The sequence below is a fragment of the Megalopta genalis genome, unplaced genomic scaffold (genome assembly GCF_051020955.1).
Source record: "Megalopta genalis isolate 19385.01 unplaced genomic scaffold, iyMegGena1_principal scaffold0718, whole genome shotgun sequence".
NCBI lineage: Eukaryota > Metazoa > Arthropoda > Insecta > Hymenoptera > Halictidae > Megalopta > Megalopta genalis.
Window position 1 is genome coordinate 1 of NW_027476787.1, and position 140,183 is coordinate 140,183.

At 37.7% G+C, this 140,183-nt stretch overlaps 1 protein-coding gene across 1 annotated transcript; it reads right to left on the minus strand.

Moving 5' to 3' along the window:
* Positions 1-7,011: 7,011 nt before the first annotated feature.
* On the minus strand, positions 7,012-67,892 carry LOC143263535 (uncharacterized; the record flags this gene model as incomplete). The annotated part of the gene is made up of 10 exons (XM_076528430.1): positions 7,012-7,122; positions 7,490-7,592; positions 57,365-57,458; positions 57,634-58,032; positions 63,371-65,215; positions 65,597-66,011; positions 66,063-66,240; positions 66,320-66,381; positions 66,689-67,439; positions 67,643-67,892. Coding segments are annotated over 10 exons (4,208 nt in total), but the record flags the coding sequence as incomplete, so codon positions are not given.
* Positions 67,893-140,183: the final 72,291 nt, after the last annotated feature.

Genomic DNA, 140,183 nt, shown 5'->3' on the forward strand with positions numbered 1-140,183 from the left:
ATTCGCGTTTTCCACGGCATCTACCATCTCTTCCACCCCCTCCAGCTCCATGATCGGCATGTGGAGGTCGACAGATTGGTCCGTGGTGTTAGCGCATCGGATGTACGCGTATCCGTCGGAGTTTCTCACCACGCAGTGGGGAATGAGAACCCCTGGTGCAAGCTCGCGACGGCTTATATATCCGACTTTGGGTCCCGTAACTTTTACCGCGACGCTAGCGGTCGTTCGTGGCCCAATTACGCATTTCTTTCGAGACGTGAATGGGAACTCGTTCCCTTGCATCGTTATGCATTGTTTCGAATAGGAGATTTCGGCTCCGAGCGATAGAAATGCGGATCCCAGAATTCCGTCCGCAGGAATTGGGAATTCGTCCGATACGACATGGAATTCGACGTCGCGATCGGCGATGTTAAGCGAAGCCGTGCCCAATGTTGCGACCGCGCCCTCGGTAATGCCCGATATATGTATAATATTATGCGTATCGATGACCACGCCCGGTTGCAGTGATGACGCCTTTATGACGTTCGGTTCTGCGCCGGTGTCTATCATTAGCCTCGCATTATCAACTAATTCGGGGGACGCGACGATAATGTGTGGGACGGCAGAAGTGGGTTGCAAAGTTATTCTTGCGACTCTTCGGTGCTGATCGGAAGATCGTTCGACATTGCTCGTACGTTTTGATTGCGGTAGGCTACCTCCCGACGGTCGCTCGCGGGGATCGGGAGGCCTTGCCCGTTTCCCGACTGTTGTTGAGATCTGATGCGATTGTTATATTCCCGCTTACGACATTCGTGTATATCGTGCCCTGCGTTTTTACAATAGCTGCAGTGTTTATTTGAAGAGGGATTACGCGGAGGATTGTTTATGGGACGTGGCCCGGGTGCGTCGAGGGTCGCTCGTGTATACCTAGCGTTATCTCGGGTCGGGGTATACGGTTGGTCGTAAACACCAACATTTGGCGGACGCTGGCTCACCCGTTGCGTCACCTCGCGATAAGATGGTCGAGGTACCGAGATATTTGATCTCGAGGGTTCGGCGTATCGCGATGTATACTCTGGCCGGTACGGCGAGGGAGATCGATAACGGTTATGTATACTTCCGCGGCGGTCATCCGAGAATCGTACCTCGCGGGAAGGCGGACGTGAGTAATACTCCTTATCGGCCTCTGCTTCTTTGAAACAGTTTATCGCGGTATCGAATAATGCTTGGAGTCGCACGTGTTCTAAATGCCTCATGCCGTAACGAAGCGTGGGAATGACGCCACGGATAAAACTGCGCTTTGTTAATTCGTCGATATTTTCGATGTCCGGTCGTACCCGGTCACAATCGATTATTGCGTTTCGCAGGTCTTTTATTCGCGCGATAAAGTCGAGTATATGTTCTGATTCGCGCATTCTAATATTCGCCATTTCGCCTCGATAATGGTCTATCGTGTTCGACGGCCCGAATATGTCCTTTAAACGGTTGCAGAGGCTCGCGACGGAGTTTACTGGTTTATCTTCGATGGCTGTGTAAGCGCGGCCCCGTAATTTATTAATAATCAATTTCGTCAATGTGAATTCCGCGTGAGACGGCACGAGGTTGATTGTTTGATTTCGGCATTCGTTGATTGTTAGACAAGAGATGTAAAATAGACGGTCTTATTCCTGCTGCGCCCAGATCATTCGGGGTGAGATCGGTACGAGCGCTTCGGGAATAATATCGTTATTGTATTGCGCATTCGTGCAGAGCATTCGGGGTGAGCTCGGTACACACGAAGACGGAATCGTTTCTAATGGAATATGTATGAATGTATGAATGTACGAATGGTTGCCGAAGAGGGAGAGAGTTTAGGTTGCCAATAATTGTAGAAATAGTAATAACTAAAATATATATTCTAAGATATAAGCGATACAAAACTTAATTACTAGCGCGGAGATTTGAGTTTGAAGAATACTTGGAAATAGAGTGAGACTTGATTTGAATCAGGGGAATGGCTTCAGGAGGGGACGACTTCCCTCGCTGGAGCCCGGAATGAGTCTGCTCGGCGGTGCGTCTGCTCTGAGCTCCTTCGGCCCTTGGCAGCCATGTTGCCGGTTGGTCCTGGTGGGGAGTCACTGGAGTGGGGAGCTGTGCATTCCGCAGCGCTCGTGGCGGGTCGTTGAACATGGTAGTGTGTTGATAATGGTACGAGTGTCGATAATTGGTTGGTAACGGAACGTCGTTCGGTAACGTCGACAGTAGATAACATCGACGGTCGGTAATGTCGGTAACCAGTCGATAACGGAGCGACGGTCGGTAACATCGACGGTCGGTAATGTCGGTGACCGGTTGATAACGGAGCGACGGTCGGTAATCGGTCGACGGTCGGTAACATCGACGGTCGGTTACAACGGTAACCGGTCGATAACATTGATGGTCGAAAAAGTCGGTAACCAGTCGACGGTTGGTAACATCGACGGTCGATAACGGAACGCTTTTGGTAACATGTTGATTCTGCAAGTGTATAAATGGGTTATATGTGTAACGCGCTTCCTTAATCTATGCAATTATGGTAACTTAACCTACGCAATACGTCGGAGGACGTAACACGGGATAGGTGGAGTACTGAGTCAGGGCCCTCCCAGCAAAGACCGCCCGATAGCCTACGCTTCCAGGCTGTTACACGGCGCAGAATTGAATTACTCGACTATCGAGAAGGAATGTTTGGCGATAATATACTGTACACAGTATTTCCGGCCATATATCTACGGCCATAAATTCAATCTCATCACGGATCACCAGCCCCTGGTCTGGATGAATAACGTTAAGGATCCGACGTCGCGATTGCTCCGCTGGCGCCTTAAACTAGCCGAGTTCGATTACAAGATCATTTACAAAACCGGGAAGACTAATCTGAATGCAGACGCCCTGTCGCGCAATCCCGTACCAGATCCCCTTATCACAACCAAACCGACCCCATCTAAACAAGTCGGGGCCATTCGTCGTAAAAACAGTCGACAGACACCGAACGAGCCGCCGACAAGTTCCACAGAGATAACACGACCACAGTCCCGACACCCCCCTACACCATCTGGACCTCGTCAACCTACAACCTCAACGGTTCCCACACGATCGACCCTCGACTTTCCTCCTCCTGTACCTTCCTCCGCGAACGAAGATTCCGATTCCTCTTCATCCCCGGACGACCAAATTTTCGACGATCACAACGCCCAATACACAAATAACAGACGCACTATCATACATACGCGGGACAGATTGTCCATGAGAAACGACAACCTGGCAATATTTGTAACAGCGGACGGTCACTCGATAGACGAAGGAGCAGTCGACGTTTTTACCATAGGCAAATTCCAACGTATCCCCGGTCTCACGCTATTTCGGGCTCGAGTACTAACCCACGGGACCAAAAGCTTAATCCTACTTCCTATAAAAGACACGCAACTCCACACAACCAATTCCGAAGGGGTAGTGGAGACCCTGAGATCACTCCTAGACGTCGTAACAGAACTCCAATTGGATTCTGTAAGCCTTTCAAAAACTTCCTTAGACGACGTAAACTGGACATTCATCTATAAAACCTTGATCAACCTATTTTCCACAACGAACGCGCAGATCTTCGCGTGCGGGCATAACGTAAAAACTCCGCCCGCGAGCGAGCGACTAGAAATTATCGCGGAAAATCACTGCTCCGCTTTCGCAGGACACAAAGGGGTGACTAAAACGTACAGACGCATCAGGGAAAAATACTTTTGGCCCGCGCTGAAACGCGAAGTCCAGGAATTCGTCAATGCCTGCAATAACTGCCAAAAGAAGAAACTAACGCGCGTGAAAACCAGGCAACCAATGACGATCACCGACACTCCCGGGAAAGCCTTCGAGAAGGTTTCCATGGACATCGTAGGCCCACTCCCTACATCATTAAACAACTTCTCTTACATCCTTACTATCCAGGACCTCCTCACGAAATACTCCCTCGCGATCCCCCTTGCAAACACTAGCGCGATAGAGATAGCCGACGCATTCACAAAACATTTTATCTGCCGGTTCGGCGCCCCCAAAGGAATCCTGACCGACCAGGGGACGAACTTTCTGAGTTCTCTGATGAGGAACGTCGCTAAACGTTTCAAAATAACCCAATTCAAAACCACCGCGTTTAGGCCACAGAGCAACGGCTCTATCAAGCGGTCTCACCACGTGCTCACAGAGTACTTAAAACAGCACGTGAAAAATAACGACTGGGACGAGTGGCTCCCATTCGCAACATTCGCATATAATACTAGTGTGCACGAAGGTACCCTATTCACCAACCATGAACTCGTGTTCGGCACCGTGGCTCGTACACCATCCGCAAACAGCGCGGCCCACGACTCGACCGACGAATCGTACGCGCACTATTTAGGAAGGCTGCAGGAAAAGCTATCGGGCACCACCCAGAAGGCAAGAGAGAACCTGACCATGGCAAAGGCAAGATCGAAAAGGTTTTACGATAGGCGAACGAATGTCCGAACCTTCGCTGTCGGAGACAAGGTCTTCCTATTAAAGGAACCTCGGAAGGGGAAATTCGACGACGAATATACCGGACCGTACACCGTACTAGAATGCTTAAACAATCAAAATGTAAGAATTAGTTTTAAGACCGGCTCCCGCGTGGTACACTCAGATAAGTTGAAACACGCGCCCAAACCACCCGTACATGTAAGCAGCGTCGGCTGCACCCTTATCACCCCCCCCCCCCCACCAGTGAGGCCCCCACCCAACCGGGTGCAGGAGATGATCCAGGCACAGTCGCCATCCAACAGCAGCATGAGGAACTACGTGGCCACTCTGGCAGTCTTCGCCCTCTTCCGAACATCCACTGCGCTCATCGGGTACGACTGCAGCGGCACCACGCTCAACGTCACCACGTTCTCCACGGTCGATAAGCCCAAATGCGAGGGTACCTACGCCAAACCACATGTCGAAAATACAGAGGTGCAGCTCCTCCAGCTGGTGGATTTCGACGAAACTCGAACAATACAGTGCAAGGTCGAAGTCGACCGCACTATATACCATTGTGGCATGCACTCGCACACCTCCGTTGTCAACAATGGAAGGCAACAATACATACTGAACACACCACAGGACATATGCCGGACGATGCAGGATTCAGGGACACTCATGCTTCCACCAACGGGGCAGATCGCAGGCCTGGTCCGGAACAGCACAACAACTCGAAGCCTGACGCTGGCTGGGGAAATCCTCCAGGACGGAACCTGCAGCGGCACAACGTACAGCGATCCCTTCGGCACGTGGACAGGAGTCGTGGTACAAGCAGTAGTAAGAATAACACTCAAAAGTTTCAACTCGGCAGTAAAACTCTCCTCGGGAGAAGTCTTCCTACCCTCGGGACACCATTGCCCTCTCAACAGGGAATATTGCATGGACCCAGAGGACGAGTTCTCATACTGGAACAGCCTCCCAGACGACAGCTGCCACCTAAAACAATACAACGTATTATATGAAGGCAAGGCCACGAAGGTTGGAACCAAATCCTCCAACATGGCGGTTTACACCGTCACTTCGGGTGACACAGCCTTCGCACTCACCAGCACCGGCCACGCCCAGATCTGCGGCTACACACTCACGAAAACGGAGCACCCCAAACTCCCTATCGTGGACACCCGAAAAGACGGCAGATTTAAGGCAGCACAGAAGAAAAACGTTAACAACCTAGACATCTTCACGTACGTAAATACCAAATTCGTATATATGGAGAAGCACATAAGGTCACAAATTTTGTCGCTCTACCGCGACATCACGAGACAGAAATGCCGCTTGGAACAACAAGTCCTAAGAAACGTAATCTCGCTGATTCACATAGCGCCGGCAGAGGTCGCCACTACCCTGGTGAAAGAACCAGGATTCATGGCTATCCAGTCAGGCGAGGCTATTCACGTGATAAAATGCATCCCGGCACAATGCTCACTCCGGAAAACTACAGATTGCTTGGACGAATTGCCGGTCCAACATCAAAATCAATCCTTTTTCCTAACCCCGAGGACGAGAATCCTAGTAAAAACGGGAACCAAGAGAGAGTGCAATGAATTGATCTCGCCGGCATTTAAAATCCACGGGACGTGGTTCCGAATGACGCCACGACCGGTAGAAAGCATACCACCACCGCCACTCCAACCACTAACCGAAGCCGCTTGGAGATACACCAACCCCGCTAACTTAGCAAACGGCGGAATCTACACGCAAGAAGAAATACAGAAACTAAACGATAACATAATGTTCCCGGCGGAGAAAGCAGCGGTCATCAACGCCCTGGCACAAGGAGCCTCCGGCCGCGCCTTCGCGGCCGATTCAGTAAAACTATACAATCTCCTAGACGAAACGACACTGGAACGGATCGCCGAATCAACAGGGAAAAAGATATGGAATGGGTTCATGGAGTTCGGTTCCGTCATGGCGGGACTAATGGACATCTACCTGGTAATTCGTTGCATCAAGGCGGCAATCAACACCGTCTTGAACGGCATCGCGCTCCACGCCGCATACGGCTGCAGTCTACAACTCCTGGCGGCAACTTGGAGCACGCTCACACACTTCTGCCTCTACTTAAAAGGCAAAAACAATCATAGTGAACTAAGTGAAGTGAACACCCAAGTGAGCCCCTTAGAATGCATCGACATAGACAAGCCCACCCTAAGTGAACCCCTCACCAACAGTAAAGACTCTTTCGAAGTACACGTCAAACCCACTAGCAAGTATGTCACATATAAACGCTCCAAGAAGCCAAACCTCTTCTCGGACGACGAAGACGAAAAATGACTACATCATTTTTCTTTTTCCGAGGGGGGAGGTGTTACGTCTCGCGACGTATTGCGTAGCGCGTAACTTAACAATAAGACCTTATATACGAATAGCCGATAAGCATAGGTTAGCCGTTAGACAGTACGCCTATATTAAGTAATAATAACTATATCCGTTCGCATGCATAGCACCACGCATAATACACTTTAAGTCGGACATAATACGGGCGCCAACCTATCGCGCCAATCTGTCGCCGTCTTCCTCGTACAACCACTTTTCCTCTCGCCTACCCCTTTTAGGACTCCTTATCGCTACATAGATCTCCACTTGCACCTTTCCTTTCGCCTACCCTTTTAGGACTCCTTATCATTACATAGATCTCCACTCGCACTTTTCCTCTCGCCTACCCTTTTAAGACCCCTTATCGATACATAGATCTCCACTTGCACTTTTCCCCTCGCCTACCCTCTTAGGATCCCTTACCATTACACAAACTTTCACTTATCTTGCCCTCGCCTACCCTTCACGACCCTCTCAACCCTTGTATACCTGCTTCACTTTCCCGGCCGCCGTCTCGACGCCTACGCCGGCGCCCCGTACCTCTGACGTAGGCAGCCCCACTCTCCGCCGCACCAAGCGCGCGCACGCAGCGACCCCCACTCCTCGACGTACCAGAGGAGCTCCGAGCAGCGGCTCGGAACATCAGTTCTACCTCCGCCATCTCCTGGACTAGACGTCCACCTCCAGCACTCCGCATAGTGCTACGCGTTTTTAATTCTACCTCAACTCTGAATCCTAGTTCATACTTAATAATTCTAAGTCGTTTAAGGTATAAGTCCACAAGTGTAACTTTAGTTCAAGAATATATTACCTTTATTTAGTATACATAAATTCAGTGAAACTCATTACGATCTACCAGTTCCTTAATTAACCTCGACGCTAACTTAATTCGATATCGGTTCGGTGATTATCGACTAGTATCGGCTGGACAATCGCTTCTCACTAATCTTCCTTCATTCGAATAAGCTTTCGTGCGCCTTGGAGCACGCCCCGTATGCTCGGCACGAACGCATATTCTCCTAGAGAATTAGCCTTTCTACCAGTGTGTGTTGGACGCTCGCCCCGTAAGCACCGCACTAGGAGAGAGTCGTACCATTGCCTCCATTGTACACGTTGTTTTAACCTCACGCTTGCATTACGTCCATGCCGAAACGCGCCGGTCGGTCTTATCAATTGAGGAAGCTACGCCGATCCCACGCGGAACGCCAGCAACACTCACGTGATCCTGCACTCACGGTTAACGCCGCCATAGAAGCCCGTCTATGACAGCTGCTGCAAGCTGCCCAGACTCCCTGGATAACGCCAAGGTCACTCGACGTTCCGGCTTCTATCCTCGACGTCGCCAAGATCCCCGAAGCCGACCCGAGACGACTGGTCTACTTCATCCTCGCACGACGTACTAACAGCGTGCCGATTAGAATACCCCGCCCGGTGAGTGCTGAATTGTGAATCGCCTGCAAGCGCCTCGTGGTTAACCCAGTTAGACGCGGACGCCCCGCGCCGCGTGAACGAAAAGATTGCAATTTACGTTTAAACTCCGGGGAATTCGACGCGTTCACTAGTCAACGCGATTTTCAATCCCCGGGACGTAACACATGAAACAAACGATTTAACTTCAATATCATGCGAAACATACGATTTCGATTCAAATTCGTGGGAAATAGCGGTTTTAAAAGATCGATTTAGCTTCAAGTTCATACGAAATGAACAATTTAGCTTCAAAATCATGCGAAATACACGAATTGTTTCAAATCCACGCGAGACAAACGATTTAGCGTCAATATCATGCGAAATACACGATTCCACTCAAATTCGTACGAAATAGCGATTTTAAACGAACGATTTAGATTCAAATAAATGGGAAATGAACAATTTAGCTTCAGACTCATGCGAAATGCACGGATCAGCTTAAAATCCTCGCGATACAAACGATTTAACTTCAATATCATGCGAAACACACGATTTCGATTCAAATTCGTGCGAAATAGCGATTTTAATCGATCGATTTAGCTTCAAATTCATGCGAAATGAACAATTTAGATTCAGATTCATGTGAAATACACGAATTAGCTTCAAATTCGTACGAAATAGCGATTCTAAGCGGTCGATTTAGCTTCAAATTCATGCCAAATGAACAAATTAGCTTCAGATTCATGCAAAAGACACGAATTTGTTTCAAATCCACGCGGGACAAACGATTTAGCGTCAATATCATGCGAAATACACGATTTTGATACAAATTCGATCGAAATAGCGATTTTAAATAAACGATTTAGCTGCAAATTCATGCGAAATGAACAATTTAGCTTCAGATTCATGTGAAATACACGAATTAGCTTTAAATCTACACGAAACAAACGATTTAACCTCAATATCATGCGAAACACACGATTTCGATTCAAATTCGTGGGAAATAGCGATTATAAAAGATCGATTTAGCTTCAAATTCATGCGAATCAAACGAGTTAGCATCAAATCCAAGGGAAACACATGATATAGCTTCAAATGAATGCGAAGTAGAAGGTTAAACTTCAAATCCATGCGAAACAATTGGTTTAGCATCAAATACTTGTGATAAACACGATTTAGAGTCAACTGCATGCGAATCAAACGAGTTAGCTTCAAATCCAAGGGAAACACATGATTTTATTTCAAATCAATGCGAAGTATTAGGCTTCGCTTCAAATCAATGCGAAACAAATGGTTTGGGTTCAGATACTTGTAATAAACATGATTTAGCTTCAACTGCATGCGATTCAAACGAGCTAGCTTCAAATCCAAGAGAAACAAATGATATTAACTTCAAATCAATGCGTAGTAGAAGGCTTAGCTTCAAATCCATGCGAAACAAATGATTTACCTTCAAATACCTGCGATTTAAATTAAATAGATTCAAATGCAGGCGAAAAAAACGAGTTAGCATCAAATCCATGCGAAACATATGATTTATCTTCAAATCAATGCGAAGTAGAAGGCTTAACTTCAAATCCATGCGAAACAAGCGGTTTAGCTTCAAATACTTGTGATAAACGCGATTTAGAGTCAACTGCATGCGAAACGAACGAGTTAGCATCAAATCCAAGCGACACACATTATTCAGCTTCATATCAATGCGAAGTAGATGGCTTGTATTCGAATCCATGCGAAACAAATGGTCTAGATTCAAATACTTGTGATATACATTATTTAGCTTCAACTGCAGGCGAAACAAACGAGTTAGCTTCAAATCCATCGAAAAACATGATTTAACTTCAAATCAGTGCGAAATAGATGGCTTAGCATCAAATCCATGCGAAATAAATGGGTTAGCTTCAAATAGTTGTGATATAAATAGAATAGCTTGAAATGCATGCGAAACAAACGAGTTTGCTTCACATCCAAGCGAAAAACATGATTTAGTATCAAGTCAACGCGAAGTTTAAGGCTTAGCTTCAAATCCATCCGAAGCGAATGATTTAGCTTCACATACTCGTGAATATAAATGATTTAGCTTCAACCGGTAGCGAGACAAACAAGTTAGATTCACATTCATGCGAAACACATGATTTAGCTTCAAATCAATGCAAGGTAGAAGGTTTATCTTCGCATGCATGCGAATGAAATGGTTTAGCTTCAAATACTTCTGATATACATGATTTAGCTTCAAATACATGCGGTAGAAACGAGTTAGCTTCAAATCCATGCGAAACACATGATAAAGCTTCAAATGCATACGAAACATATGATTTGGCTTCGAGTCAATTCGAAGTGGAAAGTTTAACTTCTAAACCATGCGAAACAAATGATTTAGCTTCACATACTTGCGATATAAATGATTTACCTGCAACTGAATGCGAAACAAACGAGTTAGCTTCGAATCCATGCGTAACGCATGATTTAGCTTCAAATCAACGCGGAGTAGAAGTTTGAGCTTCAAATCCATGAGAAACAAGTGGTTCAGCTTCAAATACTTGTGATATAAATGACTTTGCGTCAAATGCATGCGAAACAAACGACTTAGCTTCAAATCCATGCGAAACAAATGAATTACCTTCAAATACCTGCTGTTTAAATGAAATACCTTCAAATGCAAGAGAAACAAACGAGTTAGCTTCAAATCCATGCGATACACATGATTTAGCTTCAAATCAATACGAAGTAGTTGGCTTAGCTTCAAATCAATGCGAAACAAATGGTTTGGATTCAGATACTTGTGATGGACACGATTTAGAGTCAACTGCATGCGAATCAAACGAGTTAGCTTCAAATTCAAGAGATACACATGATTTAACTTCAAATCAATGTGAAGTAGAAGGGTTAGCTTCAAGTCAATGCGAAACAAATGATTTAGCTTCAAATACTTGTGATAAACATGATTTAGCTTCAACTGCATGCGAATCGAACGAGTTAGCTTCAAATCCAAGGGAAACACATGATTTATCTTCAAATCAATACGAAGTAGTAGGCATAGCATCAAATCAATGCGAAACAAATGGTTTGGATTCAGACACTTGTGATCAAAATGATTTAGCTCAACTGCATGCGAATCAAACGAGTTAGATTCACATTCAAGAGAAACACATGATTTAACTTCAAATCAATGCGAAGTAGAAGGCTTAGCTTCAAAGCGAAGGGAAACACATGATTTAACTTCAAATCAAAGCGAAGTAGTAGGCTAAGCTTCAAATCAATGCGAAACAAATGATTTAGCTTCAAATACTTGTGATAAACATGATTAAGCTTCAACTGCATGCGAATCAAACGAGTTTGCTTCAAATTCAAGAGATACACATGATTTAACTTCAAATCAATGTGAAGTAGAAGGGTTAGCTTCAAAGCGAAGGGAAACACATGATTTAACTTCAAATCAAAGCGAAGTAGTAGGCTAAGCTTCAAATCAATGCGAAACAAATGATTTAGCTTCAAATACTTGTGATAAACATGATTAAGCTTCAACTGCATGCGAATCAAACGAGTTTGCTTCAAATTCAAGAGATACACATGATTTAACTTCAAATCAATGTGAAGTAGAAGGGTTAGCTTCAAAGCGAAGGGAAACACATGATTTAACTTCAAATCAAAGCGAAGTAGTAGGCTTAGCTTCAAATCAATGCGAAGTAGGAGGCTTAGCTTCAAATCCATGCGAAACAAATGGTTTGGATTCAGATACTTGTAATCAAAATGATTTAGCTCAACTGGATGCGAATCAAACGAGTTAGTTTCAAATTCAAGAGAAACACATGATTTAACTTCAAATCAATGCAAAGTAGAAGGCTTAGCTTCAAAGTGAAGGGAAACACATGATTTAACTTCAAATCAAAGCGAAGTAGTAGGCTTAGCTTCAAATCCAATGCGAAGTAGGAGGCTTAGCTTCAAATCCATGCGAAACAAATGATTTACCTTCAAATACCTGCAGTTTAAATGAAATACCTTCAAATGCAGGAGAAACAAACGAGTTAGCATCAAATCCATGCGAAACACATGATTTAGATTCAAATCAATGCGAAGTAGACGGCTTAACTTCAAATCAATGCGAAACAAATGGTTTGGATTTAGATACTTGTGATGGACACGATTTAGAGTCAACTGCATGCGAATCAAACGAGTTAGCTTCAAATTCAAGAGATACACATGATTTAACTTCAAATCAATGTGAAGTAGAAGGGTTAGCTTCAAGTCAATGCGAAACAAATGATTTAGCTTCAAATACTTGTGATAAACATGATTTAGCTTCAACTGCATGCGAATCGAACGAGTTAGCTTCAAATCCAAGGGAAACACATGATTTATCTTCAAATCAATACGAAGTAGTAGGCATAGCTTCAAATCAATGCGAAAACAAATGGTTTGGATTCAGATACTTGTGATCAAAATGATTTAGCTCAACTGCACGCGAATCAAACGAGTTAGATTCAAATTCAAGAGAAACACATGATTTAACTTCAAATCAATGCGAAGTAGAAGGCTTAGCTTCAAAGCGAAAGGAAACACATGATTTAACTTCAAATCAAAGCGAAGTAGTAGGCTAAGCTTCAAATCAATGCGAAACAAATGATTTAGCTTCAAATACTTGTGATAAAAATGATTAAGCTTCAACTGCATGCGAATCAAACGAGTTAGCTTCAAATTCAAGAGATACACATGATTTAACTTCAAATCAATGTGAAGTAGAAGGGTTAGCTTCAAGTCAAAGTGAAACAAATGATTTAGCTTCAAATACTTGTGATAAACATGATTTAGCTTCAACTGCATGCGAATCGAACGAGTTAGCTTCAAATCCAAGGGAAACACATGATTTATCTTCAAATCAATACGAAGTAGTAGGCATAGCTTCAAATCAATGCGAAACAAATGGTTTGGATTCAGATACTTGTGATCAAAATGATTTAGCTCAACTGCATGCGAATCAAACGAGTTAGTTTCAAATTCAAGAGAAACACATGATTTAACTTCAAATCAATGCAAAGTAGAAGGCTTAGCTTCAAAGCGAAGGGAAACACATGATTTAACTTCAAATCAAACGAAGTAGTAGGCTTAGCTTCAAATCAATGCGAAACAAATGATTTAGCTTCAAATACTTGTGATAAACATGATTAAGCTTCAACTGCATGCGAATCAAACGAGTTAGCTTGAATTCCGAGGGAAACACATGATTTAACTTCAAATCAAAGCGAAGTAGAAGGCTTAGCTTCAAATCCATGCGAAATAAATGATTTACCTTCAAATACTTGCGGTTTAAATGAACTAGCTTTAAATGCAGACGAAACAAACGAGTTAGCTTCAAATCCATGCGAAACACATGATTCAGCTTCAAATCAATGCGAAGTAGTAGGCTTAGCTTTAAATCAATGCGAAACAAATGGTTTGGATTCAGATACTTGTGATGGACACGATTTAGTGTCAACTGCATGCGAATCAAACGAGTTAGCTTCAAATTCGAGAGAAACACATGATATTAACCTCAAATCAATGCGAAGTGGAAGGCTTAGCTTCAAATCCATGCGAAACAAATGATTTACCTTCAAATACCTGCGGTTAAAAATGAAATACCTTCAAATGCAGGAGAAACAAACTAGTTAGCTTCAAATCCATGCGATACACGTGATTTAGCTTCAAATCAATACGAAGTAGTAGGCTTAGCTTCAGATCAATGCGAAACAAATGGTTTGGATTCAGATACTTGTGATGGACACGATTTAGAGTCAACTGCATGCCAATCAAACGAGTTAGCTTCAAATTCAAGAGATACACATGATTCAGCTTCAAATCAATGCGAAGTAGAAAGCTGATCTTCGAATCCATGCGAATCAAATGACTTTGATTCAAATCAAAGCGAATTAGATGGCTTATTTTCAAATTCATGCGAAACAAATGTTTTAGCTTCAAATACTTGTGATGTACATGATTTACCTTCAACTGCATGCGAAACAAACAAGTTAGCTTCAAATCCATGCTAAACACAAGATTTAGCTTGAAATCAATGCGAAGTAGAAGACTTATCTTCAAATACGAGCTAAACACATGATTTAGCTTCAAATACTTGCGATAGAAATGATATAGCTTCAAATGCATGCGAAACAAATGGTTTAGCTTCAAATACTTGTGATATACATTATTTAGCTTCAACTGCTAGCGAAATAAATGAATTGGCTTCAAATCCAAGCGAGACACTTGATTTTGCTTCAAATACTTGCGACTATAAGTGATATGGCTTCAAATGCAGGCGAAACAAACGAGTAACATTCAAATCCAATCGAAACACATGATATAGCATCAAATTCATGCGAAACACATGGTTTAGCATAATTTTCATGCGAAACAAATGGTTTAGCTTCAAATACTTGAGGTTTAAATGAAATAGCTTCAAATGCAGGCGAAAAAACGAGATTGCTTCAAATCCCTGCGGGACCCATGATACAGCTTCAAATCAATGCAAAAAAAAGATTTTGATTCAAATCAAAGAAAAGTATAAGGCTCATCTTCAAATCCATGCGAAAAAAATGGTTTAGCTTCAACTACTTGTGATATACATGGTTTAGCTTCAACTGCATGCGTAACGAACGAGTTAGCTCCAAGCGAAACACTTGATTTAGGTTCAAATCAGTGCGATGTAGATGGTTTAGCTTCAAATCCATGAGAAACAAATGATTTAGCTTCAGACACTTGCGATATAAGTGACATAGCTTCAAATGCAGGCGATGCAAAGGAGACAGCTTCCAATCCATGCGAATCACGTGATTTAGCTTCAAATCAATGCGAAGTAGAAGGCTTATCTTCGAATCCATGCGAAGCAAATGGTTTAGCTTCAAATACTTGTGATATACATGATTTAGATTCAAATGCATTCGAATCAAACGAGTTAGCTTCAAATCAAAGCGACACACATGATTCAGCTTCAAATGATTGCGAAGTAGAAGGCTTAGCTTCAAATCCATGCGAAACAAATGGTTCAGATTCAAATACTTGTGATATACATGATTTGGTTTCAACTGCATGTGATACAAACGAGTTAGCTTCAAATCCAAGCGAAACACATGATTTAGCTTAATATTCATGCGAAACAAATGTTTCAATTTCAAATACTTGTGATATGCATGAATTAGATTCTACTGCATGCGAAACGAACGAGTTAGCATCAAATCCAAGCGACACACATTATTCAGCTTCATATCAATGCGAAGTAGATGGCTTGTATTCGAATCCATGCGAAACAAATGGTCTAGATTCAAATACTTGTGATATACATTATTTAGCTTCAACTGCAGGCGAAACAAACGAGTTAGCTTCAAATCCATCGAAAAACATGATTTAACTTCAAATCAGTGCGAAATAGATGGCTTAGCATCCAATCCATGCGAAATAAATGGGTTAGCTTCAAATAGTTGTGATATAAATAGAATAGCTTGAAATGCATGCGAAACAAACGAGTTTGCTTCACATCCAAGCGAAAAACATGATTTAGTATCAAGTCAACGCGAAGTTTAAGGCTTAGCTTCAAATCCATCCGAAGCGAATGATTTAGCTTCACATACTCGTGAATATAAATGATTTAGCTTCAACCGGTAGCGAGACAAACAAGTTAGATTCACATTCATGCGACACACATGATTTAGCTTCAAATCAATGCAAGGTAGAAGGTTTATCTTCGCATGCATGCGAATGAAATGGTTTAGCTTCAAATACTTCTGATATACATGATTTAGCTTCAAATACATGCGGTAGAAACGAGTTAGCTTCAAATCCATGCGAAACACATGATAAAGCTTCAAATGCATACGAAACATATGATTTGGCTTCGAGTCAATTCGAAGTGGAAAGTTTAACTTCTAAACCATGCGAAACAAATGATTTAGCTTCACATACTTGCGATATAAATGATTTACCTGCAACTGAATGCGAAACAAACGAGTTAGCTTCAAATCCATGCGTAACGCATGATTTAGCTTCAAATCAACGCGGAGTAGAAGTTTGAGCTTCAAATCCATGAGAAACAAGTGGTTCAGCTTCAAATACTTGTGATATAAATGACTTTGCGTCAAATGCATGCGAAACAAACGAGTTAGCTACAAATCCATGCGAAACAAATGAATTACCTTCAAATACCTGCTGTTTAAATGAAATACCTTCAAATGCAAGAGAAACAAACGAGTTAGCTTCAAATCCATGCGATACACATGATTTAGCTTCAAATCAATACGAAGTAGTAGGCTTAGCTTCAAATCAATGCGAAACAAATGGTTTGGATTCAGATACTTGTGATGGACACGATTTAGAGTCAACTGCATGCGAATCAAACGAGTTAGCTTCAAATTCAAGAGATACACATGATTTAACTTCAAATCAATGTGAAGTAGAAGGGTTAGCTTCAAGTCAATGCGAAACAAATGATTTAGCTTCAAATACTTGTGATAAACATGATTTAGCTTCAACTGCATGCGAATCGAACGAGTTAGCTTCAAATCCAAGGGAAACACATGATTTATCTTCAAATCAATACGAAGTAGTAGGCATAGCATCAAATCAATGCGAAACAAATGGTTTGGATTCAGACACTTGTGATCAAAATGATTTAGCTCAACTGCATGCGAATCAAACGAGTTAGATTCACATTCAAGAGAAACACATGATTTAACTTCAAATCAATGCGAAGTAGAAGGCTTAGCTTCAAAGCGAAGGGAAACACATGATTTAACTTCAAATCAAAGCGAAGTAGTAGGCTAAGCTTCAAATCAATGCGAAACAAATGATTTAGCTTCAAATACTTGTGATAAACATGATTAAGCTTCAACTGCATGCGAATCAAACGAGTTTGCTTCAAATTCAAGAGATACACATGATTTAACTTCAAATCAATGTGAAGTAGAAGGGTTAGCTTCAAAGCGAAGGGAAACACATGATTTAACTTCAAATCAAAGCGAAGTAGTAGGCTAAGCTTCAAATCAATGCGAAACAAATGATTTAGCTTCAAATACTTGTGATAAACATGATTAAGCTTCAACTGCATGCGAATCAAACGAGTTTGCTTCAAATTCAAGAGATACACATGATTTAACTTCAAATCAATGTGAAGTAGAAGGGTTAGCTTCAAAGCGAAGGGAAACACATGATTTAACTTCAAATCAAAGCGAAGTAGTAGGCTTAGCTTCAAATCAATGCGAAGTAGGAGGCTTAGCTTCAAATCCATGCGAAACAAATGGTTTGGATTCAGATACTTGTAATCAAAATGATTTAGCTCAACTGGATGCGAATCAAACGAGTTAGTTTCAAATTCAAGAGAAACACATGATTTAACTTCAAATCAATGCAAAGTAGAAGGCTTAGCTTCAAAGTGAAGGGAAACACATGATTTAACTTCAAATCAAAGCGAAGTAGTAGGCTTAGCTTCAAATCCAATGCGAAGTAGGAGGCTTAGCTTCAAATCCATGCGAAACAAATGATTTACCTTCAAATACCTGCAGTTTAAATGAAATACCTTCAAATGCAGGAGAAACAAACGAGTTAGCATCAAATCCATGCGAAACACATGATTTAGATTCAAATCAATGCGAAGTAGACGGCTTAACTTCAAATCAATGCGAAACAAATGGTTTGGATTTAGATACTTGTGATGGACACGATTTAGAGTCAACTGCATGCGAATCAAACGAGTTAGCTTCAAATTCAAGAGATACACATGATTTAACTTCAAATCAATGTGAAGTAGAAGGGTTAGCTTCAAGTCAATGCGAAACAAATGATTTAGCTTCAAATACTTGTGATAAACATGATTTAGCTTCAACTGCATGCGAATCGAACGAGTTAGCTTCAAATCCAAGGGAAACACATGATTTATCTTCAAATCAATACGAAGTAGTAGGCATAGCTTCAAATCAATGCGAAAACAAATGGTTTGGATTCAGATACTTGTGATCAAAATGATTTAGCTCAACTGCACGCGAATCAAACGAGTTAGATTCAAATTCAAGAGAAACACATGATTTAACTTCAAATCAATGCGAAGTAGAAGGCTTAGCTTCAAAGCGAAAGGAAACACATGATTTAACTTCAAATCAAAGCGAAGTAGTAGGCTAAGCTTCAAATCAATGCGAAACAAATGATTTAGCTTCAAATACTTGTGATAAAAATGATTAAGCTTCAACTGCATGCGAATCAAACGAGTTAGCTTCAAATTCAAGAGATACACATGATTTAACTTCAAATCAATGTGAAGTAGAAGGGTTAGCTTCAAGTCAAAGTGAAACAAATGATTTAGCTTCAAATACTTGTGATAAACATGATTTAGCTTCAACTGCATGCGAATCGAACGAGTTAGCTTCAAATCCAAGGGAAACACATGATTTATCTTCAAATCAATACGAAGTAGTAGGCATAGCTTCAAATCAATGCGAAACAAATGGTTTGGATTCAGATACTTGTGATCAAAATGATTTAGCTCAACTGCATGCGAATCAAACGAGTTAGTTTCAAATTCAAGAGAAACACATGATTTAACTTCAAATCAATGCAAAGTAGAAGGCTTAGCTTCAAAGCGAAGGGAAACACATGATTTAACTTCAAATCAAACGAAGTAGTAGGCTTAGCTTCAAATCAATGCGAAACAAATGATTTAGCTTCAAATACTTGTGATAAACATGATTAAGCTTCAACTGCATGCGAATCAAACGAGTTAGCTTGAATTCCGAGGGAAACACATGATTTAACTTCAAATCAAAGCGAAGTAGAAGGCTTAGCTTCAAATCCATGCGAAATAAATGATTTACCTTCAAATACTTGCGGTTTAAATGAACTAGCTTTAAATGCAGACGAAACAAACGAGTTAGCTTCAAATCCATGCGAAACACATGATTCAGCTTCAAATCAATGCGAAGTAGTAGGCTTAGCTTTAAATCAATGCGAAACAAATGGTTTGGATTCAGATACTTGTGATGGACACGATTTAGTGTCAACTGCATGCGAATCAAACGAGTTAGCTTCAAATTCGAGAGAAACACATGATATTAACCTCAAATCAATGCGAAGTGGAAGGCTTAGCTTCAAATCCATGCGAAACAAATGATTTACCTTCAAATACCTGCGGTTAAAAATGAAATACCTTCAAATGCAGGAGAAACAAACTAGTTAGCTTCAAATCCATGCGATACACGTGATTTAGCTTCAAATCAATACGAAGTAGTAGGCTTAGCTTCAGATCAATGCGAAACAAATGGTTTGGATTCAGATACTTGTGATGGACACGATTTAGAGTCAACTGCATGCCAATCAAACGAGTTAGCTTCAAATTCAAGAGATACACACGATTCAGCTTCAAATCAATGCGAAGTAGAAAGCTGATCTTCGAATCCATGCGAATCAAATGACTTTGATTCAAATCAAAGCGAATTAGATGGCTTATTTTCAAATTCATGCGAAACAAATGTTTTAGCTTCAAATACTTGTGATGTACATGATTTACCTTCAACTGCATGCGAAACAAACAAGTTAGCTTCAAATCCATGCTAAACACAAGATTTAGCTTGAAATCAATGCGAAGTAGAAGACTTATCTTCAAATACGAGCTAAACACATGATTTAGCTTCAAATACTTGCGATAGAAATGATATAGCTTCAAATGCATGCGAAACAAATGGTTTAGCTTCAAATACTTGTGATATACATTATTTAGCTTCAACTGCTAGCGAAATAAATGAATTGGCTTCAAATCCAAGCGAGACACTTGATTTTGCTTCAAATACTTGCGACTATAAGTGATATGGCTTCAAATGCAGGCGAAACAAACGAGTAACATTCAAATCCAATCGAAACACATGATATAGCATCAAATTCATGCGAAACACATGGTTTAGCATAATTTTCATGCGAAACAAATGGTTTAGCTTCAAATACTTGAGGTTTAAATGAAATAGCTTCAAATGCAGGCGAAAAAACGAGATTGCTTCAAATCCCTGCGGGACCCATGATACAGCTTCAAATCAATGCAAAAAAAAGATTTTGATTCAAATCAAAGAAAAGTATAAGGCTCATCTTCAAATCCATGCGAAAAAAATGGTTTAGCTTCAACTACTTGTGATATACATGGTTTAGCTTCAACTGCATGCGTAACGAACGAGTTAGCTCCAAGCGAAACACTTGATTTAGGTTCAAATCAGTGCGATGTAGATGGTTTAGCTTCAAATCCATGAGAAACAAATGATTTAGCTTCAGACACTTGCGATATAAGTGACATAGCTTCAAATGCAGGCGATGCAAAGGAGACAGCTTCCAATCCATGCGAATCACGTGATTTAGCTTCAAATCAATGCGAAGTAGAAGGCTTATCTTCGAATCCATGCGAAGCAAATGGTTTAGCTTCAAATACTTGTGATATACATGATTTAGATTCAAATGCATTCGAATCAAACGAGTTAGCTTCAAATCAAAGCGACACACATGATTCAGCTTCAAATGATTGCGAAGTAGAAGGCTTAGCTTCAAATCCATGCGAAACAAATGGTTCAGATTCAAATACTTGTGATATACATGATTTGGTTTCAACTGCATGTGATACAAACGAGTTAGCTTCAAATCCAAGCGAAACACATGATTTAGCTTAATATTCATGCGAAACAAATGTTTCAATTTCAAATACTTGTGATATGCATGAATTAGATTCTACTGCATGCGAAACGAACGAGTTAGCATCAAATCCAAGCGACACACATTATTCAGCTTCATATCAATGCGAAGTAGATGGCTTGTATTCGAATCCATGCGAAACAAATGGTCTAGATTCAAATACTTGTGATATACATTATTTAGCTTCAACTGCAGGCGAAACAAACGAGTTAGCTTCAAATCCATCGAAAAACATGATTTAACTTCAAATCAGTGCGAAATAGATGGCTTAGCATCCAATCCATGCGAAATAAATGGGTTAGCTTCAAATAGTTGTGATATAAATAGAATAGCTTGAAATGCATGCGAAACAAACGAGTTTGCTTCACATCCAAGCGAAAAACATGATTTAGTATCAAGTCAACGCGAAGTTTAAGGCTTAGCTTCAAATCCATCCGAAGCGAATGATTTAGCTTCACATACTCGTGAATATAAATGATTTAGCTTCAACCGGTAGCGAGACAAACAAGTTAGATTCACATTCATGCGACACACATGATTTAGCTTCAAATCAATGCAAGGTAGAAGGTTTATCTTCGCATGCATGCGAATGAAATGGTTTAGCTTCAAATACTTCTGATATACATGATTTAGCTTCAAATACATGCGGTAGAAACGAGTTAGCTTCAAATCCATGCGAAACACATGATAAAGCTTCAAATGCATACGAAACATATGATTTGGCTTCGAGTCAATTCGAAGTGGAAAGTTTAACTTCTAAACCATGCGAAACAAATGATTTAGCTTCACATACTTGCGATATAAATGATTTACCTGCAACTGAATGCGAAACAAACGAGTTAGCTTCAAATCCATGCGTAACGCATGATTTAGCTTCAAATCAACGCGGAGTAGAAGTTTGAGCTTCAAATCCATGAGAAACAAGTGGTTCAGCTTCAAATACTTGTGATATAAATGACTTTGCGTCAAATGCATGCGAAACAAACGAGTTAGCTACAAATCCATGCGAAACAAATGAATTACCTTCAAATACCTGCTGTTTAAATGAAATACCTTCAAATGCAAGAGAAACAAACGAGTTAGCTTCAAATCCATGCGATACACATGATTTAGCTTCAAATCAATACGAAGTAGTAGGCTTAGCTTCAAATCAATGCGAAACAAATGGTTTGGATTCAGATACTTGTGATGGACACGATTTAGAGTCAACTGCATGCGAATCAAACGAGTTAGCTTCAAATTCAAGAGATACACATGATTTAACTTCAAATCAATGTGAAGTAGAAGGGTTAGCTTCAAGTCAATGCGAAACAAATGATTTAGCTTCAAATACTTGTGATAAATATGATTTAGCTTCAACTGCATGCGAATCGAACGAGTTAGCTTCAAATCCAAGGGAAACACATGATTTAACTTCAAATCAATGCAAAGTAGAAGGCTCAGCTTCAAAGCGAAGGGAAACACATGATTTAACTTCAAATCAAAGCGAAGTAGTAGGCTTAGCTTCAAATCAATGCGAAACAAATGATTTAGCTTCAAATACTTGTGATAAACATGATTAAGCTTCAACTGCATGCGAATCAAACGAGTTAGCTTGAATTCCGAGGGAAACACATGATTTAACTTCAAATCAAAGCGAAGTAGAAGGCTTAGCTTCAAATCCATGCGAAATAAATGATTTACCTTCAAATACTTGCGGTTTAAATGAACTAGCTTTAAATGCAGACGAAACAAACGAGTTAGCTTCAAGTCCATGCGAAACACATGATTCAGCTTCAAATCAATGCGAAGTAGTAGGCTTAGCTTCAAATCAATGCGAAACAAATGGTTTGGATTCAGATACTTGTGATGGACACGATTTAGTGTCAACTGCATGCGAATCCAACGAGTTAGCTTCAAATTCGAGAGAAACACATGATATTAACCTCAAATCAATGCGAAGTGGAAGGCTTAGCTTCAAATCCATGCGAAACAAATGATTTACCTCCAAATACCTGCGGTTTATATGAAATAGCTTCAAATGCAGGCGAAAAAAACGAGTTAGCATCAAATCCATGCCAAACACATGATTTAGCTTCAAATCAATGCGAAGTAGAAGGCTTAACTTCAAATAAATGCGAAACAAGTGGTTTAGCTTCAAATACTTGTGATAAACTCGATTTAGAGTCAACTGCATGCGAATCAAACCTGTTAGATTCAAATCCCAGGAAAACACATGACTTAACTTCAAATCAATGCGAAGTAGGAGGCTTAGCTTCAAATCCATGCGAAACAAATGATTTACCTTCAAATACCTGCGGTTAAAAATGAAATACCTTCAAATGCAGGAGAAACAAACGAGTTAGCTTCAAATCCATGCGATACACGTGATTTAGCTTCAAATCAATACGAAGTAGTAGGCTTAGCTTCAGATCAATGCGAAACAAATGGTTTGGATTCAGATACTTGTGATGGACACGATTTAGAGTCAACTGCATGCGAATCAAACGAGTTAGCTTCAAATTCAAGAGATACACATGATTCAGCTTCAAATCAATGCGAAGTAGAAAGCTGATCTTCGAATCCATGCGAATCAAATGACTTTGATTCAAATCAAAGCGAATTAGATGGCTTATTTTCAAATTCATGCGAAACAAATGTTTTAGCTTCAAATACTTGTGATGTACATGATTTACCTTCAACTGCATGCGAAACAAACAAGTTAGCTTCCAATCCATGCGAATCACGTGATTAAGCTTCAAATCAATGCGAAGTAGAAGGCTTATCTTCGAATCCATGCGAAGCAAATGGTTTAGCTTCAAATACTTGTGATATACATGATTTAGATTCAAATGCATTCGAATCAAACGAGTTAGCTTCAAATCCAAGCGACACACATTATTCAGCTTCATATCAATGCGAAGTAGATGGCTTGTATTCGAATCCATGCGAAACAAATGGTCTAGATTCAAATACTTGTGATATACATTATTTAGCTTCAACTGCAGGCGAAACAAACGAGTTAGCTTCAAATCCATCGAAAAACATGATTTAACTTCAAATCAGTGCGAAATAGATGGCTTAGCATCCAATCCATGCGAAATAAATGGGTTAGCTTCAAATAGTTGTGATATAAATAGAATAGCTTGAAATGCATGCGAAACAAACGAGTTTGCTTCACATCCAAGCGAAAAACATGATTTAGTATCAAGTCAACGCGAAGTTTAAGGCTTAGCTTCAAATCCATCCGAAGCGAATGATTTAGCTTCACATACTCGTGAATATAAATGATTTAGCTTCAACCGGTAGCGAGACAAACAAGTTAGATTCACATTCATGCGAAACACATGATTTAGCTTCAAATCAATGCAAGGTAGAAGGTTTATCTTCGCATGCATGCGAATGAAATGGTTTAGCTTCAAATACTTCTGATATAGCTTCTGATTTAGCTTCAAATACATGCGGTAGAAACGAGTTAGCTTCAAATCCATGCGAAACACATGATAAAGCTTCAAATGCATACGAAACATATGATTTGGCTTCGAGTCAATTCGAAGTGGAAAGTTTAACTTCTAAACCATGCGAAACAAATGATTTAGCTTCACATACTTGCGATATAAATGATTTACCTGCAACTGAATGCGAAACAAACGAGTTAGCTTCAAATCCATGCGTAACGCATGATTTAGCTTCAAATCAACGCGGAGTAGAAGTTTGAGCTTCAAATCCATGAGAAACAAGTGGTTCAGCTTCAAATACTTGTGATATAAATGACTTTGCGTCAAATGCATGCGAAACAAACGAGTTAGCTTCAAATCCATGCGAAACAAATGAATTACCTTCAAATACCTGCTGTTTAAATGAAATACCTTCAAATGCAAGAGAAACAAACGAGTTAGCTTCAAATCCATGCGATACACATGATTTAGCTTCAAATCAATACGAAGTAGTAGGCTTAGCTTCAAATCAATGCGAAACAAATGGTTTGGATTCAGATACTTGTGATGGACACGATTTAGAGTCAACTGCATGCGAATCAAACGAGTTAGCTTCAAATTCAAGAGATACACATGATTTAACTTCAAATCAATGTGAAGTAGAAGGGTTAGCTTCAAGTCAATGCGAAACAAATGATTTAGCTTCAAATAATTGTGATAAATATGATTTAGCTTCAACTGCATGCGAATCGAACGAGTTAGCTTCAAATCCAAGGGAAACACATGATTTATCTTCAAATCAATACGAAGTAGTAGGCATAGCATCAAATCAATGCGAAACAAATGGTTTGGATTCAGATACTTGTGATCAAAATGATTTAGCTCAACTGGATGCGAATCAAACGAGTTAGTTTCAAATTCAAGAGAAACACATGATTTAACTTCAAATCAATGCGAAGTAGAAGGCTTAGCTTCAAAGCGAAAGGAAACACATGATTTAACTTCAAATCAAAGCGAAGTAGTAGGCTAAGCTTCAAATCAATGCGAAACAAATGATTTAGCTTCAATTACTTGTGATAAACATGATTAAGCTTCAACTGCATGCGAATCAAACGAGTTAGCTTCAAATTCAAGAGATACACATGATTTAACTTCAAATCAATGTGAAGTAGAAGGGTTAGCTTCAAGTCAAAGCGAAACAAATGATTTAGCTTCAAATACTTGTGATAAACATGATTTAGCTTCAACTGCATGCGAATCGAACGAGTTAGCTTCAAATCCAAGGGAAACACATGATTTATCTTCAAATCAATACGAAGTAGTAGGCATAGCTTCAAATCAATGCGAAACAAATGGTTTGGATTCAGATAATTGTGATCAAAATGATTTAGCTCAACTGCATGCGAATCAAACGAGTTAGTTCCAAATTCAAGAGAAACACATGATTTAACTTCAAATCAATGCAAAGTAGAAGGCTTAGCTTCAAAGCGAAGGGAAACACATGATTTAACTTCAAATCAAAGCGAAGTAGTAGGCTTAGCTTCAAATCAATGCGAAACAAATGATTTACCTTCAAATACTTGTGATAAACATGATTAAGCTTCAACTGCATGCGAATCAAACGAGTTAGCTTGAATTCCGAGGGAAACACATCATTTAACTTCAAATCAAAGCGAAGTAGAAGGCTTAGCTTCAAATCCATGCGAAATAAATGATTTACCTTCAAATACTTGCGGTTTAAATGAACTAGCTTTAAATGCAGACGAAACAAACGAGTTAGCTTCAAATCCATGCGAAACACATGATTCAGCTTCAAATCAATGCGAAGTAGTAGGCTTAGCTTCAAATCAATGCGAAACAAATGGTTTGGATTCAGATACTTGTGATGGACACGATTTAGTGTCAACTGCATGCGAATCAAACGAGTTAGCTTCAAATTCGAGAGAAACACATGATATTAACCTCAAATCAATGCGAAGTGGAAGGCTTAGCTTCAAATCCATGCGAAACAAATGATTTACCTCCAAATACCTGCGGTTTATATGAAATAGCTTCAAATGCAGGCGAAAAAAACGAGTTAGCATCAAATCCATGCCAAACACATGATTTAGCTTCAAATCAATGCGAAGTAGAAGGCTTAACTTCAAATAAATGCGAAACAAGTGGTTTAGCTTCAAATACTTGTGATAAACTCGATTTAGAGTCAACTGCATGCGAATCAAACCTGTTAGATTCAAATCCCAGGAAAACACATGACTTAACTTCAAATCAATGCGAAGTAGGAGGCTTAGCTTCAAATCCATGCGAAACAAATGATTTACCTTCAAATACCTGCGGTTAAAAATGAAATACCTTCAAATGCAGGAGAAACAAACGAGTTAGCTTCAAATCCATGCGATACACGTGATTTAGCTTCAAATCAATACGAAGTAGTAGGCTTAGCTTCAGATCAATGCGAAACAAATGGTTTGGATTCAGATACTTGTGATGGACACGATTTAGAGTCAACTGCATGCGAATCAAACGAGTTAGCTTCAAATTCAAGAGATACACATGATTCAGCTTCAAATCAATGCGAAGTAGAAAGCTGATCTTCGAATCCATGCGAATCAAATGACTTTGATTCAAATCAAAGCGAATTAGATGGCTTATTTTCAAATTCATGCGAAACAAATGTTTTAGCTTCAAATACTTGTGATGTACATGATTTACCTTCAACTGCATGCGAAACAAACAAGTTAGCTTCAAATCCATGCTAAACACAAGATTTAGCTTGAAATCAATGCGAAGTAGAAGACTTATCTTCAAATACGAGCTAAACACATGATTTAGCTTCAAATACTTGCGATAGAAATGATATAGCTTCAAATGCATGCGAAACAAATGGTTTAGCTTCAAATACTTGTGATATACATTATTTAGCTTCAACTGCTAGCGAAATAAATGAATTGGCTTCAAATCCAAGCGAGACACTTGATTTTGCTTCAAATACTTGCGACTATAAGTGATATGGCTTCAAATGCAGGCGAAACAAACGAGTAACATTCAAATCCAATCGAAACACATGATATAGCATCAAATTCATGCGAAACACATGGTTTAGCATAATTTTCATGCGAAACAAATGGTTTAGCTTCAAATACTTGAGGTTTAAATGAAATAGCTTCAAATGCAGGCGAAAAAACGAGATTGCTTCAAATCCCTGCGGGACCCATGATACAGCTTCAAATCAATGCAAAAAAAAGATTTTGATTCAAATCAAAGAAAAGTATAAGGCTCATCTTCAAATCCATGCGAAAAAAATGGTTTAGCTTCAACTACTTGTGATATACATGGTTTAGCTTCAACTGCATGCGTAACGAACGAGTTAGCTCCAAGCGAAACACTTGATTTAGGTTCAAATCAGTGCGATGTAGATGGTTTAGCTTCAAATCCATGAGAAACAAATGATTTAGCTTCAGACACTTGCGATATAAGTGACATAGCTTCAAATGCAGGCGATGCAAAGGAGACAGCTTCCAATCCATGCGAATCACGTGATTTAGCTTCAAATCAATGCGAAATAGAAGGCTTATCTTCGAATCCATGCGAAGCAAATGGTTTAGCTTCAAATACTTGTGATATACATGATTTAGATTCAAATGCATTCGAATCAAACGAGTTAGCTTCAAATCCAAGCGACACACATGATTCAGCTTCAAATGATTGCGAAGTAGAAGGCTTAGCTTCAAATCCATGCGAAACAAATGGTTCAGATTCAAATACTTGTGATATACATGATTTGGTTTCAACTGCATGTGATACAAACGAGTTAGCTTCAAATCCAAGCGAAACACATGATTTAGCTTAATATTCATGCGAAACAAATGTTTCAATTTCAAATACTTGTGATATGCATGAATTAGATTCTACTGCATGCGAAACGAACGAGTTAGCATCAAATCCAAGCGACACACATTATTCAGCTTCATATCAATGCGAAGTAGATGGCTTGTATTCGAATCCATGCGAAACAAATGGTCTAGATTCAAATACTTGTGATATACATTATTTAGCTTCAACTGCAGGCGAAACAAACGAGTTAGCTTCAAATCCATCGAAAAACATGATTTAACTTCAAATCAGTGCGAAATAGATGGCTTAGCATCCAATCCATGCGAAATAAATGGGTTAGCTTCAAATAGTTGTGATATAAATAGAATAGCTTGAAATGCATGCGAAACAAACGAGTTTGCTTCACATCCAAGCGAAAAACATGATTTAGTATCAAGTCAACGCGAAGTTTAAGGCTTAGCTTCAAATCCATCCGAAGCGAATGATTTAGCTTCACATACTCGTGAATATAAATGATTTAGCTTCAACCGGTAGCGAGACAAACAAGTTAGATTCACATTCATGCGAAACACATGATTTAGCTTCAAATCAATGCAAGGTAGAAGGTTTATCTTCGCATGCATGCGAATGAAATGGTTTAGCTTCAAATACTTCTGATATAGCTTCTGATTTAGCTTCAAATACATGCGGTAGAAACGAGTTAGCTTCAAATCCATGCGAAACACATGATAAAGCTTCAAATGCATACGAAACATATGATTTGGCTTCGAGTCAATTCGAAGTGGAAAGTTTAACTTCTAAACCATGCGAAACAAATGATTTAGCTTCACATACTTGCGATATAAATGATTTACCTGCAACTGAATGCGAAACAAACGAGTTAGCTTCAAATCCATGCGTAACGCATGATTTAGCTTCAAATCAACGCGGAGTAGAAGTTTGAGCTTCAAATCCATGAGAAACAAGTGGTTCAGCTTCAAATACTTGTGATATAAATGACTTTGCGTCAAATGCATGCGAAACAAACGAGTTAGCTTCAAATCCATGCGAAACAAATGAATTACCTTCAAATACCTGCTGTTTAAATGAAATACCTTCAAATGCAAGAGAAACAAACGAGTTAGCTTCAAATCCATGCGATACACATGATTTAGCTTCAAATCAATACGAAGTAGTAGGCTTAGCTTCAAATCAATGCGAAACAAATGGTTTGGATTCAGATACTTGTGATGGACACGATTTAGAGTCAACTGCATGCGAATCAAACGAGTTAGCTTCAAATTCAAGAGATACACATGATTTAACTTCAAGTCAATGTGAAGTAGAAGGGTTAGCTTCAAGTCAATGCGAAACAAATGATTTAGCTTCAAATACTTGTGATAAATATGATTTAGCTTCAACTGCATGCGAATCGAACGAGTTAGCTTCAAATCCAAGGGAAACACATGATTTATCTTCAAATCAATACGAAGTAGTAGGCATAGCATCAAATCAATGCGAAACAAATGGTTTGGATTCAGATACTTGTGATCAAAATGATTTAGCTCAACTGCATGCGAATCAAACGAGTTAGTTTCAAATTCAAGAGAAACCCATGATTTAACTTCAAATCAATGCAAAGTAGAAGGCTTAGCTTCAAAGCGAAGGGAAACACATGATTTAACTTCAAATCAAACGAAGTAGTAGGCTTAGCTTCAAATCAATGCGAAACAAATGATTTAGCTTCAAATACTTGTGATAAACATGATTAAGCTTCAACTGCATGCGAATCAAACGAGTTAGCTTGAATTCCGAGGGAAACACATGATTTAACTTCAAATCAAAGCGAAGTAGAAGGCTTAGCTTCAAATCCATGCGAAATAAATGATTTACCTTCAAATACTTGCGGTTTAAATGAACTAGCTTTAAATGCAGACGAAACAAACGAGTTAGCTTCAAATCCATGCGAAACACATGATTCAGCTTCAAATCAATGCGAAGTAGTAGGCTTAGCTTTAAATCAATGCGAAACAAATGGTTTGGATTCAGATACTTGTGATGGACACGATTTAGTGTCAACTGCATGCGAATCAAACGAGTTAGCTTCAAATTCGAGAGAAACACATGATATTAACCTCAAATCAATGCGAAGTGGAAGGCTTAGCTTCAAATCCATGCGAAACAAATGATTTACCTTCAAATACCTGCGGTTAAAAATGAAATACCTTCAAATGCAGGAGAAACAAACTAGTTAGCTTCAAATCCATGCGATACACGTGATTTAGCTTCAAATCAATACGAAGTAGTAGGCTTAGCTTCAGATCAATGCGAAACAAATGGTTTGGATTCAGATACTTGTGATGGATACGATTTAGAGTCAACTGCATGCGAATCAAACGAGTTAGCTTCAAATTCAAGAGATACACATGATTCAGCTTCAAATCAATGCGACGTAGAAAGCTGATCTTCGAATCCATGCGAATCAAATGACTTTGATTCAAATCAAAGCGAATTAGATGGCTTATTTTCAAATTCATGCGAAACAAATGTTTTAGCTTCAAATACTTGTGATGTACATGATTTACCTTCAACTGCATGCGAAACAAACAAGTTAGCTTCAAATCCATGCTAAACACAAGATTTAGCTTGAAATCAATGCGAAGTAGAAGACTTATCTTCAAATACGAGCTAAACACATGATTTAGCTTCAAATACTTGCGATAGAAATGATATAGCTTCAAATGCATGCGAAACAAATGGTTTAGCTTCAAATACTTGTGATATACATTATTTAGCTTCAACTGCTAGCGAAATAAATGAATTGGCTTCAAATCCAAGCGAGACACTTGATTTTGCTTCAAATACTTGCGACTATAAGTGATATGGCTTCAAATGCAGGCGAAACAAACGAGTAACATTCAAATCCAATCGAAACACATGATATAGCATCAAATTCATGCGAAACACATGGTTTAGCATAATTTTCATGCGAAACAAATGGTTTAGCTTCAAATACTTGAGGTTTAAATGAAATAGCTTCAAATGCAGGCGAAAAAACGAGATTGCTTCAAATCCCTGCGGGACCCATGATACAGCTTCAAATCAATGCAAAAAAAAGATTTTGATTCAAATCAAAGAAAAGTATAAGGCTCATCTTCAAATCCATGCGAAAAAAAATGGTTTAGCTTCAACTACTTGTGATATACATGGTTTAGCTTCAACTGCATGCGTAACGAACGAGTTAGCTCCAAGCGAAACACTTGATTTAGGTTCAAATCAGTGCGATGTAGATGGTTTAGCTTCAAATCCATGAGAAACAAATGATTTAGCTTCAGACACTTGCGATATAAGTGACATAGCTTCAAATGCAGGCGATGCAAAGGAGACAGCTTCCAATCCATGCGAATCACGTGATTTAGCTTCAAATCAATGCGAAGTAGAAGGCTTATCTTCGAATCCATGCGAAGCAAATGGTTTAGCTTCAAATACTTGTGATATACATGATTTAGATTCAAATGCATTCGAATCAAACGAGTTAGCTTCAAATCAAAGCGACACACATGATTCAGCTTCAAATGATTGCGAAGTAGAAGGCTTAGCTTCAAATCCATGCGAAACAAATGGTTCAGATTCAAATACTTGTGACATACATGATTTGGTTTCAACTGCATGTGATACAAACGAGTTAGCTTCAAATCCAAGCGAAACACATGATTTAGCTTAATATTCATGCGAAACAAATGTTTCAATTTCAAATACTTGTGATATGCATGAATTAGATTCTACTGCATGCGAAACGAACGAGTTAGCATCAAATCCAAGCGACACACATTATTCAGCTTCATATCAATGCGAAGTAGATGGCTTGTATTCGAATCCATGCGAAACAAATGGTCTAGATTCAAATACTTGTGATATACATTATTTAGCTTCAACTGCAGGCGAAACAAACGAGTTAGCTTCAAATCCATCGAAAAACATGATTTAACTTCAAATCAGTGCGAAATAGATGGCTTAGCATCCAATCCATGCGAAATAAATGGGTTAGCTTCAAATAGTTGTGATATAAATAGAATAGCTTGAAATGCATGCGAAACAAACGAGTTTGCTTCACATCCAAGCGAAAAACATGATTTAGTATCAAGTCAACGCGAAGTTTAAGGCTTAGCTTCAAATCCATCCGAAGCGAATGATTTAGCTTCACATACTCGTGAATATAAATGATTTAGCTTCAACCGGTAGCGAGACAAACAAGTTAGATTCACATTCATGCGACACACATGATTTAGCTTCAAATCAATGCAAGGTAGAAGGTTTATCTTCGCATGCATGCGAATGAAATGGTTTAGCTTCAAATACTTCTGATATACATGATTTAGCTTCAAATACATGCGGTAGAAACGAGTTAGCTTCAAATCCATGCGATACACGTGATTTAGCTTCAAATCAATACGAAGTAGTAGGCTTAGCTTCAGATCAATGCGAAACAAATGGTTTGGATTCAGATACTTGTGATGGACACGATTTAGTGTCAACTGCATGCGAATCAAACGAGTTAGCTTCAAATTCGAGAGAAACACATGATATTAACCTCAAATCAATGCGAAGTAGGAGGCTTAGCTTCAAATCCATGCGAAACAAATGATTTACCTTCAAATACCTGCGGTTAAAAATGAAATACCTTCAAATGCAGGAGAAACAAACGAGTTAGCTTCAAATCCATGCGATACACGTGATTTAGCTTCAAATCAATACGAAGTAGTAGGCTTAGCTTCAGATCAATGCGAAACAAATGGTTTGGATTCAGATTCTTGTGATGGACACGATTTAGAGTCAACTGTATGCGAATCAAACGAGTTAGCTTCAAATTCAAGAGATACACATGATTCAGCTTCAAATCAATGCGAAGTGGAAGGCTTAGCTTCAAATCCATGCGAAACACATGATTTAGCTTCAAATACTTGTGATATACATGATTTAGCTTCAACAGCATGCGAAACAAACGATTTAGCATCAAATCCATGCCAAACACATGATTTAGCTACGAATGAGTAGGAAACAAATGGTTTTGCTTCAAACGCCTGTGATATACATGATTTTGCTTCAGCTGCATGCGAAACAAACGAGTTAGCTTTAAATGCATGCGAAACACACGATTTAGCTCCAAATCAATGCGATGTAGAAGGCTTAGCATCAAATCCATGGGAATCTAATGGTTTAGCTTCAAATACTTGTGATATACATGACTTAGCTTCAACTTCATGTCAAACAAATGAGTTAGGTTCAAATCCATGCGAAACACATGATTTAGCTTCAAATACTTGAGATATACATGATTTAGCTTCAGCAGCATGCGAAACAAACGTGGTAGCTTCAAATCCATGCGAAACACATGATTTAGCTTCAATTCAATGCGAAGTAGAAGGATTATCTTCGAATCCATGCGAAGCAAATGGTTTAGCTTCAAATAATTGTGATATACATGATTTAGATTCAAATGCATTCGAATCAAACGAGTTAGCTACAAATCAAAGCGAAACACATGATTTAGCTTAAAATCAATGCGAAGGAGAAGGCTTATCTTCGAATCCAAGCGAAGCAAATGGTTTAGCTTCAAATATTTCTGATATACATGATTTAGCTTCAACTGCATGCGAAACAAACGAGTTAGCTTCAAATCCATGCGAATCACATGATTTAGCTTCAAATACTTGTGATATACATGATTTAGCTTCAAATCAATACGAAGTAGTAGGCTTAGCTTCAAATCAATGCGAAACAAATGGTTTGGATTCAGATACTTGTGATGGACACGATTTAGAGTCAACTGCATGCGAATCAAACGAGTTAGCTTCAAATTCAAGAGATACACATGATTTAACTTCAAATCAATGTGAAGTAGAAGGGTTAGCTTCAAGTCAATGCGAAACAAATGATTTAGCTTCAAATACTTGTGATAAATATGATTTAGCTTCAACTGCATGCGAATCGAACGAGTTAGCTTCAAATCCAAGGGAAACACATGACTTATCTTCAAATCAATACGAAGTAGTAGGCATAGCATCAAATCAATGCGAAACAAATGGTTTGGATTCAGATACTTGTGATCAAAATGATTTAGCTCAACTGGATGCGAATCAAACGAGTTAGTTTCAAATTCAGAGAAAACACATGATTTAACTTCAAATCAATGCGAAGTAGAAGGCTTAGCTTCAAAGCGAAAGGAAACACATGATTTAACTTCAAATCAAAGCGAAGTAGTAGGGCTAAGCTTCAAATCAATGCGAAACAAATGATTTAGCTTCAAATACTTGTGATAAACATGATTAAGCTTCAACTGCATGCGAATCAAACGAGTTAGCTTCAAATTCAAGAGATACACATGATTTAACTTCAAATCAATGTGAAGTAGAAGGGTTAGCTTCAAGTCAAAGCGAAACAAATGATTTAGCTTCAAATTATTGTGATAAACATGATTTAGAGTCAACTGCATGCGAATCGAACGAGTTAGCTTCAAATCCAAGGAAACACATGATTTATCTTCAAATCAATACGAAGTAGTAGGCATAGCTTCAAATCAATGCGAAACAAATGGTTTGGATTCAGATACTTGCGGTTTAAATGAACTAGCTTTAAATGCAGACGAAACAAACGAGTTAGCTTCAAATCCATGCGAAACACATGATTCAGCTTCAAATCAATGCGAAGTAGTAGGCTTAGCTTCAAATCAATGCGAAACAAATGGTTTGGATTCAGATACTTGTGATGGACACGATTTAGTGTCTACTGCATGCGAATCAAACGAGTTAGCTTCAAATTCGAGAGAAACACATGATATTAACCTCAAATCAATGCGAAGTGGAAGGCTTAGCTTCAAATCCATGCGAAACAAATGATTTACCTCCAAATACCTGCGGTTTATATGAAATAGCTTCAAATGCAGGCGAAAAAAAACGAGTTAGCATCAAATCCATGCGAAACACATGATTTAGCTTCAAATCAATGCGAAGTAGTAGGCTTAGCTTCAGATCAATGCGAAACAAATGGTTTGGATTCAGATACTTGTGATGGACACGATTTAGAGTCAACTGCATGCGAATCAAACGAGTTAGCTTCAAATTCAAGAGATACACATGATTCAGCTTCAAATCAATGCGAAGTGGAAGGCTTAGCTTCAAATCCATGCGAAACACATGATTTAGCTTCAAATACTTGTGATATACATGATTTAGCTTCAACAGCATGCGAAACAAACGATTTAGCATCAAATCCATGCCAAACACATGATTTAGCTACGAATGAGTACGAAACAAATGGTTTTGCTTCAAACGCCTGTGATCTACATGATTTTGCTTCAGCTGCATGCGAAACAAACGAGTTAGCTTTAAATGCATGCGAAACACATGATTTAGCTCCAAATCAATGCGATGTAGAAGGCTTAGCATCAAATCCATGGGAATCTAATGGTTTAGCTTCAAATACTTGTGATATACATGACTTAGCTTCAACTTCATGTCAAACAAATGAGTTAGGTTCAAATCCATGCGAAACACATGATTTAGCTTCAAATACTTGAGATATACATGATTTAGCTTCAGCAGCATGCGAAACAAACGTGGTAGCTTCAAATCCATGCGAAACACATGATTTAGCTTCAATTCAATGCGAAGTAGAAGGATTATCTTTGAATCCATGCGAAGCAAATGGTTTAGCTTCAAATAATTGTGATATACATGATTTAGATTCAAATGCATTCGAATCAAACGAGTTAGCTACAAATCAAAGCGAAACACATGATTTAGCTTAAAATCAATGCGAAGGAGAAGGCTTATTTTCGAATCCAAGCGAAGCAAATGGTTTAGCTTCAAATATTTCTGATATACATGATTTAGCTTCAACTGCATGCGAAACAATCGAGTTAAGCTTCAAATCCATGCGAATCACATGATTTAGCTTCAAATACTTGTGATATACATGATTTAGATTCAAATGCAAGCGAAACAAACGAGTTAGCTTGAAGTCCATGCGAAACACATGATTCAGCTTCAAATCAATGCGCAGTAGTAGGCTTAGCTTCAAATCAATGCGAAACAAATGGTTTAGCTTCAATTACTTGTGATAGACATGATTAAGTTTCAACTGCATGCGAATCAAAAGAGTTATCTTTTAATCCAAGCGAAAAACATGATTTAACTTCAAATCAATGAGGAGTAGTAAGCTTAGCTTCAAATCAATGCGAAGCAAATGGTCTAATTTCAAAAACTTGTGATATTGATATTTAGCTTCAACTCAATGCGAAACAAACGAGTTAGCTTAAAATCCATGCGAAACACATGATTTAACTTCAAATGCTTGCGATATAAATAAAGTAGTTTCAAATGCAGGCGAAACAGTCGAGTAAGCTTCAAATCCATGCGAATCAAATGAGTTAGCTTCAAATCAATGCGAAGTAGAAGGCTTACCCTCAAATCGAAGGGAAACACATGATTTAAATTCAAATCAATGCGAAGTTGAAGGCTTAGCTTCAAATCCATGCGAAACAAATGATTTACCTTCAAATTCTTGCGGTTTAAATGAAATAGCTTCAAATACAGGCGAAAAAAACGAGTTAGCATCAAATCCTTGCGAAACACATGTTTTAGCATCAAATCAATATGAAGTAGAAGGCTTAACTTCAAATCCATGCGAAACAAGTGGTTTAGCTTCAAATACTTGTGATAAACGGGATTTAGAGTCAACTGCATGCGAATCAAAAGAGTTAGCTTCAAATCCCAGGAAGACACATGATTTAACTTCAAATCAAAGCGAAGTAGGAGGCTTAGCTTCAAATCTATGCGAAACAAATGATTTACCTTCAAATACCTGCGGTTTAAATGAAATAACTTCAAATGCAGGCGAAACAAACGAGTTAGCTTCAAATCCATGGAAACACATGAGTTAGCTTCAAATCCATGCGAAATACATGATTTAGCATCAAATCAATGCGAAGTAGAAGGCTTATCTTCGAATCCACGCGACACGAATGGTTTAGCTTCAAATGCTTGAGATATAAATGATTTAGCTTCAATTGCATGCGAAACAAAGGAGTTAGCTTCACATCCTAGCCAAACACATGACTTAGCTTCAAATCAGTTTGAAGTAGATGGCTTAGCATCAAATCCATGCGAAATACATGAGTTAGCTTCAAATACTAGTGATATATATGAAATAGCTTGATATGCATTCGACACAAACGAGTTTGCTTCAAATCCAAGCGAAAAACATGACTTAGTATGAAGTCAAGCCAAGTTTAAGGCTCAGTTTCAAATCCAAGCGAAGCGAATGATTTAACTTCACATACTTGTGAATATAAGTGTTATAGCTTGAAATGCAGACGAAACAAACGATTTAGCATAAAATCCATACGAAACACATGATTTAGCTTCAAATCAATGCGAAACAAATGGTTTTGCTTCAAACACCTGTGATATACATGATTTAGCTTCAACTGGATGTGAAACAAACGAGTTAGCTGCAAATCCTTGCCAAACACATAATATAGCATCAAATCAATGCGAAGTAGAAGGCTTATCTTCGAATCCATACGAAACAAATGGTTTAGTTTCAAATACTTGTGATATACATGATTTAGCGTCAACTGCATGCGATATAACCGAGTTAGCTTCAAAGCCAAGCGAAACACATGATTTAGTTTCAAATCAATGCGAAGTAGAAGGTTTAGCTTCAAATCCATGCGAAACAAGTGATTTACCTTCAAATACTTGCGATATAAATGCTTTAGCTTCAAACGATTGCGAAGTAGAAGGCTTTGCTTCGAATCCTAGCGAAGCAAATGGTTTAGCTTCAAATACTTGTGATATACATGATTTAGATTCAACTGCATGCGAAACAAACGAGGTAGCTTCAAATCCATGCGAAACACATGATTTAGCTTCAAATTCATTCGAAACACATGGTTTAGCACAAAATTCTTGCGATACAAATGTTTCAGCTTCAAATACTTGTGATATACGTGATTTAGCTTCAACTGCATGCGAAACAAACGAGTTAGCTTCAAATCAAAGCGAAACGCATGATTCAGCTTCAAATCAATGCGAAGTGGAAGGCATAGCTTCAAATCCATGCGAAACACATGATTTCGATTCAAATCAATGAAAAGTAGAATGCTTAGTTTCAAATCCATGAGAAACACATGATTTAGATTGAAATCAATACGAAGTAGGAGGCATATCTTCGAATCCATGCGAAACAAATGGTTCAGCTCCAAATACTTGTAATATACATGATGTAGCTTCAACTGCATGTAAAAAAGATGTGGTAGCATCAAATACCAGCGAAACACATGAATTAGCTTCAAATCAATGCGAAGTAGAAGGCTGATCTTCGAATCCATGCGAAACAGATTGTTTAGCTTCAAATACTTGTGATATACATGATTTAGCTTCAACTTCATGTGAAACAAATCAGTTAGCTTCAAATCCATGCGACACATGATTTTGCTTAAAATCAATGCGAAGGAGAAGGCTTATCTTCAAATCCAAGCGAAACAAATGGTTTAGCTTCAAATATTTGTGATATACATGATTTAGCTTCAACTGTATGCGTAACCATCGAGTTAGCTTCAAATCCATGCGAATCACATTATTTAGCTTCAAATTCATTCGGAACACATGGTTTAGCTTAATTTTCTTGCGAAACAAATGGTTTAGCTTCAAATACTTGTGATATACATGATTTAGCTTCAACTGCATGCGAAACAAACTTGTTAGCTTCAAATTCAAGCGAAACAAATGATTCAAATTCAAATCAATGCGAAGTAGAAGGCTCATCTTCGAATCCTCACGAAACAGATGGTTTAGCTTCAAATACTTGTGATATACGTGATTTAGCTTCAACAGCGTGCGAAACAAACGCGTTAGCTTCAAATCCATGCGAAACACATGATTTAGCATCAAATCAATGCGAAGTAGAAGGCTTATCTTCAAATCCACGCGAAACAAATGGTTTAGCTTCAAATGCTTGAGATATAAATGATTTAGCTTCAATTGCATGCGAAACAAAGGAGTTAGCTTCAAATCCAAGCGAAACACATGACTTAGCTTCAAATCAGTGCGAAGTAGATGGCTTAGCATCAAATCCATGCAAAATAAATGAGTTAGCTTCAAATACTTGTGATATATATGAATAGCTTGAAATGCATGCGAAACAAACAAGTTTGTTTCAAATCCAAGCGAAAAACATGACTTAGTATGAAGCCAACACGAAGTTTAAGGCTTAGCTGCAAATCCAAGCGACGCGGATGATTTAGCTTCACATACTTGTGAATGTAAGTGTTATAGCTTGAAATGCAGGCGAAACAAACGAGTTAGCTTCAAATCTATGCGAAACACATGATTTAGCTTCAAATCAATGCGAAGTAGAAGGCTTAGATTCAAATCCAAGCGAAACAAATTGTTTAGCTTCAAATCAATGCGAAGTAGAAGGCGTAGTTTCAAATCCAAGCGAAACACATGATTTAGCTTCGAATCAATGCGAAGTAGAAGGCTCATCTACGAATCCTCACGAAACAGATGGTTTAGCTTCAAATACTTGTGATATACGTGATTTAGCTTTAACAGCATGCGAAACAAACGAGATAGCTTCAAGTCCATGCTAAACACATGATTTAGTTTCAAATTCATTCGAAACACATGGTTCAGCACAATATTCTTGCGAAACAAATGGTTCAGCTTCAAATACTTGTGATATACATGATTTAGCTTCAACTTCATGTCAAACAAATGAGTTAGGTTCAAATCCATGCGAAACACATGCTTTAGATTCAAATCGATGCGAAGTAGGAGGCATATATTCGAATCCGTGCGAAACAAATGGTTCAGCTTCAAATACTTGTAATATACATGATTTAGCTTGAACTGCATGTGAAAAACATGTGTTAGCTTCAAATTCCAGCGAAACAAATGACACAGCTTCAAATCAATGCGAAGTAGAAGGCTTAGCTTCAAATCCACGCGAATCGAATGGTTTAGCCTCAAATACTTGTGATATACATGATTTAGATTCAACAGCATGCGAACAAACGAGATAGCTTCAAATCCATGCGAAACACATGATTTATCTTCAAATCAATGCGAAGTAGAAGGCTGATCTTCGAATCCATGCGAAACAGATGGTTTAGCTTCAAATACTTGTGATATACATGATTTAGGTTCAACTTCATGTGAAACAAATGATTTAGCTTCAAATCCATGCGATACACATGGTTTAGATTCAAATCAATACAAAGTAGGAGGCATATCTTCGAATCCATGCGAAACAAATGGTTCAGCTTCAAATACTTGTAATATACATGATTTAGCTTCAACTGCATGTGAAAAAGATGTGTTAGCTTCAAATTCCAGCGAAACACATGATTCAGCTCCACATCAATGCGAAGTAGAAGGCTTAGCTTCAAATCCATGCGAATCAAATTGTTTAGCCTCAAATTCTTGTGATATACATGATTTAGATTCAACTGCATGCGAAACAAACGAGGTAGCTTCAAATCAATGCGAAAACACATGATTTAGCTTAAAATCAATGCGAAGGAGAAGGCTTATCTTCGAATCCAAGCGACGCAAATGGTTTAGCTTCAAATATTTGTGATATACATGATTTAGCTTCACTGCATGCGAAACCATCGAGTTAGCTTCAAATCCATGCCAATCACATTATCTAGCTTCAAATTCATTTGGAACACATGGTTTAGCTTATTATTCTTGCGAAACAAATGGTTTAGCTTCAAATACTTTTGATATACATGATTTAGCTTCAACTGCATGCGAAACAAACTTGTTAGCTTCAAATTCAAGCGAAACAAATGATTCAACTTCAAATCAATGCGAAGTAGAAGGCTCATCTTCGAATCCTCACGAAACAGATGGTTTAGCTTCAAATACTTGTGATATACGTGAGATTTAGCTTCATCAGCGTGCGAAACAAACGCGTTAGCTTCAAATCCATGCGAAACACATGATTTAGCATCACATCAATGCGAAGTAGAAGGCTTATCTTCGAATCCACGCGACACGAATGGTTTAGCTTCAAATGCTTGAGATATAAATGATTTAGCTTCAATTGCATGCGAAACAAAGGAGTTAGCTTCACATCCTAGCCAAACACATGACTTAGCTTCAAATCAGTTTGAAGTAGATGGCTTAGCATCAAATCCATGCGAAATACATGAGTTAGCTTCAAATACTAGTGATATATATGAATAGCTTGATATGCATTCGACACAAACGAGTTTGCTTCAAATCCAAGCGAAAAACATGACTTAGTATGAAGTCAAGCCAAGTTTAAGGCTCAGTTTCAAATCCAAGCGAAGCGAATGATTTAACTTCACATACTTGTGAATATAAGTGTTATAGCTTGAAATGCAGACGAAACAACGATTTAGCATAAAATCCATGCGAAACACATGATTTAGCTTCAAATCAATGCGAAACAAATGGTTTTGCTTCAAACACCTTTGATATACATGATTTAGCTTCAACTGGATGTGAAATAAACGAGTTAGCTTCAAATCCTTGCCAACACATAATTTAGCATCAAATCAATGCGAAGTAGAAGGCTTATCTTCGAATCCATACGAACAAATGGTTTAGTTTCAAATACTTGTGATATACATGATTTAGCGTCAACTGCATGCGATATAACCGAGTTAGATTCAAAGCCAAGCGAAACACATGATTTAGTTTCAAATCAATGCGAAGTAGAAGGTTTAGCTTCAAATCCATGCGAAACAAGTGATTTAGCTTCAAATACTTGTGATATACATGATTTAGCTTCAACAGCATGCGAAACGAACGATTTAGAATCAAATCCATGCGAAACACATGATTTAGCTTCAAATCAAAGCGAAACAAATGGTTTTGCTTCAAACACCTGTGATATACATGATTTTGCTTCAACTGCATGCGAAACAAACGAGTTAGCTTTAAATGCATGCGAAACACATGGTTTAGATTCAAATCAATACAAAGTAGGAGGCATATCTTCGAATCCATGCGAAACAAATGGTTCAGCCTCAAATTCTTGTGATATACATGATTTAGATTCAACTGCATGCGAAACAAACGAGGTAGCTTCAAATCAATGCGAAATACATGATTTAGCTTAAAATCAATGCGAAGGAGAAGGCTTAATCTTCGAATCCATGCGAAACAAATGGTTCAGCTCCAAATACTTGTAATATACATGAGTGTAGCTTCAACTGCATGTAAAAAAGATGTGGTAGCATCAAATACCAGCGAAACACATGATTTAGCTTCAAAATCAAAGCGAAGTAGAAGGCTGATCTTCGAATCCATGCGAAACAGATTGTTTAGCTTCAAATACTTGTGATATACATGATTTAGCTTCAATTCATGCCAAATGAACAATTTAGCTTCAGATTCATTCGAAATACACAAATCAGCTTTAAATCCACACGAAACAAACGATTTAACTTCAATATCATGCGAAACACACGATTACGATTCAAATTTGTGGGAAATAGCGATTTTAAAAGATCGATTTAGCTTCAAATTCATGCCAAATGAACTATTTAGCTTCAGATTCATGCGAAATACACGAATTTGCTTCAAATCCACCGCGGACAAACGATTTAGCGTCAATCTCATGCGAAATACACGATCTCGACTCAAATTCGATCGAAATAGCGATTTTAAATAAACGATTTAGCTTCAAATTCATGCGAAATGCACAATTTAGCTTCAAATTCATGCGAAATACACGAATTAGCTTTAAATCCACACGAAACAAACGATTTAACTTCAATATCATGCGAAACATACGATTTCGATTCAAATTCGTGGGAAATAGCGATTTTAATAGATCGATTTAGCTTCAAATTCATGCCAAATGACAATTTAGCTTCAGATTCATGCGAAATACACGATTCAGACTCAAATTCGTGCGAAATAGCGATTTTAAAACAAACGATTTAGATTCACATTCATGCGAAATGAACAATTTAGCTTCAGATTCATGTGAAATACACGAATTAGCTTTAAATCCACACGAAACAAACGATTTAACTTCAATATCATGCGAAACACATGATTTCGATTCAAATTCGTGTGAAATAGCGATTTTAAACGATCGATTTAGATTCAAATTCATGCCAAATGAACAATTTTGCTTCAGATTCATGCAAAATACACGAATTTGCTTCAAATCCACGCGAGACAAACGATTTAGCGTCAATATCATGCGAAATACACGATTTTCGACTCAAATTCGATCGAAATAGCGATTTTAAATAAACGATTTAGCTTCAGATTCATGTGAAATACACGAATTAGCTTTAAATCCACACGAAACAAACGATTTAACTTCAATATCATGCGAAAACACACGATTTCGATCCAAATTCGTGCGAAATAGCGATTTTAAAAGATCGATTTAGCTTCAAATTCATGCCAAATGAAAAATTTAGCTTCAGATTCATGCGAAATACACGATTCCGACACAAATTCGTGCGAAATAGCGATTTTAAACAAACGATTTATATTCAAATTCATGCGAAATGTACAATCAAGCTTCATATTCATGCGAAATGCACGAATTAACTTTAAATCCACACGAAACAAACGATTTAACTTCAGTATCATACGAAACACACGATTTTCGATTCAATTCGTGCGAAATAGCGATTTTAAACGATCGATTTAGCTTCAAATTCATGCGAAATGAACAATTTAGCTTCAGATTCATGCGAAATACACGAATTAGCTTTAAATCCACACGAAAAAAACGATTTAACTTCAATATCATGCGAAACACACGATTACGATTCAAATTCGTGGGAAATAGCGATTTTAAAAGATCGATTTAGCTTCAAATTCATGCCAAATGAACAATTTAGCTCAGATTCATGCGAAATACACGAATTTGCTTCAAATCCACGCGGGACAAACGATTTAGCGTCAATATCATGCGAAATACACGATTTCGACTCAAATTCGATCGAAATAGAGATTTTAAATAAACGATTTAGCTTCAAATTCATACGAAATGCACAATTTAGCTTCAGATTCATGCGAAATACACGAATTAGCTTTAAATCCACACGAAACAAACGATTTAACTTCAATATCATGCGAAACACACGATTTCGATTCAAATTCGTGTGAAATAGCGATTTTAAACCATCGATTTAGCTTCAAATTCATGCCAACTGAACAATTTAGCTCAGATTCATGCGAAATACACGAATTTGCTTCAAATCCACGCGGGACAAACGATTTAGCGTCAATATCATGCGAAATACACGATTTCGACTCAAATTCGATCGAAATAGAGATTTTAAATAAACGATTTAGCTTCAAATTCATGCGAAATGCACAATTTAGCTTCAAATTCATGCGAAATTAGCAATTTAGATTCTGATTCATGCGAAATACACGAATTAGCTTTAAATCCACACGAAACAAACGATTTAACTTCAATATCATGCGAAACATACGATTCCGATTCAAATTCGTTGGAAATAGCGATTTTAAAAGATCGATTTAGCTTCAAATTCATGCCAATGAAAAATTTAGCTTCAGATTCATGCGAAATACACGATTCCGACACAAATTCGTGCGAAATAGCGATTTTAAACAAACGATTTAGATTCACATTCATGCGAATGAACAACTTAGCTTCAGATTCATGTGAAATACACGAATTAGCTTTAAATCCACGCGAAACAAACGATTTAACTTCAATATCATGCGAAACACACGATTTCGATTCAAATTCGTGTGAAATAGCGATTTTAAACCATCGATTTAGCTTCAAATTCATGCGAAATTAGCAATTTAGATTCTGATTCATGCGAAATACACGAATTAGCTTCAAATCCACACGAAACAAACGATTTAACTTCAATATCATGCGAAACATACGATTTCGATTCAAATTCGTTGGAAATAGCGATTTTAAAAGATCGATTTAGCTTCAAATTCATGCCAAATGAAAAATTTAGCTTCAGATTCATGCGAAATACACGATTTCGATTCAAATTCGTGGGAAATAGCGATTTTAAAATATCGATTTAGCTTCAAATTCATGCCAAATGAACAATTTAGCTTCAGATTCATGCGAAATACACGAATTAGCTGTTAAATCCACACGAAACAAACGATTTAACTTTAATATCATGCGAAACACACGATTTCGATTCAAATTCGTGTGAAATAGCGATTTTAAACCATCGATTTAGCTTCAAATTCATGCGAAATTAGCAATTTAGATTCTGATTCATGCGAAATACACGAATTAGCTTTAATCCACACGAAACAAACGATTAACTTCAATATCATGCGAAACACACGATTACGATTCAAATTCGTGGGAAATAGCGATTTTAAAAAGATCGATTTAGCTTCAAATTCATGCCAAATGAACAATTTAGCTCAGATTCATGCGAAATACACAGACATTATTAGCTTTAAATCCACACGAAAAAAACGATTTAACTTCAATATCATGCGAAACACACGATTACGATTCAAATTCGTGGGAAATAGCGATTTTAAAAGATCGATTTAGCTTCAAATTCATGCCAAATGAACAATTTAGCTCAGATTCATGCGAAATACACGAATTACTTCAAATCCACGCGGGACAAACGATTTAGCGTCAATATCATGCGAAATACACGATTTCGACTCAAATTCGATCGAAATAGAGATTTTAAATAAACGATTTAGCTTCAAATTCATGCGAAATGCACAATTTAGCTTCAGATTCATGCGAAATACACGAATTAGCTTTAAATCCACACGAAACAAACGATTTAACTTCAATATCATGCGAAACACACGATTTCGATTCAAATTCGTGTGAAATAGCGATTTTAAACCATCGATTTAGCTTCAAATTCATGCGAAATAGCAATTTAGATTCTGATTCATGCGAAATACACGAATTAGCTTTTAAATCCACGAAACAAACGATTTAACTTCAATATCATGCGAAACATACGATTCCGATTCAAATTCGTGCGAAATAGCGATTTTAAAAGATCGGATTTAGCTTCAAATTCATGCCAAATGAAAAATTTAGCTTCAGATTCAGCGAAATACACGATTCCGACACAAATTCGTGCGAAATAGCGATTTTAAACAAACGATTTAGATTCACATTCATGCGAAATGACAACTTAGCTTCAGATTCATGTGAAATACACGAATTAGCTTAAATCCACACGAAACAACGATTTAAAACTTCAATCATGCGAAACACACGATTTCGATTCAAATTCGTGTGAAATAGCGATTTTAAACCATCGATTTAGCTTCAAATTCATGCCAAATGAACAATTTAGCTTCAGATTCATGCGAAATACACGATCCCGACCCAAATTCGTGCGAAATAGCGATTTTAAACATACGATTTATATTCAAACTCATGCGAAATGAACAATCAAGCTTCATATTCATGCGAAATGCACGAATTAACTTTAAATCCACACGAAACAAATGATTTAAACTTCAGTATCATACGAAACACACGATTTCGATTCAAATTCGTGCCGAAATAGCGATTTTAAACGATCGATTTAGCTTCAAATTCATGCGAAATGAACAATTTAGCTTCAGATTCATGCGAAATACACGAATTAGCTTTAAATCCGCACGAAACAAACGATTTAACTTCAATATCATGCGAAACACACGATTCGACACAAATTCGTGCGAAATAGCGATTTTAAACAAACGATTTATATTCAAATTCATGCGAAATGAACAATCAAGCTTCATATTCATGCGAAATGCACGAATTAACTTTAAATCCACACGAAACAAACGATTTAACTTCAGTATCATACGAAACACACGATTTCGATTCAAATTCGTGCGAAATAGCGATTTTTAAACGATCGATTTAGCTTCAAATTCATGCGAAATGAACAATTTAGCTTCAGGTTCATGCGAAATACACGAATTAGCTTTAAATCCACACGAAAAAAACAGATTTAACTTCAATATCATGCGAAACACACGATTACGATTCAAATTCGTGGGAAATAGCGATTTTAAAAGATCGATTTAGCTTCAATTCATGCCAAATGAACAATTTAGCTCAGATTCATGCGAAATACACGAATTTGCTTCAAATCCACGCGGGACAAACGATTAGCGTCAATATCATGCGAAATACACGATTTCGACACAAATTCGATCGAAATAGAGATTTTAAATAAACGATTTAGCTTCAATTCATGCGAAATGCACAATTTAGCTTCAGATTCATGCGAAATACACGAATTAGCTTTAAATCCACACGAAACAAACGATTTAAACTTCAATATCATGCGAACACACACACACGATTTCGATTCAAATTCGTGTGAAATAGCGATTTTAAACCATCGATTTAGCTTCAAATTCATGCGAAATTAGCAATTTAGATTCTGATTCATGCGAAATACACGAATTAGCTTTAAATCCACACGAAACAAACGATTTAACTTCAATATCATGCGAAACATACGATTTCGATTCAAATTCGTTGGAAATAGCGATTTTTAAAGATCGATTTAGCTTCAAATTCATGCCAAATGAACAATTTAGCTTCAGATTCATGCGAAATACACGATTACGACTCAAATTCGTGCGAAATAGCGATTTTAAACGATCGATTTAGCTTCAAATTCATGCGAAATGAACAATTTTTCTTCAGATTCATGCGAAATACACGAATTAGCTTTAAATCCGCACGAAACAAACGATTTAACTTCAATATCATGCGAAACACACGATTACGATTCAAATTCGTGCGAAATAGCGACTTTAAACGATCGATTTAGATTCAAATTCATGCCAAATGAACAATTTAGCTTCAGATTCATGCAAAATACACAAATCAGCTTTATATCCACACGAATCAACCGATTTAACTTCAATATCATGCGAAACGCACGATTACGATTAAAATTCGTGGGAAATAGCGATTTTAAAAGATCGATTTAGCTTCAAATTCATGCCAAATGAACAATTTAGCTCAGATTCATGCGAAATACACGAATTGGCTTCAAATCCACGCGGGACAAACGATTTAGAGTCAATATCATGCGAAATACACGATTTCGACTCAAATTCGATCGAAATAGAGATTTTAAATAAACGATTTAGCTTCAAATTCATGCGAAATGCACAACTTAGCTTCAGATTCATGCGAAATACACGAATTAGCTTTAAATCCACACGAAACAAACGATTTAACTTCAATATCATGCGAAACACACGATTTCGATTCAAATTCGTGTGAAATAGCGATTTTAAACCATCGATTTAGCTTCAAATTCATGCCAAATGAACAATTTAGCTCAGATTCATGCGAAATACACGAATTTGCTTCAAATCCACCCGGGACAAACGATTTAGCGTCAATATCATGCGAAATACACGATTTCGACTCAAATTCGATCGAAATAGAGATTTTAAATAAACGATTTAGCTTCAAATTCATGCGAAATGCACAATTTAGCTTCAAATTCATGCGAAATTAGCAATTTAGATTCTGATTCATGCGAAATACACGAATTAGCTTTAAATCCACACGAAACAAACGATTTAACTTCAATATCATGCGAAACATACGATTCCGATTCAAATTCGTTGGAAATAGCGATTTTAAAAGATCGATTTAGCTTCAAATTCATGCCAAATGAAAAATTTAGCTTCAGATTCATGCGAAATACACGATTCCGACACAAATTCGTGCGAAATAGCGATTTTTAAAACAAACGATTTAGATTCACATTCATGCGAAATGAACAACTTAGCTTCAGATTCATGTGAAATACACGAATTAGCTTTAAATCCGCACGAAACAAACGATTTAACTTCAATATCATGCGAAACACACGATTACGATTCAAATTCGTGCGAAATAGCGACTTTAAACGATCGATTTAGATTCAAATTCATGCCAAATGAACAATTTAGCTTCAGATTCATGCAAAATACACAAATCAGCTTTATATCCACACGAATCAACCGATTTAACTTCAATATCATGCGAAACGCACGATTACGATTAAAATTCGTGGGAAATAGCGATTTTAAAAGATCGATTTAGCTTCAAATTCATGCCAAATGAACAATTTAGCTCAGATTCATGCGAAATACACGAATTGGCTTCAAATCCACGCGGGACAAACGATTTAGAGTCAATATCATGCGAAATACACGATTTCGGCTCAAATTCGATCGAAATAGAGATTTTAAATAAACGATTTAGCTTCAAATTCATGCGAAATGCACAACTTAGCTTCAGATTCATGCGAAATACACGAATTAGCTTTAAATCCACACGAAACAAACGATTTAACTTCAATATCATGCGAAACACACGATTTCGATTCAAATTCGTGTGAAATAGCGATTTTAAACCATCGATTCAGCTTCAAATTCATGCGTAATTAGCAATTTAGATTCTGATTCATGCGAAATACACGAATTAGCTTTGAATCCACACGAAACAAACGATTTAACATCAATATCATGCGAAACATACGATTTCGATTCAAATTCGTGGGAAATAGCGATTTTAAAATATCGATTTATCTTCAAATTCATGCCAAATGAACAATTAGCTTCAGATTCATGCGAAATACACGATTCCGACTCAAATTCGTGCGAAATAGCGATTTTAAACAAACGATTTATATTCAAATTCATGCGAAATGAACAATCAAGCTTCATATTCATGCGAAATACACGAATTAGCTTTAAATACACACGAAACAAACGATTTTACTTCAATATCATGCGAAACACACGATTTTGATTCAAATTCGTGGGAAATAGCGATTTTAAAAGATCGATTTAGCTTCAAATTCATGCCAAATGAAAAATTTTGCTTCAGATTCATGCGAAATACACGATTCCGACTCAAATTCGTGCGAAATAGTGATTTTAAACAAACGATTTAGCTTCAAATTCATGCGAAATGCACAATTTAGCTTCAGATTCATGCGAAATACACGAATTAGCTTTAAATCCAAAAGAAACAAACGATTTAACTTCAATATCATGCGAAAACACACGATTTCCACTCAAATTCGAACGAAATAGCGATTTTAAATAAACGATTTAGCTTCAAATTCATGCGAAATGAACAATTTAGCTTCAGATTCATGCGAAGTACACGAATTAGCTTTAAATCCACAAGAAACAAACGATTTAACTTCAATACCATGCGAAACATACGATTTCGATTCAAATTCGTGGGAAATAGCGATTTTAAACGATCGATTTAGCTTCAAATTCATGCCAAATGAACAATTTAGCTTCATATTCGTGCTAAATACACTATTTCGACACAAATTCGAACGAAATAGCGATTTTAAATAAACGATTTAGCTTCAAATTCATGCGAAATGAGCAATTTAGCTTCAGATTCATGCGAAATACACGATTCCGTCTCAAATTCGTGCGAAATAGCAATTTTAAACAAACGATTTAGCTTCAAATTCATGCGAAATGAACAATTTAGCTTCATATTCATGCGAAATACACGAATTAGCTTTAAATCCACAAGAAACAAACGATTTAACTTCAACATCATGCGAAACATACGATTTCGATTCAAATTCGTGGGAAATAGCGATTTTAAAAGATCGAATTAGCTTCAAATTCATGCCAAATGAACAATTTAGCTTCAGATTCATGCGAAATACACGATTTCGACACAAATTCGAACGAAATTGCGATTTTAAATAAACGATTTAGCTTCAAATTCATGCGAAATGAACAATTTAGCTTCAGATTCATGCGAAATACACGATTCCGTCTCAAATTCGTGCGAAATAGCGATTTTAAACAAACGATTTAGCTTCAAATGCATGCGAAATGAACAATTTAGCTTCATATTCATTCGAAATACACGAATTAGCTTTAAATCCACACGAAACAAACGATTTACTTCAATATCATGCGAAACATACGATTTCTATTCAAATTCGTGGGAAATAGCGATTTTAAAATATCGATTTAGCTTCAAATTCATGCCAAATGAACAATTTAGCTTCAGATTCATGCGAAATACACGATTCCGACTCAAATTCCGTGCGAAATAGCGATTTAAACAAACGATTTAGATTCACATTCATGCGAAATGAACAACTTAGCTTCAGATTCATGTGAAATACACGAATTAGCTTTAAATCCACACGAAACAAACGATTTAACTTCAATATCATGCGAAACATACGATTTCGATTCAAATTCGTTGGAAATAGCGATTTTAAAAGATCGATTTAAGCTTCAAATTCATGCCAAATGAACAATTTAGCTTCAGATTCATGCGAAATACACGATCCCGACTCAAATTCGTGCGAAATAGCGATTTTAAACATACGATTTATATTCAAATTCATGCGAAATGAACAATCAAGCTTCATATTCATGCGAAATGCACGAATTAACTTTAAATCCACACGAAACAAATGATTTAACTTCAGTATCATACGAAACACACGATTTCGATTCAAATTCGTGCGAAATAGCGATTTTAAACGATCGATTTAGCTTCAAATTCATGCGAAATGAACAATTTAGCTTCAGATTCATGCGAAATGCACGAATTAGCTTTAAATCCGCACGAAACAAACGATTTAACTTCAATATCATGCGAAACACACGATTACGATTCAAATTCGTGCGAAATAGCGACTTTAAACGTTCGATTTAGCTTCTAATTCATGCCAAATGAACAATTTAGCTTCAGATTCATGCAAAATACACAAATCAGCTTTATATCCACACGAATCAACCGATTTAACTTCAATATCATGCGAAACGCACGATTACGATTCAAATTCGTGGGAAATAGCGATTTTAAAAGATCGTTTTAGCTTCAAATTCATGCCAAATGAACAATTTAGCTCAGATTCATGCGAAATACACGAATTTGCTTCAAATCCAAGCGGGACAAACGATTTAGAGTCAATATCATGCGAAATACACGATTTCGACTCAAATTCGATCGAAATAGAGATTTTAAATAAACGATTTAGCTTCAAATTCATGCGAAATGCACAACTTAGCTTCAGATTCATGCGAAATACACGAATTAGCTTTAAATCCACACGAAACAAACGATTTAACTTCAATATCATGCGAAACACACGATTTCGATTCAAATTCGTGTGAAATAGCGATTTTAAACCATCGATTTAGCTTCAAATTCATGCGAAATTAGCAATTTAGATTCTGATTCATGCGAAATACACGAATTAGCTTTGAATCCACACGAAACAAACGATTTAACTTCAATATCATGCGAAACATACGATTTCGATTCAAATTCGTGGGAAATAGCGATTTTAAAATATCGATTTAGCTTCAAATTCATGCCAAATGAAAAATTTAGCTTCATATTCATGCGAAATGCACGAATTAACTTTAAATCCACACGAAACAAACGATTTAACTTCAGTATCATACGAAACACACGATTTCGATTCAAATTCGTGCGAAATAGCGATTTTAAGCGATCGATTTAGCTTCAAATTCATGCGAAATGAACAATTTAGCTTCAGGTTCATGCGAAATACACGAATTAGCTTTAAATCCACACGAAACAAACGATTTAACTTCAATATCATGCGAAACATACGATTTCGATTCAAATTCGTGGGAAATAGCGATTTTAAAAGATCGATTTATATTCAAATTCATGCCAAATGAACAATTTAGCTTCAGATTCATGCGAAATACACGAATTTGCTTCAAATCCACGCGGGACAAACGATTTAACTTCAATATCATGCGAAACACACGATTTCGATTCAAATTCGTGGGAAATAGCGATTTTTAAAGATCGATTTAGCTTCAAATTCATGCCAAATGAACAATTTAGCTTCAGATTCATGCGAAATACACGAATTTGCTTCAAATCCACGCGGGACAAACGATTTAGCGTCAATATCATGCGAAATACACGATTTCGACTCAAATTAGATCGAAATAGCGATTTTAAATAAACGATTTAGCTTCAAATTCATGCGAGATGAACAATTTAGCTTAAGCTTCATGTGAAATACACGAATTAGCTTTAAATACACACGAAACAAACGATTTAACATCAATATCATGCGAAACACACGATTTCGATTCAAATTCGTGCGAAATAGCTATTTTAAAAGATCGATTTAGCATCAAATTCATGCGAAATGAACAATTTTGCTTCAGATTCATGCGAAATACACGAATTAGCTTTAATCCCCACGAAACAAACGATTTAACTTCAAATCAATGCGAAGTAGAAGGCTTAGCTTCAAATACATGCGAAACAAATGATTTACCTTCAAATACTTGTGATAAACATGATTTAGCTTCAACTGCATGCGAATCAAACGAGTTAGCTTCAAATCCAAGGGACACACATGATTTAACTTCAAATCAAAGCGAAGTCGGAGGCTCAGCTTCAAATCCATGCGAAACAAATGATTTACCTTCAAATACCTGCGGTTTAAATGAAATAGCTTCAAATGCAGGCGAAAAAAACGAGTTAGCTTGAAGTCCATGCGAAACACATGATTCAGCTTCAAATCAATGCGAAGTAGTAGGCTTAGCTTCAAATCCATGCGAAACAAATGATTTACCTTCAAATACCTGCGGTTTAAATGAAATAGCTTCAACTGCATGCGAATCGAACGAGTTAGTTTCAAATCCAAGGGACACGCATGATTTAACTTCAAATCAAAGCGAAGTCGGAAGCTCAGCTTCAAATCCATGCGAAACAAATGATTTACCTTCACATACCTGCGGTTTAAATGAAATAGCAACAAATACCTGCGGTTTAAATGAAATAGCTTCAAATGCAGGCGAAAAAAACGAGTTAGCTTGAAGTCCATGCGAAACACATGATTCAGCTTCAAATCAATGCGAAGTAGAAGGCTTAGCTTCAAATACATGCGAAACAAATGATTTACCTTCAAATACTTGTGATAAACATGATTTAGCTTCAACTGCATGCGAATCAAACGAGTTAGCTTCAAATATCAGGGAAACACATGATTTAACGTCAAATCAAAGCTAAGTAGGAGGCTTAACTTCAAATCCATGCGAAACAAGTGGTTTAGCTTCAAATACTTGTGATAAACGCGATTTAGAGTCAACTGCATGAGAATCAAACCTGTTAGCTTCAAATCGCAGGAAAACACATGACTTAACTTCAAATCAATGCGAAGTAGGAGGCTTAGCTTCAAATCCATGCGAAACATGTGGTGTAGTTTCAAATACTTGTGATAAACGGGATTTGGAGTCAACTGCATGCGAATCAAACGAGTTAGCTTCAAATCCCAGGAAAACACATGATTTAACTTCAAATCAAAGCGAAGTCGGAGGCTCAGCTTCAAATCCATGCGAAACAAATGATTTACCTTCAAATACCTGCGGTCTAAATGAAATAGCTTCAAATGCAGGCGAAAAAAACGAGTTAGCATCAAATCCATGCGAAACACATGATTTAACTTTAAATCAAGGTGAAGTAGAATGCTTAGCTTGAAGTCAATGCGAAACAAATGATTTAGCTTCAAATACTTGTGATAAACATGATTTAGCTTCAACGGCATGCGAATCGAACGAGTTAGCTTCAAATCCAAGGGACACACATGATTTAACTTCAAATCAATACGAAGTAGTAGGCTTAGCTTCAAATCAATGCGAAACAAATGGTTTGGATTCAGATACTTGTGATCAAAATGATTTAGCTTCAACTGCATGCGAATCAAACGGGTTATCTTCAACTTCAAAAGAAACACATGATTTAACTTCAAATCAATGCTAAGTAGAAGGCTTAGCTTCAAATCGAAGGGAAACACATGATTTAACTTCAATTCAATGCGAAGTAGAAGGCTTTGCGTCAAAAATGCGAAAGCAATGATTTACCTTCAAATACTTGCGGTTTAAATGAAATAGCTTCAACTGCATGCGAATCAAACGAGTTAGCTTCAAATCCAAGGGAAACACATGATTTAACTTCAAATCAATGCGAATGGGTAGAATTAGCTTCAAATCCATGCGAATCAAATGATTTACCTTCAAATACCTGTGATTTAAATGAAATAACTTCAAATGCAGGCGAAACAAGTGGTTTAGCTTCAAATACTTGTGATAAACGCGATTTAGAGTCTACTGCATGAGAATCAAACCCGTTAGCTTCAAATCGCAGGAAAACACATGACTTAACTTCAAATCAATGCGAAGTAGGAGGCTTAGCTTCAAATGCAAGCGAAACATGTGATGTAGTTTCAAATACTTGTGAAAAACGGGATTTGGAGTCAACTGCATGCGAATCAAACGAGTTAGCTTCAAATCCCAGGAAAACACATGATTTAACTTCAAATCAAAGCGAAGTCGGAGGCTCAGCTTCAAATCCATGCGAAACAAATGATTTACCTTCAAATACCTGCGGTTTAAATGAAATAGCTTCAAATGCAGGCGAAAAAAACGAGTTAGCTTGAAGTCCATGCGAAACACATGATTCAGCTTCAAATCAATGCGAAGTAGTAGGCTTAGCTTCAAATCCATGCGAAACAAATGATTTACCTTCAAATACCTGCGGTTTAAATGAAATAGCTTCAAATGCAGGCGAAAAAAACGAGTTAGCATCAAATCCATGCGAAACACATGATTTAACTTCAAATCAAGGTGAAGTAGAATGCTTAGCTTGAAGTCAATGCGAAACAAATGATTTAGCTTCAAATACTTGTGATAAACATGATTTAGCTTCAACTGCATGCGAATCGAACGAGTTAGCTTCAAATCCAAGGGACACACATGATTTAACTTCAAATCAAAGCGAAGTCGGAGGCTCAGCTTCAAATCCATGCGAAACAAATGATTTACCTTCAAATACCTGCGGTTTAAATGAAATAGCTTCAAATGCAGGCGAAAAAAACGAGTTAGCTTGAAGTCCATGCGAAACACATGATTCAGCTTCAAATCAATGCGAAGTAGTAGGCTTAGCTTCAAATCCATGCGAAACAAATGATTTACCTTCAAATACCTGCGGTTTAAATGAAATAGCTTCAACTGCATGCGAATCGAACGAGTTAGCTTCATATGCAAGCAAACACATGATTTAGCTTCAAATCAATGCGATGTAGAAGGTTTAGCTTCAAATCAATGCGAAACAAATGGTATAGCTTCAAATACTTGTGATATACATGATTTAGCTTCAACTTTATGTCAAACAAATGAGTTAGGTTCAAATCCATGCGAAACACATGATTTAGATTCAAATCAATGCGCAGTAGGAGGCATATATTCGAATCCATGCGAAACAAATGGTTCAGCTTCAAATACTTGTAATATACATGATTTAGCTTCAAATCCAAGCGAAACACATGATTTAGCTTCAAATACTTGAGATATACATGATTTAGCTTCAGCAGCATGCGAAACAAACATGGTAGCTTCAAATCCTTGCGAAACACATGATTTAGATTCAATTCAATGCGAAGTAGAAGGCTTATTTTCGAATCCATGCGAAGCAAATGGTTTAGCTTCAAATACTTGCTGTTGAGGACTCATCAGATTTATGACGGAGATGCTCTGAATATTGCACTTGGTGCCGACTAACTCGAAGGACCACCCACTGTAGTCGGACTAAATGAAATGCTAGTACTCTATTTGTAACACGCAACCTAACCGTTATGCGTATCTCTCTATGTCTTGTGTTCTGTTCTGTCTGAAAGTCTAAGGTGTCCTCTTCTGAAGCTCTAAAAATGTTCTGTACTTTTCTGATGTTCTGTGCTTTCTGTCTGTCTGTTCCGTGTTTTCTGTCCCCTAGAGGATCGGAGTCATGCCTAATATCACCTCGGTCCTCCCTACTTCTCTTTACCTAGTGCGGGCGGCAAGGAATTACGGTCCACTCACTGCAATCCCAAATCTAGTGAGACTGCCCCAAAACGGTGGGCCGGGAGTTAGGAGGGAGAGTGGCAAAATAACTCCTGCTAGACATCCCGCGCTGATGGGCCTACGTGCCCGAACAATGCCAGACCCAACCGTAATTGACTGGACCGTAATCAAGGACCAGGAGACGTTATGAAGGTGCTGCATGTGCCCGGGAACGGCCCGGGCCAGACCCATACCGTCCGGGTACCGAAGCACATGGCCCCTGCCATAAATCGTGGCCACTTGGCCGGAACATACCGCCCACCTTGAACATGCATCGCATGTTCAACTATGTCTATATTTGATAACCCATATAAGTGTAAGCTTATGATTTGATTACAATCTACGTATTCTGTGTGAATATTACAATATTTACAATGATCGAAATTTACACTATACATAGTTGCGCTACACCTCGTGTGACATTTCTAAGTGATCTAAAGGTATTATACACAATTTTGTCACGGGTCGTTTAATTGTTCCGGTTCACGTTCTGACTGTTGCGACACGAATCACTCCATCTGTACCAGGGTGTACCTGAACGATTCTTCCCATGCTCCACTGTAACGGGGGTAGATTGTCCTCCTTGATGATTACCAAGGAATCCACGGCTAATTTCGACGTGGTGGAATGCTGCCATTTGTGTCGTTGCTGTAACTGTTGTATACATTCCCGCTGCCACCTTTGCCAGAAATGCTGGACCATTTGCTCGATTAGCTGGTATCTGTTGAGTCGAGTGACCTTGATATCTCGTAGGTCATCAGATGGCAGTGTTGTAAGGGCAGTACCAATTAAAAAATGCCCAGGAGTCAAAGGGTTTAGATCTGTGGGATCTGAGGATAATGGTGAAAGTGGACGTGTATTTAAACTGGATTCTATTTGCGTCAGTAACGTATATAGCTCTTCGAACGTGAACCTCTGATCTCCTATAACGCGTGTGAGGTGGTATTTAGGAGTGTGGCGGCGACAAGCCGGCGCCACGTCTCCGCCATGTGTTTAGTTTTAAGGCGTAAGAATGTTTGGACGAAAGGGCCGGGTTGCATGCTGTGCGTTAGCGTCGAGCGAATGTCTAGACGATTGGTTTGAGTGTCGCGTAGAATGAATGCGTCTAGCCAGGACAGAGTGAAAGCGAACCGTGAGAATGAGAAAGAATGATCTGGATGGGATGCATCGGTGAGCGAATGGTTAGTTCAGTAAGAACCCTCGTCGGGAACGGTACGCGAGCGTCGCGAGTTTAGTTCCGATTGTAAATAAAGATAGTCTAATTGTAACCGGGTTCAATTCTCTCTTCCCGTCGCCGATCCCACCTCCTCATTGGTGACCCCGACGTGATCTAAAGGAAGCGAACGACACGAATTTTGCAGTCGCATTTCGTTCGTGGTTTCGTGGCAGTGGATCGGGAGTTTTCGGAAGAGAACACGGACATTCGCACGTATTCGGTACGATGGCATCCCCGCCCGTATCGACAGTCAGCCGCGTCGCGGTGAAAATACCGGAATTTTCGCCGACCGACCCCGAGCTGTGGTTCGCGATGGTCGAGGCGAGCTTCGAGACGAGCGGCGTTACGACCGAAAAGACGAAGTTCGGGTACGTCCTGGGCGCGCTCAAACCAGAATACGCGGCCGAGGTCCGCGAAATCATCTTGAATCCCCCGGCTGAGCCGTTCACTAGGCTCAAGACAGAGCTGATAAGGCGGATCGGGGCGTCGCAGGAGCAGAAGACTCGGCGTCTCCTCGAGCACGAGGAGATGGGCGACCGCAAACCGTCGCAGTTCTTACGCCACCTGCGGACCTTGGGAGGAACAGCCGTGTCGGAGGAGATACTGCGCACCTTGTGGTTGGGCCGGCTCCCCGCGAGCATGCAGGTCATCCTGGCGACGCAGCGAGACGTCGAGCTCGACCGAGTGGCCGACTTGGCCGACACCATCGCTGACACGATGGGCCCACGCACGCGGGTAGCCGAGGCCTCTGCGGGTCCCGTCGCACGGCCGTCGAGGGATATGTGCGAAGTTGAGGAACAACTGTGCTCGAAGATGGCACAGCTCACGGCGACGTTTCGGCAGGAGCTCGCAGCAATTCGTCGCGAGATAAACCCCGGTCCGCGTTTTTCCCAACGACGACCATCCACCCCGGGCCGAGCGCGATCGCTATCCCGAGAACGACGAACCGCGCTACGAGGCGGGAAGTGTTTTTACCACCACAAGTTCGGCGCGAACGCGTTCCGTTGCGAACACCCATGCAATTGGTCCGCGTCGGGAAACGAGATGGGCAGTCGTTAATGACGGCCAGCGACCACTGCCCACCATCGCGCCGTTTGTTCGTCACCGATCGAGTAACGAGAACGCAGTTTTTAATCGACACCGGTGCCGATCTCTGCGTTTTCCCTCGATCGAAAACTCGCGGGTTCCGCGAACGCGCATCTTACGTTTTATATGCGGCGAACGGGTCGGAAATTGCCACGTACGGGACGGTTACGCTGAGCCTCAATTTCGGGCTCCGTCGCGTTTTCGTATGGCGTTTCGTGGTGGCCGACGTGTCAAAGCCGATTATAGGCGTAGATTTCCTCGCGCATTACGAACTATTGGTGGACGTCGGAAAGTGCAAACTTTTAGACCAGGTGACGTCGATGACGGTGCCAGGACGCTCAGTGCGCGAGTGCGGGCCATCGGCGCCCTCGGTGAAGACAATTTTCGGTGATTCGAAATTCCACGAATTGCTGCAACGTTTCCCGAACATTACGCGACCAGTGGGGACACCCGTGCAAGTGCAACATGAAACGGTGCACTACATCCGCATAACGCCGGGTCCGCCTGTGGCTTGTAGGCCCCGGCGTCTCGCGCCGGATCGTTTGAGGCACGCGCGACAAGAATTCGAGACGATGATGCGTCTCGGCATCGCGCGACCGTCGGAAAGTGCGTGGTCATCGCCTCTCCATATGGTGCCCAAAAAAGAACAGGACGCTTGGCGACCGTGCGGGGATTACCGAGCTTTAAATGCGCGCACGGTGCCGGATAGGTACCCCGTGAAGCACATCGAGGACTTTTCTCACGCGCTTCACGGGAAGACGGTGTTCTCCACAATAGATCTGGCGCGCGCGTATAACCAGATTCCAGTGGCCACAGAGGACGTCGCCAAAACCGCGATAACCACCCCTTTCGGACTATTCGAGTTCCCCTGTATGTCGTTCGGATTGCGAAACGCGGCACAAACGTTTCAACGTTTCATCGACGAGGTGCTGCGCGGCTTGGATTTTGTGTACGCGTACATCGACGACATACTGGTGGCATCGTCGACAGAAGAGGAGCACTTGCGCCACTTGGAGGAAGTTTTTTCACGCCTCGACAAGTACGGCGTGACCGTCAACGGGGCGAAATGCATTTTCGGCCAGGCGCAGGTTAAATTCCTGGGGTTCACGGTATCGTCCAAAGGCACCAGCCCGTTGGAATCAAAGGTGGAGGCGATCACCAACTACCCCCAACCGACCACCGCAAAACGGCTGAGGCAGTTCCTGGGTATGCTAAATTTCTATAGGCGTTTCATGCCCAGGGCTGCGCAGGTACAAGCGCCCCTCAATAACCTACTGCACGACGGCATCAAGGGTAACGCCAAGTTGGCGTGGACCAAGGAAGCTACCGCGGCTTTCGCCGAGGCGAAGGACAGTTTGAGGCAGGCGGCGTTATTGTCGCATCCGAGGGACGACGCGCCACTCGCCTTGTTCTGCGACGCGTCCGATTTTGCTGCAGGTGCGGCACTGCAGCAGCGGGTCGGAAAGGATTGGCAGCCGGTGGCTTTCTTCTCCAGGAAGCTCAGCGCTGCCGAGCGGAATTACGGCGCGTACGACCGGGAAATGTTGGCCATTTACTCGGCAATCAAGCATTTCCGACACATGGTGGAGGGGCGATCATTCACCATCTACACGGACCACAAACCGTTGACCTTCGCCTTCCAACAAAAGCCCGAGAAATGTTCTCCCAGGCAATTTAGATACCTGGATTTCATCGGGCAGTTCACCACCGACATCCGCCACATCGCCGGGAAGGACAACGTCGTCGCCGACGCGCTATCCAGGTTGGAAGAAGTGGTAGAGTCTTTCAGCTACACCGATTTGGCGGAGTCTCAGCAGCGCGACGCGGAACTTCAGGCGTACATGAGCGGGAAAATAAAAAACAATTTACGTCTAAAACGGATACGCCCGCCCGATTCGAACACTGAAGTGATCTGTGACGTGTCTACCGGGATTGCGCGACCTTTCGTCACGGGACAATTCAGGCGAGCCGCATTCGACTCGATGCACCGCTTGGCGCATCCAGGCGTTAAAGCAACGGTGAGACTCGTGACGGAACGATATGTGTGGCCGTCCGTCAAAGCCGATTGCCGGAGTTGGGCTCGCGGTTGCGTTCCGTGCCAGCGCGCCAAAATAAACAAGCACGTTTTCGCGCCGCCGGGAAGTTTCGACGCGCCGACCGGAAGATTCGAGCACGTGCACATAGACATTGTAGTTCTTCCGGTCTCAGAGGGGTTCAGGTACTGTTTAACCTGCGTCGACCGTTTTACGCGCTGGCCCGAGGCTTTTCCAATTCGGGATCAAGAAGCTTCGACCGTGGCACGCGCCTTTTACGAGGGTTGGATTTCACGGTTCGGAACCCCGTTGCGCGTGACGACCGACCAGGGTCGACAATTCGAGTCGCGCTTGTTTCAGGCATTGTCACAGTTAACAGGTGCAGCCCACTGGCGGACAACGGCCTATCACCCGGCGGCAAACGGAATGGTGGAGAGATTCCACCGCCAATTTAAGGCAGCAATCCGTTGCCAGCAAAACGTCAGCTGGACAAAGGTTCTTCCCACCATCTTGCTGGGCATCCGCGCAGCCTGGAGGGAGGACTTACAATCCACCGCAGCCGAGCTGGTCTACGGCGAGACGCTGCGCCTACCAGGGGAATTCCTGGTCCCACAGAGAGCGGAGTCGCTGCCGCTGCCAGGGGATTTTGTCGCGGGATTGCGAAAGCATTTCGCGACCCTCGCCCCAACGCCTGGCAGCAATCACTCGACGAAACGAGTTTTCGTTTTCAAGGACCTCGCCACGGCAGAGCATGTGTTCGTGCGGAACGACGCCGTGCGAGGAATCCTCCAGCCGCCATACGACGGCCCATACAGGGTCCTCGAGCGAGGGGACCGGACTTACTCCCTCAGTATCCGGGACAAGGCGGTTACAGTGACAATAGATCGCCTAAAGCCGGCGTACTTGCTGGCTACAGATCCAGCACCGCCGACGATACCAGAGGCAACACAGCCAGCGTTACCTGGAGAGTCCGAGGGGCCACCAACACCACCATCACCACCCACTCCGAGCGAGTTTACGGGGCAGCCGCCCCAACCATCGCCACCATCTCGGGGTCCGGCGGTGCCGCCCCCCATAGTAGTACCACCAGGTGCGGGTTTACGCACCACACGGTCCGGAAGAAGAGTGCGTTTCCCGGACCGATTGCAAGTTTCGTGATCGAGTCAATCACTGGCGGGGGGGTGATGTGGCGGCGACAAGCCGGCGCCACGTCTCCGCCATGTGTTTAGTTTTAAGGCGTAAGAATGTTTGGACGAATGGGCCGGGCTGCATGCTGTGCGTTAGCGTCGAGCGAATGTCTAGACGATTGGTTTGAGTGTCGCGTAGAATGAATGCGTCTAGCCAGGACAGAGTGAAAGCGAACCGTGAGAATGAGAAAGAATGATCTGGATGGGATGCATCGGTGAGCGAATGGTTAGTTCAGTAAGAACCCTCGTCGGGAACGGTACGCGAGCGTCGCGAGTTTAGTTCCGATTGTAAATAAAGATAGTCTAATTGTAACCGGGTTCAATTCTCTCTTCCCGTCGCCGATCCCACCTCCTCAGGAGATTTGACCGCTCCCTCCCACAATCCACCAAAGTGTGGATAATCGCCATTCGATGGATTCCTGTCTTAGTGCGTTTGCAATTTTTTCGTTGTGTTGTTTGTCCTTAATTAAGATATTTAGCTCAACTAGCTCATTCCGCGCCCCAATGAAGTTTGTACCGTTATCGGATATGATACAATGACATCGTCCCCGTCGGGCAATAAAACGCCGGAAACAGTTTATGAAAGCGTCGGTACTCAAGTCGGTAGCTAATTCTAAATGTACGGCCTTCGTAACGAAACATACAAAAATGCATAGGTATGCCTTGACTGTTACCTTGCTTCTCGTTCTTTCCTTTGTAAAAAATGGGCCTGCGTAATCGACTCCACAGGTAAAAAAACGTCGCACTGGGGTGACTCTCGACGCAGGTAATTGACCCATCTGATAGGTTTGACTCAATGGGTTTGTTTTAAAGCACCGTACACATTTCCGTATGTTTCGTTTTACATTATGTTTTGCTGAGACTAAACAATACCTTGTTTGTAATGACGTTAAAACAGCCTGACATCCCGCATGCATTAACCTGTGATGTTCGCATTTGATTATTAAATCCGTTAGCGGATGCTTTGGTGGCAATATGATCGGATGTTTTTGATCGTAGTCTATGGGTGCGTTGGATAGTCTTCCGCCCACCCTGAGTAGTCCGCCATTGTCCAGAAATACATTTAGGGACCGTAGCGCACTGGAATTTGGAAGTGCTTGTTGTGTTTGTACTAATCTGATCTCTGTCGAAAATGCCTCCCTTTGCGCAAGTAATTCCAAACGTGTTCTCGCTGCATTGATTTCTATTGTTGTCAATGAACCCGTTATTAGCGAACCTGATGCGTCACCTTCTAATTTTTTAACTCGATTTCTCATAAATTTGGCAAATCTGAGACAGTATGCTATGCTTCTGAGTAATCGCGTATAGGTTGAAAATATCCTGACAATGCTACTCTCTGCAGTCGATATAGTCAACATAACCGGTTTCCTTTCCTTCTCTTCCGGAACGTCGATAGGGTTATCTAACGCGCTAGGCCATAGACTTGAGCTCTGACGTAACCAGGTGGGACCGTCCCACCAAATGGTTGTGTTCTGTAATGTACCTGGTTTTGTGCCTCGCGAAATTAAATCTGCCGGGTTGTCTTCAGAGGCTACATGTCTCCAACTATCACTTGACGTTAAACCTTGAATTTGCGATACTCTATTGGCTACGAAGGTTTTCCATTTGTTTGGGGAGCTTCGAAGCCAGGCGAGAGTGATCGTCGAATCTGTCCACAGGTATTCCTTAAACCTTACTGTGTCTAATGCTATTCTAACTTTGCTTACTACATTTGCTAGTAATAATGCACCGCATAATTCTAATCTCGGTAATGAAATGGTTTTGAGCGGTGCGACTCTGGACTTTGCACACAATAAGCGCGTTACCCAACTACCTGACAGATCCCTAGAGCGCAGGTAAACACAAGCCCCGTACGCCTTCTCGGACGCGTCTGAAAACCCGTGCAGTTCTATATCATCTAAACACTCTGAAATTGCACATCGCGAGATGTTCATTGCTCCTACCTTGCTAATATCTTGGCGGTATTGGAGCCATTGACTATGCAGGTTCTGCGGTATTGATTGATCCCAACCTATCTGAGTCTGCCATAGTTGTTGTAGGATCAATTTTGCGACTATTACAATGGGGGATATTAGACCTAACGGGTCAAAAATTTGAGCTATTTCAGAAAGAATAGTACGTTTTGTGACACGCTGGTTCTGTGGGGATTCTACTCTAAACATTAAGTGGTCGGTCGTCGGTGACCACAAGAGGCCTAACGTTTTTGGGTCTTTATCTACGGCGATTTCGCGATTTCTCTCTGTACTGTCTGTTGCTGTAACTGTCGGGCAATTGCTTGCCCATTTACGAAGGTCCATACCTGCTTGTGATAGAATTTGCGTCAGCTCCCTTTTCAGCGTTCCTATTTCCTGTTCTGTTTGAGCCCCAGTTAATAAATCGTCTACGTAAAAATCATTGATTATAACCTTACTGCTCGTCGGAAATGTGTGAGCACAGGTCAGTCCAATTTCGTGCAGAGTACGAGTCGCTAGGAAAGGAGCGGATGCTGTATCATAAGTTACTGTGTTTAACTCGTACTCTTGGACTGGGAGATGGGGCTGTGCTCGCCACAAAAGTCTTTGATACTTCCTATCTGCTGGATGAACTAAAATTTGTCGATACATTTTAGCAATATCGGCCGACAGGACGTACCGATTATATCGAAAACGAATTAAAATGGAAATTAAATCGCTTTGAACTGTAGGGCCCACTAATTGGATGTCGTTCAATGCAAGGTCTGATGAGGATTTTGCTGATCCATCGAACACAACACGAAGCTTCGTTGTCGTGCTGCCTTCCTTGAATACAGCGTGGTGGGGAAGTTAGTAGGCGGATTGCTCGTGTGTACCTTCTACAATGCGCGACATATGCCCTAACGTCTCATATTCTGACATGAATTCTGTATACTGCTGACTTTTTTCTGGATATCTTGCTAACCACCTTTCTAACGATTATAACCGCCGTTCAGCTTGCGCTCGCGAAGTACCTAATTCATTTGCGTTGGATTTAAACGGTATTCTAACGATATATCTACCGTCCGTGTCTCGTCTTATGGTTTCCCTAAAATGTGCCTCGCATTCATCGATTAACCTAGTATCGCTTGGGGTTAGTTCCTCTATGTCCCAAAACCTCTCTAATTGAGATTGTAGGTCATTGAGTGTGGCTAAACAACACTTATTGTCTTGTGATAATTTCTTGTCTGCCCAGGTAGGAGTGCCTCCCAAAACCCAACCGAGTTGGGTCTTTTGCAAGAGCAGGTTGGAAGTTGATTTATGTTGACCGACACATAGCAATGTCCAAAATAGACCTGCTCCAATGAGTATATCTATTGGCCGTTGTAAATGGAATTCTGGATCGGCTAGCTCTATGTGACTTGGAATTTCTATTTTTTCTCTATGTATCTGAAAATTGGGCATGTCTGACGTGATGGTTTCTATTGATAGGCATTGTACCGTGTGTTGAGATTTATTATATCGTGAATGAATTGTTAATGTTGCTCTACCTTCTATGGAATTTACTGCCCTTCCTAATCCTGTCACTGTTGAACTTATTGCAGTCGGTTTGATGCCGAGTCGTTTGCAAAATTCCGTGGTTATAAAATTTGCTTGAGATCCCGAATCTGATAATACCCTGCATTTATGTGACCCCCCTTGTCCTTGACATAAACTATTGCTGTTGATAATACGGCATGCCCTATTGTATTTGCTACGTTAGCTGTGAGTACTGGGGGTTCTCGCGAATCTGATTCTCCTGTAGCCGCGTAGCCTTCTTCTGCGCGTTTGAATTCGGGATTATGTAATAAGGAATGATGCTTCCTTCCACACTGTTTGCAATGACTCCGTGTACACGCCCGTACCCGATGTGCCGATGACAAACAATTGAAACACAGCCGGGCTTCTTGCACTATCTTTGTTTTTGTATTTAAATCGCTGTTCTTAAATTTCTCACAGTTATATATCGCGTGATTGGCCTTGCATGCGGGGCACCCGGCTGAGTTAACTACATGCGAAGCTATGTAGTTGTAACGAGGGGTATTATTTGTTCCTCGAGGTCGCTGGTCGACCCTGGATGCAGCTACCTGAACACTGACCGCGATATTTGCTAAATATTTGGAACGTTCTTCTATAAACGCAGATAATTGACCAAATGTAGGCATTTCCGACTGAGATATTATTCTCCTTTCCCATTCTCTCATGGACACTTGACCTAACTTTCTGGACAATAACGGAACTAACATGGTATCCCAAGTTTCAACCGATTCACCCAAAGACATTAACGCTATTCTATGATTTGTAGCTTCGTCCAGAAATTCCCGCAATGTGATGTCTGATTCCCTTTGAATGGATTTTAAATCAAGTAATGAATTTACATGATGCCGCTTGAGACTTGTGGAATCTTCATATCGCGACTTGAGTAATTCCCATGCATGTCTGTAATTTGTTCCGGACACGCCTAACGCTTGAATCACACAAGCCGCTACCCCCTTGAGTGAGGTATTTAAATAATGGAACCGTTGTATGTCTGTTAATGAATTATTCTCGTGAATCACTGATGTAAATGTGTCTTTAAATTTCACCCAATCACTGTAATTGCCATCAAAGGAAGGCAGTTGCAGTGTCGGTAATTTAACGTTTATTGCGGTATCTGCAGTCTGCGCGGATATCGGGCTGTTCGTGGTTATCCTACTCTGCTCCGGAGTGGCACGGGCAATGACTATTTCGACTTTATCTATCAGATGAAAATACGCCGTCTCGAATTCTTCGCGCTCGATCGCGTGCGCTGCTTCGGCGTCCGTTCCAGCTACGAGTATTTCGATTCTCGTTTGAACTCTATTAAAATTGTCAAGGAGACATACATTTGCATCTAACCGTTACTTAAGAGATCCCACCGAGGTCGTGGTCGCGAATTTGCAAATAAATGTCATAACCGCGTGAGTGCAGCCTTGACCGTTCCGCGCTCGATCATCAACGGTTTGAGATCTTCCGCCATAGTGATTTACTGACGCAAATGGGACTATAAAAGTACTTATCACTTGGGCTGGGACACTTGGTACTGCTGTCGATGCCTGTTGGCTGCACTGGGATGCTCCGTTGTTCTGCAATGATGTTGAGCTGCTGCGTGATTGTCCTGCTGTGTTGCTGGACTTCTGTGGTGTTGCACTGCTCTGAAGCTATATGCACTGCCTTCTCTGGATGCTGTAGCCTCCGGAAGAAACTTCTCGTCACTGAGCTCCTGAGATTCCTGATTGAAGCCAGGTGTTGGTGCTCTCGTGATACACTGTACTGCGTGGCTGTAGCTTCTGATGTACTGTCACTTCGTCTGTGCGTTCTTAGATCCGGCTCGAAGGACCAAATGTTGAGGACCCATCAGATGGATGACGGAGATCCTCTGAATATTGCACTTGGTGCCGACTAACTCGAAGGACCACCCACTGTAGTGGGACTAAATGAAATGCTAGTACTCTATTTGTAACACGCAACCTAACCGTTACGCGTATCTCTCTATGTCTTCTGTTCTGTTCTGTCTGAAAGTCTAAGGTGTCCTCTTCTGAAGCTCTAAAAATGTTCTGTACTCTTCTGATATTCTGTGCTTTCTGTCTGTCTGTTCCGTCTTGTCTGTCCCCTAGAGGACCGGAGTCATGCCTAATATCACCTCGGTCCTAACTACTTCTCTTGACCTAGGGTGGGCGGCAAGGAATTACGGTCCAACCACTGCAATCCCAAATCCAGTGAGACTGCCCCAAAACGGTGGGCCGGGAGTTAGGAGGGAGAGTGGCAAAATAACTCCTGCTAGACATCCCGCGCTGATGGGCCTACGTGCCCGAACAATGCCAGACCCAACCGTAATTGACCCAACCGGGACAGACCCATACCGTCCGGGTACCCAAGCACATGGCCCCTGCCATAAATCCTGGCCACTTGGCCGTAACACTTGCGATATAAGTGATATAGCTTCAAATGCAGGCGAAACAAACGAGTCAGCTTCAAATCCATGTGAAAAGCATGATTTATCTTCAAATTCATGCGAAACACTTGGTTTAGCTTAATATTCATGCGAAACACATGGTTTAGCTTAATATTCATGAGAATCATATGGTTCAGCTTGAAATACTAGTGATATACATGCTTTAGCATCAACTGCAGGTGAATCAAACGATTTTAATTCAAATCCATGCGAAACACATGATTAAGATTCAAATCAATGCGAAGTAGAAGGCTTAGCTTCAACTCCATGCGAAGTAGAAGGCTTAACTTCAAATCCATGCGAAACGAATGATTGACCTTGAAATACTTGCGAATATCAGTGTTATAGCTTCAAATGCAGGCAAACCAACGAGTTAGATTCTAATCCATGCAAAACGTATGATTCAGCTTCAAATCAATGCGAAATAGAAGTATTAATTTCAAATACATGCAAATCCAATAGTTTAGCTTCAAATACCTGCGAAAAAAATGATTTAGCTTCAAATCAATGCGCAGTAGAAGGCTTAGCTTAATATTCATGCGAAACAATTGTTCAGCTTCAAATATATGTGATATACATGAATTAGATTCAACTGCATTCGAAACAAACGAGTTAGCTTCAAATCCAAGCGAAACACATGATTTAGCTTCAAATCAATGCGCAGTAGAAGGCTTAGCTTCAAGTCCGTGCGAAACAAATGGTTCAGCTTCAAATACTTGTGATGTACATGATTTATCTTCAACTGCATGCGAAACAAAGGAGTTAGCCTCAAATCCGTGCGAAACACATGATTTAGCGTCAAATCAATGCGAAGAAGAAGGCTTAGCTTAAAATCCATGCGAATCAAATGGTTTAGCTTCAAATACTTATGATATACATGATTTAGCTTGAACAGCATGCGAGACAAACGAGTTAGCTTCAAATGCAAACGAAACACACGATTTAGCTTCAAATTAATGCGAAGTAGGACGCTTAGCTTCAAATTCATTCAAAACGAATGGTTTAGCTTCAAATACTTGTGAATATAAGTGATATAGTTTCAAATGCAGACGAAACAAACGAGTTAGCTTCAAATCAATTCGAATCACATGATTTAGCTTCATCTCAATGCGAAGTAGAAGACTTATCTTCGAAACCATGCAAAACAAATGGTTTAGCTTCAAATACTTGCGAATATAAGTGATATAGCTTCAAATCCATGCGAAACACATGGTTTAGCTTAATATTCATGGGAAACAGATGGTTTAGATTCAGATACTTGTGATAAACATGATTTAGCTTTTACTGCATACGAAACAAACGAGTTAGATTCAAATCCAAGCGAAACACATGATTTAGCTTCAAAATCAAGCGAAGTAGAAGGCTTAGCTTCAAATCCAAGCGAAACACATGATTTAGATTCAAAATCAAGCGAAGTAGAATGCTTAGCTTCAAATCCATGCGAAACGCATGATTTAGCTTCAAATCCTTTTTTTATACACGATTTGGCGTCATCTGCATGATTAATCAAAATATGTTAGCTTCAAATCCAAGCGAAACACATGATTTAGCTTCAAATCATTTGCGAAGTAGAAGGCTTAGCTTCAAATCCATTCGAAACACATGATTTAGCTTGAAATCAATGCGAAGTAGAAGGCTTAGCTTCAAATCTATGCGAAACAAATGGTTTAGCTTCAAATACTTGTGATATACATCATTTACCTTCAAATGCAGGCGAAACGAACGAGTTAGCTTGAAATCCATGCGGAACACATGATTTAGTTTCAAATCAATGCGAAGTAGAAGGCTTAGCTTCACATCAATGCGAAACAAGTGGTTTATCTTCAAATTCCTGTGATACACATGATATAGCATCAACTGCAGGCGAAACAAACAAGTTAGCTTCAAATCCAAGCGAAACACGTGATTTGGCTTCAAATTCATGCGAGACACATGGTTTAGCTTAATATTCATGCGATAAAGATGGTTTAGATTCAGATACTTGTGATAAACATGATGAAGCTTCAACTGCATGCGAAACAAACGAGTTAGCTTCAAATGCAAGCGAAACACACGATTTAGCTTCAAATTAATGCGAAGTAGGACGCTTAGCTTCAAATCCATGCGAATAAAATGGTTTAGCTTCACATATTTGTGATATACATGATGTAGCTTCAAATGCAGGCGAAACAATCGAGTTAGCTTCAAATCCATGCGAAACACATGATTTAGCTTCAAATTCATGCGAAGTAAAAGGCTTACCTTCAAATCCATGCGAAACAAATGGTTTAGTTACAAATACTTGTGATATACATGATTTAGCTTCAACTGCATGCGTAACAAACGAGTGACCTTCAAATCCCAGCGTAACACATGATTTAGATTCAAATCAATGAGAAGTAGAAGGCTTAGCTACAAATCCATGCCAAACAAATGGTTTAACTTCAAATACTTGTGATATACATGATTTAGCTTCAACAGCATGCGGAACAAACGAGTTAAATTCAAATCCATGCGAAGTAGAAGGATTAGATTCAAATACATGAGAAACAAGTGATTTAGAATCAGACAATTGCGATATAAGTGATATAGCTTCAAATCCATGCGAAACACATGATTTAGCTTCAAATTCATGCCAAACACATGGTTTAGCTTAATATTCATGCGAAACAAATGGTTCAGTTTCAAATACTTGTGTTATACATGATTTTTCTTCGACTGCATGTGAAACAATCGTGTTTGCTTTAAATTCAAGCGAAACACATGATTCTGCGTCATATCAATGCGAAGTACAAGGCTTAGCTTCAAATCCATGCGAAGCGAATGGTTTAGCTTCATATACTTGCGAATATAAGTGATACAGCTTCAAGCGCAGACGAAACAATCGAGTTAGCATCACATCAATGCGAAGTAGAAGGCAAATCTTCAAATCCATGCGAAACGAATGTTTTAGCTTCAAGTACTTGTTTTATAAATGGTTTAACTTCAATTGCATGCGAAACAAACGAGTTAACTTCAAATCCACGCGAAGTAGAAGGCTTAGCTTCAAATCCATGCGAAACACATCATTTAGCTTCAAATTCATGCGAAACACATGATTTAGCTTAATATTCATGCGAAACAGATGGTTTAGATTCAGATACTTGTGATAAACATGATTTAGCTTCAACTGCATGCGAAACAAACGAGTTAGCTTCAAAACCAAGCGAAACACATGATTTAGATTCAAATCAATGCGAAATAGAAGGCTTAGCTTCAAATTCATGCGAAACAAATGGTTTAGCTTCAAATACTTGTGATATACATGATTCAGCTTCAAATGCAGACGAAACAAACGAGTTAGCTTCAAATCCATGCAAAGCACATGCTTTAGCTTCAAATCAATGCGAAGTACAAGGCTTATGTTCAAATACATGATAAACAAATGATTTACCTTCAGATAATTGCGATATAAGTGATATAGCTTCATATGCAGGCGGAACAATCGAGTTAGCTTCAAATCAATGCGAAGTAGAAGGCTTATCTTCAAATCCATGCGAAACAAATAGTTTAGCTGCAAATACTTGTGATATACATGATTTAGCTTCAAGTGCATGCGAAACAAACGAGTTAACCACAAATCCATGAGATTCACATGAATTAGCTTCGAATCAATGCGAAGTAGAAGGCTTAGCTTCAAACACATGAGAAACAAATGATTTATCTTCAGATAATTGCGATATAAGTGATACAGCTTCAAATCCATGCGAAACACATGATTTAGCTTCAAATTCATGCGAATCACATGGATTAGCTTCATAGCTTCATATTCTTGCGAAACAGGTGGATTAGATCCAGATACTTGTGATGTACATGTTTTAGATTCAACTGCATGCGAAACAAACGTGTTAGCTTCAAATCCAAGCGAAACACATGATTTATATACATATCAATGCGAAGTTGAAGTCTTTGCTTCAAATCCATGCGAAGCGAATGGTTTAGCTTGAAATACTTTTGACAAACATGATTTTGCTTCAACTGCATGCGAAACAAACGAGTTAGCTTCAAAACCAAGCGAATCACATGATTTAGATTCAAATCAATGCAAAGTAGAAGGCTTAGCTTCAAATTCATGCGAAACAAATGGTTTAGCTTCAAATACTTGTGATATACATGATTTAGTTTCAACTGCATGCGAAACAAACGAGTTAGCTTCAAAACCAAGCGAAACACATGATTTAGCTTCAAATCAATGCAAACTAGAAGGCTTAGCTTCAAATTCATGCGAAACAAATGGTTTAGCTTCAAATACCTGTGATATACATGATTCAGCTTCAACTGCATGCGAAGCAAACGAGTTAGCTTCAAAACCAAGCGAAACACATGATTTAGATTCAAATCAATGCGAAATAGACGGCTTAGCTTCAAATACATGAGAAACAAATGATTTATCTTCAGATAATTGCGATAGAAGTGATATAGATTCAAATGCAGTTGAATCAATCGAGTTAGCTTCAAATTAATGCGAAGTAGGTGGCTTATCTTCAAATCCATGCGAAACAAATGCTTTAGCTTGAAATACTTGTGATATACCAGATTTAACTTCAAATGCAGGCGAAACAAACGAGTTAGCTTCAAATCCGTGCCATACACACAATTTAGATTCAGATCAATGCGAAGTAGAAGGCTTATCTTCAAATCCATCCGAAACAAATGGTTTAGCTTCAAATACTTGTGATATACATAAATTAGCTTCAACTGCATGCGAAACAAACGAGTTAGCTTCAAATCCAAGCGAACCTCATGATTTAGCTTCAAATCAATGCGAAATAGAAGGCCGATTTTCGAATCCATGCGAAACAAATGGTTTAGCTTCAAGTACTTGTGATATACTAGATTTAGCTTCTACAGCATGCGAAACAAACGATTTAGCTTTAAATCCATGCGATAGAAACGAGTTAGCTTCAAATCCATGAGAAAAACATGATTTAGCTTCAAATCATTGCGAAATAGAAGGCTGATTTTCGAATCCATGCGAAGCAAATGGTTTAGCTTCAAATAATTGTGATACACATGATTTAGTTTCAACTGCATGCGGAACATACGTGTTAGCTTTAAATCCATGCGAAACACATGATTTAGCTCCAAATCAATGCGAAATAGAAGGCCGATTTTCGAATCCATGCGAAACAAATGGTTTAGCTTCAAGTACTTGTGATATACTAGATTTAGCTTCTACAGCATGCGAAACAAACGATTTAGCTTTAAATCCATGCGATAGAAACGAGTTAGCTTCAAATCCATGAGAAAAACATGATTTAGCTTCAAATCATTGCGAAATAGAAGGCTGATCTTCCAATCCATGCGAAACGAATGGTTTAGGTTCAAATACTTGTGATATACATGATTTAGCTTCAACTGCATACGAAAGAAATGTGTTAGCCTTAAATCCATGCGAAACACATGATTTAGCTCCAAATCAATGCGAAGTAGAAGGCTTAGCATCAAATCCATGCGACACAAATGATTTAGCTTCAAATAATTGCCACATAAGTGATATAGCTACAAATGCAGGAGAAACAAACGAGAGAGCTTCAAATCCAAGCGTAACGCATGATTTAGTTTCTAATCAATGCGAAGTATAAGGCTTAGCTTCAAATCCATGCGAAACAAATGGGTTAGCTTCAAATACTTGCGATATACATGATTTTGCTTCAACTGCATGCGAAACAAACGAGTTAGCTTCAAATCCATGCGAAACGAACGAGTTAGTTTGAAATCCATGCGAAACTCATGACTTCGCTTCAAATCAATGCGAAATAGAAGGCCGATTTTCGAATCCATACGAAACAAATGGTTTAACTTCAAATACTTGTGATATACTAGATTTAGCTTCAACAGCATGCTAAACAAACGAGTTAGCTTTAAATTCATGCTAAACAAACGAGTTAGCTTCAAATCCATGAGAAACACACGATTTAGCTTCAAATCAATGCGAAATAGAAGGCTGTTTTTTGAATCCATGCACAACAAATGGTTTAGGTTCAAATACTTGTGATATACATGATTTAGCTTCAACTGCATACGAATGAAACGTGTTACCTTTAAATCCATGCGAAACACATGATTTAGCTCCAAATCAATGCGAAGTAGAAAGCTTAGCATCAAATCCATGCGACACAAATGATTTAGCTTCAAATACTTGCCATATAAGTGATATAGCTTCAAATGCAGGAGAAATAAACGAGAGATCTTCAAATCCAAGCGTAACACATGATTTAACTTCAAATCAATGCGAAGTAGAAAGCTTAGCATCAACTCCATGCGACACAAATGATTCAGCTTCAAATACTTGCCATATAAGTGATATAGCTTCAAATTCAGGAGAAATAAACGAGAGAGCTTCACATCCAAACGAAACACTTGATTTGGCTTCAAATCAATGCGAAGTGGAAGGCACAGCTCCAAATCCATGCAAATCAAATGGCTTGGCTTTAAATACTTGTGATATACATGATTTAGCTTCAACTGCATGCGAAACAAACGTGTTAGCTTTAAATCCATGCGAAACACATGATTGAGCTCCAAATCAATGCGAAGTAGAAGGCATTGCTCCAAATCCATGGGAATCAAACGGTTTAGCTTCAAATACTTGTGATATACTAGATTTAGCTTCAACAGCATGCGAAACAAACGAGTTAGCTTTAAATCCATGCGATAGAAACGAGTTAGCTTCAAATCCATTAGAAACACATGATTTAGTTTCAAATCAATGCGAAATAGAAGGCTGATTTTCGAATCCATGCAAAACAAGTGGTTTAGCTTCAAATACGTGTGATATACATGATTTAGCTTCAACTGCATGCGAAACAAATGTGTTAGCTTTAAAACCATGCGAAACACATGATTTAGCTCCAAATCAATGCGAAGTAGAAGGCATTGCTCCAAATCCATGGGAATCAAATTGTTTAGCTTCAGATACTTGTGATATACATGATTTAGCTGCAACAGCATGCGAAACAAACGAGTTAGCTTCACATCCGTGCGAAACACATGATTTAGCTTCAAGTTCATGCGAAACACATGGATTAGATTAATATTCATGCGAAACAAATGGTTCAGCTTCAAATACTTGTGATATGCCTGATTTGGCCTCAACTGCATGAGAAACAAACGAGTTAGCTTCAAATCCATACGAAATACATGATTTAGCTCCAAATCAATGCGATGTAGAAGGCTTGACTTCAAATCCATGCGACACAAATGATTTAGCTTCAAATACTTGCGATATAAATCATATAGCTAAAAATGCAGGCGAAACAAACGAGTTAGCTTCTAATCAGTGCAAAGTAGAAGGTTTATCTTCAAATTCATGCGAAGCAAATCATTTAGCTTCAAATATTTGCGATATATGTGATATAGATACAAATGCAGGCGAAACAAACGAGATAGCTTCAAATCCATGCGAAACAAATGATTTAGCATCAGATACATGCGATATAAGTGATATAGCTTCAAATGCAGGGGAAACCAACGGGTTAGCTTCAAAACCATGCCAAACAGATGATTAAGATTCAAATTCATGAGAAACAAATGGTTTAGCTTCATATTCTTGCGAAACAAGATGTTTAGCTTCAGATACTTGCGATATAAGTGATATAGCTTCAAATGGAGTCGAAACAAACGAGTTTGCTTCAAATCCAAGCGAATTACATGATTTATCTTCAAATCAATGCGATTTAGAAGGTTTAGCTTCAAATCCACGCGAAACACATGATTTAGCTTCAAATTAATGCGAAGTAGAAGGCTTTGCTTCCAATCCAAGCGAAACACATGATTTAACTTCAAATCAATGCGAAGTAGAAGGCTTAGCTTCGAATCCATGAGAAACAAATGATTTAGCTTCAGATACTTGCGATATAATTGATATAGCTGCATACGCAGGCGAAACAAAAGAGTTAGCTTCAAGTGCAAGCGAAACACTTGATTTAGCTTCAAATCAATGCGAAGTAGAAGGCTTAGCTTCGAATCCATGAGAAACAAATGATTCAGCTTCAGATACTTGCGATATAATTGATATAGCTTCATACGCAGGCGAAACAAAAGAGTTAGCTTCATATGCAAGCAAACACATGATTTAGCTTCAAATCAATGCGATGTAGAAGGTTTAGCTTCCAAATCCGTGCGAAACACATGATTTAGCATCAAATCCAAGCGAAACACATGATTTTGCTCCAAATCAATGCGATCTAGAAGGCTTAGCTTCAAATCCAAGCGACACTAATCATTTAGCTTTAAATACTTGCGATTTAAGTGATGCAGCTTCAAATGCAGGCGTTACAAACGAGTTAGCTTCAAATGCAGGAGAAACAATCGAGTGATATACAAATCAAAGGGTAACACATGATTTAACTTCAAATCAATGCGAAGTAGAAGGCATAGATTCAAATCCATGCGATACAAATGGTTTAGCTTCAAATACTTGGGATAAACATGATTTAGATCCAACTGCATGCGAAAGAAACGAGTTAGCTTCAAATCCAATTGAAACAAACGAGTTAGCTTAAAATCCAAGCGAAACAAACGAGTTAGCTTGAAATCAATGCGAAACACTTGCTTTAGCTTCAAATCAATGCGAAGTAGAAGGCCTAACTTCAAATCCATGCGATACAAATGATTTAGCTTCAAATACTTGCGAATATAAATGATATAGCTTCAAATGCTGGCGAAACAAACGAGTTAGCTTCAAATCCATGGGAAACACATGATTTAGCATCAAATCAATGCGAAGTAGAAGGCATAGCTTCAAATCTATGCGAAACAAATGGTTTCGCTTCAAATACTTGTGATATACATGATTTAGCTTCAACTGCATGCGAAACAAACGCTTTACCTTCAAATCCAAGCGAAACACATTATTTAGGTTCAAATCAATGCGAAGTGGAAGGCTTAGCTTCAATTACATGAGAAACAAATGGCTTAGCTGCAGATAATTGCGTTATAAGTGATATAGCTTCATATGCAGACGAAACAATCGAGTTAGCTTCAAATCAATGCGAAGTAGAAGTCATATCTTCAAATCCACGCGATACAAATGGTTTAGCTTCAAATACTTGTGCTATACATGATTTATCTTCAAATGCAGGCGAAACAAAAGAGTTAGCTTCAAATCCAAGCGAAACACATGATTTAGATTCAAATCAATGCGAAATAGGAGGCTTAGCTTCAAATCAATGCGACGTAGAAGGCTTATCATCAAATCAATGCGAAACAAATGGTTTAGCTTCAAATACTTGTGATATACATGATTTATGTCCAAATGCAGGCGAAACAAAAGAGTTAGCTTCAAATCCATGCGAAACACATGATTTAGCTTCAAATCAATGCGAAGTACAAGGCTTATGTTCAAATACATGAAAAGCATATGATTTATCATCAGATAATTGCGATATAAGTGATATAGCTTCAAATGCACGCGATACAATCGAGTTAACTTCAAGTCCATGCGAATCACGTGATTTAGCTTCAAATCAATGCGAAGTAGAAGGCTTAGCTTCAAATCCATGCGAATCAAACGGTTTAGCTTCAAATATTTGTGATATACATGATTTATGTTCAAATGCATGCGAAACAAACGAGTTAGCTTCAAATACTTGTGATATACATGATTTAGCTTCAAATCAATGCGAAGTAGAAGGATTATCTTCGAATCCGCGCGAAACAATTGGTGTAGCTTCAAATACTGGTGATATGCATGATTTAGCTTCAACTGCATGCGAAACAAACGAGTTAGCTTCAAATCCAGCCGAAACACATGATTTAGCTTCAAATCAATGCGAAGTAGAAGGCTTAGCTCCAAATCCATGCGAATCAAATTGTTTAGCTTCAAATACTTGTGATATATATGATTTATGTCCAAATACAGGCGAAGAAAACGAGTTAGCTTCAATTCCATGCGAAACATACGATTTAGCTTCATTCAGTGCGAAATAGAAGGCTTAGATTCAAATACATGAGAAGCAAATGATTTATCTTCAGATAATTGCGATATAAGTGATATAGATTCAAATGCAGTCGAATCAATCGAGTTGGCTTCAAATTAATGCGAAGTAGGGGGCTTATCTTCAAATCCATGCGAATCAAACGGTTTAGCTTCAAATATTTGTGATATACATGATTTATCTTCAACTGCATGCAAAACAAACGAGTTAGCTTCAAATACTTGTGATATACATGATTTAGCTTCAAATCAATGCGAAGTAGAAGGATTATCTTCGAATCCACGCGAAACAATTGGTGTAGCTTCAAATACTGGTGATATGCATGATTTAGCTTCAACTGCATGCGAAACAAACGAGTTAGCTTGAAATCCAGCCGAAACACATGATTTAGCTTCAAATACTTGTGATATACATGATTTATGTCCAAATGCAGGCGAAACAAAAGAGTTAGCTTCAAATCCATGCGAAACACATGATTTAGCTTCAAATCAATGCGAAGTACAAGGCTTATGTTCAAATACATGAAAAACATATGATTTATCATCAGATAATTGCGATATAAGTGATATAGCGTCAAATGCACGCGATACAATCGAGTTAACTTCAAGTCCATGCGAATCACGTGATTTAGCTTCAAATCAAAGCGAAGTAGAAGGCTTAGTTTCAAATCCTTGCGAAATAAATGGTATAGCTTCAAATACTTGTGATATAAATGATTTAGCATCAAATACAGGCGAAGAAAACGAGTTAGCTTCAATTCCATGCGAAACATATGATTTAGCTTCAAATCAGTGCGAAATAGACGGCTTAGATTCAAATACATGAGAAGCAAATGATTTATCTTCAGATAATTGCGATATAAGTGATATAGATTCAAATGCAGTCGAATCAATCGTGTTAGCTTCAAATCCATGCGATGTAGGAGGATTATCTTCAAATCCATTGCGAAACAAATGGTTTAGCTTCAAATACTTGTGATATACATGATTTAGCTTCAACTGTATGCGAAACAAACGAGTTAGCTTCAAATTCAAGCGAAACACATGATTTACGTTCAAATCAATGCGAAATATAAGGCTAAGCTTCAAATCAATGCGACGTAGAAGGCTTATCATCAAATCAATGTGAAACAAGTGGTTTAGCTTCAAATACTTGTGATATACAATGATTTAGCTTCAACAGCATGCGAAACAAACGAGTTAGCTTCAAATCCAAGCGAAACAAATGATTTATCTTCAAATCAATGCGAAGTTAAAGGCTTTGCTTCAAATCCATGGGAAGCGAATGGTTTAGCTTCAAATACTTGTGATATACATGATTTATCTCCAAATACAGGCGAAAAAAACGAGTTAGCTTCAAAACCAAGCGAAACACATGATTTAGATTCAAATCAATGCGAAGTAGAAGGCTTAGCTTCAAATTCATGCGAAACAAATGGTTTAGCTTCAAATACTTGTGATATACATGATTCAGCTTCAAATGCATGCGATACAAACGAGTTAGCTTCAAAACCAAGCGAAACACATGATTTAGCTTCAAATCAATGCGAAGTAGAAGGCTTAGCACCAAATCCATGCGAATCAAATTGTTTAGCTTCAAATACTTGTGATATACATGATTTATGTCCAAATGCATGCGAAACAAACGAGTTAGCTTCAAATCCAAGCGAAACACATGATTTAGATTCAAATCAATGCGAAATAGGAGGCTTAGCTTCAAATCAATGCGACGTAGAAGGCTTATCATCAAATCAATGCGAAACAAATGGTTTAGCTTCAAATACTTGTGATATACATGATTTATGACCAAATGCAGGCGAAACAAAAGAGTTAGCTTCAAATCCATGCGAAACACATGATTTAGCTTCAAATCAATGCGAAGTACAAGGCTTATGTTCAAATACATGAAAAACATATGATTTATCATCAGATAATTGCGATATAAGTGATATAGCTTCAAATGCACGCGATACAATCGAGTTAACTTCAAGTCCATGCGAATCACGTGATTTAGCTTCAAATCAAAGCGAAGTAGAAGGCTTAGTTTCAAATCCTTGCGAAATAAATGATTTAGCTTCAAATACTTGTGATATACATGATTTAGCTTCAAATACAGGCGAGGAAAACGAGTTAGCTTCAAATCCAAGCGAAACACATTATTTGGGTTCAAATCAATGCGAAATAGACGGCTTAGCTTCAAATACATGAGAAACAAATGATTTATCTTCAGATAATTGCGATATAAGTGATATAGATTCAAATGCAGTCGAATCAATCGAGTTAGCTTCAAATCCATGCGAAGTAGGAGGATTATCTTCAAATCCATGCGAAACAAATGTTTTAGCTTCAAATACTTGTGATATACACGATTTAGCATCAACTGCATGCGAAACAAACGCTTTACCTTCAAATCCAAGCGAAACACATTATTTAGGTTCAAATCAATGCGAAGTGGAAGGCTTAGCTTCAAATACATGAGAAACAAATGGCTTAGCTGCAGATAATTGCGTTATAAGTAATATAGCTTCATATGCAGACGAAACAATCGAGTTAGCTTCAAATCAATGCGAAGTAGAAGTCATATCTTCAAATCCACGCGATACAAATGGTTTAGCTTCAAATACTTGTGCTATACATGATTTATCTTCAAATGCAGGCGAAACAAAAAAGTTAGCATCAAAACCAAGCGAAACACATCATTTAGCTTCAAATTCATGCGAATCACATGGTTTAGCTCAATGTTCATGCGAAACAGATGGTTTATATTCAGCCACTTGTGATAAACATGATTTAGCTTCAACTGCATGCGAAACAAACGAGTTAGCTTCAAAACCAAGCGAAACACATGATTTAGATTCAAATCAATGCGAAATAGGAGGCTTAGCTTCAAATCAATGCGACGTAGAAGACTTATCATCAAATCAATGCGAAACAAATGGTTTAGCTTCAAATACTTGTGATATACATGATTTATGTCCAAATGCAGGCGAAACAAAAGAGTTAGCTTCAAATCCATGCGAAACACATGATTTAGCTTCAAATCAATGCGAAGTACAAGGCTTATGTTCAAATACATGAAAAACATATGATTTATCATCAGATAATTGCGATATAAGTGATATAGCTTCAAATGCACGCGATACAATCGAGTTAACTTCAAGTCCATGCGAATCACGTGATTTAGCTTCAAATCAATGCGAAGTAGAAGGCTTAGCTTCAAATCCATGCGAATCAAACGGTTTAGCTTCAAATACTTGTGATATACATGATTTAGCTTCAAATACAGGCGAAGAAAACGAGTTAGCTTCAATTCCATGCGAAACATATGATTTAGCTTCATTCAGTGCGAAATAGACCGCTTAGCTTCAAATACATGAGAAACAAATGATCTATCTTCAGATAATTGCGATATAAGTGATATAGATTCAAATGCAGTCGAATCAATCGAGTTAGCTTCAAAACCAAGCGAAAAACATGATTTAGATTCAAATCGATGCGAAGTAGAAGGCTTAGCTTCAAATTCATGCGAAACAAATGGTTTGGCTTCAAATACTTGTGATATACATGATTTAGCTTTAACTGCATGCGTAACAAACGAGTTAGCTTCAAAACCAAGCAAAACACATGATTTAGCTGCAAATCAATGCGAAGTAGAAGGCTTAGCTTCAAATCCATGCGAATCAAACGGTTTAGCTTCAAATATTTGTGATATACATGATTTATGTTCAAATGCATGCGAAACAAACGAGTTAGCTTCAAATACTTGTGATATACATGATTTAGCTTCAAATCAATGCGAAGTAGAAGGATTATCTTCGAATCCACGCGAAACAATTGGTGTAGCTTCAAATACTGGTGATATGCATGATTTAGCTTCAACTGCATGCGAAACAAACGAGTTAGCTTCAAGTCCATGCGAATCACGTGATTTAGCTTCAAATCAATGCGAAGTAGAAGGCTTAGCTTCAAATCCATGCGAATCAAACGGTTTAGCTTCAAATATTTGTGATATACATGATTTATGTTCAAATGCATGCGAAACAAACGAGTTAGCTTCAAATACTTGTGATATACATGATTTAGCTTCAAATCAATGCGAAGTAGAAGGATTATCTTCGAATCCACGCGAAACAATTGGTGTAGCTTCAAATACTGGTGATATGCATGATTTAGCTTCAACTGCATGCGAAACAAACGAGTTAGCTTCAAATCCAGCCGAAACACATGATTTTGCTTCAAATCAATGCGAAGTAGAAGGCTTAGCTCCAAATCCATGCGAATCAAATTGTTTAGCTTCAAATACTTGTGATATACATGATTTATGTCCAAATGCAGGCGAAACACAAGAGTTAGCTTCAAATCCATGCGAAGCACATGATTTAGCTTCAAATCAATGCGAAGTACAAGGCTTATGTTCAAATACATGAAAAACATATGATTTATCATCAGATAATTGCGATATAAGTGATATAGCTTCAAATGCACGCGATACAATCGAGATAACTTCAAGTCCATGCGAATCACGTGATTTAGCTTCAAATCAAAGCGAAGTAGAAGGCTTAGTTTCAAATCCTTGCGAAATAAATGATTTAGCTTCAAATACTTGTGATATACATGATTTAGCTTCAAATACAGGCGAAGAAAACGAGTTAGCTTCAATTCCATGCGAAACATATGATTTAGCTTCATTCAGTGCGAAATAGACGGCTTAGATTCAAATACATGAGAAGCAAATGATTTATCTTCAGATAATTGCGATATAAGTGATATAGATTCAAATGCAGTCGAATCAATCGAGTTAGCTTCAAATTAATGCGAAGTAGGAGGCTTATCTTCAAAGCCATGCGAAACAAATGGTTTAGCTTCAAATACTTGTGATATACATGATTTATCTCCAAATACAGGCGAAAAAAACGAGTTAGCTTCAAATCCAAGCGAAACACATTATTTGGGTTCAAATCAATGCGAAATAGACGGCGTAGCTTCAAATACATGAGAAACAAATGATTTATCTTCAGATAATTGCGATATAAGTGATATAGATTCAAATGCAGTCGAATCAATCGAGTTAGCTTCAAATCCATGCGAAGTAGGAGGATTATCTTCAAATCCATGCGAAACAAATGGCTTAGCTTCAAATACTTGTGATATACATGATTTAGCATCAACTGCATGCGAAACAAACGAGTTAGCTTCAAATCCAAGCGAAACACATGATTTACCTTCAAATCAATGCGAAATATAAGGCTTAGCTTCAAATCAATGCGACGTAGAAGGCTTATCATCAAATCAATATGAAACAAGTGGTTTAGCTTCAAATACTTGTGATATACATGATTTAGCTTCAACTGCATGCGAAACAAACGCTTTACCTTCAAATCCAAGCGAAACACATTATTTAGGTTCAAATCAATGCGAAGTGGAAGGTTTAGCTTCAAATACATGAGAAACAAATGGCTTAGCTGCAGATAATTGCGTTATAAGTGATATAGCTTCATATGCAGACGAAACAATCGAGTTAGCTTCAAATCAATGCGAAGTAGAAGTCATATCTTCAAATCCACGCGATACAAATGGTTTAGCTTCAAATACTTGTGCTATACATGATTTATCTTCAAATGCAGGCGAAACAAAAGAGTTAGCTTCAAATCCAAGCGAATCACATGATTTAGATTCAAATCAATGCGAAATAGGAGGCTTAGCTTCAAATCAATGCGACGTAGAAGGCTTATCATCAAATCAATGCGAAACAAATGGATTAGCTTCAAATACTTGTGATATACATGATTTATGTCCAAATGCAGGCGAAACAAAAGAGTTAGCTTCAAATCCATGCGAAACACATGATTTAGCTTCAAATCAATGCGAAGTACAAGGCTTATGTTCAAATACATGAAAAGCATATGATTTATCATCAGATAATTGCGATATAAGTGATATAGCTTCAAATGCACGCGATACAATCGAGTTAACTTCAAGTACATGCGAATCACGTGATTTAGCTTCAAATCAATGCGAAGTAGAAGGCTTAGCTTCAAATCCATGCGAATCAAACGGTTTAGCTTCAAATATTTGTGATATACATGATTTATGTTCAAATGCATGCGAAACAAACGAGTTAGCTTCAAATACTTGTGATATACATGATTTAGCTTCAAATCAATGCGAAGTAGAAGGATTATCTTCGAATCCGCGCGAAACAATTGGTGTAGCTTCAAATACTGGTGATATGCATGATTTAGCTTCAACTGCATGCGAAACAAACGAGTTAGCTTGAAATCCAGCCGAAACACATGATTTAGCTTCAAATACTTGTGATATACATGATTTATGTCCAAATGCAGGCGAAACAAAAGAGTTAGCTTCAAATCCATGCGAAACACATGATTTAGCTTCAAATCAATGCGAAGTACAAGGCTTATGTTCAAATACATGAAAAACATATGATTTATCATCAGATAATTGCGATATAAGTGATATAGCGTCAAATGCACGCGATACAATCGAGTTAACTTCAAGTCCATGCGAATCACGTGATTTAGCTTCAAATCAAAGCGAAGTAGAAGGCTTAGTTTCAAATCCTTGCGAAATAAATGGTATAGCTTCAAATACTTGTGATATAAATGATTTAGCATCAAATACAGGCGAAGAAAACGAGTTAGCTTCAATTCCATGCGAAACATATGATTTAGCTTCAAATCAGTGCGAAATAGACGGCTTAGATTCAAATACATGAGAAGCAAATGATTTATCTTCAGATAATTGCGATATAAGTGATATAGATTCAAATGCAGTCGAATCAATCGTGTTAGCTTCAAATCCATGCGATGTAGGAGGATTATCTTCAAATCCATTGCGAAACAAATGGTTTAGCTTCAAATACTTGTGATATACATGATTTAGCTTCAACTGTATGCGAAACAAACGAGTTAGCTTCAAATCCAAGCGAAACACATGATTTACGTTCAAATCAATGCGAAATATAAGGCTAAGCTTCAAATCAATGCGACGTAGAAGGCTTATCATCAAATCAATGTGAAACAAGTGGTTTAGCTTCAAATACTTGTGATATACAATGATTTAGCTTCAACAGCATGCGAAACAAACGAGTTAGCTTCAAATCCAAGCGAAACAAATGATTTATCTTCAAATCAATGCGAAGTTAAAGGCTTTGCTTCAAATCCATGGGAAGCGAATGGTTTAGCTTCAAATACTTGTGATATACATGATTTATCTCCAAATACAGGCGAAAAAAACGAGTTAGCTTCAAAACCAAGCGAAACACATGATTTAGATTCAAATCAATGCGAAGTAGAAGGCTTAGCTTCAAATTCATGCGAAACAAATGGTTTAGCTTCAAATACTTGTGATATACATGATTCAGCTTCAAATGCATGCGATACAAACGAGTTAGCTTCAAAACCAAGCGAAACACATGATTTAGATTCAAATCAATGCGAAGTAGAAGGCTTAGCTTCAAATCCATGCGAATCAAACGGTTTAGCTTCAAATATTTGTGATATACATGATTTATGTTCAAATGCATGCGAAACAAACGAGTTAGCTTCAAATACTTGTGATATACATGATTTAGCTTCAAATCAATGCGAAGTAGAAGGATTATCTTCGAATCCACGCGAAACAATTGGTGTAGCTTCAAATACTGGTGATATGCATGATTTAGCTTCAACTGCATGCGAAACAAACGAGTTAGCTTCAAATCCAGCCGAAACACATGATTTTGCTTCAAATCAATGCGAAGTAGAAGGCTTAGCTCCAAATCCATGCGAATCAAATTGTTTAGCTTCAAATACTTGTGATATACATGATTTATGTCCAAATGCAGGCGAAACACAAGAGTTAGCTTCAAATCCATGCGAAACACATGATTTAGCTTCAAATCAATGCGAAGTACAAGGCTTATGTTCAAATACATGAAAAACATATGATTTATCATCAGATAATTGCGATATAAGTGATATAGCTTCAAATGCACGCGATACAATCGAGATAACTTCAAGTCCATGCGAATCACGTGATTTAGCTTCAAATCAAAGCGAAGTAGAAGGCTTAGTTTCAAATCCTTGCGAAATAAATGATTTAGCTTCAAATACTTGTGATATACATGATTTAGCTTCAAATACAGGCGAAGAAAACGAGTTAGCTTCAATTCCATGCGAAACATATGATTTAGCTTCATTCAGTGCGAAATAGACGGCTTAGATTCAAATACATGAGAAGCAAATGATTTATCTTCAGATAATTGCGATATAAGTGATATAGATTCAAATGCAGTCGAATCAATCGAGTTAGCTTCAAATTAATGCGAAGTAGGAGGCTTATCTTCAAAGCCATGCGAAACAAATGGTTTAGCTTCAAATACTTGTGATATACATGATTTATCTCCAAATACAGGCGAAAAAAACGAGTTAGCTTCAAATCCAAGCGAAACACATTATTTGGGTTCAAATCAATGCGAAATAGACGGCTTAGCTTCAAATACATGAGAAACAAATGATTTATCTTCAGATAATTGCGATATAAGTGATATAGATTCAAATGCAGTCGAATCAATCGAGTTAGCTTCAAATCCATGCGAAGTAGGAGGATTATCTTCAAATCCATGCGAAACAAATGGCTTAGCTTCAAATACTTGTGATATACATGATTTAGCATCAACTGCATGCGAAACAAACGAGTTAGCTTCAAATCCAAGCGAAACACATGATTTACCTTCAAATCAATGCGAAATATAAGGCTTAGCTTCAAATCAATGCGACGTAGAAGGCTTATCATCAAATCAATATGAAACAAGTGGTTTAGCTTCAAATACTTGTGATATACATGATTTAGCTTCAACTGCATGCGAAACAAACGCTTTACCTTCAAATCCAAGCGAAACACATTATTTAGGTTCAAATCAATGCGAAGTGGAAGGTTTAGCTTCAAATACATGAGAAACAAATGGCTTAGCTGCAGATAATTGCGTTATAAGTGATATAGCTTCATATGCAGACGAAACAATCGAGTTAGCTTCAAATCAATGCGAAGTAGAAGTCATATCTTCAAATCCACGCGATACAAATGGTTTAGCTTCAAATGCTTGTGCTATACATGATTTATCTTCAAATGCAGGCGAAACAAAAGAGTTAGCTTCAAATCCAAGCGAATCACATGATTTAGATTCAAATCAATGCGAAATAGGAGGCTTAGCTTCAAATCAATGCGACGTAGAAGGCTTATCATCAAATCAATGCGAAACAAATGGATTAGCTTCAAATACTTGTGATATACATGATTTATGTCCAAATGCAGGCGAAACAAAAGAGTTAGCTTCAAATCCATGCGAAACACATGATTTAGCTTCAAATCAATGCGAAGTACAAGGCTTATGTTCAAATACATGAAAAACATATGATTTATCATCAGATAATTGCGATATAAGTGATATAGCTTCAAATGCACGCGATACAATCGAGTTAGCTTCAAATCCAAGCGAAACACATGATTTATCTTCAAATCAATGCGAAGTTGAAGGCATTGCTTCAAATCCATGCGAAGCGAATGGTTTAGCTCTAAATACTTGTGATATACGTGATTTATCTCCAAATACAGGCGAAAAAAACGAGTTAGCTTCAAATCCAAGCGAAACACATTATTTAGGTTCAAATCAATGCGAAATAGACCGCTTAGCTTCAAATACATGTGAAACAAATGATCTATCTTCAGATAATTGCGATATAAGTGATATAGATTCAAATGCAGTCGAATCAATCGAGTTAGCTTCAAAACCAAGCGAAAAACATGATTTAGATTCAAATCGATGCGAAGTAGAAGGCTTAGCTTCAAATTCATGCGAAACAAATGGTTTGGCTTCAAATACTTGTGATATACATGATTTAGCTTTAACTGCATGCGTAACAAACGAGTTAGCTTCAAAACCAAGCAAAACACATGATTTAGCTGCAAATCAATGCGAAGTAGAAGGCTTAGCTTCAAATCCATGCGAATAAAACGGTTTAGCTTCAAATATTTGTGATATACATGATTTATGTTCAAATGCATGCGAAACAAACGAGTTAGCTTCAAATACTTGTGATATACATGATTTAGCTTCAAATCAATGCGAAGTAGAAGGATTATCTTCGAATCCACGCGAAACAATTGGTGTAGCTTCAAATACTGGTGATATGCATGATTTAGCTTCAACTGCATGCGAAACAAACGAGTTAGCTTCAAGTCCATGCGAATCACGTGATTTAGCTTCAAATCAATGCGAAGTAGAAGGCTTAGCTTCAAATCCATGCGAATCAAACGGTTTAGCTTCAAATATTTGTGATATACATGATTTATGTTCAAATGCATGCGAAACAAACGAGTTAGCTTCAAATACTTGTGATATACATGATTTAGCTTCAAATCAATGCGAAGTAGAAGGATTATCTTCGAATCCACGCGAAACAATTGGTGTAGCTTCAAATACTGGTGATATGCATGATTTAGCTTCAACTGCATGCGAAACAAACGAGTTAGCTTCAAATCCAGCCGAAACACATGATTTTGCTTCAAATCAATGCGAAGTAGAAGGCTTAGCTCCAAATCCATGCGAATCAAATTGTTTAGCTTCAAATACTTGTGATATACATGATTTATGTCCAAATGCAGGCGAAACACAAGAGTTAGCTTCAAATCCATGCGAAACACATGATTTAGCTTCAAATCAATGCGAAGTACAAGGCTTATGTTCAAATACATGAAAAACATATGATTTATCATCAGATAATTGCGATATAAGTGATATAGCTTCAAATGCACGCGATACAATCGAGATAACTTCAAGTCCATGCGAATCACGTGATTTAGCTTCAAATCAAAGCGAAGTAGAAGGCTTAGTTTCAAATCCTTGCGAAATAAATGATTTAGCTTCAAATACTTGTGATATACATGATTTAGCTTCAAATACAGGCGAAGAAAACGAGTTAGCTTCAATTCCATGCGAAACATATGATTTAGCTTCATTCAGTGCGAAATAGACGGCTTAGATTCAAATACATGAGAAGCAAATGATTTATCTTCAGATAATTGCGATATAAGTGATATAGATTCAAATGCAGTCGAATCAATCGAGTTAGCTTCAAATTAATGCGAAGTAGGAGGCTTATCTTCAAAGCCATGCGAAACAAATGGTTTAGCTTCAAATACTTGTGATATACATGATTTATCTCCAAATACAGGCGAAAAAAACGAGTTAGCTTCAAATCCAAGCGAAACACATTATTTGGGTTCAAATCAATGCGAAATAGACGGCTTAGCTTCAAATACATGAGAAACAAATGATTTATCTTCAGATAATTGCGATATAAGTGATATAGATTCAAATGCAGTCGAATCAATCGAGTTAGCTTCAAATCCATGCGAAGTAGGAGGATTATCTTCAAATCCATGCGAAACAAATGGCTTAGCTTCAAATACTTGTGATATACATGATTTAGCATCAACTGCATGCGAAACAAACGAGTTAGCTTCAAATCCAAGCGAAACACATGATTTACCTTCAAATCAATGCGAAATATAAGGCTTAGCTTCAAATCAATGCGACGTAGAAGGCTTATCATCAAATCAATATGAAACAAGTGGTTTAGCTTCAAATACTTGTGATTTACATGATTTAGCTTCAACTGCATGCGAAACAAACGCTTTACCTTCAAATCCAAGCGAAACACATTATTTAGGTTCAAATCAATGCGAAGTGGAAGGCTTAGCTTCAAATACATGAGAAACAAATGGCTTAGCTGCAGATAAATTGCGTTATAAGTGATATAGCTTCATATGCAGACGAAACAATCGAGTTAGCTTCAAATCAATGCGAAGTAGAAGTCATATCTTCAAATCCACGCGATACAAATGGTTTAGCTTCAAATACTTGTGCTATACATGATTTATCTTCAAATGCAGGCGAAACAAAAGAGTTAGCTTCAAATCCAAGCGAATCACATGATTTAGATTCAAATCAATGCGAAATAGGAGGCTTAGCTTCAAATCAATGCGACGTAGAAGGCTTATCATCAAATCAATGCGAAACAAATGGTTTAGCTTCAAATACTTGTGATATACATGATTTATGTCCAAATGCAGGCGAAACAAAAGAGTTAGCTTCAAATCCATGCGAAACACATGATTTAGCTTCAAATCAATGCGAAGTACAAGGCTTATGTTCAAATACATGAAAAAGATATGATTTATCATCAGATAATTGCGATATAAGTGATATAGCTTCAAATGCACGCGATACAATCGAGTTAACTTCAAGTCCATGCGAATCACGTGATTTAGCTTCAAATCAAAGCGAAGTAGAAGGCTTAGTTTCAAATCCTTGCGAAATAAATGATTTAGCTTCAAATACTTGTGATATACATGATTTAGCTTCAAATACAGGCGAAGAAAACGAGTTAGCTTCAATTCCATGCGAAACATATGATTTAGCTTCAAATCAGTGCGAAATAGACGGCTTAGATTCAAATACATGAGAAGCAAATGATTTATCTTCAGATAGTTGCGATATAAGTAATATAGATTCAAATGCAGTCGAATCAATCGAGTTAGCTTCAAATTAATGCGAAGTAGGAGGCTTATCTTCAAAGCCATGCGAAACAAATGGTTTAGCTTCAAATACTTGTGATATACATGATTTATCTCCAAATACAGGCGAAAAAACGAGTTAGCTTCAAATCCAAGCGAAACACATTATTTGGGTTCAAATCAATGCGAAATAGACGGCTTAGCTTCAAATACATGAGAAACAAATGATTCATCTTCAGATAATTGCGATATAAGTGATATAGATTCAAATGCAGTCGAATCAATCGAGTTAGCTTCAAATCCATGCGAAGTAGGAGGATTATCTTCAAATCCATGCGAAACAAATGGTTTAGTTTCAAATACTTGTGATATACATGATTTAGCATCAACTGCATGCGAAACAAACGAGTTAGCTTCAAATCCAAGCGAAACACATGATTTACCTTCAAATCAATGCGAAATATAAGGCTTAGCTTCAAATCAATGCGACGTAGAAGGCTTATCATCAAATCAATATGAAACAAGTGGTTTAGCTTCAAATACTTGTGATATACATGATTTAGCTTCAACTGCATGCGAAACAAACGATATACCTTCAAATCCACGCGAAACACATTATTTAGGTTCAAATCAATGCGAAGTGGAAGGCTTAGCTTCAAATACATGAGAAACAAATGGCTTAGCTGAAGATAATTGCGTTATAAGTGATATAGCTTCATATGCAGACGAAACAATCGAGTTAGCTTCAAATCAATGCGAAGTAGAAGTCATATCTTCAAATCCACGCGATACAAATGGTTTAGCTTCAAATACTTGTGCTATACATGATTTATCTTCAAATGCAGGCGAAACAAAAGAGTTAGCTTCAAAACCAAGCGAAACACATCATTTAGCTTCAAATTCATGCGAATCACATGGTTTAGCTCAATATTCATGCGAAACAGATGGTTTATATTCAGATACTTGTGATAAACATGATTTAGCTTCAACTGCATGCGAAACAAACGAGTTAGCTTCAAATCCAAGCGAAACACATGATTTACATTCAAATCAATGCGAAATAGAAGGCTTAGCTTCAAATCAATGCGACGTAGAAGGCTTATCATCAAATTAATGTGAAACAAGTGGTTTAGCTTCAAATACTTGTGATATACATGATTTAACTTCAACTGCATGCGAAACAAACGAGTTAGCTTCAAAACCAAGCAAAACACATGATTTAGCTGCAAATCAATGCGAAGTAGAAGGCTTAGCTTCAAATTCATGCGAATAAAACGGTTTAGCTTCAAATATTTGTGATATACATGATTTATGTTCAAATGCATGCGAAACAAACGAGTTAGCTTCAAATACTTGTGATATACATGATTTAGCTTCAAATCAATGCGAAGTAGAAGGATTATCTTCGAATCCACGCGAAACAATTGGTGTAGCTTCAAATACTGGTGATATGCATGATTTAGCTTCAACTGCATGCGAAACAAACGAGTTAGCTTCAAGTCCATGCGAATCACGTGATTTAGCTTCAAATCAATGCGAAGTAGAAGGCTTAGCTTCAAATCCATGCGAATCAAACGGTTTAGCTTCAAATATTTGTGATATACATGATTTATGTTCAAATGCATGCGAAACAAACGAGTTAGCTTCAAATACTTGTGATATACATGATTTAGCTTCAAATCAATGCGAAGTAGAAGGATTATCTTCGAATCCACGCGAAACAATTGGTGTAGCTTCAAATACTGGTGATATGCATGATTTAGCTTCAACTGCATGCGAAACAAACGAGTTAGCTTCAAATCCAGCCGAAACACATGATTTTGCTTCAAATCAATGCGAAGTAGAAGGCTTAGCTCCAAATCCATGCGAATCAAATTGTTTAGCTTCAAATACTTGTGATATACATGATTTATGTCCAAATGCAGGCGAAACACAAGAGTTAGCTTCAAATCCATGCGAAACACATGATTTAGCTTCAAATCAATGCGAAGTACAAGGCTTATGTTCAAATACATGAAAAACATATGATTTATCATCAGATAATTGCGATATAAGTGATATAGCTTCAAATGCACGCGATACAATCGAGATAACTTCAAGTCCATGCGAATCACGTGATTTAGCTTCAAATCAAAGCGAAGTAGAAGGCTTAGTTTCAAATCCTTGCGAAATAAATGATTTAGCTTCAAATACTTGTGATATACATGATTTAGCTTCAAATACAGGCGAAGAAAACGAGTTAGCTTCAATTCCATGCGAAACATATGATTTAGCTTCATTCAGTGCGAAATAGACGGCTTAGATTCAAATACATGAGAAGCAAATGATTTATCTTCAGATAATTGCGATATAAGTGATATAGATTCAAATGCAGTCGAATCAATCGAGTTAGCTTCAAATTAATGCGAAGTAGGAGGCTTATCTTCAAAGCCATGCGAAACAAATGGTTTAGCTTCAAATACTTGTGATATACATGATTTATCTCCAAATACAGGCGAAAAAAACGAGTTAGCTTCAAATCCAAGCGAAACACATTATTTGGGTTCAAATCAATGCGAAATAGACGGCTTAGCTTCAAATACATGAGAAACAAATGATTTATCTTCAGATAATTGCGATATAAGTGATATAGATTCAAATGCAGTCGAATCAATCGAGTTAGCTTCAAATCCATGCGAAGTAGGAGGATTATCTTCAAATCCATGCGAAACAAATGGCTTAGCTTCAAATACTTGTGATATACATGATTTAGCATCAACTGCATGCGAAACAAACGAGTTAGCTTCAAATCCAAGCGAAACACATGATTTACCTTCAAATCAATGCGAAATATAAGGCTTAGCTTCAAATCAATGCGACGTAGAAGGCTTATCATCAAATCAATATGAAACAAGTGGTTTAGCTTCAAATACTTGTGATTTACATGATTTAGCTTCAACTGCATGCGAAACAAACGCTTTACCTTCAAATCCAAGCGAAACACATTATTTAGGTTCAAATCAATGCGAAGTGGAAGGCTTAGCTTCAAATACATGAGAAACAAATGGCTTAGCTGCAGATAAATTGCGTTATAAGTGATATAGCTTCATATGCAGACGAAACAATCGAGTTAGCTTCAAATCAATGCGAAGTAGAAGTCATATCTTCAAATCCACGCGATACAAATGGTTTAGCTTCAAATACTTGTGCTATACATGATTTATCTTCAAATGCAGGCGAAACAAAAGAGTTAGCTTCAAATCCAAGCGAATCACATGATTTAGATTCAAATCAATGCGAAATAGGAGGCTTAGCTTCAAATCAATGCGACGTAGAAGGCTTATCATCAAATCAATGCGAAACAAATGGTTTAGCTTCAAATACTTGTGATATACATGATTTATGTCCAAATGCAGGCGAAACAAAAGAGTTAGCTTCAAATCCATGCGAAACACATGATTTAGCTTCAAATCAATGCGAAGTACAAGGCTTATGTTCAAATACATGAAAAAGATATGATTTATCATCAGATAATTGCGATGTAAGTGATATAGCTTCAAATGCACGCGATACAATCGAGTTAACTTCAAGTCCATGCGAATCACGTGATTTAGCTTCAAATCAAAGCGAAGTAGAAGGTTAGTTTCAAATCCTTGCGAAATAAATGATTTAGCTTCAAATACTTGTGATATACATGATTTAGCTTCAAATACAGGCGAAGAAAACGAGTTAGCTTCAATTCCATGCGAAACATATGATTTAGCTTCAAATCAGTGCGAAATAGACGGCTTAGATTCAAATACATGAGAAGCAAATGATTTATCTTCAGATAGTTGCGATATAAGTAATATAGATTCAAATGCAGTCGAATCAATCGAGTTAGCTTCAAATTAATGCGAAGTAGGAGGCTTATCTTCAAAGCCATGCGAAACAAATGGTTTAGCTTCAAATACTTGTGATATACATGATTTATCTCCAAATACAGGCGAAAAAACGAGTTAGCTTCAAATCCAAGCGAAACACATTATTTGGGTTCAAATCAATGCGAAATAGACGGCTTAGCTTCAAATACATGAGAAACAAATGATTCATCTTCAGATAATTGCGATATAAGTGATATAGATTCAAATGCAGTCGAATCAATCGAGTTAGCTTCAAATCCATGCGAAGTAGGAGGATTATCTTCAAATCCATGCGAAACAAATGGTTTAGTTTCAAATACTTGTGATATACATGATTTAGCATCAACTGCATGCGAAACAAACGAGTTAGCTTCAAATCCAAGCGAAACACATGATTTACCTTCAAATCAATGCGAAATATAAGGCTTAGCTTCAAATCAATGCGACGTAGAAGGCTTATCATCAAATCAATATGAAACAAGTGGTTTAGCTTCAAATACTTGTGATATACATGATTTAGCTTCAACTGCATGCGAAACAAACGATATACCTTCAAATCCACGCGAAACACATTATTTAGGTTCAAATCAATGCGAAGTGGAAGGCTTAGCTTCAAATACATGAGAAACAAATGGCTTAGCTGAAGATAATTGCGTTATAAGTGATATAGCTTCATATGCAGACGAAACAATCGAGTTAGCTTCAAATCAATGCGAAGTAGAAGTCATATCTTCAAATCCACGCGATACAAATGGTTTAGCTTCAAATACTTGTGCTATACATGATTTATCTTCAAATGCAGGCGAAACAAAAGAGTTAGCTTCAAAACCAAGCGAAACACATCATTTAGCTTCAAATTCATGCGAATCACATGGTTTAGCTCAATATTCATGCGAAACAGATGGTTTATATTCAGATACTTGTGATAAACATGATTTAGCTTCAACTGCATGCGAAACAAACGAGTTAGCTTCAAATCCAAGCGAAACACATGATTTACATTCAAATCAATGCGAAATAGAAGGCTTAGCTTCAAATCAATGCGACGTAGAAGGCTTATCATCAAATTAATGTGAAACAAGTGGTTTAGCTTCAAATACTTGTGATATACATGATTTAACTTCAACTGCATGCGAAACAAACGAGTTAGCTTCAAATCCAAGCGAAACACATGATTTATCTTCAAATCAATGCGAAGTTGAAGGCATTGCTTCAAATCCATGCGAAGCGAATGGTTTAGCTCTAAATACTTGTGATATACGTGATTTATCTCCAAATACAGGCGAAAAAAACGAGTTAGCTTCAAATCCAAGCGAAACACATTATTTAGGTTCAAATCAATGCGAAATAGACCGCTTAGCTTCAAATACATGAGAAACAAATGATCTATCTTCAGATAATTGCGATATAAGTGATATAGATTCAAATGCAGTCGAATCAATCGAGTTAGCTTCAAAACCAAGCGAAAAACATGATTTAGATTCAAATCGATGCGAAGTAGAAGGCTTAGCTTCAAATTCATGCGAAACAAATGGTTTGGCTTCAAATACTTGTGATATACATGATTTAGCTTTAACTGCATGCGTAACAAACGAGTTAGCTTCAAAACCAAGCAAAACACATGATTTAGCTGCAAATCAATACGAAGTAGAAGGCTTAGCTTCAAATCCATGCGAATAAAACGGTTTAGCTTCAAATATTTGTGATATACATGATTTATGTTCAAATGCATGCGAAACAAACGAGTTAGCTTCAAATACTTGTGATATACATGATTTAGCTTCAAATCAATGCGAAGTAGAAGGATTATCTTCGAATCCACGCGAAACAATTGGTGTAGCTTCAAATACTGGTGATATGCATGATTTAGCTTCAACTGCATGCGAAACAAACGAGTTAGCTTCAAGTCCATGCGAATCACGTGATTTAGCTTCAAATCAATGCGAAGTAGAAGGCTTAGCTTCAAATCCATGCGAATCAAACGGTTTAGCTTCAAATATTTGTGATATACATGATTTATGTTCAAATGCATGCGAAACAAACGAGTTAGCTTCAAATACTTGTGATATACATGATTTAGCTTCAAATCAATGCGAAGTAGAAGGATTATCTTCGAATCCACGCGAAACAATTGGTGTAGCTTCAAATACTGGTGATATGCATGATTTAGCTTCAACTGCATGCGAAACAAACGAGTTAGCTTCAAGTCCATGCGAATCACGTGATTTAGCTTCAAATCAATGCGAAGTAGAAGGCTTAGCTTCAAATCCATGCGAATCAAACGGTTTAGCTTCAAATATTTGTGATATACATGATTTATGTTCAAATGCATGCGAAACAAACGAGTTAGCTTCAAATACTTGTGATATACATGATTTAGCTTCAAATCAATGCGAAGTAGAAGGATTATCTTCGAATCCACGCGAAACAATTGGTGTAGCTTCAAATACTGGTGATATGCATGATTTAGCTTCAACTGCATGCGAAACAAACGAGTTAGCTTCAAATCCAGCCGAAACACATGATTTTGCTTCAAATCAATGCGAAGTAGAAGGCTTAGCTCCAAATCCATGCGAATCAAATTGTTTAGCTTCAAATACTTGTGATATACATGATTTATGTCCAAATGCAGGCGAAACACAAGAGTTAGCTTCAAATCCATGCGAAACACATGATTTAGCTTCAAATCAATGCGAAGTACAAGGCTTATGTTCAAATACATGAAAAACATATGATTTATCATCAGATAATTGCGATATAAGTGATATAGCTTCAAATGCACGCGATACAATCGAGATAACTTCAAGTCCATGCGAATCACGTGATTTAGCTTCAAATCAAAGCGAAGTAGAAGGCTTAGTTTCAAATCCTTGCGAAATAAATGATTTAGCTTCAAATACTTGTGATATACATGATTTAGCTTCAAATACAGGCGAAGAAAACGAGTTAGCTTCAATTCCATGCGAAACATATGATTTAGCTTCATTCAGTGCGAAATAGACGGCTTAGATTCAAATACATGAGAAGCAAATGATTTATCTTCAGATAATTGCGATATAAGTGATATAGATTCAAATGCAGTCGAATCAATCGAGTTAGCTTCAAATTAATGCGAAGTAGGAGGCTTATCTTCAAAGCCATGCGAAACAAATGGTTTAGCTTCAAATACTTGTGATATACATGATTTATCTCCAAATACAGGCGAAAAAAACGAGTTAGCTTCAAATCCAAGCGAAACACATTATTTGGGTTCAAATCAATGCGAAATAGACGGCTTAGCTTCAAATACATGAGAAACAAATGATTTATCTTCAGATAATTGCGATATAAGTGATATAGATTCAAATGCAGTCGAATCAATCGAGTTAGCTTCAAATCCATGCGAAGTAGGAGGATTATCTTCAAATCCATGCGAAACAAATGGCTTAGCTTCAAATACTTGTGATATACATGATTTAGCATCAACTGCATGCGAAACAAACGAGTTAGCTTCAAATCCAAGCGAAACACATGATTTACCTTCAAATCAATGCGAAATATAAGGCTTAGCTTCAAATCAATGCGACGTAGAAGGCTTATCATCAAATCAATATGAAACAAGTGGTTTAGCTTCAAATACTTGTGATTTACATGATTTAGCTTCAACTGCATGCGAAACAAACGCTTTACCTTCAAATCCAAGCGAAACACATTATTTAGGTTCAAATCAATGCGAAGTGGAAGGCTTAGCTTCAAATACATGAGAAACAAATGGCTTAGCTGCAGATAAATTGCGTTATAAGTGATATAGCTTCATATGCAGACGAAACAATCGAGTTAGCTTCAAATCAATGCGAAGTAGAAGTCATATCTTCAAATCCACGCGATACAAATGGTTTAGCTTCAAATACTTGTGCTATACATGATTTATCTTCAAATGCAGGCGAAACAAAAGAGTTAGCTTCAAATCCAAGCGAATCACATGATTTAGATTCAAATCAATGCGAAATAGGAGGCTTAGCTTCAAATCAATGCGACGTAGAAGGCTTATCATCAAATCAATGCGAAACAAATGGTTTAGCTTCAAATACTTGTGATATACATGATTTATGTCCAAATGCAGGCGAAACAAAAGAGTTAGCTTCAAATCCATGCGAAACACATGATTTAGCTTCAAATCAATGCGAAGTACAAGGCTTATGTTCAAATACATGAAAAAGATATGATTTATCATCAGATAATTGCGATATAAGTGATATAGCTTCAAATGCACGCGATACAATCGAGTTAACTTCAAGTCCATGCGAATCACGTGATTTAGCTTCAAATCAAAGCGAAGTAGAAGGCTTAGTTTCAAATCCTTGCGAAATAAATGATTTAGCTTCAAATACTTGTGATATACATGATTTAGCTTCAAATACAGGCGAAGAAAACGAGTTAGCTTCAATTCCATGCGAAACATATGATTTAGCTTCAAATCAGTGCGAAATAGACGGCTTAGATTCAAATACATGAGAAGCAAATGATTTATCTTCAGATAGTTGCGATATAAGTAATATAGATTCAAATGCAGTCGAATCAATCGAGTTAGCTTCAAATTAATGCGAAGTAGGAGGCTTATCTTCAAAGCCATGCGAAACAAATGGTTTAGCTTCAAATACTTGTGATATACATGATTTATCTCCAAATACAGGCGAAAAAACGAGTTAGCTTCAAATCCAAGCGAAACACATTATTTGGGTTCAAATCAATGCGAAATAGACGGCTTAGCTTCAAATACATGAGAAACAAATGATTCATCTTCAGATAATTGCGATATAAGTGATATAGATTCAAATGCAGTCGAATCAATCGAGTTAGCTTCAAATCCATGCGAAGTAGGAGGATTATCTTCAAATCCATGCGAAACAAATGGTTTAGTTTCAAATACTTGTGATATACATGATTTAGCATCAACTGCATGCGAAACAAACGAGTTAGCTTCAAATCCAAGCGAAACACATGATTTACCTTCAAATCAATGCGAAATATAAGGCTTAGCTTCAAATCAATGCGACGTAGAAGGCTTATCATCAAATCAATATGAAACAAGTGGTTTAGCTTCAAATACTTGTGATATACATGATTTAGCTTCAACTGCATGCGAAACAAACGATATACCTTCAAATCCACGCGAAACACATTATTTAGGTTCAAATCAATGCGAAGTGGATGGCTTAGCTTCAAATACATGAGAAACAAATGGCTTAGCTGAAGATAATTGCGTTATAAGTGATATAGCTTCATATGCAGACGAAACAATCGAGTTAGCTTCAAATCAATGCGAAGTAGAAGTCATATCTTCAAATCCACGCGATACAAATGGTTTAGCTTCAAATACTTGTGCTATACATGATTTATCTTCAAATGCAGGCGAAACAAAAGAGTTAGCTTCAAAACCAAGCGAAACACATCATTTAGCTTCAAATTCATGCGAATCACATGGTTTAGCTCAATATTCATGCGAAACAGATGGTTTATATTCAGATACTTGTGATAAACATGATTTAGCTTCAACTGCATGCGAAACAAACGAGTTAGCTTCAAATCCAAGCGAAACACATGATTTACATTCAAATCAATGCGAAATAGAAGGCTTAGCTTCAAATCAATGCGACGTAGAAGGCTTATCATCAAATTAATGTGAAACAAGTGGTTTAGCTTCAAATACTTGTGATATACATGATTTAACTTCAACTGCATGCGAAACAAACGAGTTAGCTTCAAATCCAAGCGAAACACATGATTTATCTTCAAATCAATGCGAAGTTGAAGGCATTGCTTCAAATCCATGCGAAGCGAATGGTTTAGCTCTAAATACTTGTGATATACGTGATTTATCTCCAAATACAGGCGAAAAAAACGAGTTAGCTTCAAATCCAAGCGAAACACATTATTTAGGTTCAAATCAATGCGAAATAGACCGCTTAGCTTCAAATACATGAGAAACAAATGATCTATCTTCAGATAATTGCGATATAAGTGATATAGATTCAAATGCAGTCGAATCAATCGAGTTAGCTTCAAAACCAAGCGAAAAACATGATTTAGATTCAAATCGATGCGAAGTAGAAGGCTTAGCTTCAAATTCATGCGAAACAAATGGTTTGGCTTCAAATACTTGTGATATACATGATTTAGCTTTAACTGCATGCGTAACAAACGAGTTAGCTTCAAAACCAAGCAAAACACATGATTTAGCTGCAAATCAATGCGAAGTAGAAGGCTTAGCTTCAAATCCATGCGAATCAAACGGTTTAGCTTCAAATATTTGTGATATACATGATTTATGTTCAAATGCATGCGAAACAAACGAGTTAGCTTCAAATACTTGTGATATACATGATTTAGCTTCAAATCAATGCGAAGTAGAAGGATTATCTTCGAATCCACGCGAAACAATTGGTGTAGCTTCAAATACTGGTGATATGCATGATTTAGCTTCAACTGCATGCGAAACAAACGAGTTAGCTTCAAATCCAGCCGAAACACATGATTTTGCTTCAAATCAATGCGAAGTAGAAGGCTTAGCTCCAAATCCATGCGAATCAAATTGTTTAGCTTCAAATACTTGTGATATACATGATTTATGTCCAAATGCAGGCGAAACAAAAGAGTTAGCTTCAAATCCATGCGAAACACATGATTTAGCTTCAAATCAATGCGAAGTACAAGGCTTATGTTCAAATACATGAAAAACATATGATTTATCATCAGATAATTGCGATATAAGTGATATAGCTTCAAATGCACGCGATACAATCGAGTTAACTTCAAGTCCATGCGAATCACGTGATTTAGCTTCAAATCAAAGCGAAGTAGAAGGCTTAGTTTCAAATCCTTGCGAAATAAATGATTTAGCTTCAAATACTTGTGATATACATGATTTAGCTTCAAATACAGGCGAAGAAAACGAGTTAGCTTCAATTCCATGCGAAACATATGATTTAGCTTCAAATCAGTGCGAAATAGACGGCTTAGCTTCAAATCCATGCGAATCAAACGGTTTAGCTTCAAATATTTGTGATATACATGATTTATGTTCAAATGCATGCGAAACAAACGAGTTAGCTTCAAATACTTGTGATATACATGATTTAGCTTCAAATCAATGCGAAGTAGAAGGATTATCTTCGAATCCACGCGAAACAATTGGTGTAGCTTCAAATACTGGTGATATGCATGATTTAGCTTCAACTGCATGCGAAACAAACGAGTTAGCTTCAAATCCAGCCGAAACACATGATTTTGCTTCAAATCAATGCGAAGTAGAAGGCTTATCTCCAAATCCATGCGAATCAAATTGTTTAGCTTCAAATACTTGTGATATACATGATTTATGTCCAAATGCAGGCGAAACACAAGAGTTAGCTTCAAATCCATGCGAAACACATGATTTAGCTTCAAATCAATGCGAAGTACAAGGCTTATGTTCAAATACATGAAAAACATATGATTTATCATCAGATAATTGCGATATAAGTGATATAGCTTCAAATGCACGCGATACAATCGAGTTAACTTCAAGTCCATGCGAATCACGTGATTTAGCTTCAAATCAAAGCGAAGTAGAAGGCTTAGTTTCAAATCCTTGCGAAATAAATGATTTAGCTTCAAATACTTGTGATATACATGATTTATCTCCAAATACAGGCGAAAAAAACTAGTTAGCTTCAAATCCAAGCGAAACACATTATTTGGGTTCGAATCAATGCGAAATAGACGGCTTAGCTTCAAATACATGAGAAACAAATGATTTATCTTCAGATAATTGCGATATAAGTGATATAGATTCAAATGCAGTCGAATCAATCGAGTTAGCTTCAAATCCATGCGAAGTAGGAGGATTATCTTCAAATCCATGCGAAACAAATGTTTTAGCTTCAAATACTTGTGATATACACGATTTAGCATCAACTGCATGCGAAACAAACGAGTTAGCTTCAAATCCAAGCGAAACACATGATTTACCTTCAAATCAATGCGAAATATAAGGCTTAGCTTCAAATCAATGCGACGTAGAAGGCTTATCATCAAATCAATATGAAACAAGTGGTTTAGCTTCAAATACTTGTGATATACAATGATTTAGCTTCAACTGCATGCGAAACAAACGAGTTAGCTTCAAATCCAAGCGAAACAAATGATTTATCGTCAAATCAATGCGAAGTTGAAGGCTTTGCTTCAAATCCTTGCGATGCGAATGGTTTAGCTTCAAATACTTGTGATATACATGATTTATCTCCAAATACAGGCGAAAAAAACGAGTTAGCTTCAAAACCAAGCGAAACACATGATTTAGATTCAAATCAATGCGAAGTAGTAGGCTTAGCTTCAAATTCATGCGAAACAAATGGTTTAGCTTCAAATACTTGTGATATACATGATTTATCTCCAAATACAGGCGAAAAAAACGAGTTAGCTTCAAATCCAAGCGAAACACATTATTTGGGTTCAAATCAATGCGAAGGAGACGGCTTAGCTTCAAATACATGAGAAACAAATGATTTATCTTCAGATAATTGCGATATAAGTGATATAGATTCAAATGCAGTCGAATCAATCGAGTTAGCTTCAAATCCATGCGAAACACATGATTTAGCTTCAAATCAATGCGAAGTACAAAGCTTATGTTCAAATACATGAGAAACCAATGATTTATCTTCAGATAATTGCGACAGAAGTGATATAGCTTCAAATGCACGTGATTCAATCGAGTTAACTTCAAGTCCATGCGAATCACGTGATTTAGCTTCAAATCAAAGCGAAGTAGAAGGCTTAGCTTCAAATACATGAGAAACAAATGATTTATCTTCAGATAATTGAGATATAAGTGATATAGCTTCAAATGCACGCGATACAATCGAGTTAACTTCAAGTCCATGCGAATCACGTGATTTAGCTTCAAATCAAAGCGAAGTAGAAGGCGTAGCAGCAAATACATGAGAAACAAATGATTTATCTTCAGATAATTGCGATATAAGTGATATAGATTCAAATGCAGTCGAATCAATCGAGTTAGCTTCAAATCCATGCGAAGTAGGAGGATTATCTTCAAATCCATGCGAAACAAATGGTTTAGCTTCAAATACTTGTGATATACACGATTTAGCATCAACTGCATGCGAAACAAACGAGTTAGCTTCAAATCCAAGCGAAACACATGATTTACCTTCAAATCAATGCGAAATATAAGGCTTAGCTTCAAATCAATGCGACGTAGAAGGCTTATCATCAAATCAATATGAAACAAGTGGTTTAGCTTCAAATACTTGTGATATACAATGATTTAGCTTCAACTGCATGCGAAACAAACGAGTTAGCTTCAAATCCAAGCGAAACAAATGATTTATCGTCAAATCAATGCGAAGTTGAAGGCTTTGCTTCAAATCCATGCGAAGCGAATGGTTCTAGCTTCAAATACTTGTGATATACATGATTTATCTCCAAATACAGGCGAAAAAAACGAGTTAGCTTCAAAACCAAGCGAAACACAATGATTTAGATTCAAATCAATGCGAAGTAGTAGGCTTAGCTTCAATTCATGCGAAACAAATGGTTTAGCTTCAAATACTTGTGTTATACATGATTTATCTCCAAATACAGGCGAAGAAACGAGTTAGCTTCAAATCCAAGCGAAACACATTATTTGGGTTCAAATCAATGCGAAGGAGCACGGCTTAGCTTCAAATACATGAGAACAAATGATTTATCTTCAGATAATTGCGATATAAGTGATATAGATTCAAATGCAGTCGAATCAATCGAGTTAGCTTCAAATCCATGCGAAACACATGATTTAGCTTCAAATCAATGCGAAGTACAAGGCTTATGTTCAAATACATGAGAAACCAATGATTCATCTTCAGATAATTGCGACGTAAGTGATACAGCTTCAAATGCACGCGATACAATCGAGTTAACTTCAAGACCATGCGAATCACGTGATTTAGCTTCAAATCAAAGCGAAGTAGAAGCTTAGCTTCAAATACATGAGAAACAAATGATTTATCTTCAGATAATTGAGATATAAGTGATATAGCTTCAAATTGCACGCGATACAATCGAGTTAACTTCAAGTCCATGCGAATCACGTGATTTAGCTTCAAATCAAAAGCGAAGTAGAAGGCGTAGCAGCAAATACATGAGAAACAAATGATTTATCTTCAGATAATTGCGATATAAGTGATATAGCTTCAAATGCAGTCGAATTCAATCGAGTTGGCTTCATTTTAATGCGACGTAGAAGGCTTATCTTCAAATCCATGCGAAACAATGGTTAGCTTCAAATACTTGTGATATACAATGATTTAGCTTCAACTGCATTCGAAACAAACGAGATTAGCTTCAAATCCAAGCGAAACAAATGATTTATCTTCAAATCAATGCGAAGTGAAGGACTTGCTTCAAATCCATGCGAAGCGAATGCGTTTCAGCTTCAAATACTTGTGATATATATGATTTATCTCCAAATACAGGCGAAAAAACGAGTTAGCTTCAAAACCAAGCGGAACCACATGATTTAGATTCAAATCAATGCGAAGTAGTAGGCTTAGCCTTCAAATTCATGCGAACAAATGGTTAGCTTCAAATACTTGTGATATACATGATTTATCTCCAAATACAGGCGAAAAAAACGAGTTAGCTTCAAATCCAAGCGAAACACATTATTTGGGTTCAAATCAATGCGAAATAGACGGCTTAGCTTCAAATACATGAGAAACAAAAGATTTATCTTCAGATAATTGCGATATAAGTGATATAGAATCAAATGCAGTCGAATCAATCGAGTTAGCTTCAAATCCATGCGAAACATGTGATTTAGCTTCAAATCAATGCGAAGTACAAGGCTTATGTTCAAATACATGACAAACCAATGATTTATCTTCAGATAATTGCGACATAAGTGATATAGCTTCAAATGCACGCGATACAATCGAGTTAACTTCAAGTCCATGCGAATCACGTGATTTAGCTTCAAATTAAAGCGAAGTAGAAGGCGTAGCAGCAAATACATGAGAAACAAATGATTTATCTTCAGATAATTGCGATATAAGTGATATAGATTCAAATGCAGTCGAATCAATCGAGTTGGCTTCAAATTAATGCGAAGTAGGAGGCTTATCTTCAAGCCATGCGAAACAAATGGTTTAGCTTCAAATACTTGTGATATACATGATTTATCTCCAAATACAGGCGAAAAAACTAGTTAGCTTCAAATCCACGCGAAACACATTATTTGGGTTCAAATCAATGCGAAATAGACGGCTTAGCTTCAAATACATGAGAAACAAATGATTTATCTTCAGATAATTGCGATATAAGTGATATAGATTCAAATGCAGTCGAATCAATCGAGTTAGCTTCAAATCCATGCGAAGTAGGAGGATTATCTTCAAATCCATGCGAAACTCATGATTTAGATTCAAATCAATGCGAAATAGAAGGCTTAGCATCAAAAACAATGCGAAACAAATGGTTTAGCTTTAAATACTTGTGATATACATGATTTAGGTTCAACTGCATGCGAAACAAACGTGTTAGCTTTAAGTCCATGCGAAACTCATGATTTAGCTTCAAATCAATGCGAAATAGAAGGCTGACTTTCGATCCATGCGAAACAAATGGTTTAGCTTCAAATACTTGTGATATACATGATTTAGGTTCAACTTGCATGCGAACAAACGAGTTAGCTCAAATCCAGCGAAACACATGATTTATCTTCAAATTAATGCGAAGTAGGAGGCTTATCTTCAAATCCATGCGAAACAAATGGTTTAGCTTCAAATACTTTTGATATACATGATTTAGCTTCAACTGGATGCCAAAAAAACGAGTTAGTTTCAAATCCATACGAAACACATGATTCAGCATCAAATCAATGCGAAGTAGCAGGCTTAGCTTCAAATACATGAGAAAAAAAATGATTTTCTTCAGATAATTGCGATATATGTGATATAGCTTCAAATGCACGCGAAACAATCGAGTTAGATTCAAATCCATGCGAAATACATGATTTATCTTCAAATGCAGGCGAAACAAAAGAGTTAGCTTCATATCCATGCGAAACACATCATTTAGCTTCAAATTATTGCGAAACAAATGGTTTAGCTTCAAAATACTTGTGATATACATGATTTATGTCCAAATGCAGGCGAAACAAAAGAGTTAGCTTCAAATCCATGCGAAACACATGATTTAGCTTCAAATCAATGCGAAGTACAGGCTTATGTTCAAATACATGAGAAACATATGATTTATCATCAGATATTGCGATAAATGTGATATAGATGCAAATGCAGGCGAAACAATCGAGTTAGCTTCAAATCAATGCGAAGTAGAGGGCTTATCTTCAAATCCATGCGAAGCAAATGGTTTAGATTCAAATACTTGTGATATACATGATTTAGCTTCAAATGCACGCGATAGAATCGAGTTAACTTCAAGTCCATGCGAATCACGTGATTTAGCTTCAAATCAAAAGCGAAGTAGAGGCTTAGCTTCAAATCCATGGGAATCAAATGTTTAGCTTCAAATACCTGTGATTTACATGATTTTGATTCAACTGCATGCGAAACAAACGTGTCAGCTTCAAATCCATGCTAAACAAACGAGTTAGCTCAAATCCATGCGAAACTCATGATTTAGCTTCAAATCAATGCGAAATAGAAGGTTGATTTTCAGATCCATGCGAAACAAATGGTTTAGCTTCAAACACTTGTGATATACTACATTTAGCTTCAACAGCATGCGAAACAAACGAGTTAGCTTTAAATCTATGCGATAGAATCGAGTTAGCTTCAAATCCATGAGAAACAGATGATTTAGCTTCAATCATTGCGAAATAGAAGGCTGATATTCGAATCCATTCGAAACAAATGGTTTAGCTGCAAATACTTGTGATGTACATGATTTAGCTTCAACTGCATGCGAAACAAACGAGTTAGCTTCAAATCCAGACGAAACTCGTGATTTATCTTCAAATCAATACGAAATAGAAGGCTCATTTTCAAATCCATGCGAAACAAATGGTTTAGCTTCAAATACTTGCTGAAATACATGATTGCTCTCAACTGCATGCGAAACAAACGTGTTAGCTTCAAATCCATGCGAACAAACGAGTAGCTTCAAATCCATGCGGAAACTCATGATTTAGCTTCAAATCAATGCGAAATAGAAGGCTGATTTTCGAATCCATTCGAAACAAATGGTTTAGCTTCAAATGCTTGTAATCCTACATGATTTAGCGTCAACTGCATGCGAAAACAATCGTGTTATCTTTAAATCCATGCAAAACACATGATTTAGCTCCAAATCAATGCGAAGTAGTAGGTTTAGCTCCAAATCCATGCGAAACAAATGTTTAGCTTCAAATATTTGTGATATACATGATTTAGCTTCAAATGCAGGCGAGACAAACGAGTTAGCTTTAAGTCCATGCGAAACACATGATTTGCTACAAATACAAGCGAAATACATGATTAGCTTCAAATCAATGCGAAGAAAAAGGCTTAGCTTCAAATCCATGCGAATCAAATGGTTCAGCTTCTAATACTTGTGATATACATGATTTTTCTTCAACTGCATGCGAAACAAACGAGTTAGCATCAAATCCATGCGAATCAAATGGTTTAGCTTCTAATACTTGTGATATACATGATTTTGCTTCAACTGCATGCGAAACAAACGAGTTAGCTTCAAATCCATGCGGAACAAGCGAGTTAGCTTCAAATCAATGCGAAATAGAAGGCTGATTTCCGAATCCATGCGAAACAAATGGTTTAGCTTCAAATACTTGTGATATACATGATTTAGCTTCAACTGCATGCGAAACAATCGTGTTATCTTTAAATCCATGCAAAACACATGGTTTAGCTCCAAATCAATGCGAAGTAGTAGGTTTAGCTCCAAATCCATGGGATCAAATGGTTTAGCTTCAAATACTTGTGATATACATGATTTAGGATCAACTGCATGCGGAAACAAACGTGTTAGCTTTAAGTCCATGCGAAACTCATGATTTAGCTTCAAATCAATGCGAAATAGAAGGCTGACTTTCGAATCCATGCGAAACAAATGGTTTAGCTTCAAATACTTGTGATATACATGATTTAGGTTCAACTGCATGCGAAACAAACGTGTTAGCTTTAAGTCCATGCGAAACATGATTTAGCTTCAAATCCAAGCGAAATACATGATTAAGCTTCAATCAATGCGAAGTAGAACGCTTAGCTTCAAATCCATGCGAATCAAATGGTTTAGCTTCTAATACTTGTGATATACATGATTTTGCTTCAACTGCAATGCGAAACAAACGAGTTTAGCTTCAATCCATGCGAAACAAACGAGTTAGCTTCAATCCATGCGAAACTCATGATTTAGCTTCAAATCAATGCGAAATAGAAGGCTGATTTTCGAATCTATTCGAAACAAATGGTTTTAGCTTCAAATGCTTGTGATCCTACATGATTTAGCGTCAACTGCATGCGAAACAATCGTGTTATCTTTAAATCCATGCAAAGCACATGATTTAGCTCCAAATCAATGCGAAGTAGTAGGTTTAGCTCCAAATCCATGCGAAACAAATGGTTCAGCTTCTAATACTTGTGATATACATGATTTTTCTTCAACTGCATGCGAAACAAACGAGTTAGCTTCAAATCCATGCGAAACTCATGATTTAGATTCAAATCAATGCGAAATAGAAGGCTGATTTCGAAACCACGCAAAACAAATGGTTAAGCTTCAAATACTTGTGATATACATGATTTAGTTTCAACTGCATGCGAAACAAACGTGTTAGCTTTGAGTCCATGCGAAACACATGATTTAGCTTCAAATTCAAGCGAATTCATGATTAAGCTTCAAATCAATGCGAAGTAGAAGGCTTAGCTTCAAATCCATGCGAATCAAATGGTTCAGCTTCTAATACTTGTGATATACATGATTTTCTTCAACTGCATGCGAAACAAACGAGTAGCTTCAAATCCAGGCGAAACAAACGAGTTAGCTTCAAATCAATGCGAAAACTCATGATTTAGATTCAAATCAATGCGAAATAGAAGGCTGATTTACGAATCCATGCGAAACATATGGTTTAGCTTCAAATACTTGTGATATACTAGATTTAGATTCAACTGCATGCGAAACAAACGAGTTAGCTTCAAATCCGACGAAACTCGTGATTTATCTTCAAATCAATACGAAATAGAAAGGCTCATTTTCAAATCCATGCGAAACAAATGGTTTAGCTTCAAATACTTGTGAAATACATGATTGCTCTCAACTGCATGCGAAACAAACGTGTTAGTGTTACTTTAAATCCATGAGAAACACATGATTTAGCTTCAAATCAATGCGAAATAGAAGGCTGATTTTCGAATCCATGCAAAACAAATGGATTATCTTCAAATACTTGTGATATACATGATTTAGCTTCAACTGCATGCGAAACAAACGAGTTTGCTTGAAATCCAAGCGAAACACATGATTTATCTTCAAATCAATGCGAAGTGGAAGGCTTAGCTTCAACTCCATGCGAAACGAATGATTTAGATTCAAATACTTGCGAGCATAAGTGATATAGCTTCAACTGCATGCGAAACAAACGAGTTTTCTTCAAACCCAAACGAAACACTTGATTTAGCTTCAAGTCAATGCGAAGTAGGAGGCTTAGCTTCAAATCCATGCGAATCAATGGTTTAGCTTCAAATACTTGTGATATACATGATTTTGCTTCAACTGCATGCGAAACAAACGAGTTAGCTTTAAATCCATGCGATAGAAACGAGTTAGCTTCAAATCCATGAGAAACACATTATTTACCTTCAAATCATTGCGAAATAGAACTCTGATTTTCGAATCCATGCGTAACAAATGGTTTAGCTTCAAATACTTGTGATATACATGATTTAGGTTCAACTGCATGCGAAACAAACGTGTTAGCTTTAAGTCCATGCGAACCACATGATTTAGCTTCAAATCCATGCGAAACACATGATTTAGCTCCAAATCAATGCGAAGTAGTAGGTTTAGCTCCAAATCCATGGGAATCAAATGGTTTAGCTTCAAATACTTGTGATATACATGATTTAGGTTCAACTGCATGCGAAACAAACGTGTTAGCTTTAAGTCCGTGCGAAACACATGATTTAGCTTCAAATCCAAGCGAAATACATGATTAAGCTTCAAATCAATGCGAAGTAGAAGGCTTAGCTTCAAATCCATGCGAATCAAATGGTTTAGCTTCAAATACTTGTGATATACATGATTTAGGTTCAACTGCATGCGAAACAAACGAGTTAGCTTCAAATCCATGCGAAACAAACGAGTTAGCTTCAAATCCATGCGAAACTCATGATTTAGATTCAAATCAATGCGAAATAGAAGGCTGATTTACGAATCCATGCGAAACAAATGGTTTAGCTTCAAATACTTGTGATATACATGATTTAGGTTCAACTGCATGCGAAACAAACGTGTTAGCTTTAAGTCCAAGCGAAACACATGATTTAGCTTCAAATCCAAGCAAATACATGATCAAGTTTCAAATCAATGCGAAGTAGAACGCTTATATTCAAATCCATGCGAATCAAATGGTTTAGCTTCTAATACTTGTGATATACATGATTTTGCTTCAACTGCATGCGAAACAAACGAGTTAGCTTCAAATCCATGCGAAACAAACGAGTTAGCTTCAAATCAATGCGAAATAGAAGGCAGATTTTCGAATCCATGCGAAACAAATGGTTTAGCTTCAAATACTTGTGATATACATGATTTAGCTTCAACTGCATGCGAAACAATCGTGTTATCTTTAAATCCATGCAAAACACATGGTTTAGCTCCAAATCAATGCGAAGTAGTAGGTTTAGCTCCAAATCCATGGGAATCAAATGGTTTAGCTTCAAATACTTGTGATATACATGATTTAGGTTCAACTGCATGCGAAACAAACGTGTTAGCTTTAAGTCCATGCGAAACTCATGATTTAGCTTCAAATCAATGCGAAATAGAAGGCTGACTTTCGAATCCATGCGAAACAAATGGTTTAGCTTCAAATACTTGTGATATACATGATTTAGGTTCAACTGCATGCGAAACAAACGTGTTAGCTTTAAGTCCATGCGAAACATGATTTAGCTTCAAATCCAAGCGAAATACATGATTAAGCTTCAAATCAATGCGAAGTAGAACGCTTAGCTTCAAATCCATGCGAATCAAATGGTTTAGCTTCTAATACTTGTGATATACATGATTTTGCTTCAACTGCATGCGAAACAAACGAGTTAGCTTCAAATCCATGCGAAACAAACGAGTTAGCTTCAAATCCATGCGAAACTCATGATTTAGCTTCAAATCAATGCGAAATAGAAGGCTGATTTTCGAATCCATTCGAAACAAATGGTTTAGCTTCAAATGCTTGTGATCCTACATGATTTAGCGTCAACTGCATGCGAAACAATCGTGTTATCTTTAAATCCATGCAAAACACATGATTTAGCTCCAAATCAATGCGAAGTAGTAGGTTTAGCTCCAAATCCATGCGAAACAAATGGTTTAGCTTCAAATATTTGTGATATACATGATTTAGCTTCAAATGCAGGCGAGACAAACGAGTTAGCTTTAAGTCCATGCGAAACACATGATTTAGCTACAAATACAAGCGAAATACATGATTAAGCTTCAAATCAATGCGAAGAAAAAGGCTTAGCTTCAAATCCATGCGAATCAAATGGTTCAGCTTCTAATACTTGTGATATACATGATTTTTCTTCAACTGCATGCGAAACAAACGAGTTAGCATCAAATCCATGCGAATCAAATGGTTTAGCTTCTAATACTTGTGATATACATGATTTTGCTTCAACTGCATGCGAAACAAACGAGTTAGCTTCAAATCCATGCGAAACAAACGAGTTAGCTTCAAATCAATGCGAAATAGAAGGCTGATTTTCGAATCCATGCGAAACAAATGGTTTAGCTTCAAATACATGTGATATACATGATTTAGCTTCAACTGGATGCGAAACAATCGTGTTATCTTTAAATCCATGCAAAACACATGGTTTAGCTTCAAATCAATGCGAAATAGAAGGCTGACTTTCGAATCCATGCGAAACAAATGGTTTAGCTTCAAATACTTGTGATATACATGATTTTTCTTCAACTGCATGCGAAACAAACGAGTTAGCTTCAAATCCATGCGAAACTCATGATTTAGATTCAAATCAATGCGAAATAGAAGGCTGATTTTCGAAACCACGCAAAACAAATGGTTAAGCTTCAAATACTTGTGATATACATGATTTAGTTTCAACTGCATGCGAAACAAACGTGTTAGCTTTAAGTCCATGCGAAACACATGATTTAGCTTCAAATTCAAGCGAATTCATGATTAAGCTTCAAATCAATGCGAAGTAGAAGGCTTAGCTTCAAATCCATGCGAATCAAATGGTTCAGCTTCTAATACTTGTGATATACATGATTTTTCTTCAACTGCATGCGAAACAAACGAGTTAGCTTCAAATCCAGGCGAAACAAACGAGTTAGCTTCAAATCAATGCGAAACTCATGATTTAGATTCAAATCAATGCGAAATAGAAGGCTGATTTACGAATCCATGCGAAACATATGGTTTAGCTTCAAATACTTGTGATATACTAGATTTAGATTCAACTGCATGCGAAACAAACGAGTTAGCTTCAAATCCAGACGAAACTCGTGATTTATCTTCAAATCAATACGAAATAGAAGGCTCATTTTCAAATCCATGCGAAACAAATGGTTTAGCTTCAAATACTTGTGAAATACATGATTGCTCTCAACTGCATGCGAAACAAACGTGTTACTTTAAATCCATGAGAAACACATGATTTAGCTTCAAATCAATGCGAAATAGAAGGCTGATTTTCGAATCCATGCAAAACAAATGGATTATCTTCAAATACTTGTGATATACATGATTTAGCTTCAACTGCATGCGAAACAAACGAGTTTGCTTGAAATCCAAGCGAAACACATGATTTATCTTCAAATCAATGCGAAGTGGAAGGCTTAGCTTCAACTCCATGCGAAACGAATGATTTAGCTTCAAATACTTGCGAGCATAAGTGATATAGCTTCAACTGCATGCGAAACAAACGAGTTTTCTTCAAACCCAAACGAAACACTTGATTTAGCTTCAAGTCAATGCGAAGTAGGAGGCTTAGCTTCAAATCCATGCGAATCAAATGGTTTAGCTTCAAATACTTGTGATATACATGATTTTGCTTCAACTGCATGCGAAACAAACGAGTTAGCTTTAAATCCATGCGATAGAAACGAGTTAGCTTCAAATCCATGAGAAACACATTATTTACCTTCAAATCATTGCGAAATAGAACTCTGATTTTCGAATCCATGCGTAACAAATGGTTTAGCTTCAAATACTTGTGATATACATGATTTAGGTTCAACTGCATGCGAAACAAACGTGTTAGCTTTAAGTCCATGCGAACCACATGATTTAGCTTCAAATCCATGCGAAACACATGATTTAGCTCCAAATCAATGCGAAGTAGTAGGTTTAGCTCCAAATCCATGGGAATCAAATGGTTTAGCTTCAAATACTTGTGATATACATGATTTAGGTTCAACTGCATGCGAAACAAACGTGTTAGCTTTAAGTCCGTGCGAAACAAACGAGTTAGCTTCAAATCCATGCGAAACTCATGATTTAGCTTCAAATCAATGCGAAATAGAAGGCTGATTTTCGAATCCATTCGAAACAAATGGTTTAGCTTCAAATGCTTGTGATCCTACATGATTTAGCGTCAACTGCATGCGAAACAATCGTGTTATCTTTAAATCCATGCAAAACACATGATTTAGCTCCAAATCAATGCGAAGTAGTAGGTTTAGCTCCAAATCCATGCGAAACAAATGGTTTAGCTTCAAATATTTGTGATATACATGATTTAGCTTCAAATGCAGGCGAGACAAACGAGTTAGCTTTAAGTCCATGCGAAACACATGATTTAGCTACAAATACAAGCGAAATACATGATTAAGCTTCAAATCAATGCGAAGAAAAAGGCTTAGCTTCAAATCCATGCGAATCAAATGGTTCAGCTTCTAATACTTGTGATATACATGATTTTTCTTCAACTGCATGCGAAACAAACGAGTTAGCATCAAATCCATGCGAATCAAATGGTTTAGCTTCTAATACTTGTGATATACATGATTTTGCTTCAACTGCATGCGAAACAAACGAGTTAGCTTCAAATCCATGCGAAACAAACGAGTTAGCTTCAAATCAATGCGAAATAGAAGGCTGATTTTCGAATCCATGCGAAACAAATGGTTTAGCTTCAAATACATGTGATATACATGATTTAGCTTCAACTGGATGCGAAACAATCGTGTTATCTTTAAATCCATGCAAAACACATGGTTTAGCTTCAAATCAATGCGAAATAGAAGGCTGACTTTCGAATCCATGCGAAACAAATGGTTTAGCTTCAAATACTTGTGATATACATGATTTTTCTTCAACTGCATGCGAAACAAACGAGTTAGCTTCAAATCCATGCGAAACTCATGATTTAGATTCAAATCAATGCGAAATAGAAGGCTGATTTTCGAAACCACGCAAAACAAATGGTTAAGCTTCAAATACTTGTGATATACATGATTTAGTTTCAACTGCATGCGAAACAAACGTGTTAGCTTTAAGTCCATGCGAAACACATGATTTAGCTTCAAATTCAAGCGAATTCATGATTAAGCTTCAAATCAATGCGAAGTAGAAGGCTTAGCTTCAAATCCATGCGAATCAAATGGTTCAGCTTCTAATACTTGTGATATACATGATTTTTCTTCAACTGCATGCGAAACAAACGAGTTAGCTTCAAATCCAGGCGAAACAAACGAGTTAGCTTCAAATCAATGCGAAACTCATGATTTAGATTCAAATCAATGCGAAATAGAAGGCTGATTTACGAATCCATGCGAAACATATGGTTTAGCTTCAAATACTTGTGATATACTAGATTTAGATTCAACTGCATGCGAAACAAACGAGTTAGCTTCAAATCCAGACGAAACTCGTGATTTATCTTCAAATCAATACGAAATAGAAGGCTCATTTTCAAATCCATGCGAAACAAATGGTTTAGCTTCAAATACTTGTGAAATACATGATTGCTCTCAACTGCATGCGAAACAAACGTGTTACTTTAAATCCATGAGAAACACATGATTTAGCTTCAAATCAATGCGAAATAGAAGGCTGATTTTCGAATCCATGCAAAACAAATGGATTATCTTCAAATACTTGTGATATACATGATTTAGCTTCAACTGCATGCGAAACAAACGAGTTTGCTTGAAATCCAAGCGAAACACATGATTTATCTTCAAATCAATGCGAAGTGGAAGGCTTAGCTTCAACTCCATGCGAAACGAATGATTTAGCTTCAAATACTTGCGAGCATAAGTGATATAGCTTCAACTGCATGCGAAACAAACGAGTTTTCTTCAAACCCAAACGAAACACTTGATTTAGCTTCAAGTCAATGCGAAGTAGGAGGCTTAGCTTCAAATCCATGCGAATCAAATGGTTTAGCTTCAAATACTTGTGATATACATGATTTTGCTTCAACTGCATGCGAAACAAACGAGTTAGCTTTAAATCCATGCGATAGAAACGAGTTAGCTTCAAATCCATGAGAAACACATTATTTACCTTCAAATCATTGCGAAATAGAACTCTGATTTTCGAATCCATGCGTAACAAATGGTTTAGCTTCAAATACTTGTGATATACATGATTTAGGTTCAACTGCATGCGAAACAAACGTGTTAGCTTTAAGTCCATGCGAACCACATGATTTAGCTTCAAATCCATGCGAAACACATGATTTAGCTCCAAATCAATGCGAAGTAGTAGGTTTAGCTCCAAATCCATGGGAATCAAATGGTTTAGCTTCAAATACTTGTGATATACATGATTTAGGTTCAACTGCATGCGAAACAAACGTGTTAGCTTTAAGTCCGTGCGAAACACATGATTTAGCTTCAAATCCAAGCGAAATACATGATTAAGCTTCAAATCAATGCGAAGTAGAAGGCTTAGCTTCAAATCCATGCGAATCAAATGGTTCAGCTTCTAATACTTGTGATATACATGATTTTTCTTCAACTGCATGCGAAACAAACGAGTTAGCTTCAAATCCATGCGAAACAAACGAGTTAGCTTCAAATCCATGCGAAACTCATGATTTAGATTCAAATCAATGCGAAATAGAAGGCTGATTTACGAATCCATGCGAAACAAATGGTTTAGCTTCAAATACTTGTGATATACATGATTTAGGTTCAACTGCATGCGAAACAAACGTGTTAGCTTTAAGTCCAAGCGAAACACATGATTTAGCTTCAAATCCAAGCAAATACATGATCAAGTTTCAAATCAATGCGAAGTAGAACGCTTAGATTCAAATCCATGCGAATCAAATGGTTTAGCTTCTAATACTTGTGATATACATGATTTTGCTTCAACTGCATGCGAAACAAACGAGTTAGCTTCAAATCCATGCGAAACAAACGAGTTAGCTTCAAATCAATGCGAAATAGAAGGCAGATTTTCGAATCCATGCGAAACAAATGGTTTAGCTTCAAATACTTGTGATATACATGATTTAGCTTCAACTGCATGCGAAACAATCGTGTTATCTTTAAATCCATGCAAAACACATGGTTTAGCTCCAAATCAATGCGAAGTAGTAGGTTTAGCTCCAAATCCATGGGAATCAAATGGTTTAGCTTCAAATACTTGTGATATACATGATTTAGGTTCAACTGCATGCGAAACAAACGTGTTAGCTTTAAGTCCATGCGAAACTCATGATTTAGCTTCAAATCAATGCGAAATAGAAGGCTGACTTTCGAATCCATGCGAAAGAAATGGTTTAGCTTCAAATACTTGTGATATACATGATTTAGGTTCAACTGCATGCGAAACAAACGTGTTAGCTTTAAGTCCATGCGAAACATGATTTAGCTTCAAATCCAAGCGAAATACATGATTAAGCTTCAAATCAATGCGAAGTAGAACGCTTAGCTTCAAATCCATGCGAATCAAATGGTTTAGCTTCTAATACTTGTGATATACATGATTTTGCTTCAACTGCATGCGAAACAAACGAGTTAGCTTCAAATCCATGCGAAACAAACGAGTTAGCTTCAAATCCATGCGAAACTCATGATTTAGCTTCAAATCAATGCGAAATAGAAGGCTGATTTTCGAATCCATTCGAAACAAATGGTTTAGCTTCAAATGCTTGTGATCCTACATGATTTAGCGTCAACTGCATGCGAAACAATCGTGTTATCTTTAAATCCATGCAAAACACATGATTTAGCTCCAAATCAATGCGAAGTAGTAGGTTTAGCTCCAAATCCATGCGAAACAAATGGTTTAGCTTCAAATATTTGTGATATACATGATTTAGCTTCAAATGCAGGCGAGACAAACGAGTTAGCTTTAAGTCCATGCGAAACACATGATTTAGCTACAAATACAAGCGAAATACATGATTAAGCTTCAAATCAATGCGAAGAAAAAGGCTTAGCTTCAAATCCATGCGAATCAAATGGTTCAGCTTCTAATACTTGTGATATACATGATTTTTCTTCAACTGCATGCGAAACAAACGAGTTAGCATCAAATCCATGCGAATCAAATGGTTTAGCTTCTAATACTTGTGATATACATGATTTTGCTTCAACTGCATGCGAAACAAACGAGTTAGCTTCAAATCCATGCGAATCAAATGGTTCAGCTTCTAATACTTGTGATATACATGATTTTTCTTCAACTGCATGCGAAACAAACGAGTTAGCTTCAAATCCATGCGAAACTCATGATTTAGATTCAAATCAATGCGAAATAGAAGGCTGATTTTCGAAACCACGCAAAACAAATGGTTAAGCTTCAAATACTTGTGATATACATGATTTAGTTTCAACTGCATGCGAAACAAACGTGTTAGCTTTAAGTCCATGCGAAACACATGATTTAGCTTCAAATTCAAGCGAATTCATGATTAAGCTTCAAATCAATGCGAAGTAGAAGGCTTAGCTTCAAATCCATGCGAATCAAATGGTTCAGCTTCTAATACTTGTGATATACATGATTTTTCTTCAACTGCATGCGAAACAAACGAGTTAGCTTCAAATCCAGGCGAAACAAACGAGTTAGCTTCAAATCAATGCGAAACTCATGATTTAGATTCAAATCAATGCGAAATAGAAGGCTGATTTACGAATCCATGCGAAACATATGGTTTAGCTTCAAATACTTGTGATATACATGATTTAGGTTCAACTGCATGCGAAACAAACGTGTTAGCTTTAAGTCCATGCGAAACACATGATTTAGCTTCAAATCCAAGCGAAATACATGATTAAGCTTCAAATTAATGCCAAGAAGAAGGCTTAGCTTCAAATCCATGCGAATCAAATGGTTCAGCTTCTAATACTTGTGATATACATGATTTTTCTTCAACTGCATGCGAAACAAACGAGTTAACTTCAAATCCATGCGAAACTCATGATTTAGATTCAAATCAATGCGAAATAGAAGGCTGATTTTCGAAACCACGCAAAACAAATGGTTTAGCTTCAAATACTTGTGATATACATGATTTTGCTTCAAATGCATGCGAAACAAACGAGTTAGCTTCAAATCCATGCGAAACAAACGAGTTAGCTTCAAATCCATGCGAAACTAATGATTTAGCTTCAAATCAATGCGAAATAGAAGGCTGATTTTCGAATCCATGCGAAACAAATGGTTTAGCTACAAATACTTGTGATATACATGATTTAGCTTCATCTGCATGCGAAGCAAACGTGTTAGCTTTAAATCCATGCAAAACACATGGTTTAGCTCCAAATCAATGCGAAGTAGTAGGTTTAGCTCCAAATCCATGGGAATCAAATGGTTTAGCTTCAAATACTTGTGATATACATGATTTAGGTTCAACTGCATGCGAAACAAACGTATTAGCTTTAAGTCCATGCGAAACTCATGATTTCTCTTCAAATCAATGCGAAATAGAAGGCTGACTTTCGAATCCATGCGAAACAAATGGTTTAGCTTCAAATACTTGTGATATACATGATTTAGCTTCAAATCCAAGCGAAATACATGATTAAGCTTCAAATCAATGCGAAGTAGAACGCTTAGCTTCAAATCCATGCGAATCAAATGGTTTAGCTTCTAATACTTGTGATATACATGATTTTGCTTCAACTGCATGCGAAACAAACGAGTTAGCTTCAAATCCAGGCGAAACAAACGAGTTAGCTTCAAATCAATGCGAAACTCATGATTTAGATTCAAATCAATGCGAAATAGAAGGCTGATTTACGAATCCATGCGAAACATATGGTTTAGCTTCAAATACTTGTGATATACATGATTTAGGTTCAACTGCATGCGAAACAAACGTGTTAGCTTTAAGTCCATGCGAAACACATGATTTAGCTTCAAATCCAAGCGAAATACATGATTAAGCTTCAAATTAATGCCAAGAAGAAGGCTTAGCTTCAAATCCATGCGAATCAAATGGTTCAGCTTCTAATACTTGTGATATACATGATTTTTCTTCAACTGCATGCGAAACAAACGAGTTAACTTCAAATCCATGCGAAACTCATGATTTAGATTCAAATCAATGCGAAATAGAAGGCTGATTTTCGAAACCACGCAAAACAAATGGTTTAGCTTCAAATACTTGTGATATACATGATTTTGCTTCAAATGCATGCGAAACAAACGAGTTAGCTTCAAATCCATGCGAAACAAACGAGTTAGCTTCAAATCCATGCGAAACTAATGATTTAGCTTCAAATCAATGCGAAATAGAAGGCTGATTTTCGAATCCATGCGAAACAAATGGTTTAGCTACAAATACTTGTGATATACATGATTTTGCTTCATCTGCATGCGAAGCAAACGTGTTAGCTTTAAATCCATGCAAAACACATGGTTTAGCTCCAAATCAATGCGAAGTAGTAGGTTTAGCTCCAAATCCATGGGAATCAAATGGTTTAGCTTCAAATACTTGTGATATACATGATTTAGGTTCAACTGCATGCGAAACAAACGTGTTAGCTTTAAGTCCATGCGAAACTCATGATTTCTCTTCAAATCAATGCGAAATAGAAGGCTGACTTTCGAATCCATGCGAAACAAATGGTTTAGCTTCAAATACTTGTGATATACATGATTTAGGTTCAACTACATGCGAAACAAACGTGTTAGCTTTAAGTCCATGCGAAACATGATTTAGCTTCAAATCCAAGCGAAATACATGATTAAGCTTCAAATCAATGCGAAGTAGAACGCTTAGCTTCAAATCCATGCGAATCAAATGGTTTAGCTTCTAATACTTGTGATATACATGATTTTGCTTCAACTGCATGCGAAACAAACGAGTTAGCTTCAAATCCATGCGAAACAAACGAGTTAGCTTCAAATCCATGCGAAACTCATGATTTAGATTCAAATCAATGCGAAATAGAAGGCTGATTTACGAATCCATGCGAAACAAATGGTTTAGCTTCAAATACTTGTGATATACTAGATTTAGATTCAACAGCATGCGAAAAAAACGAGTTAGCTATAAATCCATGCGATAGAAACGAGTTAGCTTCAAATCCATGAGAAACAAGTGATTTAGCTTCAAACCAATGCGAAATAGAAGGCTGATTTTCGAAACCACGCAAAACAAATGGTTTAGCTTCAAATACTTGTGATATACATGATTTAGGTTCAACTGCATGCGAAACAAACGTGTTAGCTTTAAGTCCATGCGAAACACATGATTTAGCTTCAAATCCAAGCAAATACATGACTAAGCTTCAAATCAATGCGAATAAGAAGGATTAGCTTCAAATCCATGCGAATCAAATGGTTCAGCTTCTAATACTTGTGATATACATGATTTTTCTTCAACTGCATGCGAAACAAACGAGTTAGCTTCAAATCCATGCGAAACTCATGATTTAGCTTCAAATTCAAGCGAATTCATGATTAAGCTTCAAATCAATGCGAAGTAGAAGGCTTAGCTTCAAATCCATGCGAATCAAATGGTTCAGCTTCTAATACTTGTGATATACATGATTTTTCTTCAACTGCATGCGAAACAAACGAGTTAGCTTCAAATCCAGGCGAAACAAACGAGTTAGCTTCAAATCAATGCGAAACTCATGATTTAGATTCAAATCAATGCGAAATAGAAGGCTGATTTACGAATCCATGCGAAACATATGGTTTAGCTTCAAATACTTGTGAAATACATGATTGCTCTCAACTGCATGCGAAACAAACGTGTTACTTTAAATCCATGAGAAACACATGATTTAGCTTCAAATCAATGCGAAATAGAAGGCTGATTTTCGAATCCATGCAAAACAAATGGATTATCTTCAAATACTTGTGATATACATGATTTAGCTTCAACTGCATGCGAAACAAACGAGTTTGCTTGAAATCCAAGCGAAACACATGATTTATCTTCAAATCAATGCGAAGTGGAAGGCTTAGCTTCAACTCCATGCGAAACGAATGATTTAGCTTCAAATACTTGCGAGCATAAGTGATATAGCTTCAACTGCATGCGAAACAAACGAGTTTTCTTCAAACCCAAACGAAACACTTGATTTAGCTTCAAGTCAATGCGAAGTAGGAGGCTTAGCTTCAAATCCATGCGAATCAAATGGTTTAGCTTCAAATACTTGTGATATACATGATTTTGCTTCAACTGCATGCGAAACAAACGAGTTAGCTTTAAATCCATGCGATAGAAACGAGTTAGCTTCAAATCCATGAGAAACACATTATTTACCTTCAAATCATTGCGAAATAGAACTCTGATTTTCGAATCCATGCGTAACAAATGGTTTAGCTTCAAATACTTGTGATATACATGATTTAGGTTCAACTGCATGCGAAACAAACGTGTTAGCTTTAAGTCCATGCGAACCACATGATTTAGCTTCAAATCCATGCGAAACACATGATTTAGCTCCAAATCAATGCGAAGTAGTAGGTTTAGCTCCAAATCCATGGGAATCAAATGGTTTAGCTTCAAATACTTGTGATATACATGATTTAGGTTCAACTGCATGCGAAACAAACGTGTTAGCTTTAAGTCCGTGCGAAACACATGATTTAGCTTCAAATCCAAGCGAAATACATGATTAAGCTTCAAATCAATGCGAAGTAGAAGGCTTAGCTTCAAATCCATGCGAATCAAATGGTTCAGCTTCTAATACTTGTGATATACATGATTTTTCTTCAACTGCATGCGAAACAAACGAGTTAGCTTCAAATCCATGCGAAACAAACGAGTTAGCTTCAAATCCATGCGAAACTCATGATTTAGATTCAAATCAATGCGAAATAGAAGGCTGATTTACGAATCCATGCGAAACAAATGGTTTAGCTTCAAATACTTGTGATATACATGATTTAGGTTCAACTGCATGCGAAACAAACGTGTTAGCTTTAAGTCCAAGCGAAACACATGATTTAGCTTCAAATCCAAGCAAATACATGATCAAGTTTCAAATCAATGCGAAGTAGAACGCTTAGATTCAAATCCATGCGAATCAAATGATTTAGCTTCTAATACTTGTGATATACATGATTTTGCTTCAACTGCATGCGAAACAAACGAGTTAGCTTCAAATCCATGCGAAACAAACGAGTTAGCTTCAAATCAAAGCGAAATAGAAGGCAGATTTTCGAATCCATGCGAAACAAATGGTTTAGCTTCAAATACTTGTGATATACATGATTTAGGTTCAACTGCATGCGAAACAAACGTGTTAGCTTTAAGTCCAAGCGAAACACATGATTTAGCTTCAAATCCAAGCAAATACATGATCAAGTTTCAAATCAATGCGAAGTAGAACGCTTAGATTCAAATCCATGCGAATCAAATGATTTAGCTTCTAATACTTGTGATATACATGATTTTGCTTCAACTGCATGCGAAACAAACGAGTTAGCTTCAAATCCATGCGAAACAAACGAGTTAGCTTCAAATCAAAGCGAAATAGAAGGCAGATTTTCGAATCCATGCGAAACAAATGGTTTAGCTTCAAATACTTGTGATATACATGATTTAGCTTCAACTGCATGCGAAACAATCGTGTTATCTTTAAATCCATGCAAAACACATGGTTTAGCTCCAAATCAATGCGAAGTAGTAGGTTTAGCTCCAAATCCATGGGAATCAAATGGTTTAGCTTCAAATACTTGTGATATACATGATTTAGGTTCAACTGCATGCGAAACAAACGTGTTAGCTTTAAGTCCATGCGAAACTCATGATTTAGCTTCAAATCAATGCGAAATAGAAGGCTGACTTTCGAATCCATGCGAAACAAATGGTTTAGCTTCAAATACTTGTGATATACATGATTTAGGTTCAACTGCATGCGAAACAAACGTGTTAGCTTTAAGTCCATGCGAAACATGATTTAGCTTCAAATCCAAGCGAAATACATGATTAAGCTTCAAATCAATGCGAAGTAGAACGCTTAGCTTCAAATCCATGCGAATCAAATGGTTTAGCTTCTAATACTTGTGATATACATGATTTTGCTTCAACTGCATGCGAAACAAACGAGTTAGCTTCAAATCCATGCGAAACAAACGAGTTAGCTTCAAATCCATGCGAAACTCATGATTTAACTTCAAATCAATGCGAAATAGAAGGCTGATTTTCGAATCCATTCGAAACAAATGGTTTAGCTTCAAATGCTTGTGATCCTACATGATTTAGCGTCAACTGCATGCGAAACAATCGTGTTATCTTTAAATCCATGCAAAACACATGATTTAGCTCCAAATCAATGCGAAGTAGTAGGTTTAGCTCCAAATCCATGCGAAACAAATGGTTTAGCTTCAAATATTTGTGATATACATGATTTAGCTTCAAATGCAGGCGAGACAAACGAGTTAGCTTTAAGTCCATGCGAAACACATGATTTAGCTACAAATACAAGCGAAATACATGATTAAGCTTCAAATCAATGCGAAGAAAAAGGCTTAGCTTCAAATCCATGCGAATCAAATGGTTCAGCTTCTAATACTTGTGATATACATGATTTTTCTTCAACTGCATGCGAAACAAACGAGTTAGCATCAAATCCATGCGAATCAAATGGTTTAGCTTCTAATACTTGTGATATACATGATTTTGCTTCAACTGCATGCGAAACAAACGAGTTAGCTTCAAATCCATGCGAAACAAACGAGTTTGCTTCAAATCAATGCGAAATAGAAGGCTGATTTTCGAATCCATGCGAAACAAATGGTTTAGCTTCAAATACTTGTGATATACATGATTTAGCTTCAACTGCATGCGAAACAATCGTGTTATCTTTAAATCCATGCAAAACACATGGTTTAGCTCCAAATCAATGCGAAGTAGTAGGTTTAGCTCCAAATCCATGGGAATCAAATGGTTTAGCTTCAAATACTTGTGATATACATGATTTAGGTTCAACTGCATGCGAAACAAACGTGTTAGCTTTAAGTCCATGCGAAACTCATGATTTAGCTTCAAATCAATGCGAAATAGAAGGCTGACTTTCGAATCCATGCGAAACAAATGGTTTAGCTTCAAATACTTGTGATATACATGATTTAGGTTCAACTGCATGCGAAACAAACGTGTTAGCTTTAAGTCCATGCGAAACATGATTTAGCTTCAAATCCAAGCGAAATACATGATTAAGCTTCAAATCAATGCGAAGTAGAACGCTTAGCTTCAAATCCATGCGAATCAAATGGTTTAGCTTCTAATACTTGTGATATACATGATTTTGCTTCAACTGCATGCGAAACAAACGAGTTAGCTTCAAATCCATGCGAAACAAACGAGTTAGCTTCAAATCCATGCGAAACTCATGATTTAGCTTCAAATCAATGCGAAATAGAAGGCTGATTTTCGAATCTATTCGAAACAAATGGTTTAGCTTCAAATGCTTGTGATCCTACATGATTTAGCGTCAACTGCATGCGAAACAATCGTGTTATCTTTAAATCCATGCAAAACACATGATTTAGCTCCAAATCAATGCGAAGTAGTAGGTTTAGCTCCAAATCCATGCGAAACAAATGGTTTAGCTTCAAATATTTGTGATATACATGATTTAGCTTCAAATGCAGGCGAGACAAACGAGTTAGCTTTAAGTCCATGCGAAACACATGATTTAGCTACAAATACAAGCGAAATACATGATTAAGCTTCAAATCAATGCGGAGAAAAAGGCTTAGCTTCAAATCCATGCGAATCAAATGGTTCAGCTTCTAATACTTGTGATATACATGATTTTTCTTCAACTGCATGCGAAACAAACGAGTTAGCTTCAAATCCATGCGAAACTCATGATTTAGATTCAAATCAATGCGAAATAGAAGGCTGATTTTCGAAACCACGCAAAACAAATGGTTAAGCTTCAAATACTTGTGATATACATGATTTAGTTTCAACTGCATGCGAAACAAACGTGTTAGCTTTAAGTCCATGCGAAACACATGATTTAGCTTCAAATTCAAGCGAATTCATGATTAAGCTTCAAATCAATGCGAAGTAGAAGGCTTAGCTTCAAATCCATGCGAATCAAATGGTTCAGCTTCTAATACTTGTGATATACATGATTTAGGTTCAACTGCATGCGAAACAAACGTGTTAGCTTTAAGTCCATGCGAAACTCATGATTTAGCTTCAAATCAATGCGAAATAGAAGGCTGACTTTCGAATCCATGCGAAACAAATGGTTTAGCTTCAAATACTTGTGATATACATGATTTAGGTTCAACTGCATGCGAAACAAACGTGTTAGCTTTAAGTCCATGCGAAACATGATTTAGCTTCAAATCCAAGCGAAATACATGATTAAGCTTCAAATCAATGCGAAGTAGAACGCTTAGCTTCAAATCCATGCGAATCAAATGGTTTAGCTTCTAATACTTGTGATATACATGATTTTGCTTCAACTGCATGCGAAACAAACGAGTTAGCTTCAAATCCATGCGAAACAAACGAGTTAGCTTCAAATCCATGCGAAACTCATGATTTAACTTCAAATCAATGCGAAATAGAAGGCTGATTTTCGAATCCATTCGAAACAAATGGTTTAGCTTCAAATGCTTGTGATCCTACATGATTTAGCGTCAACTGCATGCGAAACAATCGTGTTATCTTTAAATCCATGCAAAACACATGATTTAGCTCCAAATCAATGCGAAGTAGTAGGTTTAGCTCCAAATCCATGCGAAACAAATGGTTTAGCTTCAAATATTTGTGATATACATGATTTAGCTTCAAATGCAGGCGAGACAAACGAGTTAGCTTTAAGTCCATGCGAAACACATGATTTAGCTACAAATACAAGCGAAATACATGATTAAGCTTCAAATCAATGCGAAGAAAAAGGCTTAGCTTCAAATCCATGCGAATCAAATGGTTCAGCTTCTAATACTTGTGATATACATGATTTTTCTTCAACTGCATGCGAAACAAACGAGTTAGCATCAAATCCATGCGAATCAAATGGTTTAGCTTCTAATACTTGTGATATACATGATTTTGCTTCAACTGCATGCGAAACAAACGAGTTAGCTTCAAATCCATGCGAAACAAACGAGTTTGCTTCAAATCAATGCGAAATAGAAGGCTGATTTTCGAATCCATGCGAAACAAATGGTTTAGCTTCAAATACTTGTGATATACATGATTTAGCTTCAACTGCATGCGAAACAATCGTGTTATCTTTAAATCCATGCAAAACACATGGTTTAGCTCCAAATCAATGCGAAGTAGTAGGTTTAGCTCCAAATCCATGGGAATCAAATGGTTTAGCTTCAAATACTTGTGATATACATGATTTAGGTTCAACTGCATGCGAAACAAACGTGTTAGCTTTAAGTCCATGCGAAACTCATGATTTAGCTTCAAATCAATGCGAAATAGAAGGCTGACTTTCGAATCCATGCGAAACAAATGGTTTAGCTTCAAATACTTGTGATATACATGATTTAGGTTCAACTGCATGCGAAACAAACGTGTTAGCTTTAAGTCCATGCGAAACATGATTTAGCTTCAAATCCAAGCGAAATACATGATTAAGCTTCAAATCAATGCGAAGTAGAACGCTTAGCTTCAAATCCATGCGAATCAAATGGTTTAGCTTCTAATACTTGTGATATACATGATTTTGCTTCAACTGCATGCGAAACAAACGAGTTAGCTTCAAATCCATGCGAAACAAACGAGTTAGCTTCAAATCCATGCGAAACTCATGATTTAGTTTCAAATCAATGCGAAATAGAAGGCTGATTTTCGAATCTATTCGAAACAAATGGTTTAGCTTCAAATGCTTGTGATCCTACATGATTTAGCGTCAACTGCATGCGAAACAATCGTGTTATCTTTAAATCCATGCAAAACACATGATTTAGCTCCAAATCAATGCGAAGTAGTAGGGTTAGCTCCAAATCCATGCGAAACAAATGGTTTAGCTTCAAATATTTGTGATATACATGATTTAGCTTCAAATGCAGGCGAGACAAACGAGTTAGCTTTAAGTCCATGCGAAACACATGATTTAGCTACAAATACAAGCGAAATACATGATTAAGCTTCAAATCAATGCGAAGAAAAAGGCTTAGCTTCAAATCCATGCGAATCAAATGGTTCAGCTTCTAATACTTGTGATATACATGATTTTTCTTCAACTGCATGCGAAACAAACGAGTTAGCTTCAAATCCATGCGAAACTCATGATTTAGATTCAAATCAATGCGAAATAGAAGGCTGATTTTCGAAACCACGCAAAACAAATGGTTAAGCTTCAAATGCTTGTGATATACATGATTTAGTTTCAACTGCATGCGAAACAAACGTGTTAGCTTTAAGTCCATGCGAAACACATGATTTAGCTTCAAATTCAAGCGAATTCATGATTAAGCTTCAAATCAATGCGAAGTAGAAGGCTTAGCTTCAAATCCATGCGAATCAAATGGTTCAGCTTCTAATACTTGTGATATACATGATTTTTCTTCAACTGCATGCGAAACAAACGAGTTAGCTTCAAATCCAGGCGAAACAAACGAGTTAGCTTCAAATCAATGCGAAACTCATGATTTAGATTCAAATCAATGCGAAATAGAAGGCTGATTTACGAATCCATGCGAAACATATGGTTTAGCTTCAAATGCTTGTGATCCTACATGATTTAGCGTCAACTGCATGCGAAACAATCGTGTTATCTTTAAATCCATGCAAAACACATGATTTAGCTCCAAATCAATGCGAAGTAGTAGGTTTAGCTCCAAATCCATGCGAAACAAATGGTTTAGCTTCAAATATTTGTGATATACATGATTTAGCTTCAAATGCAGGCGAGACAAACGAGTTAGCTTTAAGTCCATGCGAAACACATGATTTAGCTACAAATACAAGCGAAATACATGATTAAGCTTCAAATCAATGCGAAGAAAAAGGCTTAGCTTCAAATCCATGCGAATCAAATGGTTCAGCTTCTAATACTTGTGATATACATGATTTTTCTTCAACTGCATGCGAAACAAACGAGTTAGCTTCAAATCCATGCGAAACTCATGATTTAGATTCAAATCAATGCGAAATAGAAGGCTGATTTTCGAAACCACGCAAAACAAATGGTTAAGCTTCAAATACTTGTGATATACATGATTTAGTTTCAACTGCATGCGAAACAAACGTGTTAGCTTTAAGTCCATGCGAAACACATGATTTAGCTTCAAATTCAAGCGAATTCATGATTAAGCTTCAAATCAATGCGAAGTAGAAGGCTTAGCTTCAAATCCATGCGAATCAAATGGTTCAGCTTCTAATACTTGTGATATACATGATTTTTCTTCAACTGCATGCGAAACAAACGAGTTAGCTTCAAATCCAGGCGAAACAAACGAGTTAGCTTCAAATCAATGCGAAACTCATGATTTAGATTCAAATCAATGCGAAATAGAAGGCTGATTTACGAATCCATGCGAAACATATGGTTTAGCTTCAAATACTTGTGATATACATGATTTAGGTTCAACTGCATGCGAAACAAACGTGTTAGCTTTAAGTCCATGCGAAACACATGATTTAGCTTCAAATCCAAGCGAAATACATGATTAAGCTTCAAATTAATGCCAAGAAGAAGGCTTAGCTTCAAATCCATGCGAATCAAATGGTTCAGCTTCTAATACTTGTGATATACATGATTTTTCTTCAACTGCATGCGAAACAAACGAGTTAACTTCAAATCCATGCGAAACTCATGATTTAGATTCAAATCAATGCGAAATAGAAGGCTGATTTTCGAAACCACGCAAAACAAATGGTTTAGCTTCAAATACTTGTGATATACATGATTTTGCTTCAAATGCATGCGAAACAAACGAGTTAGCTTCAAATCCATGCGAAACAAACGAGTTAGCTTCAAATCCATGCGAAACTAATGATTTAGCTTCAAATCAATGCGAAATAGAAGGCTGATTTTCGAATCCATGCGAAACAAATGGTTTAGCTACAAATACTTGTGATATACATGATTTTGCTTCATCTGCATGCGAAGCAAACGTGTTAGCTTTAAATCCATGCAAAACACATGGTTTAGCTCCAAATCAATGCGAAGTAGTAGGTTTAGCTCCAAATCCATGGGAATCAAATGGTTTAGCTTCAAATACTTGTGATATACATGATTTAGGTTCAACTGCATGCGAAACAAACGTGTTAGCTTTAAGTCCATGCGAAACTCATGATTTCTCTTCAAATCAATGCGAAATAGAAGGCTGACTTTCGAATCCATGCGAAACAAATGGTTTAGCTTCAAATACTTGTGATATACATGATTTAGGTTCAACTACATGCGAAACAAACGTGTTAGCTTTAAGTCCATGCGAAACATGATTTAGCTTCAAATCCAAGCGAAATACATGATTAAGCTTCAAATCAATGCGAAGTAGAACGCTTAGCTTCAAATCCATGCGAATCAAATGGTTTAGCTTCAAATACTTGTGATATACATGATTTAGGTTCAACTGCATGCGAAACAAACGTGTTAGCTTTAAGTCCATGCGAAACTCATGATTTAGCTTCAAATCAATGCGAAATAGAAGGCTGACTTTCGAATCCATGCGAAACAAATGGTTTAGCTTCAAATACTTGTGATATACATGATTTAGGTTCAACTGCATGCGAAACAAACGTGTTAGCTTTAAGTCCATGCGAAACATGATTTAGCTTCAAATCCACGCGAAATACATGATTAAGCTTCAAATCAATGCGAAGTAGAACGCTTAGCTTCAAATCCATGCGAATCAAATGGTTTAGCTTCTAATACTTGTGATATACATGATTTTGCTTCAACTGCATGCGAAACAAACGAGTTAGCTTCAAATCCATGCGAAACAAACGAGTTAGCTTCAAATCCATGCGAAACTCATGATTTAGCTTCAAATCAATGCGAAATAGAAGGCTGATTTTCGAATCCATTCGAAACAAATGGTTTAGCTTCAAATGCTTGTGATCCTACATGATTTAGCGTCAACTGCATGCGAAACAATCGTGTTATCTTTAAATCCATGCAAAACACATGATTTAGCTCCAAATCAATGCGAAGTAGTAGGTTTAGCTCCAAATCCATGCGAAACAAATGGTTTAGCTTCAAATATTTGTGATATACATGATTTAGCTTCAAATGCAGGCGAGACAAACGAGTTAGCTTTAAGTCCATGCGAAACACATGATTTAGCTACAAATACAAGCGAAATACATGATTAAGCTTCAAATCAATGCGAAGAAAAAGGCTTAGCTTCAAATCCATGCGAATCAAATGGTTCAGCTTCTAATACTTGTGATATACATGATTTTTCTTCAACTGCATGCGAAACAAACGAGTTAGCATCAAATCCATGCGAATCAAATGGTTTAGCTTCTAATACTTGTGATATACATGATTTTGCTTCAACTGCATGCGAAACAAACGAGTTAGCTTCAAATCCATGCGAAACAAACGAGTTTGCTTCAAATCAATGCGAAATAGAAGGCTGATTTTCGAATCCATGCGAAACAAATGGTTTAGCTTCAAATACTTGTGATATACATGATTTAGCTTCAACTGCATGCGAAACAATCGTGTTATCTTTAAATCCATGCAAAACACATGGTTTAGCTCCAAATCAATGCGAAGTAGTAGGTTTAGCTCCAAATCCATGGGAATCAAATGGTTTAGCTTCAAATACTTGTGATATACATGATTTAGGTTCAACTGCATGCGAAACAAACGTGTTAGCTTTAAGTCCATGCGAAACTCATGATTTAGCTTCAAATCAATGCGAAATAGAAGGCTGACTTTCGAATCCATGCGAAACAAATGGTTTAGCTTCAAATACTTGTGATATACATGATTTAGGTTCAACTGCATGCGAAACAAACGTGTTAGCTTTAAGTCCATGCGAAACATGATTTAGCTTCAAATCCAAGCGAAATACATGATTAAGCTTCAAATCAATGCGAAGTAGAACGCTTAGCTTCAAATCCATGCGAATCAAATGGTTTAGCTTCTAATACTTGTGATATACATGATTTTGCTTCAACTGCATGCGAAACAAACGAGTTAGCTTCAAATCCATGCGAAACAAACGAGTTAGCTTCAAATCCATGCGAAACTCATGATTTAGCTTCAAATCAATGCGAAATAGAAGGCTGATTTTCGAATCTATTCGAAACAAATGGTTTAGCTTCAAATGCTTGTGATCCTACATGATTTAGCGTCAACTGCATGCGAAACAATCGTGTTATCTTTAAATCCATGCAAAACACATGATTTAGCTCCAAATCAATGCGAAGTAGTAGGTTTAGCTCCAAATCCATGCGAAACAAATGGTTTAGCTTCAAATATTTGTGATATACATGATTTAGCTTCAAATGCAGGCGAGACAAACGAGTTAGCTTTAAGTCCATGCGAAACACATGATTTAGCTACAAATACAAGCGAAATACATGATTAAGCTTCAAATCAATGCGAAGAAAAAGGCTTAGCTTCAAATCCATGCGAATCAAATGGTTCAGCTTCTAATACTTGTGATATACATGATTTTTCTTCAACTGCATGCGAAACAAACGAGTTAGCTTCAAATCCATGCGAAACTCATGATTTAGATTCAAATCAATGCGAAATAGAAGGCTGATTTTCGAAACCACGCAAAACAAATGGTTAAGCTTCAAATACTTGTGATATACATGATTTAGTTTCAACTGCATGCGAAACAAACGTGTTAGCTTTAAGTCCATGCGAAACACATGATTTAGCTTCAAATTCAAGCGAATTCATGATTAAGCTTCAAATCAATGCGAAGTAGAAGGCTTAGCTTCAAATCCATGCGAATCAAATGGTTCAGCTTCTAATACTTGTGATATACATGATTTTTCTTCAACTGCATGCGAAACAAACGAGTTAGCTTCAAATCCAGGCGAAACAAACGAGTTAGCTTCAAATCAATGCGAAACTCATGATTTAGATTCAAATCAATGCGAAATAGAAGGCTGATTTACGAATCCATGCGAAACATATGGTTTAGCTTCAAATGCTTGTGATCCTACATGATTTAGCGTCAACTGCATGCGAAACAATCGTGTTATCTTTAAATCCATGCAAAACACATGATTTAGCTCCAAATCAATGCGAAGTAGTAGGTTTAGCTCCAAATCCATGCGAAACAAATGGTTTAGCTTCAAATATTTGTGATATACATGATTTAGCTTCAAATGCAGGCGAGACAAACGAGTTAGCTTTAAGTCCATGCGAAACACATGATTTAGCTACAAATACAAGCGAAATACATGATTAAGCTTCAAATCAATGCGAAGAAAAAGGCTTAGCTTCAAATCCATGCGAATCAAATGGTTCAGCTTCTAATACTTGTGATATACATGATTTTTCTTCTACTGCATGCGAAACAAACGAGTTAGCTTCAAATCCAGGCGAAACAAACGAGTTAGCTTCAAATCAATGCGAAACTCATGATTTAGATTCAAATCAATGCGAAATAGAAGGCTGATTTACGAATCCATGCGAAACATATGGTTTAGCTTTAAATACTTGTGATATACATGATTTAGGTTCAACTGCATGCGAAACAAACGTGTTAGCTTTAAGTCCATGCGAAACACATGATTTAGCTTCAAATCCAAGCGAAATACATGATTAAGCTTCAAATTAATGCCAAGAAGAAGGCTTAGCTTCAAATCCATGCGAATCAAATGGTTCAGCTTCTAATACTTGTGATATACATGATTTTTCTTCAACTGCATGCGAAACAAACGAGTTAACTTCAAATCCATGCGAAACTCATGATTTAGATTCTAATCAATGCGAAATAGAAGGCTGATTTTCGAAACCACGCAAAACAAATGGTTTAGCTTCAAATACTTGTGATATACATGATTTTGCTTCAAATGCATGCGAAACAAACGAGTTAGCTTCAAATCCATGCGAAACAAACGAGTTAGCTTCAAATCCATGCGAAACTAATGGTTTAGCTTCAAATCAATGCGAAATAGAAGGCTGATTTTCGAATCCATGCGAAACAAATGGTTTAGCTACAAATACTTGTGATATACATGATTTAGCTTCATCTGCAAGCGAAGCAAACGTGTTAGCTTTAAATCCATGCAAAACACATGGTTTAGCTCCAAATCAATGCGAAGTAGTAGGTTTAGCTCCAAATCCATGGGAATCAAATGGTTTAGCTTCAAATACTTGTGATATACATGATTTAGGTTCAACTGCATGCGAAACAAACGTGTTAGCTTTAAGTCCATGCGAAACTCATGATTTCTCTTCAAATCAATGCGAAATAGAAGGCTGACTTTCGAATCCATGCGAAACAAATGGTTTAGCTTCAAATACTTGTGATATACATGATTTAGGTTCAACTACATGCGAAACAAACGTGTTAGCTTTAAGTCCATGCGAAACATGATTTAGCTTCAAATCCAAGCGAAATACATGATTAAGCTTCAAATCAATGCGAAGTAGAACGCTTAGCTTCAAATCCATGCGAATCAAATGGTTTAGCTTCTAATACTTGTGATATACATGATTTTGCTTCAACTGCATGCGAAACAAACGAGTTAGCTTCAAATCCAGGCGAAACAAACGAGTTAGCTTCAAATCAATGCGAAACTCATGATTTAGATTCAAATCAATGCGAAATAGAAGGCTGATTTACGAATCCATGCGAAACATATGATTTAGCTTCAAATACTTGTGATATACATGATTTAGGTTCAACTGCATGCGAAACAAACGTGTTAGCTTTAAGTCCATGCGAAACACATGATTTAGCTTCAAATCCAAGCGAAATACATGATTAAGCTTCAAATTAATGCCAAGAAGAAGGCTTAGCTTCAAATCCATGCGAATCAAATGGTTCAGCTTCTAATACTTGTGATATACATGATTTTTCTTCAACTGCATGCGAAACAAACGAGTTAACTTCAAATCCATGCGAAACTCATGATTTAGATTCAAATCAATGCGAAATAGAAGGCTGATTTTCGAAACCACGCAAAACAAATGGTTTAGCTTCAAATACTTGTGATATACATGATTTTGCTTCAAATGCATGCGAAACAAACGAGTTAGCTTCAAATCCATGCGAAACAAACGAGTTAGCTTCAAATCCATGCGAAACTAATGATTTAGCTTCAAATCAATGCGAAATAGAAGGCTGATTTTCGAATCCATGCGAAACAAATGGTTTAGCTACAAATACTTGTGATATACATGATTTTGCTTCATCTGCATGCGAAGCAAACGTGTTAGCTTTAAATCCATGCAAAACACATGGTTTAGCTCCAAATCAATGCGAAGTAGTAGGTTTAGCTCCAAATCCATGGGAATCAAATGGTTTAGCTTCAAATACTTGTGATATACATGATTTAGGTTCAACTGCATGCGAAACAAACGTGTTAGCTTTAAGTCCATGCGAAACTCATGATTTCTCTTCAAATCAATGCGAAATAGAAGGCTGACTTTCGAATCCATGCGAAACAAATGGTTTAGCTTCAAATACTTGTGATATACATGATTTAGGTTCAACTACATGCGAAACAAACGTGTTAGCTTTAAGTCCATGCGAAACATGATTTAGCTTCAAATCCAAGCGAAATACATGATTAAGCTTCAAATCAATGCGAAGTAGAACGCTTAGCTTCAAATCCATGCGAATCAAATGGTTTAGCTTCTAATACTTGTGATATACATGATTTGCTTCAACTGCATGCGAAACAAACGAGTTAGCTTCAAATCCATGCGAAACAAACGAGTTAGCTTCAAATCCATGCGAAACTCATGATTTAGATTCAAATCAATGCGAAATAGAAGGCTGATTTACGAATCCATGCGAAACAAATGGTTTAGCTTCAAATACTTGTGATATACTAGATTTAGATTCAACAGCATGCGAAAAAAACGAGTTAGCTATAAATCCATGCGATAGAAACGAGTTAGCTTCAAATCCATGAGAAACAAGTGATTTAGCTTCAAACCAATGCGAAATAGAAGGCTGATTTTCGAAACCACGCAAAACAAATGGTTTAGCTTCAAATACTTGTGATATACATGATTTAGGTTCAACTGCATGCGAAACAAACGTGTTAGCTTTAAGTCCATGCGAAAAACATGATTTAGCTTCAAATCCAAGCAAATACATGACTAAGCTTCAAATCAATGCGAATAAGAAGGATTAGCTTCAAATCCATGCGAATCAAATGGTTCAGCTTCTAATACTTGTGATATACATGATTTTTCTTCAACTGCATGCGAAACAAACGAGTTAGCTTCAAATCCATGCGAAACTCATGATTTAGCTTCAAATCAATGCGAAATAGAAGGCTGACTTTCGAATCCATGCGAAACAAATGGTTTAGCTTCAAATACATGTGATATAGATGATTTAGGTTCAACTGCATGCGAAACAAACGTGTTAGCTTTAAGTCCATGCGAAACATGATTTAGCTTCAAATCCAAGCGAAATACATGATTAAGCTTCAAATCAATGCGAAGTAGAACGCTTAGCTTCAAATCCATGCGAATCAAATGGTTTAGCTTCTAATACTTGTGATATACATGATTTTGCTTCAACTGCATGCGAAACAAACGAGTTAGCTTCAAATCCATGCGAAACAAACGAGTTAGCTTCAAATCCATGAGAAACACATGATTTAGCATCAAATCATTGCGAAATAGAAGACTGATTTTCGAATCCATGCGAAACAAATGGTTTAGCTTCAAATACTTGTGATATACTAGATTTAGCTTCAAGAGCATGCGAAACAAACGAGTTAGTTATAAATCCATGCGATAGAAACGAGTTAGCTTCAAATCCATGAGAAACACATGATTTAGCATCAAATCATTGCGAAATAGAAGACTGATTTTCGAATCCATGCGAAATAAATGGTTTAGCTTCAAATACTTGTGATATACTAGATTTAGCTTCAAGAGCATGCGAAACAAACGAGTTAGTTATAAATCCATGCGATACAAACGAGTTAGCTTCAAATCCATGAGAAACACATGATTTAGCATCAAATCATTGCGAAATAGAAGACTGTTTTTCGAATCCATGCGAAACAAATGGTTTAGCTTCAAATACTTGTGATATACATGATTTAGGTTCAACTGCATGCGAAACAAACGTGTTAGCTTTAAGTCCATGCGAACCACATGATTTAGCTTCAAATCCATGCGAAACACATGATTTAGCTCCAAATCAATGCGAAGTAGTAGGTTTAGCTCCAAATCCATGGGAATCAAATGGTTTAGCTTCAAATACTTGTGATATACATGATTTAGGTTCAACTGCATGCGAAACAAACGTGTTAGCTTTAAGTCCATGCGAAACACATGATTTAGCTTCAAATCCAAGCGAAATACATGATTAAGCTTCAAATCAATGCCAAGAAGAAGGCTTAGCTTCAAATCCATGCGAATCAAATGGTTCAGCTTCTAATACTTGTGATATACATGATTTTTCTTCAACTGCATGCGAAACAAACGAGTTAACTTCAAATCCATGCGAAACTCATGATTTAGATTCAAATCAATGCGAAATAGAAGGCTGATTTTCGAAACCACGCAAAACAAATGGTTTAGCTTCAAATACTTGTGTTATACATGATTTTGCTTCAACTGCATGCGAAACAAACGAGTTAGCTTCAAATCCATGCGAAACAAACGAGTTAGCTTCAAATCCATGAGAAACACATGATTTAGCATCAAATCATTGCGAAATAGAAGACTGATTTTCGAATCCATGCGAAACAAATGGTTTAGCTTCAAATACTTGTGATATACATGATTTAGGTTCAACTGCATGCGAAACAAACGTGTTAGCTTTAAGTCCATGCGAACCACATGATTTAGCTTCAAATCCATGCGAAACACATGATTTAGCTCCAAATCAATGCGAAGTAGAACGCTTAGCTTCAAATCCATGCGAATCAAATGGTTTAGCTTCTAATACTTGTGATATACATGATTTTGTTTCAACTGCATGCGAAACAAACGAGTTAGCTTCAAATCCATGCGAAACAAACGAGTTAGCTTCAAATCCATGCGAAACTCATGATTTAGATTCAAATCAATGCGAAATAGAAGGCTGACTTTCGAATCCATGCGAAACAAATGGTTTAGCTTCAAATACTTGTGATATACATGATTTAGGTTCAACTACATGCGAAACAAACGTGTTAGCTTTAAGTCCATGCGAAACATGATTTAGCTTCAAATCCAAGCGAAATACATGATTAAGCTTCAAATCAATGCGAAGTAGAACGCTTAGCTTCAAATCCATGCGAATCAAATGGTTTAGCTTCTAATACTTGTGATATACATGATTTTGCTTCAACTGCATGCGAAACAAACGAGTTAGCTTCAAATCCATGCGAAACAAACGAGTTAGCTTCAAATCCATGCGAAACTCATGATTTAGATTCAAATCAATGCGAAATAGAAGGCTGATTTACGAATCCATGCGAAACAAATGGTTTAGCTTCAAATACTTGTGATATACTAGATTTAGATTCAACAGCATGCGAAAAAAACGAGTTAGCTATAAATCCATGCGATAGAAACGAGTTAGCTTCAAATCCATGAGAAACAAGTGATTTAGCTTCAAACCAATGCGAAATAGAAGGCTGATTTTCGAAACCACGCAAAACAAATGGTTTAGCTTCAAATACTTGTGATATACATGATTTAGGTTCAACTGCATGCGAAACAAACGTGTTAGCTTTAAGTCCATGCGAAAAACATGATTTAGCTTCAAATCCAAGCAAATACATGACTAAGCTTCAAATCAATGCGAATAAGAAGGATTAGCTTCAAATCCATGCGAATCAAATGGTTCAGCTTCTAATACTTGTGATATACATGATTTTTCTTCAACTGCATGCGAAACAAACGAGTTAGCTTCAAATCCATGCGAAACTCATGATTTAGCTTCAAATCAATGCGAAATAGAAGGCTGACTTTCGAATCCATGCGAAACAAATGGTTTAGCTTCAAATACATGTGATATAGATGATTTAGGTTCAACTGCATGCGAAACAAACGTGTTAGCTTTAAGTCCATGCGAAACATGATTTAGCTTCAAATCCAAGCGAAATACATGATTAAGCTTCAAATCAATGCGAAGTAGAACGCTTAGCTTCAAATCCATGCGAATCAAATGGTTTAGCTTCTAATACTTGTGATATACATGATTTTGCTTCAACTGCATGCGAAACAAACGAGTTAGCTTCAAATCCATGCGAAACAAACGAGTTAGCTTCAAATCCATGCGAAACTCATGATTTAGATTCAAATCATTGCGAAATAGAAGACTGATTTTCGAATCCATGCGAAACAAATGGTTTAGCTTCAAATACTTGTGATATACTAGATTTAGCTTCAAGAGCATGCGAAACAAACGAGTTAGTTATAAATCCATGCGATAGAAACGAGTTAGCTTCAAATCCATGAGAAACACATGATTTAGCATCAAATCATTGCGA